This window comes from Bufo bufo, chromosome 6 (genome assembly GCF_905171765.1).
Source record: "Bufo bufo chromosome 6, aBufBuf1.1, whole genome shotgun sequence".
Classification (NCBI taxonomy): Eukaryota; Metazoa; Chordata; class Amphibia; order Anura; family Bufonidae; genus Bufo; species Bufo bufo.
In genome coordinates, this window is record NC_053394.1 from 24,143,594 (window position 1) to 24,259,086 (window position 115,493).

Below are 115,493 nucleotides of genomic sequence, written 5' to 3' on the forward strand. Positions count from 1 at the left end.
ACTACTTTTTATTAATTCTTCCTGGAGGGGGGGGGGAGTTGTTTTTGTGTTGCCATATTCTGAGAGGTATAACATTTTCATGTTTATGCAATACCCCAATGGGGCACTGCAAAGGGTTCATTACTGCTGAAACAGTTTATTTCAAGTTACCAAGTTAAGTGCTGTGCTTTGCTATTAAAGAATTTACCGTTTTATTCAGTATTAATTCCAATGGCAAGGTATCGGCAACCAAGCTTTTAATGTTGGCAGAATAGGTAGGTTGCTAGGGTTATGGATCAAGTTCTGCCCCCTGGAGAGTAGAGGCTAGGCAAAGCTGCACGACAAACTTGTGGGAGGGAGCTCTGTAGACAAGGCCTAAAGTTCCAGAGAACTGCTGCCTCTGAGACTTCAACTGGTTAGAGAACATCTTCACCATTAGAGCATCCTGAAAGAGTGAGGGAGGACATCTTCAGAAGGTCAGTAGCTGCTTCAGGGCCGTGCAAGGTGCTGCTCGTTTAAGGCTAATTAATGAGTTAGTTACATAGTATGGCTCATAACAGACACAGCGGTACCAAATGTGTATACTTTAAAAGTAAAAATTATGTTTTCACATAATGAAGCATTTTTGAATGGTGACTTTTAAAACTTACGTGTAGGTAAGTATTGCATGCCATTGAGAACAAACTTGTTATAGGTGGCATGCTCTTTACACTGAATATATACTATATCATGACGAGGAAAATATCAGTTGTACAGGAGGAACAAAGCAAGTCTTAAAGGGGTTGTGCAAGAATGGGGTGTTTTTTGGCAAACCCCCTCACTTAGCCGGACCTGTAAAGGGAAGATTACTTACCTGCTTCCAAGTGCTAGCTCCCCGCTCCTTCTCCTCCAGGCCCCAATACCCATACCCTGATGATGATGTTGAGGGAATGAAGGATCAGACGAAAGGAAGGTCTCCTCCCAGGCAGAAGAAGGTTTGATGCTAAGGAAAGGCCTGAGCTACAGTAGCTGTCCCAAACTCTCTCACAAGGCTGATACCCTTGCCAAAGGCTGGTGTCCCAGGGTCTATGGCTCAGTCATCCAGCTGGCTCCTTGGCTGCATGGCTGTTGACCACCCAGGATCTGTGGTAGAGTATTCCTGTCTCAGCATCTTCTGGCCACTTATCCAGTCTGGCAGAGTCTCTCCTACTAACCACTGGTCCCTATCTGCAGGAAACTTAGAGACTCTGACTGCTCTCCTTATATGCAGTTTCTAGCTGAACTAGAACCTTCCAGTGGGATGAGTTGGAGTGGAGAAGCACAGCCTAAACAGAAACATTGTTACAATTTCTGTCTATCACAGACTTGTATAGCGCTTTAAATGTGATTATATGGCAAAGCAGTTTTTCCAGACACAAACAAGTCTTCAGACATAAACAACAGAGCTAAACCAGACAGTCAGAAGGTCAGTGTGTCTGGCTTATCTCTTCAAAACTTTGCATAGGTACAAAGTCATAAAGTCTGTATTAGTTGGCTGTGCATTAACCCTTTTCACAGTGCTGTGCAGCTATAGTGTAATAGTGCAAGTGAACAGGATATAGTACAATAAACAGTATAAAACAGTATAAACAGTATAAGTGCACACAATAGCAGACTTCCCAAATGTCCCTTTTTTGGAGAGACAGTCCCTCTTTTTGACCCAAGTCCCTCTGTCCCTCTGCACCATAAATGCCCCTTTTTTGATCTGATGTATAGATTTTCATTACTGCATTCACTATATTGATCCAGAAAGTGTTTGTCTGGTTCCCATGTGCATATTAGAGCCCTCCTTTATTTATATTATTTCATTATTTGATGCAGTTGGGATTTTATAAATTTCTATATTCAGATAATTTTCGCACTATTTCGAATGGGCAAAACTATTGAAGTGTATAAATATGCAGGAAAAACGGATCTTTCACGTAAATTATACCATAAGTCTCCCACTTTGAAAGTTCAAAAAGTTGGGAGGTATAGTACCCTATGACAGATTTTATCAGGTGTACATATTGGGGGTCATTTACAAAGGCTGGCGTTTTATGCCGATCTGTGTTCCACCTCGGCACTGCAGGAGAATTAGCCTAATTTATGAATTAGGTGCACCTCTGGCAGTCCATGTGCATATAGTAAAAACTACTTGGGCCCCTGACTGGAGTCATTTTTACTCCTCTTATAGGGCTCGTTCACATGAACGTGCTGTGGACCACAAATTGCAGTCTGCAATGCACGGGCACCATCCGTGGGGCAGGCGCATGGTGATCGCAGACCCATTCACTTGAATGGGTCCGCGATCCTTCGTTCCGCAAAAAGATAGAGCAAGTTCTATATTTTTGTGGTGCGGAAGCACGGAACGGAACCCCAGAAAGTACTCTGTAGTTCTTCCGTAGTGTTCCATTCCGTTCCGCATCTCCAGATTTGCGGACCCATTGAAATGAATGGGTCCGCATCCGTGATGCGGAATGGCCACGGAACGGTGCCCGCAATACGGCAACGGGCATCACACGTTCGTGTGAACGAGCCCTTACACTTATTTACAGGTGTAAAAGATAGTAAATGTGTCAGCCCCCATATTACCACTTCTAAATATTTGCAAAAAGGGGGCTTGCGGATATTTTTATGCCTAAATCAGGCGTAAAAATATTTGTAAGGATATTATTAAAAGTTACTTTTTTTAAAGATATTTAGCCATAAACCTAAGGGGACTGGGTGGGATTGGGTGAGTCGAGTTATACTATGGGTGGCGTAAGAGGTATGGCTTATGACTTCTAACCCTTCCAAGTGCCACAAAGTAGGGAGTTGATGGCTTTGCATAGTAGCAATAGGGGCAAATGTCCACAAACATCCATAGTCCAAAGTACCCTTGCTCCAGGGCACCTACCCGCTCTGCACATGCGCCGATAAAAAAACAAGGATCCTTGGTACGGATTGAAATCGGTTGGAGGCCTATCCACTCCTAAAACTGCTTCAAATGGGAAACCACATACAAGAAAGCCAGTGAAGTCAACAAGCACCAGGTCCTCCTATGACAGAAGAGCACATGGGGTCAGTACCAGGAGAACAGACACATTTCTTTAATTTTTTAAATTTTTTTTGTATTTCAATGTTTTATGACATTTTTCAGAGGGAAATTAACACCAAACAACATAATCCTGCACAGAAGTATTAGGTCTAGAGGTCTAAATGACCCAATCAAAGAGTATATCATTACCCGATACGTTATTGCATAGATGCAGCACAATTGTTAGATGCAAGTAAATTGATTGTTGGTATTTCTTTAAATTAACTTTTTTTTTTTTTATATAAAATGACAAGCATATGAACATTTTGCAAAAGATTTTAAGGTCTGCTACACCTAAAAGCATCAGACACGCTATCTATGTAATATGTAAATGTCACTGAAGTTATGTGACCTTAGATAGTGATGATGGGGCGGGAGGAGGTGTTTTTTGGAGTCCTGTCGTTCATCCACCTCTCCAGAGCATGCAATGGCTGACAACAGCTGGAGGAAGAAAGGCAGGGCGGACTCCAAAGTCCGAAACCTGAACAGGATAAGAATTCCTACCTCTTTTTAAGATCCGAAATGCGTTGAGGTCTGCTGATCAGGCAGTGGCGAGCTGTGTGCTTCTGTCATACATAGACATGAAGCTGAGGTGAGTCACCACTACTTTCCCTGCCATTGACCTTCAGAGCTAGCAATCTAGTGCACACTTTGCTTCCAGCTTACCCATGATCCTTTGTGCATGTTGCACCTATCCCAGATAATACAGTCTACATAGGTTGGACCAGTTGTCTCCTATTACTTGTCATATTGCATCTTTTTTTTTGTCCTGTACAGGTGGCTGCTGTTCCTCGCCCTCCTGGGGCTTGGCGGTGCAGGGTCACCCTCTATGTTTGGAGAGATCACATCCCCCAATTACCCTCAGGTTTATCCTAATAATGTAATGAAGACCTGGAATATTCAGGTCCCAGAGGGGTACGGCATCCGGCTGTATTTCACACACCTGGACATCGAGCCCTCTGAGAACTGCAAGGACGACTCTCTGCAGGTGCATCATTTAGTTGTTGTAGCTGTCAGTCAGTGTATGCTGGGAGTTGTAGCTTTGTAGGAGCTGGGGGGCCACAGGTTGGAGAGCACTGCAATAGAACCCCCAGGGTGTAACAAAGATGGACCCTGGAGGGTCCCTGGAGAGATATACACTCACCTAAAGAATTATTAGGAACACCATACTAATACGGTGTTGGACCCCCTTTTGCCTTCAGAACTGCCTTAATTCTACGTGGCATTGATTCCACAAGGTGCTGATAGCATTCTTTAGAAATGTTGGCCCATATTGATAGGATAGCATCTTGCAGTTGATGGAGATTTGAGGGATGCACATCCAGGGCACAAAGCTCCCGTTCCACCACATCCCAAAGATGCTCTATTGGGTTGAGATCTGGTGACTGTGTGGGCCATTTTAGTACAGTGAACTCATTGTCATGTTCAAGAAACCAATTTGAAATGATTCGAGCTTTGTGACATGGTGCATTATCCTGCTGGAAGTAGCCATCAGAGGATGGACACATGTTCTCATTCTGTTTACACCAAATTCGGACTCTACCATTTGAATGTCTCAACAGAAATCGAGACTCATCAGACCAGGCAACATTTTTCCAGTCTTCAACATTTTGGTGAGCTCGTGCAAATTGTAGCCTCTTTTTCCTATTTGTAGTGGAGATGAGTGGTACCCGGTGGGGTCTTCTGCTGTTGTAGCCCATCCGCCTCAAGGTTGTGCGTGTTGTGGCTTCACAAATGCTTTGCTGCATACCTCGGTTGTAACGAGTGGTTATTTCAGTCAACGTTGCTCTTCTATCAGCTTGAATCAGTCGGCCCATTCTCCTCTGACCTCTAGCATCCACAAGGTATTTTTGCCCACAGGACTGCCGCATACTGGATGTTTTTCCCTTTTCACACCATTCTTTGTAAACCCTAGAAATGGTTGTGCGTGAAAATCCCAGTAACTGAGCAGATTGTGAAATACTCAGACCGGCCCGTCTGGCACCAACAACCATGCCACGCTCAAAATTGCTTAAATCACCTTTCTTTCCCATTCTGACATTCAGTTTGGAGTTCAGGAGTTTGTCTTGACCAGGAGCACACCCCTAAATGCATTGAAGCAACTGCCATGTGATTGGTTGACTAGATAATTGCATTAATGAGAAATAGAACAGGTGTTCCTAATAATTCTTTAGGTGAGTGTGTATATATATATATATATATCTATGGGATATCCCAAACTATATACAAACAATCATCATCGAAATTACTTATTATTTAGGACTCGGAGCATATATAAAAGTACAGTTTTCTGTACACAGCACTCGCAAGGATATTCTGAATATAAGGTATCCTTTTAATTGTGTCATCCATTTTCTTCAACTTCCATCTTTTGGCATCCCAGCCTTTATCAACAACTTGCTACACCCTTTCATTTTCACCTTCTTTCACCTTCTTTTTCCTGTTTTCTCCGTCACTATTTGTCTAGAAGTATTCCTCTTTTTTAAGAGACTTTCAACCATTTTCTTGCACAATCAATCCATATTTTCTTCTCCTTTTCTCATCATACTTTTCAATTTCCTTCACTAATTTGTCCCATCCAACCATACTGAGCTTCCCTTTAAAATCAAACTTTTTACGCCACTTATCTACATACTTTACATTCTCTGGATCTAATTTGTGCATATACTTAACATCATCTTCTAACATTCTTCTGACAACAAGAAAGACTTCCACAAAAAAACCCTCTCAGGCTATGAGCTGAGCGCTGCGATTGGCCAGCGCTACAGCCTGGGAGAAGGAGACGCCGGCAGGCTCAACTGGGTGGAGCCGAACATTTGAAGATACCGGAGCCTATACCGGGAGAACGGAGCGGCGCCCGGGGATAATAGTAAGTGCAGGGAGATCCCTGGGCACCGCTCTCTATGTCTGTATGCTTAGTTTACATTTTTTATTGTAGTGAAAGGTCCTTTTTAAAGCTTTTCCTGATACGTTCCACATGGTAGTTTAAAGATAAAATCCCGGACTTATCACTTGTGATTTAACCAGTCTAGTTTTTAAGATATCCTTGATTCTGTTAGTATCTACATTATTTTCAAGTAATTATAACGTGCTTCTAAAATTACCTTTATTTATATATTATGGGTAATAGGACAAACCTAATGATAACCAAAATGTGAGAAAATAGCACTCGCCTAACAATAAAAATATATAGAATAGATAAGTTAACAGGGACGGTCCAGGTATTAGCGATATCTCTGGGGTGGCAGATGTAAGGAGGCTGGGTAGATGCAAGATCTATCCCTATCCAGCCCTAACGATAATCTCTGCCCAGGGATGCCCCCTGATGGTGGAGGCACCCTGTCCCAGTACCTAAGCCCTGAACAACACCCTCTTAAAACCCCACATATAAATACATACCCAGCATGTATTTTCTGCTAAGGTATACAGATATATTTGAATATTGCGAACCCGACGCGTTTCCTCCGCAACTCACGGCTCATCAGGGGGTGATCACTAAAGAAAATAGTAGGGATAAATCAATAGATAGAAAAGGTTTACTTAGCTCTCTGAGGTCACTTGTGGAGTTGAAATGAAGCGCACCATGTCAGTCGATATATAAGGTGGCATGGGTAAACCCACAAAGCCTGGCACACCGATATTCGGGGGAGCTACAATATATCCATTCTATACATTTTTATTGTTAGGCGAGTGCTATTTTCTCACATTTTGGTTATCATTAGGTTTGTCCTATCACCCATAATATATAAATAAAGATAATTTTAGAAGCACGTATATTCTTCTTTTTCACTTACGCTAATGAAATTATTACGTGTCCATTATCTGAAACATTTGTTATTATATTCTAATTATAACGTACCTTAAATGATGAAAAAAAGTCCCTACAATTGTTGGTACTGTTAGAAACACGTACATTCGACCTATACACTATAAAAATTTGGTATTTAGATATTAAAGGACTGTATCCGGTATATATTTCATAGTACCCTTTGTCTACGATTTACAAAATCCTCCATGCTTCTAAAGAAATGCCTAGCATTGACCCAAATTTACACTCTAGGCAGGATAGTTAAATCAATGTAGTAGGTGGAAGATTTTTCTTTATATTTCTGATGACAAAAAGGCTCAAATGCCAATAGTCCTATGATTATTAGAACAGTTCCTTCAGTACAGTGGGTATTGACCCACTCAAACTGAGAGAGGCAGGACTCAGTAATATTCATTAATAACCGGGATCCCATTTATCCTCAGAAATAATACTATGACCTAAATATCTTCCTCTCTGTCTTTCTATTTCCACCCACCTATTTCCTAAATATGATAAAGGAATTACCTCCTAACAACACAAGGTAATTACAACCTGATTTCTCCAATAAATTAAGGGTTTATGGACAACTTGGTCACTCACAGATCTGAGATATATATTCTACCTGAAGGCTTCTCAATCAAAGTTATAGTACAAAATACACTTTTCACAACATTCATTACACGATGGTAGACACTTTGACATGTAATGGGTGTTATTATTTGGGAAATGTGCCTGGATGTTTGTTTTACAGTTTTCTACCTATCATTTTGTCTTCAGTCGAAGCAATGACCTCATTTGATCCAAAACAGAGATGACACGTGGATGGAATATTTGCATGTCTTCTGTGTTTTGTGCCCACTCCTGCTTTTGGCTACCAAATCATAAACCAATTCTGATGCAAAATAGGGACCATGTCATGCAGGCCTTACAGCTGTTACATAGACAGGATCCGTTGTGCGTCTAATTTTTTCTTCCTTCTGACAGATCAGAAGAAGGGTCAAATAAATGATGTTGTCAGCCAGGCCGAAATGAAAATAGTGGCCCAGTCATGAAGTGGGGAGGGTGGGAACAGCATGAGAAATCCACAGAGTGACCCTATAGTATGAGGAGACCACAGAGTGGCCCAATCACAGAGTCTGGAGGTGACAGCAGCATCAGGAGGCCACAGAGTGGCACAATACTAGAGTGTTGAGGTGGCGGCAGCATCAGGAGGAGACCACAGGGTGGCACATTGACAGAGTGTGGAAGTGGCAGCAGTATCATCAGGAGGCCCCAGAGTTGCACAATGACAGAGTGTGGAGGTGGAAGCAGCATGAGGAGACCACAGAGTGGCACAATGACAGAGTGTGGAGGTGGCAGCAACATCAGGAGGAGGCCAAAGGGTGGCACAATGGCAGAGTGTGGAGGTGTCAGCAGCAGCATCAGGATGCCACAGAGTGGTAAGGTGACATAGTGTGGGGGTGGCAGCAGCATCAAGAGACCATATAGTGGCAAGGTGACATAGTGTGGAGGTGGCAGCAGCATCAGGAGACCACAGAGTGGCAAGGTGACATAGTGTGGAGGTGGCAGCAGCATCAGGAGACCACAGAGTGACCCGGTGACAGAGTGAGGAGGTGGGTGGCAATACCAGTACCAGCTAAAGATGGTGGGTGAAAGAAGGAGCACTTGGCATCAGATGTGTGGCATCAGGCGGGTGGCAGCATCAAAATAGTAGCTGACGCAGGTAGCCAGAAGAAACCAGTCTCTTTTGTCAAAGTGTTGGTGTGGCACCATGGGTGATCTAGTCTGATGCATCAGGCATTGGTGAGTGGAAATCCTGGCTGATCCACGCCTGATTAATCTTGACAAAGGTCAGTCTCTCCACATTTTGGGTGGACAGGCAAGTACTTTTTGGGTAACTATGCCCCCCCCCCCCCGCACTAAACACCCGCTCTGATGCCACACTACTGGCCGGATAAGACAGATTTTACAGGGCAAACTCGGCCAGTTGCGGCCACAAATCCAGTTTGGCTGCCCAGTAGTCCAGCAGGTCTTCAATGTGGGGTGGCAGGGTGCTGTCCAAGTATGCCACCACCTGCTATTTCAGGTCCTGCTCCAGGTCTAGCTGCTGCTGGTGAGTAGTGTTTTCACTAGGCGGGCGAAGAAAGCTACTCATCAGCAACTCTAGACTCAATTTGCTGCTGATGGAGCTGGAACTGCTCCTATCCCGCCACCCTGCCACAGCAGCCATGGCAGAGGAGCGTGAGTGCAGAGGGCCCCCCGGTCAGACCTGCGAGAGGATGGACAATGGTGCAGATAGGCAGCGGCTAACTGACTACATAGGATGTCTCTATAGTAGTTAAATTTGTCCTCCTTCTCAGCGGGTGTAAAAAAGGTCCCCATTTTGGACCGGTAGCGAGGGTCCAACAAGGTGGAGAGCCAGAAGTCATCCCTGAATGGTGACAATTCAGCTGTCACTACGAAAGCAAATAAGCATGCATCGGGCCATTTGTGACTCGGAGGGACTCCCTGCCTCCATCTCCACTGCATACTGCCACAGTATGTCTGGGTCCTCTGTCTCGTCTTCTTCATCGCCCTGTAGCTCCTCTGGCTGCTCCTGCGCCTCCTCTCCTGTCACCTGTGTAGAAAAACCACCCATTTCGCTACACATTGCTTGTGCTCCAATGTCTTCCTGCTCCTCCTCTTCCAGTTCAGCCCCCCCAGGGCTCATGTGGCCGTGAGATCTAGGCGCCATGTCTCCGGGCACCTGCACATTGGGATGTGCTGACTGACCCCCTTTTTCTTTGAAGTCCCCTGACCAGCCAGATTTACCAGCATCTGTTCCAGGACATGAAGCAGTGGAATGACGTTGGTTATCCCATAGTTCTGGTGACTGACAAATAACGTGGCCTCCTCAAAGGGCCTGAGCAAATGGGAGGTGTCACGCATGAGCTGCCACTGGCTGACATCGAAGTTACACAGGGGAGTACTCCTGTCCGCTTGGATCATCAAGAAATCGTTTATGGCTTTTTTCTGTTCGTATAGTCGGTTCAACATATGGAGGGTGGAATTCCAACAGGTGGAAACGTTGCATATCAGCCTATGTTGGGGGATGCCATTCTGCCGCTGCAGCTCAAGGAGGTTGTGCTTTGCGGTGTACGAGTGGCTGAAGTGCAAGCAAAGTTTCCTGGCCATTTTTAGGATGTCTTGCAGATGGGTGTAAGACTTCAGGAACCACTTGACAACCAGATTGAACACGTGTGCCATGCAGGGCTCATGGCTCAGCCCTCCTTGACACAGCACCGACACCATGTTCTTCCCGTTGTCGGTCACCATGGTTCCGATTTTGAGTTGTTGCGGAGAAAGCCAGGATTCGATTTCTTGATGAAGGACACGGAGCAGTTCCTCCCCAGCGTGACACCGCTGTCCCCTGCACATGTGGTAAGCTGGAGGAACACTGTGAATTGTCCCTGAAGTGAAGGCTGAGGACATGGTGGAGGATGAGGAGGCAGAAGCGGACATTGTCACTGGCCCAACGGCGTGAGAACGTGGGGGCGGAATCGGCGTCACCTGGCCAAGTTGCTGGTGTGGCTGTGCATGAAACACATTCACCCAGTGGGCCGTAAAGGACATATATTGTCCCTGACCGTAGTTACAGCTCCACACGTCGGCGCTGCTGTGCACTTTGGCAGACACCGACAGGCTCAAGGACTGACCCAACTTCTGTTCTACATACGTGTGCAGGGCTGGTACTGCCTTTTTGGCAAAGAAATGACAGCTTGGGACTCTCCACCTCGGCTCTGCACAAGCCATCAGTTCTCTGCAGTTGCAGAGTCCACCACTTGGAAAAGGAGGGACTGCAGCACCAGCAACTTGGCCAGGAGCACGTTCAGTTTCTGAACCGTTGGATGAGTGCACACATACTTCTGTCTCTTGGCAATCGCTTCGGTGATTGATTACTGACGGAATGACTGACGAGGAGTAGGAGGAGGAGCAGGAGCACCAGGATCAGCAGATGATGGGAAGGACAGACAGCTCCCTTCGGCTGGGGTGGTGGAGCCTTGACTGCCTGAATTTGGGTGCGTGCCAGTGAGAGATGCAGTGGTTGCTGCTGCAGGCTGGACCACCACATCGGAGCCACGGTTCTCCCAGGCCACTTTATGGTGACGCTGCATATGTTGAGCAGGGCCGTGATACCAACATTGGCACCCTGGCCACACTTTACCTTCTGCCCACAGATTCTACAAATGGCCATGTTCACCTCCTCCGGTGGCTTAACAAAAAACTGCCACACCCTTGAGTAGATGATTTTTCCCCCAACAGTCTGCACTGACAGACTGCTACCGGCGCTTCTTCCGTGAACCGGAACAGGTAGGCTCCTGCGAATTGAGTGGTCTACCCCAGGCACGTTTGGCTCCCGACCTCCCACTGCTGCCACCCTGCTGACTCCCGGCTTGCTAGCAACTTGCTGGCTCCGCCGCTGCGTCACGGGCAAGCTGCCACCCCGATAATGATGAAGCTCCTAATTCACCCGGCTCCCAAGTGCGATCAGCTACATCATCATCATCGAGTATTGTCTGCACGTCACTGATGTTCTCCACTCTCCTCATCACTACTTGCCCGCCTACCAGAGGAAGCGGCGGATGTCTCCTCCACATCTTGGCTGGCCAGTAGCTGCTGACTGTCCTCTAGTAGCTCGTCCTCGCTGTATAGTGGAGCTGAGCCCACAGCATATAATACTTCTCTGGCTGAGGGAACATAAAAGGACAGAGGCAGGTTGAGGACAGGTGAGGGCACAGGGCCTGCTACCGGGCCATGCCAACTAAGGGTAGTGTCTGATGAACCCAACGACTCTTGGCTGGGGGTGTCTGATGTCACTTGGGACGAAGTGGATGACAGAGTCAACAATTCAAGAACCTCTGGGTTGCTGGTCAAGACACGACCGCTAGATGACACCGGGAGCTCAGACCTCTCCCTGCGACTCCTGCTGCCACGCCCCCTTACTCTGCTGCCACCTGTGCCTGTGCCAGAAACATTTAGGCCTCTACCACTCCCCTGTGCAGGGCCTGGCACTTCTCAGTCTGACATACTGTTAGATCAAATAAATAAATAAAAAGGAAATTAAAACACTCCAAAAAAGTCTGTAATTTTCTCACTTCACCCCACAACGGCTAATAAGACCTTTTTTCCCCCACTAATACTAGCCAAAAGGGCTTTAGAACATATAACTGCACAGCTGAACGGCAAATATATATTTTTTAGCCACTAATACACACCAAAAAGGGCTGTAATTTTCTCACTTCACCACACAACGGCAAATACTTTTTTTTGTGCCACTAATACACGGAAAAAAGTGCTTTAGAACATATAACTGCACTGCTGAACAGCAAATAGGCCAGTTTTTCCACTAATACGCGCCACGAAAGGCTTTAGAACATATAAGTGCACCCCTGAACGGCAAATAATATATATATTTTTGCCACTAATACACGCCAAAAAGGGCTGTAATTTTCTCACTTCACCACACAACGGCTAATAAGCCCTTTTTTCCCACTAATACGAGCCAAAAAATGCATTAGAACATATAATTGCACCACACAAGGGCAAATAAGACGTAGAAATATTTCCTTGTAATAAACCCTGTTAATGGCTGTATCACACAGCACTTGCACCCCATTAACAAGAACGGTTTTCTGGAATTACAGAGCTGTATAATGGCAATTTGGATCTGCAGTCAGTGCAGCAAGGTGTAATAGGATTGTTCTTATTACCCAGGCTGTAAACTCCCCTACTGAACCCTGTTCTGCTTCAATACTGTGGAATGATTCCTCCCTATCCTTTCCCTGAACTTTTATATAGCAAAATAAAAGTTTTCAAGTCTTTTCTACCACTGTCCCTAGTGCCTGCTGACATCTCTCCCTGCACTAAGTACACTGGAAAATGGCTGAATCCAAGTCTGTGACATCACAGGGCTGGCTGACTGCTGATTGTCTGCATGCATGGCATTGTGGGGGATCCCGCATTCCCAGAGTTCCTTGCTCCATGTCCAACCATTTTAGGAAAAAATGTGATTCATTACCACAAAGCGTGAGGAAATTCGGATTCGGTGCTAATCTAATTGTTCCTGAAATTCGGATCGAATTCCACTTCATCAATTTTGATTCGCTTATCTCTATTTTGGAGGATTAAAAAAACAGACACACTAATCGTCTGACTGGTTTAGCTCTGTTGTTTATGTCTGAAGACTTGTTTATGTCGGGGTAAAACTGCTTATTCAATCCTATGCACTTGCATCAAAGCTTTATATGATAGACAGAAATTGTAACAATGTTTCTGTTTAGGCTGTGCTTCTCCACTCCAACTCATCCGACTAGAATTTCTAGTTCAGCTAGAAACTGTATATAAGGAGAGGAGTCAGAGCTTCTAGTTGTTTGCAGATAGGGACCAGTGCATAGTTGGAGAAACTCTGCCAGACTGCATGACTGACCAGAAGAAAATTCGGAGATGGGGATACTCTGACACAGACCCTAGGTCACCATCCCTGTGACCAGGGAGACAGCTGGACAACTGATCCACAGAGCAAGAGTGGAACAGCTGCTGTAGCTCAGGCCTTTGCTCAGCATAAACCCTTCTTCTGCCAGGGAGTAGACTGGAGAAGCCAGCTCAGTGCCATGCATGTATTGCACTCCAATTCAGTTTTGCAGTCCTCCGGTAAAGAAGCACACTGGTTTACTGCAAACCTTGATTCTATGGACTTATTTCCTATTTGGATTGACCATACCTCACCATCCCTTCCGCAGAGCAGCAACACATGGTGACACCTCAATGGTGTCCAGGGGACCTAGTGTAATGGAGCCAGATGGCATCCCTGTAGCTTCCGGTAATGCCGGATACAGAGAGAGATCAGGAAGGCTGGTCCCTGCCAGAACACCCTGCCGGATCTGGGAAATGCTAGTTTGGAAGAAGCCTAAGCATATGTTATGGCTATAGTTACACCCATGTTGGCATCTTCTCTTGGGGAATTGAATGTGGTGAATTCAGAATGTACACCAACGTTTAGAACTACGTGGACTGGATTGAGAAGACAAAAGAAGAGGTGGAAGATAGAGAAAGGAACCACTGAAAATCTGATATAGGAAGGAGTGTAGACAATCAAAATATCTGCTTATGAGACATCAGTGTAAATGGGGGGGGGAGGCAGGTGTGAAAATCTGTCGTGTTGTTCAGATAGACCCCATGTAGTCTCCTACTTTCTTACACTTTCTTTCACTATTGATAGGTTATCTAAAAGAGGAGTCAGAGGAAGTGGACCTGATGCACTTTTTTCGATGTTAACCCCAAGACCAAAATACTTCACTTAATGAGTGCATATATCTAAACAGAATTTAGGATTTAATATGCCTAGTTATCAGCACCACCAGAGGGATTAATAGGCCAAAATTACTTCCAATGACTCAGAGTTGATGTCTTCTCTAAGTGTAGTTGTTCACTGTGCAAGTCTCCGAGACCTCGACCAGACCACCATGATGGCTTCTCCCACGTATGACCCAGCACGGAGGCTGATGGGACCAACGCCATGATCTTCAGCTGTCAAGGGCCCATGTCTCAGGTGAGACGGTTTTAGGTCCATGTTTCTGATGACAGAAGCCCTTTAACTTCTGAGTCTAAATCTCCACCTTTTACCGCCATCTTACTTTTACATTCTTTGCTAATTAATTTCTGACTATATTATTATATAATGAAGGAAGGAACCGACACTCCTTTGTACTGCAATTATATCAGGTTTATTCCTTCCTTCATTCAAGCATCCGGAGTGACGTCCGCTAACCGCGCACCCATACCTTCACGCAGTGCCGCCCGACTATTCGTAACCAACCTATATTATTATATAGTCAGAAAGTGGTGTTTTTCAGATACAAAGAGACAAACGCCCTGCTCGGGGAATTTAACTTAATCCATAGTTGGTACTGCTATGCAGCTGACCAGGAAAAGAAGCAGCCACATTTGGTGGGGACCTGGGCGGAAAAGGGTAAGTACTATGTAAAAGATCTTCCTTTCCACAGGTTATTACCAACTACAGATTAGTGAAAAGGCTTTATAGATAAACTCAGGCTATCTGGAGCCACCACTAGAGGGAGCTTACTGTACACTGGTTTATTATTGTTATTACACACAGTGAGCTCCCCCTAGTGGTGGCTGCAGAAGTCAGAATTTTATCTTGTAGCTGTATATCTATGCAGAAACAAACGTGTATATATCCAAATCCCTGTACTGAATAATGACGATGGGAATGTATTTGGTCCACACTCAGTATTTTATTTCCCAGAAGAATATAGAAGAATATACATAAAATCTCTTTGTGTATTGTACATTTTTATTAAGTAACAAATTGTAAAATGTTTAACAGCCACACAAAAAATGTCACACACTCCCCACGTGCCATATCATCGCACATGAGCAGACTGAGCCGAGTATGATTTCATTTTAGTTGTGTAATCAGAGGGCAAGATGGACGATCCTCAGAGATCAAGTGTTGATTGGCTGGGTCCCTGTCCGACTGCTAGGGGAATGATAGTCCCATTCCAATCTAGGCCATAGGTTGCTATGGATACTCTTTCTCAACTCTTTCTCATAGGCCCATATTAGAAGCCTGTGGTTGTTAGGTAGAAAGTCCATAGCAACCAGACTTTCAAACATCACTCAAGCTGTAGTATTTTTCTTTAAATCAATATTATATAGCCGGTTGAGCCTAACACCCTTGGTTACTCATGGGTTAAAGGGGTTTTCCAGAATGAAAACTTATCATCTCTCTATAGGACAGGTGATAAGCGTCTGATTGGTGGCGTAGCCGAAAACCCCCTTACCAATCACAAGAACAGGGCCTCATGTCCTCCTACTGAATAAAGTGGTGGTCGAGCATGTGCGCTGCCGCTCCATTTGTCTCTATGGGCCTGACAGTTGAGCGCGATACTCAGCTATCTTCCTCAGTCTCAAAGACTTTGAATAGAGAGTCAGAATACATCCTCGACCACCACTTCATTCAAACGAGGGACATGGGCTCCCATTCTGATGGTCAGTGGGGATCTAAGCGGTCGGATACCCACCAATCGGACACGTTAATAAGCTGTTACTGGTACAACCCCTTTGGTAGGTTCGCTGCGCTCTCTTATGATACGGTGAAGCATTTGCATCAGATCCAGGCAATTATTCATATATTTTTTGTATTTTTTACATAATTTCAGGTTGCTGGGTCTATAACAAATGCTATGAGGAGTCCTACTCCCATCATCTGCCTATGTGGCTTTTAATCCAATCAATATAATTGACAACTTTGGTGTAGTAGCCATAACCGCGACCGCAATCTATACCCCACGACACCAGGCCCGTGGCCACCCACTTCTTATCTGCCCTGTTTTCAACAGCAAATGCGCCTCCGCTGTCTCCTTGACATGAGTCCTTCCGCGAATTCTCATCTTCAGAGAACCCGGCGCAGAACATGTTTTCCGTGAATTTCTGCTTTCCGGTTTTCACACCTGCCTGATTTCTGACTAACTGCTTCTGGCATTTGTCTCTCGCAGCCACAGGTAAAATCACATAATGAAGGTGGTCGGTTATTTTGTTTTCTTCCGTGATTCCAAACCCACTGACGTAGCCGACCCTACCGGACTCGTAGAGAGACACCTCGCTGTTTTCGGGAAGACATATGGGAGACACATTGCTACCCATAGTCACCGGGTTCTCTAGTTCGATCAGAGCGATATCATGGTCGTGGCTCTCTGTGGTGTAATCTGGGTAGATGTGAAAAGCTTTCACCTTGGCAAGGCCATTTTTGACCAGGTTATTGACATCTACGTCACCGAGAAACACGTGCAAGTTATTGATATCAAGGGCCCGGGTGCTCCTATCCGGTTTTAGAACATGAGCGGCGGTAAGAACCCATTTCTCGTCAATCAGAACGCCGCCTGCTCGCCCGGGGCTCTTCAGGAACGCTTGCCAAGGAAAGTTCCCATTTTCAGCTTCTTTACCGTCTATAATGCGACTTAAACCAGCGACAGGATTCTGTGGTTGTCCACACACTGAGGGTACAAGATGAAACAGACAGGTAGAAAGAGGTAGGTCCCATCTATACTGTAAGTAAAGATTACCAAGCAAAAAAGTCTATGGTGCCTAATGGGTTAATAATTTAATTTCTGATGTTCTGTTATTGTTGCCCTTACATCATGTTGGTTAATAAATATATCCCTGGTGTCTAGTGGAATAATACCGTAATTATGTCCCTGGTGTCCAGTGGGTTAGAATTACCGTCCCTGGTATCTAGGAGATTCATAATCATATTCCTAATTTTTAATGGGTTAATAATTATGTCTACTGGGTTAGTAATAATATTAATGTAACTAGTAGGTTAATATTGATATCTCTGGTATCTAATAATTGTATCCCTGGTGTTTAGCGGGTTAATTATTATTGATGTTTTGTAGGTCAATAAAAAAAAAATCCTGGTGTTTACAGTTGTTCATTAATTATTATATCCTTTGTGCTTAGTAATCTTGTAGCGACCATATATCCCCGGTGTCTAGCAGGTTAATAAATATATTATGCATTTTCAGTGGGTTAATAATTCTATTACTTTCGTCTAGCTGGTTAGTAGTTATGTCCCTGGTGTCTAGTGGGCAAATAAATAAATCAATCCCTGGTATCTAGTGAGTCTACAATTGTGTCCCTGGTATCTTTTGGTTATATAATTTTGTCCCTGGTATCTAGTGAGTATACAATTTTGTCCCTGGTATTTAGTGGGTATATAATTTTGTCCCTGGTATCTAGTGTATAAATATGACCCTGGTGTCTAGTGGGTAAATAATTATTTCACAGGTGTTTAGTGGGTAAATAAATAAATCCATGGTATCTAGTGGGCAAATATATAAATCCCTGGTATCTAGTGTGTATCTAATTTTGTCCCTGGTATCTGGTGGGAATGTAGTTATGTTCCTGGTATCCAGTGGGTAAATAATTATGTCCATGGTGTCTAGTAGGTAAATATGTCTCACTGGTATTTTGTAGGTATATAAGTATGTCCCTAGTATCTAGTGGGTATTTAATTATGTCCCTGGTATCTAGTGGGTAAAAATAATTATGCCCCTGGTATCTAGTGAGTAAATAGTTATGCCCCTGGTGTCCAGTGGGTAAATAATTGTCAATGGTCTCTACTGGGTAAATAATTATCATTATCATTATTTAGCAGGTTTAACATTTTCTAAGTCCTTTAAAATTCACCAAAAAAAATAACATACCTGGCAAACAAATTGGAATCTGTTGCTCTCCATTCTCATCCTTCCACACACGATCTTCTAAGCAGGTAAAAGTGTCTGGAAATCACAGAAAGCAGATAATTATTATTGTTAATTATTACTAATATATCAGCTGTACATATTATATACTGAAAATACCCAGGTTATACCAGCTGTACATATATAATTATATACAGGAGATGCCCAGGTTATACCAGCATGGTCCATATCACTATATACAAGAAGATGTATACCTTATACCAGCTGTACATATATAATTATATACAGGAGATGCCCAGGTTATACCAGCATGGTCCATATCACTATATACAAGAAGATGTATAACTTATACCAGCTGTACATGTATAATTATATACAGGAGATGCCCAGGTTATACCAGCTGTACATATCACTATATACAAGAAGATGTATAACTTATACCAGCTATACATATATAATTATATACAGGAGATGCCCAGGTTATACCAGCATGGTCCATATCACTATATACAAGGAGATGTATAACTTATACCAGCTGTACATATATAATTATATACAGGAGATGCCCAGGTTATACCAGCATGCTCCATATCCCTATATACAAGAAGATGTATAACTTATACCAGCTGTACATATCTAACTATATACAGGAGATACCCAGGTTATACCAGCTGTACATATATAATTATATACAGGAGATGCCCAGGTTATACCAGCATGGTCCATATAACTATATACAAGAAGATGTATAACTTATACCAGCTGTACATATATAATTTTATGACAAGACACGGAGGCTCGTATTGCATTAACTTTCTTTACTGATCTACCATAGCAGCAAAGAACAAAACTGGTATTACATAGAGAAAAACCATGGTAACCAACTCCTCCCCACTATCTCAGTATATATAGGAACAGCCCTCTGGAATCCTCCTCTTTTTCTTTGCTGCTACCATAGCAGATAAGTACTCTCTCTTTTATCATGTCTATTTTGCTTGTATTGGATTATTTTATTTCACTTGCCCCTTCCTTGGGGGCAGTTTTGTTTGATGTGCTTGGCTTAGCGCCTTAGCTCCGGTTTTTTGTCTGGTTATTTGTCCTCATTTAGTTTTATCCCCCTTTTGTTTAGTTTCCAGGCCCTCTCTCCCGGGGTCCGTGCTATACTACTCCGCTCTCCCCCCTGACCGCTGGTTTGTGTTTACATGTACCTTGTACGTTGTCCGGTCCTGCTACTTTCATCTCCGTCGCCCATCTCTCATTCCGCCCGAATTCTCGCGATAGGCAGGATTTCGGGCGCCATCTTTAATTCGCTTCTTCTTCGCTTCTTCGCGGTCTTTGCTTTCGCGCGCTTGGCCGGCTCCTCCCCCGTTTTCTCGCGGGATTGTCGCCGCCTTCTCTGCCGGACACGTCAGTTCCTCCTGCCTGTCCCAGCGCTCGGTTCGCTTCAGCGTCGCCGCGTTTGTTTCGGGTAAGCCTTTCTGCCTCCCTCTTTAACGTTTTTTAGCATGTTTTCTTGGGTCTCTTCCCTGACTGGACATATTTCTTTTCTTCCTCAGATTCTTCACCTTCAACATTTGGTGGTGTGGGGTGATATACTCCCTCCTCCTTTTTATCTCTCATTATGTCTGTAACCGGTACACCTGCTGCCCCTCCTCAGGACAATCCTACCCCGATGGTTTCTCTCCCTTCCCTGGACAGAGTAGTTGTCACTCCATCTGCTGATGACCATACCACTCTACTGCAGCAGTCCATCTCCAATGCCATCATATCGGCCATGGGTTCCATGACATCTGCTATATCCCAGTCAATCTCCCAAGCACTTGGTGTTCTCCCAGGGCCCTCAGATCCTACACCAGCTTTAGCACAGAGTACACTGCCACCTGCCTCCAGAACAAATTTGAGAGATGGCCTAGTTCCATCAGTTGAACACGCGGATATGCCGCGTAAGAGAGCCTGCCCACGCCAGGCGGAAAAGTCGCGTGCATGGAAGACGGCCAGGATTTTGCCTGAGCCTGTGACTGACTCTGACGGAGAGTCCATAGAGGAGGCACATGTAGAGTCCTTGGACGACTCAGGGGATGATTTGGCAGATGTGGCGCTGGATCCTTCGGGATCAGGTCAGATTCCCTTAGCCATTCGACCCACACCCATCCCTTCTGGTAGTCAATCCGATGACCTATTAATAGACTCATTAGGGGAGCCACTGTTTAACCCGGACAAACTCCACCACCCTCGTTCCACAGAATGGCTACCCGCCACTCTTGTGGCCCAATACTTGGAAGCCAAGATTCGCACTCCTCTATCAAGAGAGTCGCGCAACAAATTACGCGCTGAATGCCCACGTCCTATTATACCCCATAAGATTTGTGAGACGCCCTCTGTCGACCCTAAAATGGTTCAATTTCTGGCCAAGACAGGTTTCAATCCTGAAAAAGGGCTGGACTCGGCTTTAAAGGCGGTCCAAGATAAATTGCTGGACATTACTGGTCCTTTGGCAAAGATTTTCGACTTGGCTGAGGCCGCTAAATGTGAGGGCAAGATGGTTGACCCAGTAGAACTGGGCGGATGGATTCAGAGAGCCATCTGCATGACGGGAAATGTCAACACCTCCCTGTCCATTGAGAGGCGCAAGGCGATTCTTATGAAAGTAGAACCAAAATTGTCAAACCTGTCACTGACTGAGGCGGGCAAAGAGGCCCAGGGCCTGCTCTTCGGTGAACCCTTCATCAAAGAGCTAGGCAGATATGTGGGCGCGTTTACAGCGTTAGACAAAGCGCAATCCTCTATGAAGCGGGTTTTCAACAACCGTTTCTCTAATAGGGCCGGCAGTTCCAGGGGCCGACTGTCCGGCCGGTCCTACTCCCATTCCCGAGGTACGGGAAGAGGCTCCTACTCATACAGATCGTCCCTGCAGGATCAAAGATACCAGCCCTCCTTCTTCCCTTCACGTGGCATTCCCGGACATTCCAGAGGCTTTAGGGGTACCCCCAGTTCCAGAAGACCAGTTGGTAAGTCCACCCCATTTTTCTCCTTCTCATTCTTCAGTCGAGTGTGTCGGGGGCAGACTCCAGTATTTTTTTCCATGTCTGGTCAGAGATCTCCTCCGACCCATGGATTCTAAACACTGTCAAGGGTTTTGTAATAGACCTAGTCGCCCACCCGGGGCAGCTCCTTACCCCGCCCCCACCCCATCCCGCTTCTTCCCAACAACAGCTTCACTCAGAACTTCTGGAGTTATTCCAGAAGGGTGCAATAGAACGCGCTCCCGCACATTCCGGGGGTGTCATCAGTACCATGTTTCTGGTACAAAAGAAGGGTGGCCAGATGCGCCCGGTGATCAACTTGAGAGCTCTCAATTCTTTAGTACTATACCGTCATTTCAAGATGGAGGGCATCCATCTACTGAGAGATATGCTCATTCCTGGAGATTGGATGGTCAAACTAGATCTCAAGGACGCCTACCTGACTGTGCCCGTAGCCCTTGCCTCCAGGGATCTTCTCCGTTTCTATTGGAACAACCAGATCTGGCGTTTCACCTGCCTGCCGTTCGGTCTTTCCTCCGCCCCTTGGTGTTTCACCAAGTTAATGAAGCCAGTAGTTGCATGGCTACGCAGCAGGGGGGTCCGCATGATTATATACTTAGACGATATCCTCATTATGGCACAGACCCCTCAGCTCCTGTTACATCACTTACACATGTCTACCAACCTTATTTCCAGCCTGGGTTTTGTTATCAACCATGAAAAATCCTGCCTCAGCCCATCCACCTCGATAGAGTTTCTAGGATTCAGGGTGGACTCCGTCTCCCAGACCCTCCACCTTCCTCTGACCAAGATTCACGCTATCCGCAAGGAGCTGCGGCATACCTTGGTACGTCCTCATCTCACCCTTCGCCATCTTGCTCGGATTATCGGGCTCCTTGCAGCCTCCATTCAGGCCATCTTCCCAGCCCCGCTTCACTATCGGGCTTTGCAACGCCTGAAGATTGCTCATCTTCGGGCGGGGTCTTCCTATGCCGACACCATCGTTCTGGACAAGGAGACACGGGACGAGTTACAATGGTGGATCCAGAACCTCACGGTATGGAATGGCAAGGCGATTGTTGGTCCGCAACCAGACCTTATTATCGAGTCAGACGCCAGTTTACACGGTTGGGGCGCCCACTGCGAGGGGGTGTCTACGGGGGGACCTTGGTCCCCGGAGGAGACACGCCTCCATATCAACGGTTTAGAATTGTTAGCAGGGTCATTTGCGATTCGCAGCTTCGCCAATGGCACCATCAGGTCTTGTATCAGATTGCGGATGGACAATGTATCCGCGGTCCGATACGTCAACGGCATGGGGGGAACACGTTCTTCTGTCCTTACTCACCTTGCAAAGGATTTTTGGGAATTTTGCCTGACCCGGGGCATTATGGTAGTAGCGGAACATCTTCCGGCCTGCACAATACTTTGGCGGACTGGAACTCTCGTTACATTTCAGACTCCAGCGACTGGAAGCTAGACGAGCAGGTTTTCCTTGCTTTAGCTTCTCACTGGGGTTTCCCCTCTATAGACCTGTTTGCTACCCGTTTGAACACCCAGTTACCCAGGTTCTTCAGCTGGCGGCCGGATTCGTCGGCGGAAGCCATAGACTCTTTTCTCCAGCCCTGGGGGGAAGCTCTACTGTATGCGTTCCCACCTTTTTCCCTCATCCCACGGGCACTCTTGCAGATCCGGCGTCAGTTGGCGGATCTTATCCTTATCGTCCCTTATTGGAGAGCCCAACCTTGGTTCCCTCAGCTTCTAGATCTGTTAGTCGATTATCCACTCCTCCTCCCGGATCTCCGGTCTCTCCTCCGGGGTCCCCTGGGGGAATTTCACCCCCTTCTTCAGACAGGGTCCTTACGTCTCCTCGCTTGCAGGGTCTCAGGAATTCCTGGGACGTCTCAGGAGTTTCGGATACAACTACGTTCTTACTGGAGAGCGCGTGGGCTCCAGGCACAAGACGGGCTTATGGATCCTCCTGGAACTCTTGGTCTCGCTGGTGCGCCTCACGCGACTTGGATCCCTTTCAGGCTCCTGTAGGTGCGATTCTTTCCTTTTTGTCCTCTTTGTATGACGAGGGTAAGGCTTATCGCACCATTAATGTCTATAGGTCGGCTATCTCGTCCAGACATGTTGGTTTTGAGGGTTGTCCTGCTGGGCAACATCCTCTGGTCCGGCGTTTGCTCAAGGGGTCTCGCCTTTCCCGGCCTCCCAGACCTCGTTTTTCCACCACTTGGGACGTTGCGGTGGTTTTGAGATTCCTCTCGGATTGGCCATCGAACTCTTTGTTGTCTCTTCGCCAATTGTCCGCCAAGCTGGTCACTTTGCTTTGTTTGATTTCCTGTAAAAGGGTCTCTGACGTGCGCGCCCTGGATCATGACGCCAGATCATTTACTCCGGAGGGTGTTCAGTTTAATATCTCCAGACGGACCAAGACCAATATCCGTTCGGTGACATATCCTGCTTTCCCTCTTTCTCCTCAGCTCTGCCCGGTGGCTTGCCTTCAGGAATATGAATCCCGTACCTCCGCTTTTCGTTCGGCACAGTTCCCTCAGCTGTTCATCTCTTTTCGCAGACCTTTCACTCCTGTCACCAGCGTGACTCTTTCACGCTGGGTGAAGTGGATCCTTTCCTTGTCGGGTATTGATTCTAGTATATTCACTGCACATTCAGTCCGCAGTGCGGCAGCTACCTCTATGACTGTCGCTGGTGCTCGCCTGGAGGATGTTATGAAGTTGGCGGACTGGTCTAGGGTATCCACTTTTCGTGAGTTCTATTTCAGGCCACCTTCTCATGCCTTTACCTCTGTGGTGTCTAGGCTTTAAACTTGCAATACGAGCCTCCGTGTCTTGTCATAAAATTTCATGATTTTCCTATTTTATGACGTAAAGTCATGATTTTATTAAAGACACGGAGGCGAGTATTGCCCTCCCTTGTTGTATTCCCTCCCACATATGGGATTATTGTTATTATTATTACTTTATTGTAAGTATTATTTATTTGCTTATTGCTTTGCATTCTTCAGGATTGCAGGAATTTGTGGTTTTCAATCACATGTTATTTGGTTCCCTTCTTTGTTGTTCGCAGGTTGAGCGGTTTTCACGGTGCAGACCATACTCAAGATTCCAGGGGAGTGTTTCCTGTTCCTTGGTTCAGATTACCATCTTCCGTTGAAGATCTCAGCTGTTGGAAGTTCCGGTTCCAGGTCACTGTTGACGTTTGGAAGTTTCGTTTGTGGTGGTCTTCGCAAAGAAAGAGGAGGATTCCAGAGGGCTGTTCCTATATATACTGAGATAGTGGGGAGGAGTTGGTTACCATGGTTTTTCTCTATGTAATACCAGTTTTGTTCTTTGCTGCTATGGTAGATCAGTAAAGAAAGTAAATGCAATACTCGCCTCCGTGTCTTTAATAAAATCATGACTTTACGTCATAAAATAGGAAAATCATGAAATTATATACAGGAGATACCCAGGTTATACCAGCATGGTCCATATCACTATATACAAGAAGATGTATAACTTATACCAGCTGTACATATATAATTATATACAGGAGATGCCCAGGTTATACCAGTATGGTCCATATCACTATATACAAGAAGATGTATAACTTATACCAGCTGTACATATATAATTATATACAGGAGATACCCAGGTTATACCAGCATGGTCCATATCACTATATACAAGAAAATGTATAACTTATACCAGCTGTACATATATAATTATATACAGGAGATACCCAGGTTATACCAGCATGCTCCATATCACTATATACAAGAAGATGTATAACTTATACCAGCTGTACATATATAATTATATACAGGAGATACCCAGGTTATACCAGCATGGTCCATATCACCATATACAAGAAGATGTATAACTTATACCAGCTGTACATGTATAATTATATACAGGAGATACCCAGGTTATACCAGCATGGTCCATATCACTATATAGAAGAAGATGTATAACTTATACCAGCTGTACATATATAATTATATACAGGAGATGCCCAGGTTATACCAGCATGGTCCATATCACTATATACAAGAAAATGTATAACTTATACCAGCTGTACATATATAATTATATACAGGAGATACCCAGGTTATACCAGCATGCTCCATATCACTATATACAAGAAGATGTATAACTTATACCAGCTGTACATATATAATTATATACAGGAAATACCCAGGTTATACCAGCATGGTCCATATCACCATATACAAGAAGATGTATAACTTATACCAGCTGTACATATATAATTATATACAGGAGATACCGAGGTTATACCAGTATGGTCCATATCACTATATACAAGAAGATGTATAACTTATACCAGCTGTACATATATAATTATATACAGGGGATACCCAGGTTATACCAGCATGGTCCATATCACTATATACAAGAAAATGTATAACTTATACCAGCTGTACATATATAATTATATACAGGAGATACCCAGGTTATACCAGCATGCTCCATATCACTATATACAAGAAGATGTATAACTTATACCAGCTGTACATATATAATTATATACAAGAGATACCCAGGTTATACCAGCATAGTCCATATAACTATATACAAGAAGATGTATAACTTATACCAGCTGTACATATATAATTATATACAGGAGATGCCCAGGTTATACCAGCATAGTCCATATCACTGTATACAAGAAGATGTATAACTTATACCAGCTGTACATATATACTTATATACAGGAGATGCCCAGGTTATACCAGCATGGTCCATATCACTATATACACGAAGATGTATAACTTATACCAGCTGTACATATATAATTATATACAGGAGATGCCCAGGTTATACCAGCTGTACATATATAATTATATACAGGAGATACCCAGGTTATACCAGCATGGTCCATATCACTATATACAAGATGTATAACTTATACCAGCTGTACATATATAATTATATACAGGAGATACCCAGGTTATACCAGCATGGTCCATATCACTATATACAAGATGTATAACTTATACCAGCTGTACATATATAATTATATATAGGAGATGCCCAGGTTATACCAGCATGCTCCATATCACTATATACAAGAAGATGTATAACTTATACCAGCTGTACATATATAATTATATACAGGAGATGCCCAGGTTATACCAGCATGGTCCATATCACTATACACAAGAAGATGTATAACTTATACCAGCTGTACATATATAATTATATACAGGAGATACGCAGGTTATACCAGCATGGTCCATATCACTATATACAGGAAGATGTATAACGTATACCAGCTGTACATATATAATTATATACAGGAGATACCCAGGTTATACCAGCATAGTCCATACCACTATATACAGTAGATGTATAACTTATACCAGCTGTACATTTATAATTATATACAGGAGATGCCCAGGTTATACCAGTATGGTCCATATCACTATATACAAGAAGATGTATAACTTATACCAGCTGTACATATATAATTATATACAGGAGATGCCCAGGTTATACCAGCGTGGTCTATATCACTATATACAAGAAGATGTATAACTTATACCAGCTGGACATATATAATTATATACAGGAGATGCCCAGGTTATACCAGTATGGTCCATATCACTATATACAAGAAGATGTATAACTTATACCAGCTGTACATATATAATTATATACAGGAGATACCCAGGTTATACCAGCATGGTCCATATCACTATATACAAGAAGATGTATAACTTATACCAGCTGTACATATATAATTATATACAGGAGATACCCAGGTTATACCAGCATGGTCCATATCACTATATACAAGAAAATGTATAACTTATACCAGCTGTACATATATAATTATATACAGGAGATACCCAGGTTATACCAGCATGCTCCATATCACTATATACAAGAAGATGTATAACTTATACCAGCTGTACATATATAATTATATACAGGAGATACCCAGGTTATACCAGCATGGTCCATATAACTATATACAAGAAGATGTATAACGTATACCAGCTGTACATATATAATTATATACAGGAGATACCCAGGTTATACCAGCATGCTCCATATCACTATATACAAGAAGATGTATAACTTATACCAGCTGTACATATATAATTATATACAGGGGATACCCAGGTTATACCAGCATGGTCCATATCACTATATACAAGAAAATGTATAACTTATACCAGCTGTACATATATAATTATATACAGGAGATACCCAGGTTATACCAGCATGCTCCATATCACTATATACAAGAAGATGTATAACTTATACCAGCTGTACATATATAATTATATACAGGAGATACCCAGGTTATACCAGCATGGTCCATATAACTATATAAAAGAAGATGTATAACTTATACCAGCTGTACATGTATAATTATATACAGGAGATACCCAGGTTATACCAGCATGGTCCATATCACTATATACAAGATGTATAACTTATACCAGCTGTACATATATAATTATATACAGGAGATACCCAGGTTATACCAGCATGGTCCATATCACTATATACAAGATGTATAACTTATACCAGCTGTACATATATAATTATATACAGGAGATACCCAGGTTATACCAGCATGGTCTATATCACTATATACAAGGAGATGTATAACTTATACCAGCTGTACATATATAACTATATACAGGAGATGCCCAGGTTATACCAGCACGGTCCATATCACTATATACAAGAAGATGTATAACTTATACCAGCTGTACATATATAATTATATACAGGAGATACCCAGGTTATACCAGCATGGTCTATATCACTATATACAAGGAGATGTATAACGTATACCAGCTGTACATATATAATTATATACAGGAGATGCCCAGGTTATACCAGCATGGTCCATATAACTATATACAAGAAGATGTGTAACTTATACCAGCTGTACATATATAATTATATACAGGAGATGCCCAGGTTATACCAGCATGGTCCATACCACTATATACAAGAAGATGTATAACTTATACCAGCTGTACATATATAATTATATACAGGAGATGCCCGGGTTATACCAGCATGGTCCATATCACTATATACAGGAAGATGTATAACTTATACCAGCTGTACATATATAATTATATACAGGAGATGCCCGGGTTATACCAGCATGGTCCATATCACTATATACAGGAAGATGTATAACTTATACCAGCTGTACATATATAATTATATACAGGAGATACCCAGGTTATACCAGCATGGTCCATATCACTATATACAAGAAGATGTATAACTTATACCAGCTGTACATATATAATTATATACAGGAGATACCCAGGTTATACCAGCATGGTCCATATCACTATATACAAGAAGATGTATAACTTATACCAGCTGTACATATATAACTATATACAGGAGATGCCCAGGTTATACCAGCACGGTCCATATCACTATATACAAGAAGATGTATAACTTATACCAGCTGTACATATATACTTATATACAGGAGATGCCCAGGTTATACCAGCATGGTCCATATCACTATATACAAGAAGATGTATAACGTATACCAGCTGTACATATATAATTATATACAGGAGATACCCAGGTTATACCAGCATGGTCCATATAACTATATACAAGAAGATGTATAACTTATACCAGCTGTACATATATAACTATATACAGGAGATGCCCAGGTTATACCAGCACGGTCCATATCACTATATACAAGAAGATGTATAACTTATACCAGCTGTACATATATACTTATATACAGGAGATGCCCAGGTTATACCAGCATGGTCCATATCACTATATACAAGAAGATGTATAACGTATACCAGCTGTACATATATAATTATATACAGGAGATGCCCAGGTTATACCAGCATGGTCCATATAACTATATACAAGAAGATGTGTAACTTATACCAGCTGTACATGTATAATTATATACAGGAGATACCCAGGTTATACCAGCATGGTCCATATCACTATATACAAGAAGATGTATAACTTATACCAGCTGTACATATATGACTATATACAGGAGATGCCCAGGTTATACCAGCATGGCCTATATCACTATATACAAGAAGATGTATAACTTATACCGGCTGTACATATATAATTATATACAGGAGATGCCCAGGTTATACCAGCATGGCCTATATCACTATATACAAGAAGATGTATAACTTATACCAGCTGTACATATATAATTATATACAGGAGATGCCCAGGTTATACCAGCATGGTCCAAATCTCTGTATAAGTGAATCAGTAGCATACTTACCACTCCCTTTGTGAGTCACAATCTTGTAGTACGGTTCGTCACAGGAGTAGACTATTTTGGACTGGTACGTCACCTTCTTTGGTTCAGTCAGGAACATGTGGCGGCCATTACGCAGAACCTCTGGTTCCTGACAGCTGACAACTACACGGAGGACAAGAAGCGGCGAGCTCAGCAGTGTCAGGATAAGACATCCCAGGTTATATATTATTATTATTATTATTACAGGGCACGCCCAGCCTTACTTTCACATCTGGGTACCGGCCGATGCCACGTGCCATCTTTCTGGCAGACAGCGGTGAAGACGCTCAGTTCTCTGCCCTCCTGCTAGAGAAAGCATTAAAGCACTGGAATTGGGTCTGAAAAATCTAAACTTTGTTGTATTATCCCATCCTTCTAACAGGGTCCAGAAAGTAGATAAGTGGCCGCCCTTTCTGGTAATCCTGGAGTTATCATTTAGTCGCAGGGTCACCCAGGCTTCATAGAAATGCAGTTCAATATTTACCCCTTTAATGGTCTCGTTGGGAGTTAGACTTCAGGTTTTGCACTGTTCTAAGTCAACACGACTTCTGCATTATTTTCACCCCACATTTTTGGTACCTAATGACCGTGGTTTTCTATCGAAACTGGATACCTTACAAAAAACATAACATTTTTCTGGTCGTACCTCCACCAACCTGTATCCCGTGCGGCAGGACAGCACAAAGTAATCTTGCATTCTGTACACTTCTTGCATTGGTGAAACAGTGGAGAATTCGTCCAGGGTGACAGGCTTCGGACATTGGACGGCTGAAAAAAAAAATCTAACCAATAAATCACCTCTGAAGAAACATCTGATGGATGTAGATGTGATATAAAATGCCATGTAAGCGGCTCAGTCAGCCCAGCGACCACCACGTACCCTCGGAGGTGTAGAATATCTTCCACCCTCTGTTGTCCCCAGAGTCATCCGTTTGGAACAGGATGTCCACCTCATGGCTCTTCGTCTGGATCATTTCTGGGGCACGTCTCCCGCATAAACTCCTCACTAACTGATGTCCTTCGAATATCTGAAAACACACAGGCATGGAGGACATGAGGTGGGGCTTTAAATGGGGTTTGGTTTATTGGGCATGTCATACGATCGGGTGGCGTTTTTTCAGTATAATGACCTCGCTATAAGGACCTTACTCTAAGGACTGTATAGAAGGGTTTGCCCACATCACTAAATGATGCCATTTGCCTTTAAAATTAACCATAACCCCTTTAAACTCCAGTCGTTAATGAATGCTGATACCAGACCCCCGAAATGATTCCATATCCTAGATCAGACTTCAAATAAAACCAAATGAGACCAGAGGCCAAAATTAATCCAGACCACACCTCAAAATTTAGACCCTAGACCAAGCACCATAATTCAGACACCAGTGTTTACTTAGCGCCAGGGGCGTTGCTAGGGTCTGAAAACATCCGGGGCACAAGCCCACTGTATCACGCCCCTGTGAAGCCATGCCCCCATCCCCATGAAGCCACGCCCCCATCACATGGGGGGAGGGGCCTTTACAGTAGTTATTAACCCCTTTCAGCAGTCCCCGCTTCAGTGAATAGGGGACAGCTGAAAGGGTTAATAACTACTGTGAAGGGCCTAGCCGTCTGGGCAACCCCACAGATCATCCCCTCAGTAATCTGTATCCTGCAGTAACTTAACTTTTAATCAGCGCTCATCTCATTACTATCTTGACTTACACACTTAGCTCCAGTAACAGGCAGTGCGGGCGGCGCTCACTCACTGACGTCACGCGCCTGCGCCGCCTAGTGGGAGAAGCAGGCGCGTGACGTCAGTGAGCGAGCGCCGCCCGGACTGCATGTTTCCGGAGCTGAGTGTGTAAGATAATATTGAGATAAACGCTGATTTAGAGTTCAGCTACTGCAGGATACGGATTAGGATGGCGGGGCCGGTGTAGAGTAGCGCTGCGCAGGAGAGTCAGAGCGGCCGGCCCTGCCAGCATAACTTTCGTGGCACTGGTCAAAACATCTGGGGCTCAAGCCCAGAATGTTTTGACCTAACGACACCCCTGCTTAGCGCTCCTTGGCCCCTGCGACTATGGGTTCTCAGGTTTTGTTGAGTGCAGCACTGCCCAGAGCTGAAGCGATCCAAGTTGCTGAAGAAAAGCCAGAAGGGAGGAAACTGAGTAACACTGCTCCTCCTAAATCCACACCTGCATTTACAGGACAGTGGCAAGTTCCAAAATTAATCCAGATTTTAGACCCCCATTGCTAATCCAATTCTTAGATCAGACTTCAAATTCAATTCATACCAGACCTCAAAACTCAGACCCCAGACCAAATGGCAAAATTCAGACCCCATATCAGACCCCACTATTTCCTTAGCACTCCTTGATCCTGGCAGCTCTGGGTTCTCAGGTTGTGTTGCGTGAGGTGGTGCCCAAGCTGCTGAAAATAAGCCAGAATGAGGAGTGCTGAGCAAGATTGCTTCCCCTAAATCCGCAATTTTGTCTGTGGGACAGTGCATATGCCAAAAATTTACCAGGAATCCCTTTAAATACATGGCAAGTTTTAAGAAAATCAGGACTGTTGGCAACTAAGTGAACAACTGGTGAATGATTATCCACCAAAGAAACCACCATTAAAGGAACCAAAGACATAGCTATAGGGGGTGCAGAGGGAGCAGTCCAAAGGCCCCTCTGCCACATAAGTAGACATTTATGTGTCTACTTATGTGCCTACTTATGCATTGGCACCAGGACCTTCTGGAAAAATCTCCACGATGAGATCATTACCCTCAACATACTAGCTATCATATAACAAAGGGTTGTAAACAATTCTTGAATAGAGGACCTCTGCTAAAGTAAAACAGTTGACGAGTAGAAGATGAGATGGCTGGAGACAAACAAACATGAACCATGGTCATTGAGGAAAGGAAGAACATCACCTTCAGTGTATCATAGGGGCATGGAGCCCGTGGATGATAATCAATATCGAAGATCTCAATGAACTCGAGTGAGATTTGCATCCCTTCCTCCAGTCGTATCCGATAGGTGCAGTTGAGGTCCGGTGGGTACGGTTGAGGATACCCTGGACTGGAAATGTATCCAGACTCCTCCATAAACAAATGGTCACTGCACTGTGCTACAAAAAAGTGCAGAACAATAACATGATCTGGACAACTGTTCCATAATCTACAATAGTGGTCTGCAACCTGTGGCTTTCCAGTGGCGATTGCTTGGGGTTGTAGTTTTCCCACCAATAGAGAGCCACAGGTTGCACACAACTGCTCCAGAACATACCTTTGCAAGACCGATTGTCACTCTCCAGCTGATATCCCGGGAGGCAGGAGCAGAAATACCCTCCTACATAATTGTGACAAAAATGCTGGCATGGCTGGATCCATGTAAGGCTGTTGTCATTGGGAGATGCACATTCATCGTCATCTGGAGAGGTGAAGTGTAATACAGATCATGGAACATAAAAGAGTGAGATGAAAATGGGAAGAACATGTAAAGATGACCATAGACAGACCAAGTGTTTGAACATGGCATGCATATGGATCATGTGAGTGTCCATGATGCTTAAAGAACGGCCAAGGATCTGCAATTTGTATGATGCTGAAAGGGGCAGGTTCATCTCTGAAAACTTTTCTAGTCCACCTATAAAAATAATATTTTGTCATGCTCTAGTATGCCTATCCTGTACTGGTTCTGATTTGCAGCCAGTATCACAGCCCAAAGCCATATTTATAGGTTCTGAGTGCACTACTTTAAAGAGTGTCTATCAGCACAATTAACACTATTAAACCAGGCAGGTATACTGCCAGGTACAGTACAGACCAAAAGTTTGGACACACCTTCTCATTCAAAGAGTTTTCTTTATTTTCATGACTATGAAAATTGTAGATTCACACTGAAGGCATCAAAACTATGAATTAACACATGTTGAATTATATACATAACAAACAAGTGTGAAACAACTGAAGATATGTCATATTCTAGGTTCTTCAAAGTAGCCACCTTTTGCTTTGATTACTGCTTTGCACACTCTTGGCATTCTCTTGATAAGCTTCAAGAGGTAGTCCCCTGAAATGGTTTTCACTTCACAGGTGTGCCCTGTCAGGTTTAATAAGTGGGATTTCTTGCCTTATAAATGGGGTTGGGACCATCAGTTGCGTTGAGGAGAAGTCAGGTGGATACACAGCTGATAGTCCTACTGAATAGACTGGTAGAATTTGTATTATGGCAAGAAAAAAGCAGCTAAGTAAAGAAAAACGAGTGGCCATCATTACTTTAAGAAATTAAGGTCAGTCAGTCAGCCGAAAAATTGGGAAAACTTTGAAAGTAAGGGCTATTTGACCATGAAGGAGAGTGATGGGGTGCTGCGCCAGATGATCTGGCCTCCACAGTCACCAGACCTGAACCCAATCGAGATGGTTTGGGGTGAGCTGGACCGCAGAGTGAAGGCAAAAGGGCCAACAAGTGCTAAGCATCTCTGGGAACTCCTTCAAGACTGTTGGAAGACCATTTCAGGGGACTACCTCTTGAAGCTCATCAAGAGAATGCCAAGAGTGTGCAAAGCAGTAATCAAAGCAAAAGGTGGCTACTTTGAAGAACCTAGAATATGACATATTTTCAGTTGTTTCACACTTGTTTGTTATGTATATAATTCCACATGTGTTAATTCATAGTTTTGATGCCTTCATAGTCATGAAAATAAAGAAAACTCTTTGAATGAGAAGGTGTGTCCAAACTTTTGGTCTGTACTGTATGTTAAACAGCTACAGAGATATCTGCATTGTTATTCATATGCAAATTAGCACTTTGGAGCACCAGGGCAGGGCTGAATCATTGGGGCACTGCTTGTGTAACACCCCTGTGCTCTGCAGACTCCCCCTCTCCTTGATTTACAAGGCTAGACATCAGCATGGTAAGAGTAGAGCTATGTCCTAGCATGTACATATCATATATACTACTTCCATATTGAGAAGAGTGGATTCTATGCTTATAAAGCTAATACAGATTACTGGTTTATTCAGAGCCACAATATATGATTATAAAGACTTTCTAAGTATAGAAAAACATTCTTCTCTATATAGTAAGGCTATATCTTTGAGCTAAGTGGTCAGCCTTGCAGGTAGAGATCTTAAAATCAGGTCCCAGGGGAGACTTCTAGAGTTATTTCTTCAGTTTTTTTTTTCTTCTCTTATTTAACCCATAATAAAAGAATATAGCCTTACTGTATTTAGATTAGTGTTTTTATCCTTAGAAACCTAAAACTTAATACTGATTTATTCAAAGACACCATATATGATTAATTGATTATAAAGAAACCAGTAATATTTATTAGTTTTCTAAGTGTTAAAAACCTCTACAGTATTCTTAATATGATGTTATGGGGTAAATGAGGATGAAAAAATATCTAAAGAAACAAAAACAATCTCTCCCCAGATACAAACCTGGGATATCTACATGCAAGGCTGATCACTTACCTCCAGGCTACACCCTTACTACATTGAGAATAGATGTTTTCTATACTTAGAAAGCTAATACATATTACTGGTGTTTTTATAATCATATATTGTGCTTGCAAATAAAGCAGTAATATGTGTTAGCTTTCTAATCATAGAAAGCCTCTATTCCCAACATGTTATGACTATACCAAGTAGGATATGTGATATGTACATGCTAGGACACAGCTCTGCCCTCAGCATGCTGATGTCTAGGCCTGTCAATCAAGGGGAGGGGGTGTGTGCAGAGAACAGGGGGTGTTACAAAAGCAGTGCTCCAAGGATTCAGCCCTGCCCCCTGGTGCTCCCAAGTGTTCATTTGCATATGAATAAAAACAGATATCTCTGCAGCTGTTTAACATAGAGGCAACAAAAAAGGTATTGTTTTTATTAGCATGATCAACCCTACCAGACAGTATGTCTGGTTTAATAGCGTTTATCATGCTGACAGAGGCTTTTTAAACATCCCTTGCTTGTTCAGAGACTACAAAGAGGTTATTCGGATAATCTATACAATAATAGGTCTCCCAGATTACAACCACGAGCAGCCTTCAGAATACGAATGCAGCTCTGGGCTATACTAGAGGTTGTATATTATTATCAGGGCAACCAATGTGAGTTATGTCTCTGTATAAACTGATGTTCAAAGGGTGAATCTTTAATAATGGATATTTAGAGAATATACAAATATGCAGGGGTCATTAGGTTGGGGCTGAGTCTCAGTCATTGCCTATTGGTGTTTACCTACACAAGATTCATCTCTCTCCGGCGCCATGTCCTCACTATATCCTTGTCTGTTCTCCATTTCTGTAATTATCCTTAGACCTGGGTGCGGACAACATCCTGACCCCCAACCCAGGCATCAAGATGTTGTCTATAGAGGGGTTACAAGCTGCAGGAACCCAGAGAGGGGGGTATCCGCAGAATATGAGGTCTGTATTATTTAAGTGGTCTGGGGGTTTGTATTTATTAAGAAATATGGTTTGCTGTCTGTATTTATTTAGGGGATTTGGTCTAGAGCAGTGATGGTGAAACTTTTTAAAAACCGAGTGCAGCCCAAAACCCACATATTTATCGCAAAGTGCCAACACGGCTATTTAACCTGAATACCAATATAGTTTATCTTCCCTGTACTTTATCATTGCCTACAGTCAGTGCGCTGCGGTTTGTATTTATTAAACGGCTTCTCTGGGCTTTTTCATATTGATGAGCTATCCTCAGGATAGGTCATGAATGTCAGATCGGCAGGGTCCAATACCCGGCACCCCCGCCTTTCAGCTGGGTGTTGGACCGCCGCCGATCTGATATTAATGACTAGTGTTGATCACGAATATTCGAATTGCAAATTTTTATCCCGAATATAGGTACTTCGAAAATTCACGAATATTTAGAATATAGTGATGTATATTCGTAATTTCGAATATTCAAGATATTTATTGCGAATTTTCGTAATGCAAATTTTTCTCGCAAATTTTTCATTTGCCGAGTAAAAACTTGATTCCTCCTTGCTTCCTCCTTGCTGCTTGCTTGTGGGCCAATGACTCACAAGGGTTCTGTATTTTAGGGAGTCTAGTCTGGGGTCTGTATTCTATTAGGGTGTCCGGTTCTGTATTTAGAAGATCGGGGGTCTGTATTTGTTTATGAGGTCTGGTCTGAGTTCAGTATTTTCTAAGGGGTCTGGTCTGCATTTATTAGGGGTCTGTATTTGTTTAGGAGTGTGATGAAATAGGTCAGATCATTGACTCCTTGGGGGTGGGACTTAAATTCCATTTATTAGTGCAATGTTCTCATAAAGACAAAAAAATCTGCTAGTCCAAAAGGTAAAAAAGAAAACAAAATCAAACTAAAAGGTTCTATAATTATCATTGTGGTGGTGTGTACTTGCCCACAGCTCGGTAGAACGCCTGGAATCCTTTATAAAAGACAGCCGAACCATTTTCCTCATTGGAGAAATCCGAGTGAAATTCAATTTTCATTTGGTTCCCATGTGTGATAAAGAGGCGATAACCTGGGTGGGATCTGGAGCTTTTGGGCCCACAGAACTGACCCATTTCCCTTTTGTCGTCAAACACCTTGAAGTGAAATATTGGAGAACAGGTATTAAGAGTGTATGGGGAAAAGCACTATAGAGACTTCTATTCTGACCTGAATATTTAATCTTGCATGCTTAGAGCATGGCCCATATCACTATATAAAAGAAGATGTATAACCTATATCAGCTGTACATACATAATTATATACAGGAGATGCCCAGGTTATACCAGCATGGTCCATATCACTATATACAAGAAGATGTATAACTTATACCAGCTGTACATATATAATTATATACAGGAGATACCCAGGTTATACCAGCATGCTCCATATCACTATATACAAGAAGATGTATAACTTATACCAGCTGTACATATATAATTATATACAGGAGATGCCCAGGTTATACCAGCATGGTCCATATAACTATATACAGGAAGATGTATAACTTATACCAGCTGTACATATATACTTATATACAGGAGATGCCCAGGTTATACCAGCATGGCCCATATCACTATATAAAAGAAGATGTATAACCTATATCAGCTGTACATACATAATTATATACAGGAGATGCCCAGGTTATACCAGCATGGTCTATATCACTATATACAAGAAGATGTATAACTTATACCAGCTGTACATATATAATTATATACAGGAGATGCCCAGGTTATACCAGCATGGCCCATATCACTATATAAAAGAAGATGTATAACTTATACCAGCTGTACATACATAATTATATACAGGAGATGCCCAGGTTATACCAGCATGGTCCATATCACTATATACAAGAAGATGTATAACTTATACCAGCTGTACATATATAATTATATACAGGATATGCCCAGGTTATACCAGCATGGTCCATATAACTATATACAAGAAGATGTATAACTTATACCAGCTGTACATATATAATTATATACAGGAGATACCCAGGTTATACCAGCATGGTCCATATCACTATATACAAGAAGATGTATAACTTATACCAGCTGTACATATATAATTATATACAGGAGATGCCCAGGTTATACCAGCATGGCCCATATCACTATATACAAGAAGATGTATAACTTATACCGGCTGTACATATATAATTATATACAGGAGATGCCCAGGTTATACCACCATGGTCCATATCACTATATACAAGAAGATGTATAACTTATACCAGCTGTACATATATAATTATATACAGGAGATGCCCAGGTTATACCAGCATGGTCCATATCACTATATAATAGAAGATGTATAACTTATACCAGCTGTACATATATAATTATATACAGGATATGCCCAGGTTATACCAGCATGGTCCATATAACTATATACAAGAAGATGTATAACTTATACCAGCTGTACATATATAATTATATACAGGAGATACCCAGGTTATACCAGCATGGTCCATATCACTATATACAAGAAGATGTATAACTTATACCAGCTGTACATATATAATTATATACAGGAGATGCCCAGGTTATACCAGCATGGCCCATATCACTATATACAAGAAGATGTATAACTTATACCGGCTGTACATATATAATTATATACAGGAGATGCCCAGGTTATACCACCATGGTCCATATCACTATATACAAGAAGATGTATAACTTATACCAGCTGTACTTATATAATTATATACAGGAGATGCCCAGGTTATACCAGCATGCTCCATATCACTATATAATAGAAGATGTATAACTTATACCAGCTGTACATATATAATTATATACAGGAGATACCCAGGTTATACCAGCATGGTCCTTATCACTATATACAAGAAGATGTATAACTTATACCAGCTGTATATATATAATTATATACAGGGGATTCCCAGGTTATACCGGCATGGTCCATATCACTATATACAAGAAGATGTATAACTTATACCAGCTGTACATATATAATTATATACAGGAGATACCCAGGTTATACCAGCATGGTCCATATCACTATATACAAGAAGATGTATAACTTATACCAGCTGTACATATATAATTATATACAGGAGATACCCAGGTTATACCAGCATGGTCCATATCACTATATACAAGAAGATGTATAACGTATACCAGCTGTACATATATAATTATATACAGGAGATGCCCAGGTTATACCAGCATGGTCCATATCACTATATACAAGAAGATGTATAACTTATACCAGCTGTACATATATAATTATATACAGGAGATACCCAGGTTATACCAGCATGGTCCATATCACTATATACAAGAAGATGTATAACTTATACCAGCTGTACATATATAATTATATACAGGAGATACCCAGGTTATACCAGCATGGTCCATATCACTATATACAAGAAGATGTATAACTTATACCAGCTGTACATATATAATTATATACAGGAGATACCCAGGTTATACCAGCATGGTCCATATCACTATATACAAGAAGATGTATAACTTATACCAGCTGTACATATATAATTATATACAGGAGATGCCCAGGTTATACCAGCATGGTCCATATCACTATATACAAGAAGATGTATAACTTATACCAGCTGTACATATATAATTATATACAGGAGATACCCAGGTTATACCAGCATGCTTCATATCACTTATATACAAGAAGATGTATAACTTATACCAGCTGTGCATATATAATTATATACAGGAGATGCCCAGGTTATACCAGCATGGTCCATATCACTATATACAAGAAGATGTATAACTTATACCAGCTGTACATATATAAGTATATACAGGAGATGCCCAGGTTATACCAGCATGCTCCATATCACTGTATACAAGAAGATGTATAACTTATACCAGCTGTACATATATAATTATATACAGGAGATGCCCAGGTTATACCAGCATGGTCCATATCACTATATACAAGAAGATGTATAACTTATACCAGCTGTACATATATAATTATATACAGGAGATGCCCAGGTTATACCAGCATGGTCCATATCACTATATACAAGAAGATGTATAACTTATACCAGCTGTACATATATAATTATATACAGGAGATGCCCAGGTTATACCAGCATGGTCCATATCACTATATACAAGAAGATGTATAACGTATACCAGCTGTACATATATAATTATATACAGGAGATGCCCAGGTTATACCAGCTGTACATATATAATTATATACAGGAGATACCCAGGTTATACCAGCATGGTCCATATCACTATATACAAGAAGATGTATAACTTATACCAGCTGTACATATATACTTATATACAGGAGATGCCCAGGTTATACCAGCATGGTCCATATCACTATATACAAGAAGATGTAGAACTTATACCAGCTGTACATATATAATTATATACAGGAGATACCCAGGTTATACCAGCATGGTCCATATCACTATAGAAGAAGCTTATGTTATAACGGCTGTACATATGTAATTATATAAAGCGTTTATTACCTTGACATAGTCATAGTTACATCCATCTGACGGCTCTAAGTCAAACACCAAGAACTTTAATGAAATGTGAAACCCTTGGTTGACGGTGATATTCCAGGTGTTGTGCTGGTTGTTGGGGTACGTTTTGGGGTAGTTGGGGGATGAGATGAGTCCATGTTGGGGTGTCTTGGCTGTGGAGAAGGCTGCAGTTCCAAAAAGCAGCAATACCCACAGCAACCTGCAGAACATAAGCACTCACACAGGGCTGTGCAGTTTTGTAATCTCTGTAGACTATTGCAAAACATTTTATCGTAACCATAACAAATTTATGTCATCCCTACACAGGCAGAGCATTGCATCTCATCTATACACAGGCAGAGCATTGCATCTCATCTATACACAGGCAGAGCATTGCATCTCATCTATACACAGGCAGAGCATCACATCTCATCTATACACAGGCAGAGCATTGCATCTCATCTATACACAGGAAGAGCATTGCATCTCAACCCTACACAGGCAGAGCGTTGCATCTCATCCCTACACAGGCAGAGTGTTGCATCACATCCCTATACAGGCAGAGCATTGCATCTCATCCCTACACAGGCAGAGCGTTGCATTGCATCCCTATAAAGGCAGAGCGTTTCATCACATCCCTACACAGGCAGAGCGTTTGCATCACATCCCTACACAGGCAGAGCATTGCATTTCATCCCTACACAGGCAGAGCATTGCATCTCATCCCTACACAGGCAGCGCACTGCAGCTCATCCCTACACAAACAGAGCATTCCATATCTTTCCTACACAGGAAGAGGAGTACCTCTCATTCCTACACAGGCAGATCATTGTATCTCATGCCTACACAGGCAGAGCATTTCATCCAGTTAGTACTTACATTATTCGTTTTCGTTCTGTATAAAGTGATTTACACAAAAGTGAAAGTTTCCCCATTTCCCATTAGATCAGACAAGGGGGAGGAGATGAGGAGGAGATAATAGGAGCAAAGGGGAAAAGGTTTGGTGGATAATTTTTGGCTCTGCTTTTGTGTTGTCTCTGCTGCCCCCTGGTGTGTGTGATAAGTATAGGTCTTATAGTACATAGTCCATTTTGTTTCTATACAGCAGGGTTGCACAGTCTGTTGATGCATGCAGCCTGCAATCTCATCCCGCCAACCATCATGCTGACACTGCAGCATGGCCTCATTGCCGATTGTGGTTCCCTGCACTGCTGGGCGGCCAGGAGCGCTGCTGTGCAAAAAAATGTGAAGCAAAATTAGTGATGTGGCCCCTTTATTCTCATGATCGGTAGGGGCTCCGAGGACAAATATTCCAAAAGAATTGGCAACTATGTACAACTAGTAAAAAAAAATACATTACAAATTTTTTCATCTGAAAATGTCAAATTGCCCCTGTGACTGTCTATGCCAGAGTTCATGCGATCCCTATTGGTTCTGCTTGTATGCAATCCAAAGCATTGAAAGTATGCCTGCAATTTTAATAGTTGCCACTAGATGGCACTGTAGCACCATAGATTATTCATAAGGGCCGTAAGAAGGAAGTGAGTCAGTGTGTGGCTCAGACCACATGAGAGGCTGAAGCCCTTGTCCTGAGGAGAACAGAGAGTTAGGCCGAAGGTATGGAGAGGTTTCCAAAGAAAGGGTCTAACAATGAGACACATGATGTTGGTGAAGTGAGGGCAGCAGCTTCCATTCCAGCCCTGGTGAGACGCCTTCTCTTATCCTTCTCTCTGATGGGCGCAGACATATTTTTGGCTTGTAATGCATCCGCTTTTAGTAGATTGATGCATTTCAGCTAGGTGTCTATGTCTCTATCACTACCTCAGTCTTTTTATATGGGTATCACTTGCCTACCCCCCCTTCCTCATCACGGGGGCGACAATGAGTACACAAGAGAGCTCCTCCCAGGGTAGAGAGAGTCAGAAGAAATGACGATTTACTCATGGCTTTTATTTAAAACATTTCACCAAGTAATTCAAGAGTGATTCATGTTATTACATTTTATTTCCACTCTTATAGCAATAAATCTTAATTGTAACAATGAAGAGTTCTGCAAAGATTGTCAAGATTGCTGTCAGTGAATGGAACATTCTTGTTTGCATCCAGTGGCTGGGATACTGTCCAGAGCTGAGGCTTCTCACAGCGGAGAGATTGATACTAAAGTTTCCAATCTTCTGTAAAGATATATATCCCTTCTGTCTTCGTTATAATGTATTATATGTTTACCTCTGAAAGGCAGGGTCAGCATTACCACTAGGGACCTGTGAGTGGGTACCTAAAGTTACGGGGTGGCAGAATGAACAAAATTATGGGTTTTTTATGGAAAGTGGACCATTGCTGCTACTAGACAGTTGTTTAAGAAATGGTTTGCTTCCCCAAGGGGCAAGCTTGTCCCCATCATATGGGCATCCCGGGGTCAGGTGTCCTTCTGGCCTCCTTCTTGAAGGTGTTATGTTGCAGGACTCTTTCTTGTTCAATGATTAAAGGGGTTTTCCCACCTCAGACCTTGATGGCATATCAGCAAAAAACAAACAATGCAACAGCGCTCTGCAAACACAAATAAAGTAAATACAATTGTGCCATACTCACTATAGAAAATGAACTAATGCTGTGTTATAAATGTGAGATTCTTGGCAAATATATTTTGTACAAAATTATTTGTGCCTGTCCGCCAGCGTCAAGGCGATCTCTAGGACATGAGCTTACACTAACTACCTCTGATGGTGCCATACTGGCCTCCATTAAATTCAGGGAATTTAGGTTCCACATGCATGCTGAGCCTACTCTCTATTATATACAATATGTGAGAGAGAATCTAAATCGCACATCCTCATTACTATGCTTTTGATATAACAACTGTTTTTATTATCAGCATGATAAAACATGGCTTTTCAGCACTATTATTAATAAAAATAACCTTATGCTATGCACTAAAAGGAGGCATTAGTATACAGTTTGATCAAAGAGCATAGGCCCATCTACCACGACAAGGTTGCCTCTTCAAGTGGGGACCTACTCTAACTTTGGTGCGGCACTGCACAGCGACCATCGCGCCCCCGCACTGCACCAGCAGGCAACGGGACCCAGCAGCCACACAGCACCCTTACTGCGCGGCAAAGCCACCTAGGCCCCGGTTCCCATCACTCCACCAGCACAGCACAAAAGCAGCAATGGCCACCGCCCAGCACCGCATAATGTGAACAGGTGCAAAGAGCTCACCTGTTCACAGCCTCTCAGGAACACCAACTGAGAGGTGGTAGGAATTTCTAAACCCTTTGCAGACTTCTGCTAATTAAAAGCACCTGAGCCGAATGGGGAGGAGTGCTGATCCAGAGGGGGGGGAGAAAGAAAAAAGTCTATACAAATGTATTCAATATGTGAGAGAGAATCTAAATCGCACGTCCTCATTACTATGCTTTTGATATAACAACAGTTTTTTTGAGGGTGCTTTGTGGCTACTGGGTCCCGTCGCCTACTGGCGCAATGCGGAGGTGCCGGTGGTCTCTGTGCAGTGCCGCGCTAAAGTTAGAGTAGGTCCCCACTTGAAGAGGCAACCTTGTCGCGGTAGGTGGGCCTATGCTCTTTGATCAAACTGTATACCAATGCCTCTTAATAGTGCATAGCATAAGGTTATATTTATTTATGCTGAAAAACAGTTGTTATATCAAAAGCATAGTATTGAGGATGTGCGGTCCAGATTCAGTCTCACTTGTTATATTTACTACTCTGTATTATACCTCTCCTGGTGCCAAATGGCCTCCAATAAATACAGGGAGAGAGAAAATAAAATTGGGGGTTAGTCAGCACATCCCAATGTGCAGGAGCTGGAAGCATGAAAGCAACAATGCAACAGCACTCTGCAAACACAAATAACAAAGTAAACGCAACCGTGCCATACTCACTTTTTCATGGATCCGTTGTTCTGTTTTTTGTTTCCGTTGTGTTTCCGTTTTTCTGTTCCGTTTTTCCATATGGCATATACAGTATACAGTAATTACATAGAAAAAATTAGGCTGGGCATAAAATTTTCAATAGATGTTTCCGCAAGAACGGAACGGATACGGAAGACATACGGATGCCTTTCCGTTTGTGTTCCGGGTTTTTTTTGCGGACCCATTGACTTGAATGGAGCCACGGAACGTGATTTGCCGACAATAATAGGACATGTTCTATTTTTCAACGGGACGGAAAAACGGAAATACAGAAACTGAATGCATACGGAGTACATTCTGTTTTTTTTTTTGCAGAACCATTGAAATTAATAGTTTCGTTTACGGACCGTATACGGAACGCAAAAACCGGCCTGTAAATGGAAAAAAAAAAACGTCGTGTGAAAGAGGCCTAAAGAAAATGTATAAAGCTAATGCTGCATTATAAATAATGTAATGGAGGCCATTGCGGCACCACAAGAGGTATAATACAGTGTGGGCTCAGCATGCATATGGAACCTGCATTCCCTGAATTTAATGGAGGCCGGTATGGCACCAGTGAATGTGATATTTAGTGTTAGGTTCCTGTCCTAAAGAGACCGCCTTGTCATTGGCGGACAGGCCCAAATAATTTTGCACAAAATGTATTTGCCAAGAATCTCACATTTGTAAAGTAGCATTAGCATTTTACATTTCCTACATTGAGTATGATTGTATTTACTTTGTTATTTGTGTATGCAGAGTGCTGTTGCATTGTGTTTGTTGTTTGCTTTTGTGCTTCCAGCCATGGTTACGTGCACCTGCGAACTGGGACGTGCTGACTTACCACCAATTTTCTTTTCTTTGTAGTCTGTACTGGAGGTGTGGCTGACTCCATTGGTTGTGCACTCCTTATTAACCTGTCTGTCCTACAGGCTGATTTTAATAAGTGCAAGTATAAAGCTGCAGCCTGCTCTCCCTGAATTTATTGGAGGCCATTTGGCACCAGGAGAGGTGAAATACAGTGTGGGCTTAGCATGCATGTGGAACCTGAATTTAATGAAGGCCGGTATGGCATCAGAGGAGGTAGTATTTAGTGTAGGTTCTGTTCTATAGAGATCGCCTTGACATTGGCGGACAGGCACAAATTATTTTGTTCAAAATGTACTTCCCAAGAATCTCACATTTATAATGTAGCATTAGTACATTTTCTACTGAATATGACACGATTGTACTTACTTCATTATAGGTGTTTGCAGAGTGCCGTTGCATTGTGTTTGTTGTTGCTTTTGTGCTTTCAGTCATGGTGACTTTCACCTGCGCACTGGGATGTGCTGACTAACCCCCAATTTTCTTTTCTTTGCATTGATGGCATATCTCCAGGATATGCCGTCTATGTTAGACAGATGCGGGTCCCACCTCGGTGACCAGCTCCAGAATGGGCCCCCGAAGTGAAGGACAGCACACAGCGCATGTGCAGCGTGCTCTACATTCTCTTCTATGGGCGTTCCAAATATAGAGGAGCCAGCGCTCAGCTATTTTCATAACTCCCATAGCGGTGAACAGAGGTTGGTGGCCACACTTGCATGGTGTGCTCTACTTCATTTTGAGTAACCCATTCTAGAGATAGGAGCAGGTCCCAGGACATATCCTAGCAATATACCATGGAAATACCCCTTTAAGCTTTACTTACAGAGAAAATGGAAGGCCCCTTTTACTTTTTCATCACCCAGGTTTACACAATTAATGAAGGAGTTTGTAGGTTCACAGAGATAGACTGTTATGGCACCAGGTCCACCCTCTGTAGACAGTGGCCAGATCAACCTCTGGTCACCCACCGTTCCCTGGTCCTATTCCTGGATCAGTTTTTGATAATGATATAACAGCAGTAATATGAAGAGTGCTGATAACAATTACGTGAAAACATATTTCTACTTGTGATGCAGGGTCACAGTCTTCTCCACATTATGCTCTGCGGAAGGTTTGCACACAGACTGCATCCCTCGCCGTCAGCTCCTGGGAAGAAAGAGCATTAAAGGGTTACAAAGTCAATCCAAGATCCAAGATTTCTATTGCTCCAATGTATTATTTTTTTTTTTTTTAAAGTAGCTACTTTGTAAACAGTCTTCCCCTAAAATGTGCTACAGTTTTGTGCATTCAGCTCCTATGCAGACCTATGAGTTCCCTAGGTTACAAAGTAGCGATAAATAAACTCCATGTAGTCTGATCCTGGAGTGATCCTGATCCTGGAGTGTCCCCCGTGGGAAGCCGGATATTATGTGCCGCATCCTTAGGGTACTTTCACACGCGTTATCCTTTTGCGGTATGGAAATCCGGTAAAGGGTCATAATACCGGGAAAAAAAACGCTTTTGTTTTGTCCCAATGCATTCTGAAAGGAAAGGAATCCGTTCAGTATGCATCAGGGTGTCTTCCGTTCCGTCCCTTGTACAGTATTTGACCGAACAAAATACCGCAGCATGCTGCGGTATTTTTTTCGGCCAAAATACCGGAACACTACCGCACATTTCCACTGAAATGTATTAATGCCGGATCCGGTTTTCCGGTCGCAGTTCTTTCTAGCTTTGAAATAATTAAATACCGGATCCGTTATTCCGGATGATACCGGAAAGACGGATCCGGTATTTCAATGAATAAGGAAAAAAAAGATAGACGTTTGCATACGTATTTCCGTATCCGGCAACGGAACTGCCTGCCAGATTCTTCTAACGCTAGTGTGAAAGTACCCTTGGTCCTCCTGAATGATCCGCGACTGCCGCAGCTATGTTCCTATGGAGACCCTGACTGTGGCAGAGCTTCCTAGGAACATAGTAAAATGCTAATGTGTTGGAGTCTATGACAGAGGCGATCTAATGATTGTCTGTTCATGTTACTTAAAGGAGTTTTCTGGTATTTTAATCCTCAGGATAGGTCATCAATATCAGATTGGTGGGGGTCCGACACCCGGCACCTCCACCGATCAGCTGGTTGAAGAGAAGACCATGTGCAAGTGCAGCCTTCTCTTCATTGTTCACCTGCTTGCCATCGTCATCGTAGCAGTGTAATTACGAGAAGCCATCGCATTCACTTCAATGGGACGGTGCGATTACACCCGCTCACTGCTGCTCTGTCGACGGCCAAACAATGAAGGGAAGGCTGCGCCCGCATGGCCTTCTCTTCAACCAGCTGATCTGATATTGACGACCGATCCTGAGAATCCTAGAAAAACCCCTTTAAAGGGGTCGTCTCACTTCAGCAAATAGCATTTATTATGTAGAGAAAGTTAATACAAGGCGCTTACTAATGTATTGTGATTGTTGTAAGGGATCGCTTTCTTTTAGGGGTCGGCATTGACAGAATTCTCATCAAACAGGGGGGTTTCAAGCTCAGACGGTGCTTTATTTGTCACACAGCTCATCACACTTCCAAGTTTGGCGTCACTTAGCACCATGAAGTCGCAACTTCACCTCACAATGTGTTACATCAACACAAAACGACAAACGCTTGCTCCCTATGCAGAGGCCTCCCTAACTCACCTCTAGGTCACTGTTCACACTGCAGTATTCGGCCTCCTAGCTGTGACCAGTGCAACCCACTAGTGTTGATCACGAATATTCAAATTTCTAATTTTTAGAGCGAATATAGGTACTTCGAAAATTCGCAAATATTTCGAATATTTGATATATATTCGTAATTTTGAATATTCGATTTTTTTTTTTTAATCAGTACACCTGATCCCTCCCTGCTGCAGTATATTTGACTTCAGGAGTAGTGTTGTTTGCGAATTTTCGTAATGCGACTTTTTATTGCGAATTTTTCAACTTACAACTATTAGACAAAGAAGATTATAGCACTATGTTAACTAAATTGCTCTATATTCTTTTTTTTTCCGAATATTCGCTATATTGCTATAACTTTGTTTTTTTGAAATATTCGTAAAATTCTAAAACAAGAATATGTAGCAATATAGTGAATATTCGAAAAAAACGAATATAGAGCAATTTAGCTAACATGGTGCTATAATCTTCTTTGTCTAATAGTTGTAAGTTGAAAAATTTGCAAAAAAAAGTCGCATTACGAAAATTTGCATATTACACGATCATTACCTTGCCGATTTTTTTAGTAAAAAAATCGTAGAATATAACGAATATTCGAATTTGCGAATATTCTACAAAATATTAGTGAAATATCGCGAATTCGAATATGACCCCTGCCGCTCATCACTAGCAGCGAAATACCGTGGGGGCATATGGTCCAGCAGTCATCCTGACTCTGACCGTGAGACACCTCTCTTCTGCAAGTGTCGCTGGGTCCCGCCCAAACTCAGGCTTCCTCAGCCTTGTGGGACCACCCAGGCCCTCTGCAGGTCTGTTCCCTGGGGCCTCACCCTCCTCTCACTCTGAGGATTGCTTTATCCCCAAGTGATTATCGCACCCGGCCTCACCTCAGGCCGGTGATCGTGGGGGAAAAACTGTCAATTATACCATACATCTCTTCTAATAGATTTCAAGGCCTGTGACTGCCTCACATTCTCCATATTGCCTCCTTTGCTGGCATAATTCATTTTTCCATGACATTATACACAGGTCGTTTCCATGGTTACAAGCACCCTGCAATCCAGCAGCAGTGGCCGTGCTTGCAAACTATAGGGAAAAAGCACCATCCATAGTCCCGGCCACCAGAGAGGCTGACACTGTTTCCTATAGTGTGCAAGCACGACCACCACTGATGGATTGCAGAGTGGTCGTAACCATGGAAACGACCTGTGTATAATGTGATGGAAAAATGAATCCAGCCAGCAGAGGAGGCAATATGGAGAATCACAGTACGTTAGTAAGTGCCTTGTATTAACTTTCTCTTCATGATAAATGTCACTTCCTGAAGTGAGACAACCCCTTTAAGAGAACTTTTAAACTGTGTAAAAGATAAAAATAAAAAAAAAAGGTTTAAAAACTATTTAAAAATTTTAAAATATAAAAATTCTAATCACCCCCAATAATTGAATACAAAGTGATTAAATGTCACTCACTCCCCAAAATGGTATCAATGAAAAGTACAGATCTCCCCGCTAAAAGAACTGAGCCCTCATACAGCTCCGTAACTATAAAAAAAGTTATGCCCCGTACCCCCATCTTCTAAGGGGCCCCCTGCTTCAGTGCTGCTGTTAAGCTTAACGTCCGTGGAAGCAGACTGGCGGACAGCTGAAAAGCTGCACTTTACAATACAGTGTAAGGCCCCCTCTCTGTACACATAACACAAGTCATTACCACAGTGCTGCTCTGCAAACTGACAGCTCCGGAGTCCGGACACTGGAGCTGTAGGACCTGCCATGATGTCACCTGCAGGAGGCGGAGCTCAGCAGAGACAAGGGGGTTGTAGGACCTGCGATGACCTCACCATCATGTGACCAGAACAGGAGGAGGAGCTAAGCAGTGCAGTAAAGTAATGAAGAAGAAGACCAGTGATGCATGGGAAGAAGTGAAGGATTCAATGTAAGTGCCAGGGAAGTGTTGGGAGTTGTAGTCCTCGCCTCTTATACCTCATGTTATATAATATCAGAGTACATTACAAGATAAGGTATGAGGAGAGGACTAAAACTCCCAGCATGTCCAGCCTATTATGTAATATCAGAGTACATTGCAAGAGGAGGTATAACAGGAGCATGTCCAGGCCATTATTATGTAATATCAGGGTACATTACAACACCCTGGAGATGCTGGGAGTTGTGGTCCTCTCCTCTTATACCTCCTCTTATAATATACACTGATATTACATAATAACGGCTTGGACATGCTGGGAGTTGTGATCCCATCCTCTTATACGTCGCCCTGTAATGCACTCTGATATTAAATAATAATGGCTTAGACATGCTGGGAGTTATAGTCCTCTCCTGTTATACCTCCTGCAGTAAAGTGAGGCCGGACTAAAGCGGAGCTAAAGGGAGGCCAGCATGACGCTGGTTTGGTTGGCGAGGAGTCAGGCGGTGGAAGGGTTAATTAGGCTTGCAGCCGGGAGGTGGAGGGGTTGCCAGGGTAACTAAAGGGGTGTGGTGTGGGGTTATATAAAGTGTGGGTGATGAGGGGTTCGGGGTGCCATTTTGTTTGGGCGGTTAGCCAACTAACTGCACGTACCTGTCTCCTCACCATGTCGGTAGACGAAATGCTGGCCCAGATCAGGATGGAGGCGGAGGCCCGGGGACCCGACTGGTTGAGGGAACAGTTAGGAGGCCTGCTTCAGGGACCCCCAGTGGCGGCGGTGACTCCTGAGGACGGGGCTAGACGGCCGCGGCGGGCCCGACCGCCGGCGCGCTTAAGCCCGGATGAAACCCCACGGGTCAGACGCCGATTGCGGAGCCCCTCCGGGGACCCTTCACGGCGGGGAGCGGCGCAGCAGGCTTCAGTCAGGCGGTCCGGCCGTGGGAGGAATCCAGTGCAGCGGCGGGCCCATGAGCAGAGCGGGGATGTAACCCCCCTCCCCCCGCTCTCTGCAGCAGTGTCGGCCGGATCGGGACCAGGGTCTGCGGATTCTCCCTCCGGTTCTGGGAGGTCCGCTCAGCGTGGGAGAGGGTCCGCTGTTGTACGGGTTGTGCAGGAGGCTCCCCAGGATTTGCACAGGCCCCATGCTTCCAGTGAGTTTGTTGATGGCCACGCCCCCCATTTGACTGTTGCCATGCCAGGCAGAAGCTGGAGGGATGATGAAAGAGATGGAGCAGTGCGGTCTGAAGACAGATGCAGCGCGGCAAGTACATCTGCTGAACGTCCTGTTGGCGAACTGGAGCGTCTGGATGCCGGATTAGCGGCGGCGGGATTCACAGCACCCGCGCGTCCTGGTGAGATATCATGGGGTCCTCTTTTGTCTTTACTGGGCTGTCCGGGGGGCGTCGGGGGTGCAGGACGGCCAGAGGAGGTGGGTAGGAGCTTGGGTAAGATTTTGGGTGGATTAGCGGGGTGGTTGTCGGGTGTCGGGGCGGGTGGAGCATCGCTGCTGCCGGCTTGGGGTGTGGGGTCCGGGGCCGGGGGGACGGATACAGGGGCGAGTTCTGTGTCAGTGGGGTCTGCGTCAGTGCAAACTCAGGCTGGGGGAGAGGAGGATAGGCCTAAAGTGGATGACGGTGCACGGGGAGAGGTTTACGTGTGTTTTGAGGGTCCGCTAGGGGCGCACTTAAAACAGGAGGTTAGGGAACGGATCTGGAGGGGGGAGTATGTGGAAATATTTTCCCTGCTCCCGTTAGAGAGGTTTCAGCTGGATAAGGTAAGGAAGGAGGAGGGTAAAAAAGAGGAGGATGAGAAGCGGCGTTACCGCTTGATTCCGCGAACGTTTACTAACTGGTTGCAGGCGTTCGCAATTTTGGCTAGCGTCATTGGTGAAAAAGCGCCGGAATGTTGTTCGGCTCTTTTTTGTTATATGGACGCGATAGGGGAAGCATACCGGGTTTATGGGGGTACGGGTTGGCTCCGATATGACGAGCAATTCCGTCAGAGGAAGGCGGTCCGGCCTAACATACGGTGGGACAGTCGGGGGGGTCAGGACAAGGGAATTTCGCGGCGGCTTCAGCAAGAGGGTTGTGTTTTTTGTTTAATGACGGAAACTGTAAATTTGGTGCAAAGTGTAAGTTCAAACACGAGTGTACCAATTGTGGGGGATCTCATGGAGCGAATCGATGCTTCAGGGGAGGTCGGCAGAGAGGTGGGGACAATGTTGGAAAATGGTCGGACGCCGGTGCAGGTGGAAAGGATGGCACGCTTTCTAAGTAGGTAACCGCGTAGGGAGGCGGCGATGTTGCTGGTTGATGGTTTTCGGGTAGGTTTTGTTATTCCGTCAGTTGCGGCGCAGGGGTATGGGGTTCCTAAGAATTTGAGGTCAGCTTTAGAGCATCGGGAGGTAGTTTCTGAGAAATTGGCCAAGGAAGTGATGCTGGGTAGAATGGCGGGGCCGTTTCCCGTTCCGCCTTTGGCGAACCTGAGGGTGTCACCGTTAGGGGTGGTTCCCAAGAAAGAGCCGAATAAGTTTCGGCTCATTCACCACCTTTCCTTTCCAAAGGGGGCGTCGGTCAATGGTGGGATAGATCCTGAATTATGTTCGGTGATTTATACGTCATTTGATGCGGCTGTGGATTGGGTACGGAAGTTGGGCCCGGGGACGTTGCTAGCAAAAATCGATATTGAGGCGGCGTTCCGTTTGTTACCGGTGCATCCGGAGAGTATGCACCTGTTGTTGGGAGGGGAGTTACTTTGTGGATAGGTGTTTGCCAATGGGGTGCTCCTTGTCGTGCGCCTATTTTGAGACATTTAGTTTGTTTCTTGAATGGGTGATAGTTGAGGTGTCTGGTTGCTCTTCAATTATTCATTATTTAGACGATTTTTTGTGTCTAGGCCCGGCAGGTTCGGGGGTGTGTTCGTTGCTGTTGCACACGGTGCAGGCAGTTTTTGGCGAGTTTGGGGTTCCGTTGGCGGAGGGGAAGACAGAGGGGCCGTCTACTGAGTTGTGTTTTTTGGGGATTATGATTGACACGGTAAGAATGGAATGCAGGTTGCCCGAGGATAAGTTGGCGAATTTGAGATTGGAAATTGGTAGGGCTAAACGGGTGGCAAAAATTAGGTTGAGGGAATTACAGTCTTTGTTGGGTAAACTTAACTTTGCATGTAGGATTATGCCGATGGGGAGGATTTTTTGCTGGCGTTTGTCTCTCGCGACGGCAGGGGTTAAGTCTCCCCATCATTTTATTAGGCTGGGTAGGGAGTTACGGGGGGGATCTGGAGGTGTGGGCACAGTTTTTGGAGTTGTATAACGGGAAGACGTTGGTGATGGGGGGGGTTGTGAGTAATGTTGATTTTGAGCTGTTTTCGGATGCGGCGGGGGGGGGGGGTGGTTTTGGGGCGTACTGTCAGGGCCAATGGTGTGCGGGAAAGTGGCCGGACTCTTGGGTTACTAAGGGTTGGGTCAGGAATTTGGCGTTGCTTGAACTGTTTCCAATTGTAGTGGCGGTGGTGTTGTGGGGGGAAAAATTTGCGAACAAAAAAGTGCGGTTCCATTGTGACAATATGGGAGTGGTGCAAGCAATTAATAGTCTTTCTGCGTCATCTCCGCCGGTTGTGAAGCTGTTGCAGTTCTTAGTGCTTAAATGTTTGTCCATCAATGCTTGGATTGTGGCGGTTCATGTTCCGGGAGTTTCTAACTGTATCGCGGATGCCCTTTCTCGTTTTCAGTGGGAGCGGTTTCATCAGCTGGTTCCGGATGCGGAGGCCGAGGGGTTGGATTGTCCAGCATGTCTGTGGGAAATCTTGGAGGAACGGTAATGGGGCTGGTTCGGGCTTCCTTGTGTCCTGGCACCTGGGCTGCGTATGGTAAGGCATGGGAGGATTGGGAGAGGTGGTGCGTGCAGTTAGGTTTGCAGGAGGAGGACTGGGAGATGGCGTTATTGTTATTTTTGGGTCACATTAGGGAGGAAGGTTGGTCGGTGGCACGGTTGAATAGGTGTGTGGCAGGGTTGGCCTTTGGGTTTCGGTTGAGGGGTTATACGGATTTTACAAAAACATTTTTGGTGAGACAGCTATTGAAGGGGTGGAGGAGGGAAAAACGGGTGGAGGATGCTAGAAGACCAGTGTCTTTTCAGTTGTTGATTGATATGGGGGCTCAGTTGGTGGCAGTTTGTAGGTCTAGATGGGAGGTTTGCTTATTTAAAGCGGCTTTTTCTTTAGCTTTTTTTGGGGCATTTCGGTTGGGAGAATTGGTAAGCAGTAGTGTATCGAAGGCAGGGGGTTTGCGGTTGGAGGATGTAGATTTGTATGTGGATCGTGTGGAAATACGGATACGGAAGTCAAAAACGGACTGTGAGGGCAGGGGAAGGCGGTTGTCTCTGTTTGAGGTTCCGGGATGTCCGCTTTGTACGATTAGGTGTTTGCGGGAGTACGCTGGGGGGAGGGGCATAGGTATTGAGCCTTTCCTGAGGCACGAGGACGGGTCATTCCTGTCTCGGTTTCAATTCTTGGCAATTTTTAAGCGGTGCTTGAAATCGTTGGGGATGGATGCGGTAGGCTATACAGGGCATTCTTTCAGGATCGGCGCTGCGACAGAGGCGGCAAGATGGGGATTGAGTGAGGAGGTGTAACAGTCCTATAGGCTCACCTGAGTCAGAGGACCGCTGGCTGGAGGTAGGAGTGGAGCCCAGTGGCAAGGACCGCAGGCAGGTAGTAGGTGCAGGAAGTCTGGCAGAGGCGTAGTCGGTAGGCAGGCGGTGGGTCAGGGCAGGCGGCAGTAAGCGTGGTCAGACAATCCGGATGGCAACGGTGGTAGCAGTTCAGTAGGTAGGGACAAGCAGAAGAGTAGTCGGTAGGCAATTCCTGGTCAGCAGTGGACTTCCAGTTGTAGCAAGAGCAGCAGATGAGGAGAAGCTTGATCAAGGCTCAGGAGCTCAATAATCAGCAAGCTAGAGTGCAAGGGGCTGGACTTATATAGGGAAGTACCAGGTGTGGGGAATCAAGGGTGATGAGCAAGGCTTGGCAAGACTGAGGTTACATAATAGGTTTCAGGGAGTAATGTCCAGAGAGGACGGTAGCCTAGTAAGCAGGGCTACCGCCTGGGATGTGGCTGGTCACGGGTTCGAATCCCGACAGTACTCCCCCCCTTCCAAGGTGACCTCCGGGCACCGCAGGGGCAGGCTTACCGGGGTGCCGTTGGTGGAACTCTTTTACCAGTCTGGGGGCGTGGACATTTTCTTCTGGCTCCCAGGAGTTATCCTCGGGAGGGTAACCCTCCCACCCAATTAGGTATTGTAGTCTTCCCCGGTGGATCCTGGAGTCGAGGATCTTTGCGACAACGTATTCTTCTTCACCCTGTACCCTCACGGGTGGTGGAGGGAGCGAGTGGCGGCCTGTGAAGGTGTTCTCCACGTATGGCTTGAGGAGTGAGCAATGGAAGACAGGGTGCACCCTAATGGAGTCCGGAAGGTCGAGCCGGAACGTGACCTCGTTGATTTGTTCGGTGACCCGAAACGGACCCATGTATCTTTGGGCCAACTTTTTGGAGGGGACCTTCAATCTGAGGTTCCTGGTGGACAGCCACACCTTGTCTCCCACATGGAAGCCCGGGGTGGGTTTGCGACGTCTGTCTGCTCCCTGTTTAAAACGCCTCTGGGCGAGCTGGAGGTTGTCTATAATGTTCTTTTGTGCCTCCTGTAGGGTTGTTAGGCGTTCGGCCACTGCTGGGAGGGTGGAGGCGACGGGCAGGTGGGGAATGAACACCGGGTGCGAGCCTGTGTTAGCAAAGAAAGGGCTGTGCTTGGTTGAGCTATGCTCAGCATTGTTGTAGGCGAACTCGGCCGTGGGGAGATGGTCAAGCCAGTCATCCTGCAGGTGGGAGCTGAAACAGCGTAGGTACTGCTCTAGGGTCTGATTAGTTCTCTCAGTCTGCCCGTTTGACTGAGGGTGGAAAGCGGAGGATAGGTTCACTTTAACCCCGAGCGCCAGGCAGAAGTTCTTCCAGAACTTTGAGGCAAATTGTACGCCTCGGTCGGAGACCACGTCGTCCGGGATCCCATGCAGCCTGAAGACCTCTCTGAGAATTAGATCGGCCGTCTGTTTGGCGGTGGGTATGCCTTTGTAGGGGATGAAATGGGCCATCTTGGTGAGACGGTCGACCACGACCAGGATAGTGTTCATCCCTTTTGAAGGAGGAAGGTCTACCACAAAGTCCATGGAGATCGAGCCCCAGGGGCGGGAGGGAATAGGGAGGGGTTGTAACAGACCCACAGGGGAGGAACGAAGAGTCTTATTGCGGGCACAGACCGCGCACGAGGAGATGTACCTCTTGATGTCCTCCTTGTATGTTGGCCACCAGAAGGAGCGGGAGAGAAGCTCCTGGGTCTTTCTTATGCCAAAATGGCCGGCCAGCTTGGAGTCATGGTTGAATTTGAGCACTTCGAGCCGTGCGATTTCTGGTACATATAGTTGTAGGTCCTGATGAAACCAATGACCGTTCTTAAAAGTAAGGCTGATATTCCTTGTGGGGTCGGCGAGGAAGGGGTCATTTTCGTATCCTTCTTTGATTGTGCCCAGGAGTTCTTTAGAGTAGGTGGCCCCTACGACCCTTCTCTCGGGTAAGATGTTATTTTGGCCCTTGTTACTCTGTGAGGGCTCGGAAAACATTCTGGAGAGGGCGTCAGCCTTGCCGTTTTTTGATCCAGGGCGATAGGTGATGAGATAGTTGAAGCGGGAAAAGAATAGGCTCCATCTGGCCTGTCTGGCTGAGAGTCTCTTAGCGCTGCGGATGAACTCGAGGTTCTTGTGGTCAGTTAGTACGATTATGGGGTTGGTGGCTCCCTCCAGCAGGTGTCTCCACTCGGAGAAGGCATCCTTGATCGCCAGCAGTTCTTTGTTCCCGATGTCATAGTTCTTCTCGGAGGGGGACATCTGGCGGGAGAAATATGCGCACGGGTGTAATAGCATCCTCTCCCCTGTCCGTTGTGACAAAACTGCCCCCACCGCAGAGTCTGATGCATCCACTTCGACTGTAAATGGGAGCTCGGGGTTCGGGTGGATTAGGATTGGGGCAGAAGTGAAGAGGAGTTTCAACTTGGTGAAGGCCTCCTGGGCCTCGGGTGTCCAGGAGAAGGGGACTGCCTTCTTGGTGAGTTGGGTGATTGGTGATATGACCTTGGAGAAGTTCCGGATAAACTTCCGATAGAAGTTGGCGAAGCCAATGAATCTTTGTATCTCCTTCTCGTTTTTCGGAATGGGCCAGTTCATCACAGCTTGGACCTTCCCCGGGTCCATACTTAGGCCCTCTGGGGAGATGATGTATCCGAGGAACTGAGTGGTGGTTCGCTCAAACTCGCATTTCTCTAGCTTGATATAGAGAGAGTTCTGTCTGAGTCTCTGCAGTACCCTGCGGACGTGTTCGCGGTGCTGCTCGAGGTCTTCAGAGAAGATCAAGATGTCGTCCAGGTAAACTACTACAAACAGATCCAGCATGTCCCTGAGGACGTCGTTAATGAAGTGCTGGAAGGTGGCGGGAGCATTGCAGAGTCCGAAAGGCATGACCAGGTACTCAAAATGACCATAACGTGTCCGGAAGGCGGTCTTCCATTCGTCCCCAGGGCGGATTCGGACGAGGTTGTAGGCCCCTCGAAGGTCGAGTTTGGTGAAGATCTTCGCTTCCCGGAGTCTCTCAAGGAGTTCGGAAATCAGTGGGAGCGGGTACCGGTTTTTTACGGTTATGTCATTAAGCTTTCTGTAGTCTATGCAGGGACGCAGGGAGGAGTCTTTTTTCTCTACGAAGAAAAAGGGGGCTCCCGCAGGGGAGTTGGAGGGCCGGATGAACCCCTTCCTCAGGTCCTCGTCCAGGTACTCTTTCAGAGCCTTGATTTCAGGCTCTGAGAGGGAGTAGATACTGCCAAAGGGTATTTCGGCCCCGGGCAACAGTTCTATAGGGCAGTCATAGGGTCGGTGTGGTGGCAGCTTGTCTGCGTTTTTCTTGTCGCAGACATCCTGGAACTCACGGTATTGAGGGGGTAGCAGATCCTTGACAGATAGTTTTGAGATGGTGGTGTCTTCGGGTGGAAGGACGGGTTTGTGGGAGAAATTTAGCGTGCAGAACTCGGATGGGAATCGTATGCAGCGGGTTTCCCAGTCCACCGAGGGGTTGTGGGTGGCCAACCATGGGATGCCCAAGATCACTGGGAACTTCGGGGAGGCGATCAGAGAGAAGTGGATCTTTTCACGGTGATCAGGTTCTATGAGGAGTTGTAGTTCGGTGGTCTCGTGAGTGGCCGGCCCCGAGGAGAGTGGGGATCCGTCGACGGTTTCCAGGTCAATGGGGGCTGCCTTGATTGTCAGTGGAATGTTCTTTTCGCGGGCGAAGGTTAGGTCCATGAAGTTGCCTCCCGCCCCGGAGTCTAACATCGCTGAACAGGGGAGTTGTCGCCCCTCAATGTCGATGAGGATGGGGACGATGAAGTGGGATCCATGAGCCGCCGTGTTGTTATTTTCCGGGGCTGCTGGCGGGGTTGGAGTCTGTGGTTGCTCCTTTAGCTCCGTGACGGCAATAGTCTTTCGGATCTTATGAGGACATTTGATGGCAAAATGACCCGGCTCCCCACAGTAGAGGCAGAGGTTTTCGGCCAGCCTTCTCTCCTTCTCAGCTGTGGATAGAGACCTACGTAGAGCGTCGACCTGCATAGGTTCAGTTACTGACTGGGGGTCGCGCTGGGCGGTGGAAGAGAAGGAGTAAGTGGGTCTGTGGTCCGAGGACCAGAGTCTTTCTTTCTTCCTCTCGGAGAGTCTTTGATCTATCCGGATGCATAACTGAATGAAGTCATCCAGATCGTCCGGGGCCTCAACTCTGGCGAGTTCGTCCTTTATTAATTCTGACAGGCCTCGCCGGAATTGGCTTCTCTGTGCCGCTGGGTTCCAGGTGGTGTCCGTGACCCAACGGCGAAACTCGGCGGTGTATTCGGCGACGGAGCGTCTCCCTTGCCGCAGACCATGTAGTCGCGCCTCGGCTGTCGCACAGCGGTTGGGGTCATCGAAGACTTGGCTCATGGCGGTGATAAAGTTGTTTAGGTTGTCCAGGAGCTGACTGTTAGTCTCCACGTATGGTGATGCCCATGCTAATGCTTCATCCGTCAGGAGATTGACCACGAATAGCACCTTCTTTTTCTCGGTGGTGAAGGGGGCCGGGTACATCTGAAAATAGATGCGGCATTGGTTTAGAAACCCCCTATACTGGCGTCTGTCGCCGCTGAATCTTGATGGGAGTGGCATGCGGGTGTCTGCGGGTGCGCCGCGAACGTCCAGGAGTTGCCTCTGTAGTTCAATAATCTCCCTCTGTTGGCTTTGGACTACGCCTTGGAGCTGGGCAAATTTCTCCTGATATGTAGTACCAAATTCTTGAAGTTCGGAGACCTGCTTACGCAGAGTGGCCATTGCGGACTCCATAGTGAGGCTGATTATTCTGTAACAGTCCTATAGGCTCACCTGAGTCAGAGGACCGCTGGCTGGAGGTAGGAGTGGAGCCCAGTGGCAAGGACCGCAGGCAGGTAGTAGGTGCAGGAAGTCTGGCAGAGGCGTAGTCGGTAGGCAGGCGGTGGGTCAGGGCAGGCGGCAGTAAGCGTGGTCAGACAATCCGGATGGCAACGGTGGTAGCAGTTCAGTAGGTAGGGACAAGCAGAAGAGTAGTCGGTAGGCAATTCCTGGTCAGCAGTGGACTTCCAGTTGTAGCAAGAGCAGCAGATGAGGAGAAGCTTGATCAAGGCTCAGGAGCTCAATAATCAGCAAGCTAGAGTGCAAGGGGCTGGACTTATATAGGGAAGTACCAGGTGTGGGGAATCAAGGGTGATGAGCAAGGCTTGGCAAGACTGAGGTTACATAATAGGTTTCAGGGAGTAATGTCCAGAGAGGACGGTAGCCTAGTAAGCAGGGCTACCGCCTGGGATGTGGCTGGTCACGGGTTTGAATCCCGACAGGAGGTGATAAAGAAGATAGGGCGCTGGGAGTCTATCCGGTTTCGCTCGTATGTGAGGATAGGGAGATTGTGATTGGTGTGGGAGGTGTTTCTGTTGTTAATGCGGTGGTTTTTTGTTGTTGTTTCATTCTAGGTTCACAGTCTGCCTTGGTGTGGATACTCGGACACTCGTTCGTGTTTTGGGGGGCAATAAGAGCGGATGTCCGACAGAACGAGCGGCAATTGGGTTTTGCACACGAGGTAGCGGTGTTGCGGTGGCTCGGGATGAGAGGTATGCTTTGGGGTGGGGTTTTGAGGGAGGTGCATAGGTTTGTGCGCCTGGATCGCCCCCCAGACGTTTTGGTGTTACACGTTGGGGGGAATGATCTGGGTTCGCGGCCGTTCAGGGAATTGATTAGAGATATTAAATTTGACCTACTGAGATTATGGGCTTTGTTTCCGGGCATGATTACGGTTTGGTCCGATATTGTGCCTAGGCTGACGTGGAGGGGTGCACGGTCTGTGGATAGGTTAAACAAGGCCCGCATTAAGTTAAACAGGGTGGTCGGCAGGTTTATGGCTAGGAACGGGGCGGTTGCGGTGCGGCATTCTGAGCTAGAGGATGGTGTGGGCGAATTTTGGAGGGCTGATGGTGTGCACCTTAATGCGGTGGGAATTGATTTATGGGCGTTAGGAATTCAGAGTGGTATTGAGGTGGCTCTGAGGATGTGGAGGAGCGCGCATTCTTAAGGTGGTCAAGTTGCGCGCTGTTGGCGGTGGGAGGTCCTAGAAGTTGGTGGATATGGTGTTAGTGGAGAATGGGAGGGCCCCCACGGGTGGGGCTGGACTCTCATCGGTTATCAGGAATCAAAGATTAGGCGCCCATCACCTGGTGCCTCCGAGCTGGCGTTCATCGGCTGGGGGCAAGATGGAGTTGCCATTTGGTTTGGTAATTTATCTTATGTGGGCTTCTAGGACTTCCCTCGTCATTTACTTGGTATATTGGAGTTAATGTTAAATTATTCATGTGCTGTTATGTTATGTAATAAAACGGCTGCTGTGGCCGAATTTAATCCGATTCTTGAGTCTGGCTCTTATTTAGTAAACGGGGGGTTTGAAGAGGGGTAAGGATAGGAAGACCCGAGCAGTCTAACCAATACCCTAGTCAAGTGAGGCCGGACTAAAGCGGAGCTAAAGGGAGGCCAGCATGACGCTGGTTTGGTTGGCGAGGAGTCAGGCGGTGGAAGGGTTAATTAGGCTTGCAGCCGGGAGGTGGAGGGGTTGCCAGGGTAACTAAAGGGGTGTGGTGTGGGGTTATATAAAGTGTGGGTGATGAGGGGTTCGGGGTGCCATTTTGTTTGGGCGGTTAGCCAACTCCCACCCACCCGCCCTTATATTGCAGGGTATAGGGGGGACGGTTATTTAAAAATATAAAAAAAAAAAAAAGAAAAACATGGGGGATAGTGGGCGAGGGTTGATGAATGGTGGCATGGAGATGGTGTGGAATTGTCGCGGCAGTCGTGGCGGTGGGAGGTCCTAGAAGTTGGTGGATATGGTGTTAGTGGAGAATGGGAGGGCCCCCACGGGTGGGGCTGGACTCTCATCGGTTATCAGGAATCAAGGATTAGGCGCCCATCACCTGGTGCCTCCGAGCTGGCGTTCATCGGCTGGGGGCAAGATGGAGTTGCCATTTGGTTTGGTAATTTATCTTATGTGGGCTTCTAGGACTTCCCTCGTCATTTACTTGGTATATTGGAGTTAATGTTAAATTATTCATGTGCTGTTATGTTATGTAATAAAACGGCTGCTGTGGCCGAATTTAATCAGATTCTTGAGTCTGACTCTTATTTAGTAAACGGGGGGTTTGAAGAGGGGTAAGGATAGGAAGACCTGAGCAGTCTAACCAATACCCTAGTCATGTTCTCTGCATTAAGGCCGTGACAATGGATAGGTGAGTGTAGTCATCCGCCTAGGGCACCACTTCGCTACCCATAAAGGGAGGCGCAGATAACACTGTGGTCTGCATCGCAGACAGCAGCGGGGAAAACGGGAGGGAGGTGAGTTTTTTATTTTTAACTAAATGTCCGCACTGCTGGGGGCACCAGGAAAGGGGGGAAGGAGATCATTATATATACCTGGCACTACTGGGGAGGAATGGAGGAGTAATATATACTGACACTACGGGGGAACATTATATATATACTGGCACTATGGGGGGAGCATTATATGGAACTAGTGGGAGGCACTACATGGGGACATTAGAGCCACTGGGAGCATTAGGCCCCTTTCACACGAGCATGACGGATTAGGCCTCTTTCACACTTGCGTTGTCCGGATCCGGCGTGTACTCCACTTGCCGGAATTACACTCCGGATCCGGAAAAACGCAAGTGTACTGAAAGCATTTGAAGACGGAACCGTCTTCCAAATGCTTTCAGTGTTACTATGGCACCCAGGACGCTATTAAAGTCCTGGTTGCCATAGTAGGAGCGGGGAGCAGGGGAGCGGTATACTTACAGTCCGTGCGGCTCCCGGGGCGCTCCAGAATGACGTCAGAGCGCCCCATGCGCATGGATGACGTGATCCATGCGATCACGTGATCCATGCGCTTGGGGCGCCCTGACGTCACTCTGGAGCGCCCGGGGAGCCGCACGGACGGTAAGTACACTGCTCCCCCGCTCCCCACTACACTTACCATGGCTGTCAGGACTTTAGCGTCCCGGCAGCCATGGTAACCACTCTGAAAAAGCTAAATGTCGGCTCCGGCAATGCGCCGAAACGACGTTTAGCTTAAGGCCGGATCCGGATCAATGCCTTCCAATGGGCATTAATTCCGGATCCGGCCTTGCGGCAAGTGTTCCGGATTTTTGGCCGGAGCAAAAAGCGCAGCATGCTGCGGTATTTTCTCCGGCCAACAAACGTTCCGTACCGGAACTGAAGACATCCTGATGCATCCTGAACGGATTACTCTCCATTCAGAATGCATTAGGATAATCCTGATCAGGATTCTTCCGGCATAGAGCCCCGACGACGGAACTCTATGCCGGAAGACAATAACGCAGGTGTGAAAGAGCCCTTAGGCCTGGATGCGTTCAGTGAAACTCTCACCATTTCGCAAGCAAGTTCAGTCAGTTTTGTCTGCGATTGCGTTCAGTTGTTCAGTTTTTTCAGCACGGGTGCAATGCATTTTGATGTGTTTTTCACACGCGTGATAAAAAACTGAAGGTTTACAAACAACATCTCTTAGCAACCATCAGTAAAAACCGCATCGCACCCGCACTTGCTTCCGGATGCAATGCGTTTTTCACTGAAGCCCCATTCACTTCTATGGGGCCAGGGCTGCGTTTAAAACGCAGATTATAGAACATGCTGCATTTTTCACGCAACGCAGAACTAATGCGTGAAAAAAACGCTCATGTACACAGACCCATTGAAATGAATGGGTCAGGATTCAATGCGGGTGCTATGCGTTCACGTCACGCATTGCACCCGTGCGGAAAACTCGCTCGTGTGAAAGGGGCCTTATAGTTATATTATTACTACTATACTGTAGGGACACCCAGCACCCCTGCCGATCAGCTGTTTGAGGAGACGTCGTCTCCCTTCTCTCTTCCTGCTCACCGCTGTATGTCTATGGGACAGCAGCAGTAAACAGCAGGCGCCATCTGCTCAAACAGCTGATCGGCGGGGGTGTCAGGTGTCGCATTATTACAAGATTTGGGGCCCCACTTTTAATTTTGCCCAGGTCCACATTTTGTCTAAAACCGGCCCTGACAAGAGGCATTAGTGTACATTTTGATCAAAAGGCATCAGCCCACTCACCACGTCAAGGTTGCCCCTTAGAGTGGGACCTACACTGACAAATAGGCGCAGCACATTACGGTGACAACGTGGCACTGCCCTAGTAGGTGGCAGGACCCAGGAGTCAAACAGCAATTCTGCTATCTGACAATGCCACCCACGGCACTGGGTCCCACCGACCCACCAGCACAGCACCACAAAAACAAAGGCCACCACGCAGTACTGCACCTTCTGAACAGTTGTCTAACACAACATGTCCTTTGCTATCATGTTCATTTTTACTTGTTTGGACTTTAGAAAACCCGTTCTTGGCAGTAGTCTGCCACCAAGGGGCTTCGGCTATCAAGTCATATTGGGAGTTGTAGTTTTACAAAAGCTAGAAAGCCAAAACTGAGAGACGGCTGCTCTAAAGACCATATATAAGTGTAACATAGCGAGAAGACAAACTTGACGTTGACTTTAGTAAAGTAATTCTCACCGCGTGCAACACATCTCCCTCCAGCCACTGCTTCCAGCCACGGTTTGGCACCTCACCCTTCTGTACACACACCAGCTTGTCACCTTCCCAGGACACAGTGGTCTGTAAAGAGACATAAGACACAACGTATCACTGATTAGCATGTACCTCACTGACTGCAAGGAAAACACCAACAAGCTGCTGTTGACAGATTATTTGAATTTTTTGTTTCTGCAAAGCAGCAATTATATGAATGTCCTCTGAAGTTTAATCAGCACTTTCACTTCTGATCATGTAAGCTTTACTGTTCCCCATAAAATAAGAATTCTGCAACATAAACGCTGCATTGTGCGGATCTTCAGTAATGCCTGAAATGTATAAATAAAGTAGCAAAAATGTTTTAATACCTTTATTCAATATATTCCATTATACAGGAGAGCCGACAGATCCCCTATACTACACCGCACAGGAGAGCTGACAGATCCCCTATACTACACCACACAGCAGAGCTGACAGATCCTCTATACTACACCACACAGGAGAGCCGACAGATCCCCTATACTACACCACACAGGAGAGCCGACAGATCCCCTATACTACACCACACAGGAGAGCTGACAGATCCTCTATACTACACCACACAGGAGAGCTGACAGATCCTCTATACTACACCGCACAGGAGAGCTGACAGATCCTCTATACTACACCACACAGGAGAGCTGACAGATCCTCTATACTACACCGCACAGGAGAGCTGACAGATCCTCTATACTACACCACACAGGAGAGCTGACAGATCCTCTATACTACACCACACAGGAGAGCTGACAGATCCTCTATACTACACCACACGGAGAGCTGACAGATCCTCTATACTACACCACACAGGAGAGCTGACAGATCCTCTATACTACACCACACAGGAGAGCTGACAGATCCTCTATACTACACCACACAGGAGAGCTGACAGATCCTCTATACTACACCACACAGGAGAGCTGACAGATCCTCTATACTACACCACACAGGAGAGCTGACAGATCCTCTATACTACACCACACAGGAGAGCCGACAGATCCTCTATACTACACCACACAGGAGAGCTGACAGATCCTCTATACTACACCGCACAGGAGAGCTGACAGATCCTCTATACTACAGCACACAGGAGAGCTGACAGATCCTCTATACTACACCACACAGGAGAGCTGACAGATCCTCTATACTACACCACACAGGAGAGCTGACAGATCCTCTATACTACACCACACAGGAGAGCTGACAGATCCCCTATACTACACCACACAGGAGAGCTGACAGATCCTCTGTACTACACCACACAGGAGAGCTGACAGATCCCCTATACTACACCACACAGGAGAGCTGACAGATCCTCTATACTACACCACACAGGAGAGCTGACAGATCCTCTATACTACACCACACAGGAGAGCTGACAGATCCTCTATACTACACTACACAGGAGAGCTGACAGATCCTCTATACTACACCACACAGGAGAGCTGACAGATCCTCTATACTACACCACACAGGAGAGCTGACAGATCCTCTATGCTACACCACACAGGAGAGCGGACAGATCCTCTATACTACACCACACAGGAGAGCTGACAGATCCTCTATACTACACCACACAGGAGAGCGGACAGATCCTCTATACTACACCACACAGGAGAGCTGACAGATCCTCTATACTACACCACACAGGAGAGCCGACAGATCCTCTATACTACACCACATAGGAGAGCTGACAGATCCTCTATACTACACCACACAGCAGAGCTGACAGATCCTCTATACTACACCGCACAGGAGAGCTGACAGATCCTCTATACTACACCGCACAGGAGAGCTGACAGATCCTCTATACTACACCACACAGGAGAGCTGACAGATCCTCTATACTACACCACACAGGAGAGCTGACAGATCCTCTATACTACACCACACAGGAGAGCTGACAGATCCTCTATACTACACCACACAGGAGAGCTGACAGATCCTCTATACTACACCACACAGGAGAGGTGACAGATTCCTCTATACTACACCACACAGGAGAGCTGACAGATCCTCTATACTACACCGCACAGGAGAGCTGACAGATCCTCTATACTACAGCACACAGGAGAGCTGACAGATCCTCTATACTACACCACACAGGAGAGCTGACAGATCCTCTGTACTACACCACACAGGAGAGCTGACAGATCCTCTATACTACACTACACAGGAGAGCTGACAGATCCTCTATACTACACCGCACAGGAGAGCTGACAGATCCTCTATACTACACCACACAGGAGAGCTGACAGATCCTCTATGCTACACCACACAGGAGAACGGACAGATCCTCTATACTACACTACACAGGAGAGCTGACAGATCCTCTATACTACACCACACAGGAGAGCTGACAGATCCTCTGTACTACACCACACAGGAGAGCTGACAGATCCTCTATACTACACTACACAGGAGAGCTGACAGATCCTCTATACTACACCACACAGGAGAGCTGACAGATCCTCTATACTACACCACACAGGAGAGCTGACAGATCCTCTATACTACACCACACAGGAGAGCTGACAGATCCTCTATACTACACTACACAGGAGAGCTGACAGATCCTCTATACTACACCACACAGGAGAGCTGACAGATCCTCTATACTACACCACACAGGAGAGCTGACAGATCCTCTATACTACACCACACAGGAGAGCGGACAGATCCTCTATACTACACCACACAGGAGAGCTGACAGATCCTCTATACTACACCACAGGAGAGCCGACAGATCCTCTATACTACACCACACAGGAGAGCCGACAGATCCTCTATACTACACCACACAGGAGAGCTGACAGATACTCTATACTACACCACACAGAAGAGCTGACAGATCCTCTATACTACACCACACAGAAGAGCTGACAGATCCTCTATACTACACCACACAGGAGAGCCGACAGATCCTCTATACTACACCACACAGGAGAGCTGACAGATCCTCTATACTACACCACACAGGAGAGCTGACAGATCCTCTATACTACACCACACAGGAGAGCTGACAGATCCTCTATACTACACCACACAGGAGAGCTGACAGATCCTCTATACTACATCACACAGGAGAGCTGACTGATCCTCTATACTACACCACACAGGAGAGCTGACAGATCCTCTATACTACACCACACAGGAGAGCTGACAGATCCTCTATACTACACCGCACAGGAGAGCTGACAGATCCTCTATACTACACCACACAGCAGAGCTGACAGATCCTCTATACTACACCACAGGAGAGCTGACAGATCCTCTATACTACACCACACAGGAGAGCTGACAGATCCTCTATACTACACCACACAGGAGAGCTGACAGATCCTCTATACTACACCACACAGGAGAGCTGACAGATCCTCTATACTACACCACACAGGAGAGCTGACAGATCCTCTATACTACACCACACAGGAGAACTGACAGATCCTCTATACTACACCGCACAGGAGAGCTGACAGATCCTCTATACTACACCACACAGGAGAGCTGAGAGATCCTCTATACTACACCACACAGGAGAGCTGACAGATCCTCTATACTACACCACACAGGAGAGCTGACAGATCCTCTATACTACACCACACAGGAGAGCTGACAGATCCTCTATACTACACCACACAGGAGAACTGACAGATCCTCTATACTACACCACACAGGAGAGCTGACAGATCCTCTATACTACACCACACAGGAGAGCTGAGAGATCCTCTATACTACACCACACAGGAGAGCTGAGAGATCCTCTATACTACACCACACAGGAGAGCTGACAGATCCTCTATACTACACCACACAGGAGAGCTGACAGATCCTCTATACTACACCACACAGGAGAGCTGACAGATCCTTTATACTACACCACACAGGAGAGCTGACAGATCCCCTATACTACACCACACAGGAGAGCTGACAGATCCTCTATACTACACCACACAGGAGAGCTGACAGATCCTCTATACTACACCACACAGGAGAGCTGACAGATCCTCTATACTACACCACACAGGAGAGCTGACAGATCCTCTATACTACACCACACAGGAGAGCTGACAGATCCTCTATACTACACCACACAGGAGAGCTGACAGATCCTCTATACTACACCACACAGGAGAGCTGACAGATCCTCTATACTACACCACACAGGAGAGCTGACAGATCCTCTATACTACACCACACAGGAGAGCCGACAGATCCTCTATACTACACCACACAGGAGAGCTGACAGATCCTCTATACTACACCACACAGGAGAGCTGACAGATCCTCTATACTACACCACACAGGAGAGCTGAGAGATCCTCTATACTACACCACACAGGAGAGCTGACAGATCCTCTATACTACACCACACAGGAGAGCTGACAGATCCTCTATACTACACCACACAGGAGAGCTGACAGATCCTCTATACTACACCACACAGGAGAGCTGACAGATCCTCTATACTACACCACACAGCAGAGCTGACAGATCTTCTATACTACACCACACAGGAGAGCTGACAGATCCTCTATACTACACCACACAGGAGAGCTGACAGATCCTCTATACTACACCACACAGGAGAGCTGACAGATCCTCTATACTACACCACACAGGAGAGCTGACAGATCCTCTATACTACACCACACAGGAGAGCTGACAGATCCTCTATACTACACCGCACAGGAGAGCTGACAGATCCTCTATACTACACCACACAGGAGAGCTGACAGATCCTCTATACTACACCACACAGGAGAGCCGACAGATCCTCTATACTACACCACACAGGAGAGCCGACAGATCCTCTATACTACACCGCACAGGAGAGCTGACAGATCCTTTATACTACACCACACAGGAGAGCTGACAGATCCCCTATACTACACCACACAGGAGAGCTGACAGATCCTCTATACTACACCACACAGGAGAGCTGACAGATCCTCTATACTACACCACACAGGAGAGCTGACAGATCCTCTATACTACACCACACAGGAGAGCTGACAGATCCTTTATACTACACCGCACAGGAGAGCTGACAGATCCTCTATTCTACACCACACAGGAGAGCTGACAGATCCTCTATACTACACCACACAGGAGAGCTGACAGATCCTCTATACTACACCACACAGGAGAGGTGACAGATCCTCTATACTACACCACATAGGAGAGCTGACAGATCCTCTATACTACACCACACAGGAGAGCTGACAGATCCTCTATACTACACCACACAGGAGAGCTGACAGATCCTCTATACTACACCACACAGGAGAGCCGACAGATCCTCTATACTACACCACACAGGAGAGCTGACAGATCCTTTATACTACACCACACAGGAGAGCTGACAGATCCTCTATACTACACCACACAGGAGAGCTGACAGATCCTCTATACTACACCACACAGGAGAGCTGACAGATCCTCTATACTACACCACACAGGAGAGCTGACAGATCCTCTATACTACACCGCACAGCAGAGCTGACAGATCCCCTATACTACACCACACAGGAGAGCCGACAGATCCTCTATACTACACCACACAGGAGAGCCGACAGATCCTCTATACTACACCACACAGGAGAGCTGACAGATCCTCTATACTACACCACACAGGAGAGCTGACAGATCCCCTATACTACACCACACAGGAGAGCTGACAGATCCTCTATACTACACCACACAGGAGAGCTGACAGATCCTCTATACTACACCGCACAGGAGAGCTGACAGATCCTCTATACTACACCACACAGGAGAGCTGACAGATCCTCTATACTACACCACACAGGAGAGCTGATAGATCCTCTATACTACACCACATAGGAGAGCTGACAGATCCTCTATACTACACCACACAGGAGAGCTGACAGATCCTCTATACTACACCACACAGGAGAGCTGACAGATCCTCTATACTACACCACACAGGAGAGCTGACAGATCCTTTTTACAAGGCAACTTTTAGTTTTGAAGTTTTTACACCTCATCTTCCGAGCAGCTCTTTGATTTGTTGCTCCAGACTCCTTGTGTTCTGATAATGGGATTTCTGACCTATAAACATTCTTTGCATCTGACTGTATGTTTGGTTTTACTAGTTTGGAAGCTGATATTTCATCCACCAGATCCCTTGTTCTCTGCACCACCACTAGGTGTCAGTGTAGCTCACGCAGGGCTGCATCATCACCTTACCTACAGGCTGTAGCTCAATAATTGTGTATTTTTCTGTGTATTATATTTAACCATTAACTCAAGGTTGGGCTGAATAATAAGTTTGCATTGCTGCTGGAGTCAGGGATAAGTGAGTGTGGGAGGATGTAACAGCTGATAATACAGAGCCGGGAATATGTCAATGACAAAAGGACAAGCATAGATGAATGTGTGATGGGAGTTTTTCTGTTTCACCCTTGTGTGTAGGTTACACAGTGTGCTGTATCAGTCCACATATAATAGTCTGTAAGAGTCAGCCCCTGTCATATTGCATTTGGGAACATCGCCAGACTCACATCATAATATACTATGCAGCATTTCAGCAGTCACCCCCACTATTGTGGCTGTTTAGTTACACACAGATAATACCGTAATACATTGTCATATCGCCGTACAGTGCCCATATAATGCCACTATACAGAGTGAACATAACACAAAGTGGTTCCTTTAATTTTCATGATGCCTTCAGTGATTTTTTTTAGAAATCAAATGAGTTTGTAAAAAAAAAACTAGCTACTGGATAGGAGATAAATGTCTGGTCCCGCGTTTCCCTGTTTGAATGGGGCAGCAGTCGCGTATGTCTGCTGCCCCTCCATTCAGCTCTGTTGTGCCATACTTGTCAATCTCCGGGAGTCCCATAGAATTGACCTACACAACCAGCACCGCACTCATACGGGGCCGTCGTTCTGGGGATTGGTTTGCGGTCCTTAGCGGTGGTGTAGGGGGACTTTGGAGGGATTGTTACCATTAGTCTAGGGTAAAATAGGGTTTATCACGAATGTTCCTGGTTGTCTAGGATATCACAGGGGATATTAGTAAAGTTCCTGTATGTCTAAGGTGATTATTATAAGGGTTTTCCAAGAGTTTAGTATTGATGGTCTATCATCTGGACAGCTCATCAGTATCTGATTGGTGGGGGCCGACTCCTGGTCCTCTGACGATCAGCCGCTTGAAGAGGCCCTGGCGCTCACCGAGCCTCTTCGTAGGCCAGTGATGTTGTGTCATCAGTCACATAGACTAGGAACAGCTCTGTGCTACCCAGATGAATGGGCATGAGCTGCAATATCAAGAACGGCCACTGGCCAATAGATGGCGTTGTACTGGGTAAGCTGTGAGGAGGCTTGAGCACCCAGTGGAGGGCCCCTGCTTCTTCAAACAGCTGATCGGATGGGGTGCTGGAGGTTGGACCCCACTAATCATATGTTGATGGACCCCACTAATCAGAGATAGGTCATTAGTATTAAACACTTGGAAAACCTCTTTCATGCTTCTGGTAGTCTAGTGTATCAGAGTGGTTATTAATAATGTACCTGGTGATTTACAGTATTATAGTAGACATTAGTAATGTACCTGGTGGTCTACGGTGTTATAGGGGTTATCAATGAGGTTCCTGGAAGTCTAGGGTGTCATAGGGGACCTTAAAATTCTTTCTAGTTGTCTAGGGTGTCATAGGAGTTATGACTAATATTCTTGGATGTGTGGAGTATTGTAGAAGTTATTAGTAATATTCCTGGTTCTCCAGTGTATCATAGTAATGTTCCTGGTGGTCTAGGGTATGATAGGGGTCATCAGTAATATTCCTGGTTGTTTGGGGTATCATATAGGTTATTAGTAATGTCCCTGGTCGTCTAGGGTATGATAGGGGTCATCAGTAATATTCCTGGTCGTCTAGGGTATGATAGGGGTCATCAGTAATATTCCTGGTTGTTTGGGGTATCATATAGGTTATTAGTAATGTCCCTGGTCGTCTAGGGTATGATAGGGGTTATAAGTAATATTCCTGGTCGTCTAGGGTATGATAGGGGTTATAAGTAATGTCCCTGGTCGTCTAGGGTATGATAGGGGTCATCAGTAATATTCCTGGTCGTCTAGGGTATGATAGGGGTCATCAGTAATATTCCTGGTTGTTTGGGGTATCATATAGGTTATTAGTAATGTCCCTGGTCGTCTAGAGTATGATAGGGGTTATAAGTAATATTCCTGGTCGTCTAGGGTATGATAGGGGTTATAAGTAATATTCCTGGTCGTCTAGGGTATGATAGGGGTCATCAGTAATATTCCTGGTCATCTAGGGTATGATGGGGTCATCAGTAATATTCCTGGTTGTCTAGGGTATCATTAGAGTTATTATAAATGTCTCTGGCTGTCTAGGGTGACATACTGTATGGGTTAAACTGGAACAGTGTCAGAACCATTGGGTGGGGGATCAGCGATGGTTAGTATGGCTTAATTTTTATTTTTAATCCCCTGTGAGCCATAAATGTAAAAAATAATAATACTGCTTGTGATTGGTAATATACCTGGGGGCCTAGGATAGTTGTTATTTATAAGGATATCCTTGTAGGTCTATAGTAATAAAGAGGCTAATGGTAGCATCCCTAGTACTAGTCTTGGGGGGTGATGGGTAACAGTAAAATTGCTGGAAGCTTGGTGGCGAAGAGATTCTCAGTAATATTTCTGGTGGTCCATGGTGGTGAGGTGGTCAGTGGTATCTTCCTCAGTGATCTACGGTAGTGAAGAGGTGAGAAGCAGCATCCCTTCTGTTCAAGGAGGGCGCTGGTTAATAATATTGTTCCTGAATCCTGGGGACTATGTTACTGAAAAGATTACTGGTGACATCCTTGGTGGCCTGGGGCGCTGAAGCAGTCAGTGTGCAGGAAGGTGGAGGCTGAAGAGCTGAAAGAAAATAAAATGGAATGTTTTTCTATTCCATTGTCAACTTGCTACTGGAATTTAGTCCTCAGGGGGCCTAGGCATTGGCAGTCCTATGCAAATGCCAGGTTTGCTCTAAAGTTAAAATGATTTGAGGATTTTGAGCTAAATGTGGTCTTGATTATTTCTCAGATTCAGATTTCTAGCATGGTGCACCCCATTCATTAATTTCCATCACATGTATACCTTGCAGATTCGTCCATCTATGGGACCCAGGTCTTCTTGAAATTCTTCCCCCAAGGTGAAATCCATGATGTAGTTCCGGAAGGTGCTGATCGTTCGGATAATCACATGGTTACCCTCCACTTTAAACTCTTTCTCTGGCCGCAGAAGTACGACAATCTTCCGCAGAGCGATGTTTAGATCTACAAGCAGAAAGATGTCGTGAAAAGTACAGAGCGGTATTATATGATTATTTATAAAGCAGAAAATATGGCTGCCGAATTATCAAGTCTCCACAAGTATGGCCTGATAATTAAAGCATCGCATTATGAAACCATCCAGCCATTAAATTATATCATATCTCTTCTCACCACATATCAAACCCAACAGCATTGTCACCGCATCACATGATACCCAACAGCTATATCACCCCATAAGATTACACCCAGGAACTGTCACTCCATCACATTACACCTAACATCATGGTCACCGCATCACATTACACCCGACAGCATTGTCACCGCATCACATTATACCCAACATCATTGTCACCGCATCACATTACACCCGACAGCATTGTCACCGCATGACATTACACCCAACAGCATTGTCACCCCATCACATGATACCCAACAGCATTGTCACCGCATCACATGATACCCAACAGCATTGTCACCGCATGACATTACACCCGACAACATTGTCACCCCATCACATTATACCTAACAGCTATATCACCCCATAAGATTACACCCAGGAACTGTCACCCCATTACATTACACCCAACATCATTGTCACCGTATCACATTACACCCAACATCATTGTCACCCAATCACATTCTACCCGACAGCATTGTCAGCCCATTACATTACACCCAACAGAATTGTCACCCCACCACATTACACCCAACATCATTGTCACCGCATCACATTACACCCGACATCATTGTCACCCCATCACATTACACCCAACATCATTGTCACCCCATCACATTACACCCGACAGCATTGTCAGCCCATTACATTACACCCGACATCATTGTCACCGCATCACATTACACCCGACATCATTGTCACCCCATCACATTACACCCGACATCATTGTCACCCCATCACATTACACCCGACAGCATTGTCAGCCCATTACATTACACCCAACAGTATTGTCACCCCAGCACATTATACCCAACAGCATTGTCAGCCCATTACATTACACCCCACAGCATTGTCACCCCATCACATTACACCCAACAGCATTGTCACTAAATCACATTACATCCAACAGTACTGTCACTCCATCACATTACACCCAAAAGCATTGTCACCCAATCACATTACACCCCACAGTATTGTCACCCCAGCACATTACACCCAACAGTATTGTCAACCCAGCACATTACACCCAACAGCATTGTCACCCCATCACATTACACCCCACAGCATTGTCACCCCAGCACATTACACCCAACAGTATTGTCACCCCATCACATTACACCCCACAGCATTGTCACCCCATCACATTACACCCAACAGCATTGTCACCCCATCACATTACACCCAACAGCATTGTCACTAAATCACATTACACCCCACAGCATTGTCACCCCATCACATTACACCCAACAGTACTGTCACTAAATCACATTACACCCAACAGCATTGCCATCCATCCTATTATACACCTAATATAATTGTCTCTACACCACATCACATCCAACATCATTGTCAGTCCATCCCTTTACACCCAACATCATTGTCACCCATTACACTCAACAAAGGTGCCACCCCGATCACATTATACACCCAACAACATTAACACCCATCACATTATATCCAACATCATCCTCGCCCCATCATATTATAGCTCACACCATTGTCTCATATGAAGAAACATTGTCACCGATCACATTACACCCAGCAGCATTGTCACCCCATCACATTACACCCAGCAGCATTGTCACCCCATCACATTACACCCAGCATCGCACCCAATCAGTGCCCCCGACAACACTGTAAGCCCACTTATCATTTACACCCTTTACATTTTGTCAGTCCCACTCTCATCGTCTGTTTGCAAAATAATGAAACCCCATCACATTATATTACAGTCTGAGGGTGCTATCATTACCCTTGCGCCCTCATGCAGCTTTTCCATCCTACACTAAAGTGAAGATTTCTTACTTAAAGCTTTGAGATATCCCTCCAGGTTTTCCTGTGATACCAGCTCGTACTTTCCATTGAGCGCTGCGGCCATACTGGTGCCCTGTCCTGTGGTATTATACGGTTATTTCTACCTCATGTTATGGGTCAGGACGTGTCCCTGTCTCCGCGTTCCTCTCAGTAAATCACTTTCTTTTCTCTGTATCTTTGCTTCTTCTGCCAGATCTGCCTGCCTTTAAAGTGCAGTCTAATCCCCATTATATCTCAGCCAGGCCCACAAAGTCATATAATCCCAGATTATACCAACAGCAAACACATTAACCTCCAGCCTGCCAGGAACAGTCTGGGAACTGATGGTTATTGCACCTTGACAGGGATTTACACAGTGTCATCTGTATTGGGGAGGGGTGCATTAAAAGAGACTCAGCCTCCCTTATAGAAATCGGGTATGGGGGCTACAGGTGTATCAATCCCACCTGGGCACAGTGCCCATAAGGGTCATCTGCTACTTAAGAGGCTGTGTGCTACACGGGGTTTGTTTCTTGTCAGGAGACCCATTGTTTTGCACAGGAGCTGTGTACACAAAACGGGAGATTTGCAATCAAGAATATAACAAAACGTAGTTTTATAGTTTTTTTAGGTGCATTGGTAGCAGACGGGTTCACATCCTTATAAAAGGATTGTATGGTTGAGATATTTCCCTGCAGTTCCATCCCACCCGTCATGATCAATCATCAGCATGGTCGATGCCTCCTACATGCACCTGCTGCAGAGACTTTGCTTCCTTCTCTTCATGTCACCTACTTCTGTATTTTGGATAGGATCTGGGAATGTCTCCAGCCCCGAGACTTCATGAAGGCTGCACTGTACGTCTCCTTACATAAATGATAAGATCTGTGTTACTACTGGATGTCATTATACGGATCAGATCGGCTTAGTGACATTATCCCGGTGTCACGTCTGCTCATCACATGTTTAAGGGTTCACAGAGGTCACCCGTGTTCAGAGCTGACGAGGCATGTCTACTACACATCTCTAAATCATGACCGGGGACAAATATACAGGAGATACCCAGGTTATACCAGCATGGTCCATACCACTATATACAAGAAGATGTATAACTTATACCAGCTGTACATATATAATTATATACAGGAGATACCCAGGTTATACCAGCATGGTCCATATCACTATATACAAGAAGATGTATAACTTATACCAGCTGTACATATATAATTATATACAGAAGATACCCAGGTTATACCAGCATGGTCCATATCACTATATACAAGAAGATGTATAACTTATACCGGCTGTACATATATAATTATATACAGGAGATACCCAGGTTATACCAGCATGCTCCATATCACTATATACAAGAAGATGTATAACTTATACCGGCTGTACATATATAATTATATACAGGGGATACCCAGGTTATACCAGTGTGGCCCATATCACTATATACAAGAAGATGTATAACTTATACCAGCTGTACATATATACTTATATACAGGAGATACCCAGGTTATACCAGCATGGTCCATATCACTATATACAAGAAGATGTATAACTTATACCAGCTGTACATATATAATTATATACAGGAGATGCCCAGGTTATACCAGCATGGTCCATATCACTGTATACAAGAAGATGTATAACTTATACCAGCTGTACATATATAATTATATACAGGAGATGCCCAGGTTATACCAGCATGGTCCATATGACTATATACAAGAAGATGTATAACTTATACCAGCTGTACATATATACTTATATACAGGAGATACCCAGGTTATACCAGCATGGTCCATATCACTATATACAAGAAGATGTATAACTTATACCAGCTGTACATATATACTTATATACAGGAGATACCCAGGTTATACCAGCATGGTCCATATGACTATATACAAGAAGATGTACAACTTATACCAGCTATACATATATAATTATATACAGGAGATGCCCAGGTTATACCAGCATGGCCCATATCACTATATACAGAAGATGTATAACTTATACCAGCTGTACATATATAATTATTTACAGGAGATGCCCAGGTTATACCAGCATGGCCCATATCACTATATACAGAAGATGTATAACTTATACCAGCTGTACATATATAATTATATACAGGAGATACCCAGGTTATACCAGCATGGCCCATATCACTATATACAGAAGATGTATAACTTATACCAGCTGTACATATATACTTATATACAGGAGATGCCCAGGTTATACCAGCATGGCCCATATCACTATATACAAGAAGATGTATAACTTATACCAGCTGTACATATATACTTATATACAGGAGATGCCCAGGTTATACCAGCATGGTCTATATCACTATATACAAGGAGATGTATAACTTATACCAGCTGTACATATATAATTATATACAGGAGATGCCCAGGTTATACCAGCATGGCCCATATCACTATATACAGAAGATGTATAACTTATACCAGCTGTACATATATACTTATATACAGGAGATGCCCAGGTTATACCAGCATGGTCTATATCACTATATACAAGGAGATGTATAACTTATACCAGCTATACATATATACTTATATACAGGAGATGCCCAGGTTATACCAGCATGGTCTATATCACTATATACAAGGAGATGTATAACTTATACCAGCTGTACATATATAATTATATACAGGAGATGCCCAGGTTATACCAGCATGGCCCATATCACTATATACAGAAGATGTATAACTTATACCAGCTGTACATATATACTTATATACAGGAGATGCCCAAGTTATACCAGCATGGCCCATATCACTATATACAAGGAGATGTATAACTTATACCAGCTGTACATATATAATTATATACAGGAGATGCCCAGGTTATACCAGCATGGTCCATATCACTATATACAAGAAGATGTATAACGTATACCAGCTGTACATATATAATTATATACAGGAGATGCCCAGGTTATACCAGCATGGTCCATATCACTATATACAAGAAGATGTATAACTTATACCAGCTGTACATATATAATTATATACAGGAGATGCCCAGGTTATACCAGCATGGTCCATATCACTATATACAAGAAGATGTATAACTTATACCAGCTGTACATATATACTTATATACAGGAGATGCCCAGGTTATACCAGCATGGTCCATATCACTATATACAAGAAGATGTATAACTTATACCAGCTGTACATATATAATTATATACAGGAGATGCCCAGGTTATACCAGCATGGTCCATATAACTATATACAAGAAGATGTATAACTTATACCAGCTGTACATATATATTTATATACAGGAGATGCCCAGGTTATACCAGCATGGTCCATATCACTATATACAGAAGATGTATAACTTATACCAGCTGTACATAAATAATTATTTACAGGAGATGCCCAGATTATACCAGCATGGCCCATATCACTATATACAGAAGATGTATAACTTATACCAGCTGTACATATATACTTATATACAGGAGATGCCCAGGTTATACCAGCATGGTCTATATCACTATATACAAGGAGATGTATAACTTATACCAGCTGTACATATATAATTATATACAGGAGATGCCCAGGTTATACCAGCATGGCCCATATCACTATATACAGAAGATGTATAACTTATACCAGCTGTACATATATACTTATATACAGGAGATGCCCAGGTTATACCAGCATGGCCCATATCACTATATACAGAAGATGTATAACTTTTACCAGCTGTACATATATACTTATATACAGGAGATGCCCAGGTTATACCAGCATGGTCTATATCACTATATACAAGGAGATGTACAACTTATACCAGCTGTACATATATAATTATATACAGGAGATGCCCAGGTTATACCAGCATGGTCCATATCACTATATACAAGAAGATGTATAACTTATACCAGCTGTACATATATACTTATATACAGGAGATGCCCAGGTTATACCAGCATGGTCCATATCACTATATACAAGAAGATGTATAACGTATACCAGCTGTACATATATAATTATATACAGGAGATACCCAGGTTATACCAGCACGGTCCATATCACTATATACAAGAAGATGTATACCTTATACCAGCTGTACATATATAATTATATACAGGAGATGCCCAGGTTATACCAGCATGGTCCATATAACTATATACAAGAAGATGTATAACTTATACCAGCTGTACATACATAATTATATACAGGAGATACCCAGGTTATACCAGCATGGTCCGTATCACTATATACAAGAAGATGTATAACTTATACCAGCTGTACATATATAATTATATACAGGAGATACCCAGGTTATACCAGCATGGTCCATATCACTATATACAAGAAGATGTATAACTTATACCAGCTGTACATACATAATTATATACAGGAGATACCCAGGTTATACCAGCATAGTCCATACCACTATATACAAGGAGATGTATAACTTATACCAGCTGTACATATATGACTATATACAGGAGATGCCCAGGTTATACCAGCATGGTCCATATCCCTATATACAAGAAGATGTATAACTTATTGATTTTCCTAGTCTACGACGTAAAAGTCATAGTTTTATTAAAGACACGGAGGCGAGTATTGCTATCTCTTCCTTTACTGTTCCACCAATAGCAGCAAAGAAAATTTACATAATGAACATGGTAACCATAGTAACACAATGTCCCTCCCCAGACAGCCCCTATAATAGGCAGCTCTTCCTCTGGGTCTTCCTCTTTCTTTGAACCTGGCACCGTAACTGGACATCAACTGGAACCGTCAACTAGAACCGGAAACTGGAAGCGAAACGACACAGCTCCCACCGAACAATTCAATCGAAGCCAACGTGGCTAACACTTTAGCAGGAAATTAGAAGGACGCAGATCCTGGAAGTCAGTGACCTCTCACCCTGAAATAAAATAAAGAATATGGCCAGAGTGAATATCATTCTGGAACAAATCAAGTCAGACAGTCGATAACCGGAAATGAACCGTAATGCCATCTAATAAACTTCAATAGAAAAGATAAATGCCATAAATACAATAAATATATAAACAAATATATAAATAAATAAACATCATAAACATAACCTCCTCCGAACAATACATCAATAAATATACAAATAATTAATAATTAATAAATAATTTACAGTTGGGCGGGCCATCGATCAGGGTGGGCAATACTCGCCTCCGTGTCTTTAATAAAACTATGACTTTTACGTCGTAGACTAGGAAAATCAATAAGTTTTACAGCAAGCCACGGAGGCTCCTATTGCTAGTTCAAAGCTGAGAAATCACAGAAGCAAACAAATGAGGAGGAGGACGAAAATAATACTCCCTGAACGTCGTGACACTAGACCAGTCTGCCAGACGTAAGATGTCTTCCATACGCGCACCAGAAATCGCCAAAGCGGTGGCAGATGCACCTCTCGTCGAATGCGCCGTAAATATAGCAGTATCGATACCCGCAAGGGACATAACCCACTTCATCCAACGAGCCAAAGTCGGACTGGAGACCGGTCCGAAAGGATGGCGAATAGAAAGGAAAAGCTGCGGGACCAAGGGAGAGCGGTAAGCCCTTGTTCGGGATTCGTATTCTCGCAAGCAAGCCACCGGACAAAGAGCCGGAGAGGACGGGAAACTGGGATATGACACCTCTCTAATGTGTGTTTTGGTACGTCTAGAAATATTGAAGGATACACCTTCCGGAGTGAAGGATCTAGCGTCATGATCCAGAGCTCGAACATCCGACACCCGTTTACAGGAAATAAGGCAGAAAAGTACAAGTAACTTGGCAGATAGTTGTCTCAAGGAGAGGTCCGGATTGCTGGGCCAAGCCGACAAAAATGACAAAACCAACGAGACATCCCAAGTGGTCACAAATCGAGGACGAGGAGGACGAGCAAGACGCGAGCCGCGAAGTAAGCGGGAAACCAAAGGGTGCTGGCCCGCAGGTCTACCGTCGAAGCCCTGATGAGTAGAGGAGATCGCAGACCGAAAGAGGTTGATCGTTCTATAAGCTTTACCAGCCTCAAACAAGGAGGTAAGAAATTGTAACAAATGACTCACAGATGCCGAAATGGGATCAAGGTTCCGTTCAAGGCACCAACTAGACCAAGATCCCCAAGCTGCCCGGTAAGATTTTCTAGTGCCGGGAGCCCATGCATTGTCCAGGAGGCGTCTAGTTGCCTCCGAAACGCCCTGGACTTCTCCAGGTATCCTGAGACTCGGCACGCCAGCAACGGTAGGGATCCTTCCAGCAGAAGCGGGTGGCTCAACCCTCTGGGATCGCGAAGAAGATCTACGTGGTCTGGGAGAAGAAAAGGTATGTCCACAAGAAGCTCCAGTAGAGCTGGAAACCAACTCTGAGTCCCCCAGAAGGGAATCACCACCATCAGTTCGGCCCTCTGGCGACGCACCTGAAGCAGCATCCTCGGAATCATTGCAAAAGGAGGAAAAGCATATAGAAGGGAGCTCGACCAATCCTGCAGGAATGCGTCCACTGCCTCTGCTCCCGGATCCGGGCGCCAGCTGAAGAATCGAGGAAGCTGTGCGTTGAGTCGTGAAGCAAACAGGTCCACCGAGAAGGGACCCCAGACGTCCGATATCGCGGAAAATATGTTCGGGGCCAGCTGCCAATCGCTGCCGTCCGTAAAGCAACGGGAGCTCCGGTCCGCCCGAGTATTGTGGAGGCCGGGTAGGTATTCCGCTTGGACCACAATGTCCCTGGAAAGGCAATATGACCAAAACTCCTTCGCAAGCCGAGCCAGAGTTGCTGACTGGGTACCACCCAAACGGTTGACGTAACGAACCGCAGACACGTTGTCCATACGTAGGAGGACGCAGGCATGAGCCATCCCATTGGTGAAACTCTGAATGGCAAATGATCCGGCCAGCAGTTCCAGCGCGTTGATGTGAAGGCGTGTTTCGTCCGTCGTCCAGCGGCCGCCCGTGGAGACCCCGTTGCAGTGGGCACCCCAGCCCTGCAGACTCGCATCCGATTCTATCGTAAACTCTGGTTGAAGGCCGAAGATCGCCTTGCCATTCCATGCCTCTAAGTTGTCGATCCACCACTGAAGCTCCTCCCTGGCTTCTGAGTCCAAGGTAACTAAATCTGCAAACGCCGCACCTGTGCGGAGGTGTGCAATCTTCAGCCGTTGCAGGGCTCGATAATGCAGTGGAGCAGGAAACACCGCCTGGATGGAAGAGGCGAGCAGGCCAATGATGCGGGCCAGATGCCGTAGGGTCAACTGAGGGGTAGACAGGGCGTGTCGCAGTTCTTTCCGAATTGATCGGAGTTTGGATGTCGGGAGACTGAGGGATTCGGACACTGAATCCACCGTGAAGCCCAGAAATTTCATCCTCTGCAGAGGGGTCAGGCAAGATTTCTCCAAATTGAGGAGAAAACCGAGGCGTGACAGCAGATCTGACGTCCAGCCTAGATGTATCAGCAAGGTTGATTTGGAATGGTGCATGATAAGAATGTCGTCCAGATAGACGATCAGACGTACACCCCGACTGCGAAGCCACGACATGGCCGGACGCATCAGCTTGGTGAAGCACCAAGGAGCCGAAGACAGGCCGAAAGGGAGGCAGGTGAACCGCCAAATCTCTTCTCCCCACTGAAAACATAGAAGGTCCCTGGATTGGGGGGCAATCGGTACCGTCAGGTAAGCATCCTTCAGGTCCAGTTTCACCATCCAATCCCCCGGCATAAGCAAGTCTCTGAGGAGGTGAATCCCCTCCATCTTGAAGTGGCGATAGCGCACTATGGAATTCAGAGAGCGTAGGTTGAAAACCGTGCGCATCTGACCCCCTTTCTTCTGGACCAGAAAGATATTGCTGAGGACCCTCCTGTGAGAAGGAGGCGCCCTTTCTATCGCACACTTGTGGGAGAGTGATAGTAGCTCCAGGTCTACCTGGGAGCAATCTGGTCTTGAATGAACAAACAGGGGGAGGGGAGGTAGGAGGTAAGGCGAGTCTATGAGCTCGATGTGAAAGCCCATGACTGTGGATAGAATCCATGGGTCGGAAGTGATGACTGACCAGGCACGGGAAAAATAACGGAGTCTGCCTCCGATACAATGATCCGAAAAATCCCCCACAGGGGGAAGACTTACCAAAAGGTCTCCTGGAGTTGGGGTTTCCACGGAAGGACCTGGAGCGCCAGTTGCCGCCTCTGGCCGGGAAGAAGGATGAGGTGCCTCTATGATCCTGGAAAGGAGGTCTCTGGTGATAGGAGCCTCTGCCCATGCCTCGGGCTTGGAAATTGGAACGGCCGGACAGACGGCCCCTGGTACTGCCGGCCCTGCTGGAGACCCGTCCCTGAAATACTCTGCGCATTGAGGACTGGGCCTTATCTAATGCCGTAAATGCGCCTACAAATCGGCCAAGATCCTTAATAAAGGAGTCGCCGAACAGCAGTCCTTGTGCCTCCTTACCTGCCTCCGTAAGGGCAAGGTTAGCTAGTTTGGGGTCTAATTTAAAAAGAATGGCCTTACGCCGTTCAATACATAAGGATGTGTTGGCGTTGCCCGCGACACAAATCGCTCTTTGAGCCCAGCCACGAAGCTCTTCGGGATCTATACGCGAGCCATCCGCTCTGGCAGTTTCAGCCAATTCTAGTAGTTTAGTAAGGGGCCCAAATACATCCAGGAGTTTGTCCTGGCAGCTCCTCAAGGCGGAGTCTAACCCTCTACGGGGGTTCCAGCCTGATTTCGCCAAAAATTGGGTCATTTTAGGGTCGACCACAGGGGTATCACAGACCTTATTAGGGACCACGGGTCTAGGGCACTCGGCACGTAGCTTGTTACGCGCTTCTTTACTTAGCGGGTGGCGAACCCGAGATTCCAAATATTTAGCCACATGATCGGACGGGAGCCATTCCGCTGACCGGGGGTGGTGGAGAGTGTCCGGATCGAACATAAGTTCGCCCACAGGGTCTACCAAAGCAGACGTCAGATCAACCGCTGAAGGGACTGAGCTTACTAGGGAAGTAGAGGGGACGGGGCCCCTGGTAGTGGGAGTTGGATCCGGGGTCTCCTCATCAGAGGGATAATCATGATCCTCAAACGCCTCTAAATCTGAGCCCAGATCAGAATCTGAATCGGTACCTGGTTGTGCTCTGGCACATTTCCACGTACGCGCCTTTTCTGCCTGGCGCGGTAAGGCTCTCTTGCGTGAATGTTGCACGCTCTCATGGGTGGCAGTACACACACCAGTTCTATTATCCTGTGAAACAGGAGCGACAATGGCATCAGATGGCGTATTTATAACATGGGTAGTCTGCAAGGCCTCTCTAGGAGGGTGTGCAGCAAGGGCCTGAGAAATAGTGGCAGCCAGCATACTGGACATGGAGTCCATGGCAGTCATTATGGTACTGGAGACCGACTGCTGTAGGGTTAATGTATGAGGGTCATCCCTCTCTACCTCCATCTCATCTGCAGGCAGTGGGCAGGCCTGGGAGGAGGGTAAATCAGCTGCTGACATAGTGGTATGAATATCGATTCAGCCAGGGATAAGAAAATAATAGGGCCAAATTAGGGAGCTAACTACCTGTACCTAAAGCGACGTCGCAAGGGTTAATCACCCAGGCGCGATGCGGTAGGAGCGGGAGCAGGAGCAGGGCAATGCGACCGTACCTGAGCGCAGGAAGGCGGAACTGAAATGCAGGCCGAGATCCCGCGATAGGCGCGAACCAAGATGGCCGCCGGGGTCTCGCGAGACTACGCGCAAGCCCGGGAAAGTGGAGAAAGAAGATCCGGCCGTCAGGGAAAGGAGACCTGAGCTAAAGACGCCAGGAAAGAAGCGCCAAATGCCGGTAAAAAGGGGAAATATGTAGCGGATCGCAGTAGGAGGGAATGAATGTGGGATAACAATATGAGCTGACGGGGGGGGGGGAGACCCCCCCGAAAAGGGTACAACACAGCAAAATAACACCCCCAGGGAATAACAAGGGGAAGAAAACCAGCAAAAACAGGAGATATACAGTAGTAGAATGCAGGTGTTTTAGCAAAAAGCAAATATGGGATAAAACCGATAGATAAACATATATATATTCTAAATCAAAGGCAATAAATGATCTGAAATAATAGAGTTCCTAAGGTAAAAATTGCAGCACTTATCTGGTGGCAGCAGCAAAGAAAGAGGAAGACCCAGAGGAAGAGCTGCCTATTATAGGGGCTGTCTGGGGAGGGACATTGTGTTACTATGGTTACCATGTTCATTATGTAAATTTTCTTTGCTGCTATTGGTGGAACAGTAAAGGAAGAGATAGCAATAGGAGCCTCCGTGGCTTGCTGTAAAACTTATACCAGCTGTACATATATAATTATATACAGGAGATGCCCGGGTTATACCAGCATGGTCCATATCACTATATACAAGAAGATGTATAATGTATACCAGCTGTACATATATAATTATATACAGGAGATGCCCGGGTTATACCAGCATGGTCCATATCACTATATACAAGAAGATGTATAACTTATACCAGCTGTACATATATAATTATATACAGGAGATGCCCAGGTTATACCAGCGTGGTCCATACCACTATATACAAGGAGATTTATAACTTATACCAGCTGTACATATATAATTATATACAGGAGATCCCCAGGTTATACCAGCATGGTCCATACCACTATATACAAGGAGATGTATAACTTATACCAGCTGTACATATATAACTATATACAGGAGATGCCCAGGTTATACCAGCATGCTCCATATCACTATATACAAGAAGATGTATAACTTATACCAGCTGTACATATATAATTATATACAGGAGATGCCCAGGTTATACCAGCATGGTCCATATCCCTATATACAAGAAGATGTATAACTTATACCAGCTGTACATATATAATTATATACAGGAGATGCCCAGGTTATACCAGCATGGTCCATACCACTATATACAAGGAGATGTATAACTTATACCAGCTGTACATATATAACTATATACAGGAGATGCCCAGGTTATACCAGCATGGTCCATATCCCTATATACAAGAAGATGTATAACTTATACCAGCTGTACATATATAATTATATACAGGAGATGCCCAGGTTATACCAGCATGGTCCATACCACTATATACAAGGAGATGTATAACTTATACCAGCTGTACATATATAATTATATACAGGAGATGCCCAGGTTATACCAGCATGGTTCATATCACTATTTACAAGAAGATGTATAACTTATACCAGCTGTACATATATAATTATATACAGGAGATACCCAGGTTATACCAGCATGGTCCACATCACTATATACAGGAAGATGTATAACTTATACCAGCTGTACATATATAATTATATACAGGAGATGCCCAGGTTATACCAGCATGGTCCATATCACTATATACAAGAAGATGTATAACTTATACCAGCTGTACATATATAATTATATACAGGAGATGCCCAGGTTATACCAGCATGGTCCATATCCCTATATACAAGGAGATGTATAACTTATACCAGCTGTACATATATAATTATATACAGGAGATGCCCAGGTTATACCAGCATGCTCCATATCACTATATACAGGAAGATGTATAACTTATACCAGCTGTACATATATAATTATATACAGGAGATGCCCAGGTTATACCAGCATGGTCCATATCCCTATATACAAGAAGATGTATAACTTATACCAGCTGTACATATATAATTATATACAGGAGATGCCCAGGTTATACCAGCATGGTCCATATCACTATATACAAGAAGATGTATAACTTATACCAGCTGGACATATATAATTATATACAGGAGATGCCCAGGTTATACCAGCATGCTCCATATCACTATATACAGGAAGATGTATAACTTATACCAGCTGTACATATATAATTATATACAGGAGATGCCCAGGTTATACCAGCATGGTCCATATCCCTATATACAAGAAGATGTATAACTTATACCAGCTGTACATATATAATTATATACAGGAGATGCACTCCATGCTCTCAAAAGCACTTGAGATATCGGCTGGTGACGGCTCTCGCAGATTTATATCTACTCCCCTATTTTGTAGAGATTGCCGGACCATTGTACAAAACAAGTGTGAGGGAAATCAGACCTATTTTCCTGCTGATGCATTGTTTTTTCATAATATTTAGAATGTTCTAAATACAAGGCCAAATGTTCTGTGTTCACTCCTGCAAGAAACGTATAATAATAAGAATTGTAATAATTTCACTCCTTTTTGGCCTAAAGCCATTATGATATGCTGTTGGTATATATACGCGCATGCTGAAATTAAACTGAAGGTCATTCTATGGAGCACACACCTCCCTGTGTCTCTGTGATGATTTCTTTCTTGAGCCGCTCGACTTAATCCTTAATTTGACCCCATCATCACATCGGTAGAGCGGATTTTGCTCACACAAGCACATTTCACCTTATGTGTCCCCCCTATCTCCTCAGATTGTAAGTAGTGATGAGCGAAGCGAGTACAGCATCTCGTAAAGCGTCTCCGTACTGCATTAAAATGTGTGGCCTCCGACGAGGCGAAGTCAATTATTCCCAAAGTCTCGCGAGACTTCGGTGAATAACTTCGATATTAGATTTTTTAACTGAAAAAACATTTTAAAACTTTTGATTCCGAATACCTCAGTATCGAAGCTGGGTTCAGATCCAAGTTTTAAAATGTTTTTTCAGTTTAAAAATCTAATATCGAAGTTATTACTTTGTGAGTAACTGACTTCGCCTCGTCGGAGGCCACACAATTTAATGCTGTACGGAAACAGATCTCCGTACAGAATTAAACCGGAGTTTTGAGCGAAGCGACTTTGGATGTAGGATCTAAAGCTCGCTTCACTCATCACTAATTGTAAGCTCTTGCGAGCAGGGCCCTCATCGAGATAACATGCTTATTACCTCGACATAGTCATAGTTACATCCATCTGACGGCTCTAAGTCAAACCCCCAAGAACTTTAGTGAAGTGTGAAACCCTTGGTTGACGGTGATATTGCAGGTGTTGTGCTGGTTGTTGGGGTACGTTTTGGGGTAGTTGGGGATGAGATGAGTCCATGTTGGGGTGTCTTGGCTGTGGAGAAGGCTGCAGTTCCAAAAAGCTGCAACGCCTGTGAGATGGGGAAACAGCTCTCCTTGTCTAAACACTGTTTGTGTAGATTAAATTAAATGATCTGGACTGACATTCTACTGTTTGGCCACAAGATTGCGCTGTTTCCTCAACACAGCTACAGACTGCTAATATTTCCATATTCATCAGAGGTGGAGTTTCAGAGCCTGGACAAGAAAGGGAGCAGCCATCTTAGAGGGAGCAGAGACTGAGGAACTGTGTGAGCAGAGGATCCGACGGCATCCAGGTGTGGGAGCATCCCTTAGTGACCAGAGCTGCAGCTAAGTGAAGCTAATCGTGTCCAAGACCCTGATCCTGACCAGAGGAATGAGGATTGCTTCCAGGAACGCTGATGAGAGCTGATGAACAAAACGACATATACTGCAGTACCGCATGCTTGTTGGAGAGGCATTTGTTCTGTTCGGAGTCACCAGCGGATGCAGAGCAGACCTGGGTCGGTAAGATCGTGCACGCACCTCATCGCAGTGTTGGCGCCTAGAGACTGAGACCAGGCCTGTAGTTAGTTAGTTAGTTAGGGTTTCTGTTTGTGTCAGGCCACAAGTGTTACTACTGTTTATTGCAAGGACTCCATAACTTAAAGGGACATTTCAACTTGGAGAGCTGGCATTTTGCTCAGAAGGAATACTCAGGCCCGTGCTACAGGACCAGTTATGGGAGGGGGAGTACTGTAGAGCACTGTAAGTTTGTAAGCTGTTGTGCTGCACCGCAGGCTAGCCCGCACCGCGTACCCAAACAATTGTTCTTGTTTTTTTAGGGTAATAACAGGTAAGGTGTGGCAGTTTAGTTGTGCCGCCAGTAGGTAAATTACCATATTTTCCTCCTGCATCCATCGGAGGGCGTCGTATTGTGCGGCACAATGGTCTCAGCCTTCGGGCTGGGTGTATGTAAATTGATTGTATGTTCCCAGCATTTGTGGTTGTGTTCATTGCCACGTTTAAGTAAAATTCTGTTTTTGGCAAAAGCTGGTGGTGGAGTTGTTTTCCTTGTGCATGACTTGCTGTATCCTGGGGAGCCCACCCCGGCACACGGCTTACACACCCACAGCAGCCTGCAGAACTTAGGAACCCATACAGAGATGTACAGTTTGGCAATCTCTGTAGACTATTGCAAAACATTTTTATCGGAATTAAAACTTTGTATTACATCTCATCCTTACACAGGCTGAGCAGTACATCTCATGTCTACACTGGCAGAGCCTTGCATTTCCTTCTTACACAGGCAGATCAATGAATTTCATTCCTACACAGGCAGGGCATTGCATCTCGTCCAATCAAAGGCAGAGCATTGCATCTCATGTCTATACAAGCAGAGAACTGCATTTTATCCCTACACAGGCAGAGCATTGCACAAAGGCAGAGCATTGCATCTCATCCCTACACAAGCAGAGCTTTGCATCTCATAGTAAACATTTACATTATTAGCTTTCTGTCTGTACAAAGTGATTTGCCCAAAAGTGAAAGTTTCACCATTTCACATTCGATCATACAAGGGGGAGAAGATGAGGAGGAGATAATAGGAACAAAGGGGAAAAAGTTTTGAGGATACTGTTTTGGGTTTGATTTTGTGTTGTATCTGCTGCCCCCTGGTGTATGTGATAGGTATAGGTTTTGTTGCATACAGTCCATTGTGTTTCCATACAGCAGCCTTGCACAATCTGTGGTCCGGAGTCACATGCACATCCAAGGCGGACACTGCAGCATGGCCCCCAGTTCCTTGGACACTTGGGTCACAGGGAACACTAGAGTTCAGGAAAATGTAGTGAGGTGTTATTTTCCTTGCACCAACATATTCTGCAGCATTATTATCACTTGCTATTCCCAATGGGGCTCACAATCTAAATTCTTATAAGTATGTCTTTGGCGTTTTGGAGGAAAGCAGAGTACCTGGAGGAAACCCATGTGAACATGAAGACAAAATACATTGCAAGTGACTTTATCTGAAAATTCCAAATTATCATAAAGTTGCCCTTGTGTACGCCAATGTTAATGTGATCCCTATTGGTTCTGCTTGTATGTTATCCAAAGCGTTGCAATTTTAATAGTTGCCACTAGATGGCTCTGTAGCACCATAGATTATTCAGAAGGGCTGTAAGAAGGAAGTGAGTCAGTGTGTGGCTGAGACCACATGAGAGGCTGAAGCCCTTGTCCTGAGGAGAACGAAGGGTTGGCCACAGGCATGGAGAGGTGTCCCAAGAAAGGGTCTAAGAAAGATGTTGGAGAAGTGAGAGGAGCAGCCTTCGTTCTAGTCCTGGTGAGACACACCGAAGCATACAGCTTGATGATAGTCTCCTCTGTGATGGGAGAAGACATATTTTCGTCCTGTAAGGCATCTAGTTTTGGTAGATTGATGCATTTCAGCTAGGTGTCTATGTCTTAATCACTAAACTCAGTCTCTTTATATGGGTATCACTCGCCTTCCCCCTTTCCTCATTGTGGGGGAGACAATGGGTACACAAGAGAGCTCCTCCCAGGGTAGAGAGAGTATGGATTCTGCGCTGTCCGACGGCAGAGTTAGAAGAAATGATTATTTATTCATGACTTTTATTTAAAACATTTCATCAAGTAACTCAGGAGTGATTCATGTTATTACATTTTATTTTTAGATTTTATAGCAATAAGTCTTAATCATTACAATAAGATCTGCTACCACTTTAAAAATTGCTGTCAGTGAATGAAACATTCTTGTTTGCATCCAGTAGTTGGGATCCTGTCCAGAGCTGAGGCTTGTGCAGGGGTGCACCGCCAATGAGGCAAGGTGAGGAGATTGCCTGAGGTGGCGCTACGCAGGGACAAGTGGGGGGTGGAGGAAGGGCCATGGTCAGTCAACACTTCTAGTGTTGACAAGCTCATCTCTCGCCTACAGTTGAATGCTGCCATAATTCCCTGCTCGGCCGTTCCCTCTGGAAGGCTTAAGGCCAAGTGCCCGTAGCCTATCAGAGTCCGGCGCAGGGGCGCAATCATGTGATCATCATTGTGTCACCGGAGTTGGGCTGCATACAGCTCAGGGCACAGACCTGTGTCCTGCTCCGTGTCCTGACAGCCGCATGGAGGTAAGTATTTAATTTTGTTTTTCAGACACTATGGGGGAAGGGGTTATTATTTATAACTGGCACACATTATAATGGGGGACACTATGGGGCATTATTTCTACTGAGGCCACTAAAAGGGGATATTTTCTGTACTGTCACATGTTATAATGGGGGCATTTTTGTACTGGCACACATTATAAGGGAGCATTTTTTGTACTGGCACACATTATAAGGGGGGTACTTTTTATACTGGCACATGTTATAAGTGGGCATTTTTGTACGGGCACACATTATAAGGGGGTATTATTTTGTACTGGCACACATTATAAGGGGGTATTATTTTGTACTGGCACACGTTATAAGGGGCATTTTTTGTAGTGGCACACGTTATAAGTGGATATTTTTGTACTGAGATACATTTTCTAAGGGGAATTTTTTTGTACTGCCACACATTATAGGAAGACATTTTTGGTTCTGGCACAAGTTATAAGGGGACATTTTCTTGTACTGGCACACATTATAAGAGGGTATGTTTGTACTGGCACACATTATAAGAGGACATTTTTGTACTGGCACACATTATAAGGAGGCATTTTTGTACTGGCACACATTATAGGAAGACATTTTAGGTTCTGGCACAAGTTATAAGGGGACATTTTCTTGTACTGGCATACATTATAAGGGGGCATTTTTTGTATTGGTACACATTATAATGGGGATTTTTTAGTACTGACATTGTAAGGCTATACATTGGGCACATGATCCAAGGCTAGGGTTAGAAACTGCAGTGCATGTGTAAGTCTGAATCTCTTGCTGCACAAGCGCTTCAGACTTCCACATGTGCTGCGGGTTCTAACCCCCAGGCTAGGGTCAAGTGGCCAAAGTATGGTACTTGATGCCAGAAGTGGCCAGCACACGGGATAGCAGCGCACCGCCAATAAGCATGCACGCAACTTGCAGAAAAATAGAACATCCCTTTAACTGTTTCATCATCAGGCTTCGTACAATCAATGAAGGGGGTTGTAGGTGATAGACTGTTATGGCACCAGGTCCTGTAGACAGTGATCGGATCATCCTGAGCGTATCAATGGTCGCCCATCGTACCCTGGTCACCAACATCCATTGGCCTTCTCCTGGAACGTAACAGCAGTGATATGAAGAGAGCTTACAACAATCAAGCGAAAACATATTCCTATGGAGACATCATCCGGTAGATTCCGTGTTTGCAGGGTCACAATCTTCTCCATTATACTCTGCGGTAGGTTTGTATGCAGACTGCATCCCCCGCCGTCAGCTCCTGGGAGGAAAAAGAGAGTGAAAGGGTTAATAGGTTAATCAACCCAAGATTTGCTCCTATGCATTTAAAATAAAATAAAAATGAAGCAACTTTGTAAACAGTCTTTATTTACAATGTCCTGCCGTTTTATGTATTCAGCTCCTAAGCAGACGTACGTGTTCCCATGGCTCCAGACTACAAGTCCACTCTGTGTAGTCTGATCCTGCAGTCGTGGCTGAGTCTACTCCCTCTACTTGATGAGGGCTCATGTACATGAAAGTATTTTTTGTTCGTGCCCATTCCTTTTTTTTTTTTTGTGGCCTGTATGCGGAACCATTCATTTCAACGGGACCGCAAAAAAAAACGGAAATGACTCAGTGTGCATTCCATATCCGTATGTCTGCAAGTCCGTTCCACGGAAAAATAGAACATGTCCTATGGATGTGACGAGGACATCTCACAGATGTCACAAAATACATACAGTCGTGTGACTCTACCCTAACTCTTTCTAATGAGACAAAAACCGGTTGTCACAGCTCCGCCCCTTTTATTAGCTGGAATGTGAAGTGATCGTATTTAAAGGAAATGTGCAGCAGTGTCCACATTTCTCTAACTTCTTGTTACTAACTTTGATAAAAGAAGAGGGTCCTGATTTGATGAAAGTCAGTTTCTCTCAACTGGACCACCCCTTTAAGGGTTCATTCCCATACACTTTTTAAGAACCCTTTATGCAGTGGTCGGAAACCAGGGGTCTACAGCTATCGAGGTATGTCAGTAGCTATAGTTTCAAAAGCTTGGAGACCCCGTCTCTACAGACAGTGTGCAAAGAGATGGTAGCGAGAACAGGTGACCAACATGGTGGGGATCTCACCGTAAGCAATAGATCTCCTTGCAGCCAATGCTTCCAGCCACGGTTTGGGACCTCACCCTTCTGTACACACACCAGCTTGTCATCTTCCCAGGATACAGTGGTCTGTAAATAGACATAAGACACAATGTATCACTGAAACCACCAACAAGCTGCTGTTGACGGATCCGTTATTTGCATTTCTCATTTCTTGAACGTTTTGATGATATAAATGTGAGGCTTATTAAAGTCAATTCCTGTTTTTTGTAATTGTAGTGTTTCCTACGGATATAATAGGGTTAAATAAACATAATTAAATGTTGGATATTATTCGGTATAAAAGCTAGATGGCTACAGAGGAGACCTCATGGTTTTCGGTTTTCCCATGCTAGAGAATCCTTTATCATTACTATGAGGATATATACAGTTGTTTTCAAAATTATTCAACCCCCACTGAAATTGAGTGTTTTGGCCCCAGTTTGACATTGATTTTGACCATTTCAGTCATCTTGTTTACAATTAAATCAAAGAGGCCCTTGTAAGTCAGACAAATATAACATAACATTTATAATGAAATAACCACAAATGTCTTTTCTGTGCTCACATCATTATCAGTTTTATTCAACCCCCAAGTGACATTCAATCTTAGTACTTAGTACAACATCCTTTTCCAGTTATAACAGCTTTTAAGCGTGAAGCATAGCTTGACACAAGTGTCTTGCAGCGATCTACGGGTATCTTCGCCCATTCTTCATGGGCAAAAGCCTCCAGTTCAGTCCCATTCTTAGGCTTGCGCTCTGCAACTGCTTTCTTTAAGTCCCACCAGAGGTTCTCAATCGGATTTAAGTCTGGTGACTGCGATGGCCACTTCAAAACGTTCCAGCCTTTAATCTGCAGCCATGCTCTAGTGGACTTGGAGGTATGCTTGGGATCATTGTCCTGTTGAAAGGTCCAACGTCTCCCAAGCCTCAGGTTTGTGACGGACTGCATCACATTTTCATCCAATATCTCCTGGTACTGAAGAGAATTCATGGTACCTTGCACACGCTGAAGCTTCCCTGTACCTGTAGAAGCAAAACAGCCCCAAAGCATGATTGACCCCCTGCCATGCTTCACAGTAGGCAAGGTGTTCTTTTCTTCATAGGTCTTGTTCTTCCTCCTCCAAACATAGCGTTGATCCATGGGCCCAAACAGTTCTCATTTTGTTTCATCAGTCCACAGAACACTTTTGTGGTTTGTCCACATGACTTTTGGCATACTGCAGTTGACTCTTCTTATTCTTTGGAGACAGCAAGGGGGTGCGCCTGGGAGTTCTGGCATGGAGGCCTTCATTACGCAGTGTGCGCCTTATTTTCTGAGCTGAAACTTCAGTACCCACATCTGACAAATCTTTTTTCAGTTCCTCAGCGGTCACACGGGGACTTTTCTCCACTTTGCGCTTCAGGTAGCGCACAGCAGTCGAAGTCAGCATCTTCTTTCTGCCACGACCAGGTAGCGTTTCAACAGTGCCCTTTGCCTTGAATTTGCGAATGATGCTTCCTATGGTGTCTCTTGGTATGTTTAACATCTTTGCAATCTTCTTATAGCCATTGCCCTTCCTGTGAAGAGAAATCACCTCTTCTCTTGTCTTCCTGGACCATTCTCTTGACTTCACCATGTTTGTAAACACACCAGTAAATGTCTAGAAGGAGCTGAGTATCACAGTCCTTTTACATCTGCCTAATTGGTGCTTATTATGCTTGATTGCTGCTCCTTGACATCCACAGGTGTTTTCAATACCTGATCGAAAACACTTGAATGAACCTCTGTTCTTAAGAGTGGTAGTCTTTAAGGGGTTGAATAATTGTGTCAATGAAGAAATCACAAAAAAAACATTTAACACTGTATTACAAAAACAATTGATGTCATTTTAGTTGCATTTGGTTCTTTAACCACTTCCCATCTGGGCCATTTGCCCCCTTCCTGACCAGGCCAAATTTTGCAAAACTGACATATCTCACTTTATGTGGTAATAACTTTAGAACGCCTTTATTTATCCAAGTCATTCAGAGATTGTTTTCTCGTGACACATTGTACTTCATGATAGTCATAAATTTGAGTCAAAATATTTCACCTTTATTTATGAAAAAATCCCAAATTTACCCAAAAATTTGAAAAATTCGCAATTTTCTAAATTTCAATTTCTCTGCTTTTAAAACAGAAAGTGATACCTCATAAAATATTTATTATTTAACATTCCCCATATGTCTACTTTATGTTGGCATCATTTTGGAAATGTCATTTTATTTTTTTAGGACGTTAGAAGGCTTAGAAGTTTTAAGAAAATTGCCAAAACCCACTTTATAAGGACCAGTTCAGGTCTGAAGTCACTTTGTGGGGCCTACATAGTGGATACCCCCATAAATGACCCCATTGTAGAAACTACACCCCTCAAGGTAATCAAAACCGATTTTACAAACTTTGTTAACCCTTTAGGCGTTCCACAAGAATTAAAGGAAAATGGAGATCAAATTTTTAAATTTAACTTTTTTGGCAGATTTTCCATTTTAATCAATTTTTTTCTTTAACACATCGATGGTTAACAGCCAAACAAAACTCAATATTTATTACCCAGATTCTGCGGTTTACAGAAACACCCCACATGTGGTCATAAACTGCTGTATGGGCACACGGCAGGGCGCAGAAGAAAAGGAACTCCACATGGTTTTTAGATGCCATGTCCCATTTGAAGCCCCCTGATGCCCCCTTACAGTAGAAACTCCCAAGAAGTGACCCCATTTTGGAAACTAGGGGATAAGGTGCCAGTTTTATTAGTACTATTTTTGGGTACATATGATTTTTTGATCATTCATTATAACACTTTATGGGGCAAGGTGACCAAAAAATTGGTTGTTTTAGCACAGTTTCTATTTATTTATTTTTACAGCGTTCACCTGAGGGGTTCAGTCAAGTGACATTTTTATAGAGCAGATTGTTACGGACGTGGCGATACCTAATATGTATACTTTTTCTCATTTATTAAAGTTTTACACAATAATAGCATTTTTGAAACCAAAAAATTATGTTTTAATGTGTCCATGTTCTGAGAGCTATAGTTTTTTTATTTTTTCAGAGATTTTCTTATGTAGGGGCTCATTTTTTGCGGGATGAGGTGACGGTTTTATTGGTACTATTTTGTGGGACATACGCGTTTTTGATCACTTGGTGTTGCACCTTTTGTGATGCAAGGTGACAAAATTTTTTTTTTTTTTTTACGGTGTTCACCCGAGGGGTTAGGTCATGTGATATTTTTATAGAGCTGGTTTTTACGGACGCGGCAATACCTAATATTGACGCGGTGAGTGGCTTACTATGCTTTGGCCAAAATATAAACCAATGTCTCATTCAGCATGGAGGGCAGAGTGCTGGATGTAGTGTGCGATCACATTTGCATTTTCCGTTTGTATATGTATTTCGCCATAGCGATCTGCACCTACAGGCAGGTTGTGCTGACTCAACCCCCTATTTTTTTCTTTGTAGTATATATTGGAGGCGTGGCGATCTCCTTGGAGTCATTGCACACCTGACCAGTTAATCTGTCCTGGAGGCTGGTTTTAAAGTCAGTATAAAACTGAGTCTGCTTATATAGAACCTACCATTAGCCATTTGGCTCCAGGAGAAGTATATGGTGGGTTCAGCATGCATGTTGGTACTTGCATCCCTGGATCCGATGAAAGCTGTAATGGCACCGGACGGGGTTACAAGCAAAGTGTACTTGGCTTGCATGCTGACCTGCATTCCCTGGATTTTATGTGGCTGCCATGGCCCATAAACAGGTAGGAACAAGAGTTAGGGACCACTCAATTGAGACGACCTTGACGCGGTGAGTGGCTTACTATGCTTTGGCCAAAATATAAACCAATGTCTCATCCAGCATAGAGGGCAGAGTGCTGGATGTAGTGTGCGATCACATTTGCATTTTCCGTTTGTATATGTATTTCGCCATAGTGATCTGCACTTACAGGCAGGTTGTGCTGACTCAACCCCCTATTTTTTTCTTTGCAATACCTAATATGTATACTTTTTTTAATTTGTTTCACTTTAACACAATAATAGCATTTTTGAAACCAAAAAAATGATGTTTTAGTGTCTCCATGTTCTAAGAGCTATAGTTTTTTTTATTTTTTGAGAGATTTTCTCATGTAGGGGCTCATTTTTTGCGGGATGAGGTGACGGTTTTATTGGTACCATTTTGTGGGACATACGCGTTTTTGATCACTTGGTGTTGCACCTTTTGTGATGCAAGGTGACAAAAATTGCTTGTTTTGACACTTTTTTTTTTTTTTTTTTACGGTGTTCACCCGAGGGGTTAGGTCATGTGATATTTTTATAGAGCTGGTTTTTACGAACGCGGCAATACTAAATATGTCTATTTTATTTTATTTTTTCTATTTTTAATTTTTTTTTTTATTCCTTACTTGGGATTTTTATTTTTTTTACATGTGAAACTTTTTTTTATTTTATTTTTTCAACCCTTTATTTTATTTTTATTTTATTTTACACTTTTCGTCCCCCATAAGGTCATACAAGACCTCTGGGGGACATTTACTTCACTTTTTTTTTTTTTTTCACTGTTGATTTCTCCTGTAACTGGGGCTGACATAGTAGCCCCATTTACAGGACAAATACACCCCTAGAGAGGCTGTATAGCAGCAATCCAGCGCTGTACAGCCTCACAGCAGGGCTGATCGAGGTCTCTGAGAGACCTCACACAGCCCCTGCACTCTCCGGTCACGGCGGTCACATGACCGCCGGGCCGGAACAGGAAGCGCACAGCGCTTCCTTCTCTGCAGACACAGCGCTCGGTGAGCGCTGTGTCTGCAGCGATCGTGAAGGCAGGGACACCTGGGAACTATCCCTGCCTTGTTTTAGGGTTGCCCTGCTGTCACTGACAGCGGGCAACCCGATCAGCAGCTGCACGATTAGCGTGCAGCTGCTATTTCTGACAGGACGTTTTAAAACGTGCTGTCAGAAATAGACGTCCACCCATAGGACGTTTATATCCTATGGGCGGACGGGAAGTGGTTAAAAAGTCCTTGTAAGATTTTATTCTGAACACAATTACAAATGTACACTAAATTCCCTAAAACCCTTTACAGCATTGGGGGTTGAATAATTTGGAACACAACTGTACGTCAGTCATACATGTCACAATCCTATTGGCTCATTTATATTTTTAGATTATAAGGGTGACACCCAGGTTTTTGCTAATAAAAGAAGAATTCTGCAGTTTAAGAGGGACAAATAATCTTCACTTGATAAAAATGTTGGCAGAGGCCATATAACGTACTTATATGTCAAGTAAAGCTTATGGCCCTGATTTATCATACCTTCACTCCAGAATTCTGGCGACAAAAAGTCGCAAAATAGGGCTTTTGCGACATTTTTGCACTCGCTTGCACAACATTTTGCGACTTTTCGCATTTTTACACCACTGATATCAGTTTTGTAACATGGGTGTGATTAGCTATGTTAATGAGATTTATCATTGCGACTTTTAAAAAAAGTTGCAATCTCACTCCAGGAGGAGGCGGAATAGGAAAACTGGAGAAGCTTCTCGAGACAAAAGTGTTAGGTTTTGGATAAGACTAATTTATCAAACAACCTTTAAAAGGGCTTCTGTCACCCCACTAAACTCATTATTTTTTTTTTGTGTACTTATAATCCCTATCCTGCCATATTGCTACATTATGTTATTAATATTTTCGTTCAGTAGATTTAGCAAAAAACTTACTTTTATGATATGCTAATTACCTTTCTACCAGCAAGTAGGGCGTCTACTTGCTGGTAGCAGCCGCAGAAAACCTCCCCCTCCTTCTGTTGATTGACAGGGCCAGCCGCGATCTCCTCCTCCGGCCGGCCCTGTCTTCTCTTTCGGTGACGTCATCGGCGCAGGCGCACTGAGGGAGTGCTGAGGAGGCGAGCCTCCTTATCTCAGAGCGCCTGCGCCGAATGAACACAGGCGCGCGATTTTTGAAATGCTGACAGGGCTGGCCGGAGGAAGAGATCGCGGCTGGCCCTGTCAATCAACAAGAGGAGGGGGCGGTTTTCTGCGCCCTCTATACTACACCACACAGGAGAGCTGACAGATCCTCTATACTACACCACACAGGAGAGCTGACAGATCCTCTATACTACACCACACAGGAGAGCTGACAGATCCTCTATACTACACCACACAGGAGAGCTGACAGATCCTCTATACTACACCACACAGGAGAGCTGACAGATCCCCTATACTACACCACACAGGAGAGCTGACAGATCCCCTATACTACACCACACAGGAGAGCTGACAGATCCTCTATACTACACCACACAGGAGAGCTGACAGATCCTCTATACTACACCACACAGGAGAGCTGACAGATCCCCTATACTACACCACACAGGAGAGCTGACAGATCCTCTATACTACACCACACAGGAGAGCTGACAGATCCTCTATACTACACCACACAGGAGAGCTGACAGATCCTCTATACTACACCACACAGGAGAGCTGACAGATCCTCTATACTACACCACACAGGAGAGCTGACAGATCCTCTATACTACACCACACAGGAGAGCTGACAGATCCTCTATACTACACCACACAGGAGAGCCGACAGATCCTCTATACTACACCACACAGCAGAGCTGACAGATCCTCTATACTACACCACACAGGAGAGCTGACAGATCCTCTATACTACACCGCACAGGAGAGCTGACAGATCCTCTATACTACACCACACAGGAGAGCTGACAGATCCTCTATACTACACCACACAGGAGAGCCGACAGATCCTATATACTACACCAAACAGGAGAGCTGACAGATCCTCTATACTACACCACACAGGAGAGCCGACAGATCCTCTATACTACACCACACAGGGGAGCTGACAGATCCTCTATACTACACCACACAGGAGAGCTGACAGATCCTCTATACTACACCGCACAGGAGAGCTGACAGATCCTCTATACTACACCACACAGGAGAGCCGACAGATCCTCTATACTACACCACACAGGAGAGCTGACAGATCCTCTATACTACACCACACAGGAGAGCTGACAGATCCTCTATACTACACCACACAGGAGAGCTGACAGATCCTCTATACTACACCACACAGGAGAGCTGACAGATCCTCTATACTACACCACACAGGAGAGCTGACAGATCCCCTATACTACACCACACAGGATTGCTGACAGATCCCCTATACTACACCACACAGGAGAGCTGACAGATCCTCTATACTACACCACACAGGAGAGCTGACAGATCCTCTATACTACACCACACAGGAGAGCTGACAGATCCCCTATACTACACCACACAGGAGAGCTGACAGATCCTCTATACTACACCACACAGGAGAGCTGACAGATCCTCTATACTACACCACACAGGAGAGCTGACAGATCCTCTATACTACACCACACAGGAGAGCTGACAGATCCTCTATACTACACCACACAGGAGAGCTGACAGATCCTCTATACTACACCACACAGGAGAGCTGACAGATCCTCTATACTACACCACACAGGAGAGCTGACAGATCCTCTATACTACACCGCACAGGAGAGCCGACAGATCCTCTATACTACACCACACAGGAGAGCCGACAGATCCTCTATACTACACCACACAGGAGAGCTGACAGATCCTCTATACTACACCACACAGGAGAGCCGACAGATCCTCTATACTACACCACACAGGAGAGCCGACAGATCCTCTATACTACACCACACAGGAGAGCTGACAGATCGTCTATACTACACCACACAGGAGAGCCGACAGATCCTCTATACTACACCACACAGGAGAGCTGACAGATCCTCTATACTACACCACACAGGAGAGCTGACAGATCCTCTATACTACACCACACAGGAGAGCTGACAGATCCTCTATACTACACCACACAGGAGAGCTGACAGATCCTCTATACTACACCACACAGGAGAGCTGACAGATCCTCTATACTACACCACACAGGAGAGCTGACAGATCCTCTATACTACACCACACAGGAGAGCTGACAGATCCTCTATACTACACCACACAGGAGAGCTGACAGATCCTCTATACTACACCACACAGGAGAGCTGACAGATCCTCCATACTACACCACACAGGAGAGCTGACAGATCCTCTATACTACACCGCACAGGAGAGCTGACAGATCCTCTATACTACACCACACAGGAGAGCTGACAGATCCTCTATACTACACCGCACAGGAGAGCTGACAGATCCTCTATACTACACCACACAGGAGAGCTGACAGATCCTCTATACTACACCACACAGGAGAGCTGACAGATCCTCTATACTACACCACACAGGAGAGCTGACAGATCCTCTATACTACACCACACAGGAGAGCTGACAGATCCTCTATACTACACCACACAGGAGAGCCGACAGATCCTCTATACTACACCACACAGGAGAGCTGACAGATCCTCTATACTACACCACACAGGAGAGCTGACAGATCCTCTATACCAGTGGTCCCCAACCTTTTTTGCACCAAGGACCGGTTTCATGCGAGACAATTTTCCCAGGGACCGGTTGGGGGGGGGAAGGGGGCGGGGGTTCTGGGTGGGGCTTAGGGGGTGGGCGGGGCTGACTGATTCACGCGCATAACAAAACACAAGGTGCATATTAAAATATATAACACTATATAATGACTATATAAACTGACAATGGTCTCTGCTGCACTGCTCTCTGCTGCACTGGTCTCTGCTGCACTGGTCTCTGCTGCACTGTACCGTATTTTTCGCCCTATAAGATGCACCTAGGTTTTAGAGGAGAACAATAAGAAAAAAAAATTTCATTACACCTCAGGTCAGACCAGTAATCAGACCCCCAATGTTAATCAGACCTCAGATCAGACCCCCAATGTTAATCAGACCTCAGATCAGACCCCAAATGGCTCAGATCAACCCCCAAACCTTTAGCCATCTATCAGCCCCCAATGTCAGCCATAACCCCCCCAATGTCAGCCATAACCCCCCCAATGTCAGCTATAACCCCCCCCAATGTCAGCCATAACCCCCCCAATGTCAGCCATAACCCCCCCAATGTCAGCCATAACCCCCCCCAATGTCAGCCATAACCCCCCCCAATGTCAGCCATAACCCCCCCCAATGTCAGCCATAACCCCCCCAATGTCAGCCATTACCCCCCCCAATGTCAGCCATAACCCCCCCCCAATGTCAGCCATAACCCCTCCCAATGTCAGCCATAACCCCCCCAATGTCAGCCATAACCCCCCCCCCCCCCCCAATGTCAGCCATAACACCCCCCCAATGTCAGCCATAGCCCCCCTCTGGTCAGCCATAAGCCCCCCCTCTGGTCAGCCATAAGCCCCCCTCATGTCAGCCATAAGCCCCCCTCATGTCAGCCATAAGCCCCCCTCAGGTCAGCCATAAGCCCCCCTCAGGTCAGCCATAAGCCCCCCTCAGGTCAGCCATAAGCCCCCCTCAGGTCAGCCATAAGCCCCCCTCAGGTCAGCCATAAGCCCCCCTCAGGTCAGCCATAAGCCCCCCTCATGTCAGCCATAAGCCCCCCTCATGTCAGCCATAAGCCCCCCTCATGTCAGCCATAAGCCCCCCTCATGTCAGCCATAAGCCCCCCTCAGGTCAGCCATAAGCCCCCCTCAGGTAAGCCAAAAGCCCCCCTCAGGTCAGCCATAAGCCCCCCTCAGGTCAGCCATAAGCCCCCCTCAGGTCAGCCATAAGCCCCCCTCAGGTCAGCCATAAGCCCCCCTCATGTCAGCCATAAGCCCCCCTCATGTCAGCCATAAGCCCCCCTCATGTCAGCCCTAAGCCCCCCTCATGTCAGCCATAAGCCCCCCTCATGTCAGCCATAAGCCCCCCTCATGTCAGCCATAAGCCCCCCTCATGTCAGCCATAAGCCCCCCTCATGTCAGCCATAAGCCCCCCTCATGTCAGCCATAAGCCCCCCTCATGTCAGCCCCATGTCAGCCATCAGCCCCCCTCATGTCAGCCCCATGTCAGCCATCAGCCCCCCTCAGGTCAGCCATAAGCCCCCCTCATGTCAGCCATAAGCCCCCCTCAGGTCAGCCATAAGCCCCCCTCATGTCAGCCATAAGCCCCCCTCATGTCAGCCATAAGCCCCCCTCATGTCAGCCATAAGCCCCCCTCAGGTCAGCCATAAGCCCCCCTCAGGTCAGCCATAAGCCCCCCTCTGGCCAGCCATAAGCCCCCCTCAGGTCAGCCATAAGCACCCCTCATGTCAGCCATAAGCCCCCCTCATGTCAGCCCCATGTCAGCCATCAGCCCCCAGTGCAAATAAAATAAAATAAAAAAACACTTACCTCTCCTGCTCCTGGTCACCATCGCGATCCTCTTCATTCTGCTGTCGGCTCTGGCTGTGTATAGCGGCGCACAGCGTGAGGTCACAGAGAGACCTCACGCTGTGCGCAGCCATGCACAACCGATAGCCGAGCCGTGGACCAGGAAGCGATGAGTACAGATCCTTCACCGCTCCCTGGTCCTTCTGTACTAATGAAGCGCTTCCCTAATGGAAGCGCTTCATTAGTACCGAGTTAAAGACTGCCCTGATCGCCGCGGCCCGGCTAACAATCCTCCACGGCCCGGTCCTGGGTCGCGACCCGGCGGTTGGGGACCGCTGCTCTATACTACACCACACAGGAGAGCTGACAGATCCTCTATACTACACCACACAGGAGAGCCGACAGATCCTCTATACTACACCACACAGGAGAGCCGACAGATCCTCTATACTACACCACACAGGAGAGCTGACAGATCCTCTATACTACACCACACAGGAGAGCCGACAGATCCTCTATACTACACCACACAGGAGAGCTGACAGATCCTCTATACTACACCACACAGGAGAGCTGACAGATCCTCTATACTACACCACACAGGAGAGCTGACAGATCCTCTATACTATGCCACACAGGAGAGCTGACAGATCCTCTATACTACACCACACAGGAGAGCCGACAGATCCTCTATACTACACCACACAGGAGAGCCGACAGATCCTCTATACTACACCACACAGGAGAGCTGACAGATCCTCTATACTACACCGCACAGGAGAGCTGACAGATCCTCTATACTACACCGCACAGGAGAGCTGACAGATCCTCTATACTACACCACACAGGAGAGCTGACAGATCCTCTATAGTACACCACACAGGAGAGCCGACAGATCCTCTATACTACACCACACAGGAGAGCTGACAGATCCTCTATACTACACCACACAGGAGAGCCGACAGATTCTTTATACTACACCACACAGGAGAGCTGACAGATCCTCTATACTACACCACACAGGAGAGCTGACAGATCCTCTATACTACACCACACAGGAGAGCTGACAGATCCTCTATACTACACCGCACAGGAGAGCTGACAGATTCTTTATACTACACCACACAGGAGAGCTGACAGATCCTCTATACTACACCACACAGGAGAGCTGACAGATCCTCTATACTACACCACACAGCAGAGCTGACAGATCCTCTATACTACACCACACAGGAGAGCTGACAGATCCTCTATACTACACCACACAGGAGAGCTGACAGATCCTCTATACTACACCACACAGGAGAGCCGACAGATCCTCTATACTACACCGCACAGGAGAGCTGACATCCTCTATACTACACCACACAGGAGAGCTGACAGATCCTCTATACTACACCACACAGGAGAGATGACAGATCTTCTATACTACACCACACAGGAGAGCTGACATCCTCTATACTACACCACACAGGAGAGCTGACAGATCCTCTATACTACACCACACAGGAGAGCTGACAGATCCTCTATACTACACCACACAGGAGAGCTGACAGATCCTCTATACTACACTACACAGGAGAGCTGACAGATCCTTTATACTACACCGCACAGGGGAGCTGACAGATCCTCTATACTACACCACACAGGAGAGCTGACAGATCCTCTATACTACAACACACAGGAGAGCTGACAGATCCTCTATACTACACCACACAGGAGAGCTGACAGATCCTCTATACTACATCACACAGGAGAGCTGACAGATCCTCTATACTACACCACACAGGAGAGCTGACAGATCCTCTATACTACACCACACAGGAGAGCTGACAGATCCTCTATACTACACCACACAGGAGAGCCGACAGATCCTCTATACTACACCACACAGGAGAGCTGACAGATCCTCTATACTACACCACACAGGAGAGCTGACAGATCCTCTATACTACACCACACAGGAGAGCTGACAGATCCTCTATACTACACCACACAGGAGAGCCGACAGATCCTCTATACTACACCACACAGGAGAGCTGACATCCTCTATACTACACCACACAGGAGAGCTGACAGATCCTCTATACTACACCACACAGGAGAGCTGACAGATCCTCTATACTACACCACACAGGAGAGCTGACAGATCCTCTATACTACACCACACAGGAGAGCTGACAGATCCTTTATACTACACCGCACAGGGGAGCTGACAGATCCTCTATACTACACCACACAGGAGAGCTGACAGATCCTCTATACTACACCACACAGGAGAGCTGACAGATCCTCTATACTACACCACACAGGAGAGCTGACAGATCCTCTATACTACATCACACAGGAGAGCTGACAGATCCTCTATACTACACCACACAGGAGAGCCGACAGATCCTCTATACTACACCACACAGGAGAGCCGACAGATCCTCTATACTACACCACACAGGAGAGCCGACAGATCCTCTATACTACACCACACAGGAGAGCTGACAGATCCTCTATACTACACCACACAGGAGAGCTGACAGATCCTCTATACTACACCACACAGGAGAGCTGACAGATCCTCTATACTACACCACACAGGAGAGCTGACAGATCCTCTATACTACACCACACAGGAGAGCTGACAGATCCTCCATACTACAGCACAAAGTAGAGCTGACAGATCCTCTATACTACACCACACAGGAGAGCTGACAGATCCTCTATACTACACCACACAGGAGAGCTGACAGATCCTCTATACTACACCACACAGGAGAGCTGACAGATCCTCTATACTACACCGCACAGGAGAGCTGACAGATCCTCTATACTACACCACACAGGAGAGCTGACAGATCCTCTATACTACACCACACAGGAGAGCTGACAGATCCTCTATACTACACCACACAGGAGAGCGGACAGATCCTCTATACTACACCACACAGGAGAGCTGACAGATCCTCTATACTACACCGCACAGGAGAGCTGACAGATCCTCTATACTACACTACACAGGAGAGCTGACAGATCCTCTATACTACACCACACAGGAGAGCTGACAGATCCTCTATACTACACCACACAGGAGAGCTGACAGATCCCCTATACTACACCACACAGGAGAGCTGACAGATCCTCTATACTACACCACACATGAGAGCCGACAGATCCTCTATACTACACCACACAGGAGAGCCGACAGATCCTCTATACTACACCACACAGGAGAGCTGACAGATCCTCTATACTACACCACACAGGAGAGCCGACAGATCCTCTATACTACACCACACAGGAGAGCTGACAGATCCTCTATACTACACCACACAGGAGAGCTGACAGATCCTCTATACTACACCACACAGGAGAGCGGACAGATCCTCTATACTACACCACACAGGAGAGCTGACAGATCCTCTATACTACACCACACAGGAGAGCTGACAGATCCTCTATACTACACCACACAGGAGAGCCGACAGATCCTCTATACTACACCACACAGGAGAGATGACAGATCCTCTATACTACACCGCACAGGAGAGCTGACAGATCCTCTATACTACACCACACAGGAGATCTGACAGATCCTCTATACTACACCACACAGGAGATCTGACAGATCCTCTATACTACACCACACAGGAGAGCTGACATCCTCTATACTACACCACACAGGAGAGCTGACAGATCCTCTATACTACACCGCACAGGAGAGCCGACAGATCCTCTATACTATACCACACAGGAGAGCTGACAGATCTTCTATACTACACCACACAGGAGAGCCGACAGATCCTCTATACTACACCACACAGGACAGCTGACAGATCCTCTATACTACACCACACAGGAGAGCCGACAGATCCTCTATACTACACCACACAGGAGAGCTGACAGATCCTCTATACTACACCACACAGGAGAGCTGACAGATCCTCTATACTACACCACACAGGAGAGCTGACAGATCCTCTATACTACACCGCACAGGAGAGCTGACAGATCCTCTATACTACACCACACAGGAGAGCTGACAGATCCTCTATACTACACCACACAGGAGAGCTGACAGATCCTCTATACTACACCACACGGGAGAGCTGACAGATCCTCTATACTACACCACACAGGAGAGCTGACAGATCCTCTATACTACACCACACAGGAGAGCTGACAGATCCTCTATACTACACCACACAGGAGAGCCGACATATCCTTTTTACAAGGCAACTTTTGCTGTTGAAGTTTTTACACCACATCTTCCGAGCAGCTCTTTGATTTGTTGCTCCAGACTCCTTGTGTTCTGATGATGGGATTTCTGACCTATAAACATTCTTTGCATCTGACTGTATATTTGGTTTTACTAGTTTGGAAGCTGATATTTTATCCACCAGATCCCTTGTTCTCTGCACCACCACTAGGTGTCAGTGTAGCGCACGCAGGGCTGCATCGTCACCTTACCTACAGGCTATAGCTCAATAATTGTGTATTTTTCTGTGTATTATATTTAACCATTAACTCAAGGTTGGGCTGAATAATAAGTTTGCATTGCTGCTGGAGTCAGGGATAAGTGAGTGTGGGAGGATGTGACAGCTGATAATACAGAGCCGGGAATATGTCAATGACAAAAGGACTAAAAACTTATTTTGCCAAGCATAGATTAATGAATATGATGGGTGTTGTTCTATTTTACCCTTGTGTGGGGGTTATACAGTGTGCAAGCTGGTTTTATCAGTCATATTGCATTTGGAAACATTTCCAGCCCCCACAAAAAAATATTCTCTGCAGCATTTTTCCTTTCATTATTCCTTCCCATGTACAGAACCATACGTTTGGCAGATGAGGTTTAACACTGACAAATGTAAGGTTATGCACATAGGAAGGAAAAATGCAAGTCACCCGAACATACTAAATGGTAAAACACTCGGTAACACTGACATGGAAAAGGACCCAGAAATTTTAGTGAACAGCAAACTCAGCTGTAGAAACCAGTGTCAGGCAGCTGCTGCCAAGACCAATAGGATAATGGGTTGCATCAAAAGGGGCATAGATGCCGGTGATGAGAACATAGTCCTACTACTTTACAAATCATTAGTCAGACCACACATGGAGTATTGTGTACAGTTCTGGGCTCCAGTGAACGAGGCAGACATAGCAGAGCTGGAGAGGGTCCAGAGGAGGGCAACTAAAGTAATAACTGGAATGGGGTAACTACAGTACAGTACTGGCTAGGGGATAAGTGTCTGATCAGTGAGTTTGACCACTGGGACCCCCACTGATCACAAGAATGGGGCGACAGTCGTGCATGTCTGCTGCCGCTGTTTCATTCAACTCTATCCTACTTTACTTGGCTTTATGGTAGTACCATAAAGTTGAATGGAGCAGCAGTAGACGTATATGACCACCACTCCATTCCTATGGAGGAACAATGGACCCTCATTCTCATGATTAGTTGGGGGTCCTAGCGGTTGAGACATTCATCCTGTGGATTGGGGTGAATTGTTTTGTGGGGGAAAAAAAAATTGTATTGATCTTATTTCTGGTGGTCTAGGGTGGTTTATAGGTTCATGTATAATCCTCAATTGGTTTAGGGTGACTTAGGAGTCATATTACTATTATTGGTGGTCTAGGGTATCATAGGGGATATTAGTAATTTTCCTGGTTGTCTAGGGTATTACAGTGGATATTAGTAATATTCCTGATTGTGTAGGGTGTTATATGGGTTAATACTAATATTCATGGTTTTCTAGGGTATTTTGAGTAAATTTGTAATGTTCCTTGTTGTCTAAAGTGTCATATAGGTTAACACTAATATTCCTGGTTGTCTAGAATGTAATAAGGAATATTACAAATTCTCTTGGTTGTCTGAGGTATCATAGAAGTGATGTTCCTGGTTGTCTAGGTTGTCATAGGGGTTAATACTAATATTCTAATATTCCTTGCTGTCTAGGGTTTTATATAGTTTAATATTCCTGGTTGTCTGGGGTATCATAAGGGATATTAATAGTGTCCATGGTGGTCTAGGGTATCATAGGGGTCATTAGTAATGTTCCTTGTTGTCTAGGGCATCATATTCAATATTAATAATGTTTCTTGTTGTCTAGAGTATATTAGAAATGTTCCTGGTTGCCTATGGTACCATAGGGGTTATGTTCCTTGTTGTCTAGGGTGTCATAGGGGTTTATGCTAATATTGCTGGTTGTCCAGGGTGTTATAGGGGATATTAGTAATGTCCCTGGTTATCTAGAGTATCATAGGTGTCGTAGGGGATAGTAGTAATGTCCCTGGTTGTCTAGGGTATCATAGGAGATATTGGCAATGTCACTGGCTGTCTAGGGTATCATAGAGGGTATTAGTAATCTCCCTGGTTGTCTAGGTTGTCATAGGGGTATCACTGCCTGCAGCAGCACATGTGATCCTCGTCAAACTGTATACTGATATGAGGGACCACAGTGTATCAGTACAAAGGAGCAGGAACGCAGCAGCGGCGGCAGGTAAGTACGGTAGTCATTCCCTCCGCATGTCCGGCGATGTGGGGGTCAAGTGAAGAGGCCCAAAATGTGGACAACCCTCTTAAGGGTATGGACCCATAGGACACATATTCTGGAATCGACTTTCCACATTGGATTTTTGCCATATACAAATTTGTAAAGGATTGTGCTGTGATTTTGCCATGGATTTCACCCTGTGCACTACCAGGTGTGAAATTCACGGTAAAAATTTAAAGGCCATGGTACATCTTCGGGGGCAATTATTTTATGAATGCATTTTACTAATTATAGGCTTAAAATCGTTTTTTCAATTGGTCTTTATTAAAAATATTCAGCAGCTTTGTCATAAAGGGTTAACTTCTGCCTAGCTGTAAAAATCGTACTTTCACTTTCTCTTTTTTGCCAGTCATCTAATAACCCTTATCTTTAAATTACTAATAGCTCAAAAACACTTATTTAAGCCACATTCTTATCAGTAAGATTAGAAGGGAGCAATTATGAGTGTTTGTAAGCTCAGAGATAAGGAGCAATCAGCTGAGCTGCCTGACGGAACAGAGTGAAAATTCAGATCCTGTTACTGGAGAATATCAAGGCTGTACAGAGAAAGGGGCTCAACATTTTTAATAAAGACCAATTTAAATAATAATTTTTAGCTCAAAATTAGTACAATGAAATTATTTTAAAAAAGTTGCCCCCAAAGGTGTCCATAGCCTTTAAAATTCTCATTTCAAGTCACTTTCCACTATAGACCTTTTCTCCAGAGTGTGCATGAGATTTTGAAAAACAGCATCCACTTTGCTGGTCATGTCATACACTGAAGATTTGCGTCCACATTTCTGCAGCATATACACCACGTGTTAACACACTGAAATGCAATTACAATGCTGTTCAGATCCAGGTGCTGGTTTGAAAACTGTAGAATATTTTTCGTGGGACAAGCACTTTATTGAAAAACTAGATTACGGTACAATGTTAAAAGAGTTGTTCGGTGGTATTAATAGTTTTTTATTCTGTATATGGCTCACAAGGAAATCAAAATAAAACTAAACTGACCCTCATCAATCTTCTGTCCCAGTTGTCAGAAGCCTTGGGGCTGGAGACTGGGGATGGTAAATATGGTTTTTGGGAAATTTTCATGAGATTTATATTTTTAACCTCCAGAGAGCCATATATTTAAAAACTAGTACAGCTGGACAAGTCCTTTAAGGCTAAAGCATAGTTGTTTACAGTGAATGGTAACAGTGATTGGAGGTGATTATAAGGATATCCTTGGAGGGCTGAGGAGGTTAATGGTAATATCCTGAGTAGTCTAGAGGGGTGATGGGTAATGTTTATATACCTGGGAGCTATCATAATGAAAAGAGTTTAATGGTGATATGCCTGATGATCTATGGTGGTCAGTGGTATGGCCCCTGGTGATCTAACATAGTGGTGAGAGGCAGCATCCATACTGGTTGGGGCTATGGTGGTTGAAAGATTACTGGTAAAATCCCTGGTGGTCTTGGGTGTTGAAGTGGTCAGTAATAAAGGGGGTGAAGTAAAATGGAATGTTTTGCTACTCTACTGTCAGCCTGTTGCTGGTTTCCCATCCTCAGGGGCCATAGGGACCAGTAGACCTTTGTAAATACCAAAAAAAAGATTTGACCTACAAGATATCATGATTATTTCTCAGATTCCGTTTTCCAGCATGGTGCACCCCAACAGATGTATACCTTGCAGATTCGTCCATCTAAAATACCCATGTCCTCTTCAAATTCTTCCCCCAAGATGAAATCCATGAAGTAGTTCCGGAAGGTGCTGAGCGTTCTCATAATCACGCGGTTACCGTCCACTTCAAACTCTTTCTCTGGGCGCAGAAGTAAAATAATCTTCCGCAGAGCAATGTTCAGATCTGCAAGTGGAAGATGTCAGAAGTACAGAGCGGTATTATATGATTATTATAAAGCAGAAAATATGGCTGCCGATTATCGAGTCTTCAAGGTATGAAATAGTCTCATAATCAAATCATTATTTGGTAAAAATCATTTGTGATTGTGAATTGAAATTTGTGAAAATACCGTAAATTGTGAAACAATCTCTGCAATAACTTACGTTATTACACCCAACAACATTGTCACCCCATCACATTACAACCAACAGCATTGTCACCGATTATATTATACCCCTCAATATTGTCACCCCATCACATTACACCCAACAACATTGTCACCCCATGACATTACAACCAACAGCATTGTCACCTAATCACATTACAACCAACATCATTGTCACCCATCACATTACACCCAACAACATTGTCAGCCATCACATTACACCCAACAACATTGTCACCCATTACATTACACCCAACATTGTCACCCCATCACATTACACCAACAGCATTGTCACCTAATCACATTACACCCAACATAATTGTCACCCATCACATTACAACCAACAGCATTGTCACCCCATTACATTACAACCAACAGCATTGTCACCCCATTACATTACAACCAACAGCATTGTCACCCATCACATTATAACCACCAGCATTGTCACCCAATCACATTACAACCAACAGCATTGTCACCCAATCACATTACACCCCAACAGCAGTGTCACCCATTACATTATACTCAACAGCATTGTCACCCTTCATATTATACCCAAAAACATTGTTTCGCATCAATTTATACACAACAACATTGTCACCCATCACATTACACCCAACAATATTGTCACCCATCAAATTACACCCAACATCATTGTCACCCATCACATTACACCCAACATCATTGTCACCCATCATATTACACCCAACAACATTCTCACGCATCACATTACACCCAGTAACATTGTCACCCCATCACATTACACCCAACAACATTGTCACCCATCACATCACACCCAACAATATTGTCACCCATCACATTACACCCAACAATATTGTCAACCATCACATTACACCCAACATCATTGTCAACCATTATATTACACCCAACATCATTGTCACCCATCATATTACACCCAACAACATTCTCACCCATCACATTACACCCAGTAACATTGTCACCCCATCACATTTTACACACATCATTGTCACCCATCACATTACACCCAACAACATTGTCACCCCATCACATCACACCCAACAATATTGTCACCCATCACATTACACCCAACAATATTGTCACGCATCACATTACACCCAACATCATTGTCAACCATTACATTACACCCAACATCATTGTCACCCATCATATTACACCCAACAATATTGTCACCCATCACATTACACCCAACAATATTGTCACCCATCACATTACACCCAACATCATTGTCAACCATTACATTACACCCAACATCATTGTCACCCATCTTATTACACCCAACAGCATTCTCACCCATCACATTACACCCAGTAACATTGTCACCCCATCACATTACACCCAACATCATTGTCACCCATCACATTACACCCAACAACATTGTCACCACATCACACCCAACAATATTGTCACCCATCACATTACACCCAACAATATTGTCACCCATCACATTACACCCAACATCATTGTCAACCATTACATTACACCAACATCATTGTCACCCATCATATTACACCCAACAACATTTTCACCCATCACATCACACCCAACAATATTGTCACCCATCACATTACACCCAACAATATTGTCACCCATCACATTACACCCAACATCATTATCAACCATTACATTACACCCAACATCATTGTCACCCCTCATATTACACCCAACAACATTCTCACCCATCACATTACACCCAGTAACATTGTCACCCCATCACATTACACCCAACATAATTGTCACCCATCACATTACACCCAACAACATTGTCACCCATCACATCATACCCAACAATATTGTCAGCCATCACATTACACCCAACAATATTGTCACCCATCACATTACACCCAACATCATTGTCACCCATCACATTACACCCAACAACATTGTCACCCATCATATTGCACCCAACCACATTGTAACCCATCACATTACACCCAACATCATTGTCACCCATCACATTACACCCAACAACATTGTCACCCCATCATATTATACTCAACAGCATTGTCACCACATGACATTATACCTAACAGCATTGTCACTCATCATATTATCCCAGCGATGCACCCAATTAGTGCCCTACTGACCACATTATAAGCCTTCCTATCATTTACACCCTGCAGTTTTGCCAGTCCCACTGTCATATTCTTTTAGCAAAACAATGAGACCCATCAGGTTACATCTTGAACCAGACCACATACTTTCTGACATTACAGTCTGAGGGTGCTATCATTACCCTTGCGCCCTCATGCAGCTTTTCCATCCTACACTTAGCGATGAATTCTTACTTAAAGCTTTGAGATATTCCTCCAGGTTTTCCTGTGATACCAGCTCGTACTTTCCATTGAGCGCTGCGGCCATACTGGTGCCCTGTCCTGTGGTATTATACGGTTATTTCTCCTGCCTGCAGATACTTTCTACCTCATGTTACGGGTCAGGACGTGTCCCTGTCTGCCCTGTATCTGCTGCGTTCCTTTAATGTGCAGTCTAATCCCCATTATATCTTAGCCAGGCCCACAAAATAATATAATGCCACTTTATGCCAACAGCAAACAAAACATTAACCTCCAGCCTGCCAGGAACAGTCTGGGAGCTGATGGTTATTGCACCTTCACAGTGATTTACACAGTGTCATCTGTATGGGGGAGGGGTGCACTTAATCAGTTAAAGGGATTCTGTCATCAGAATTTAGGCCTATAACCTAAACATATGGCGAGGTCCCTACTAATACACTGAACCCTAAAGTGACCTTATCAAATGCGCCTGTGGCTCTATAATCATATAAAACAGGTTTATATCACAAATGTGTCCAAGGGGACGTCTCAGGATGCAGGGTGCCCGGCTGCAGCCATCTCGTTTCGGTGC

At 45.0% G+C, this 115,493-nt stretch overlaps 2 protein-coding genes and 1 long non-coding RNA gene across 4 annotated transcripts; all 3 read right to left on the reverse strand.

The window, feature by feature from the left end:
• Nucleotides 1-15,207: 15,207 nt before the first annotated feature.
• C1R (complement C1r) lies at nt 15,208-41,430 on the reverse strand. 2 transcript variants are annotated; one of them, XM_040438903.1, is made up of 11 exons: nt 41,292-41,430; nt 40,416-40,632; nt 36,822-37,008; nt 32,727-32,870; nt 32,372-32,568; nt 30,341-30,488; nt 30,107-30,228; nt 29,685-29,763; nt 29,443-29,583; nt 18,131-18,205; nt 15,208-16,918 (listed from the first exon to the last, which is right to left on the reverse strand). In XM_040438903.1, the coding sequence occupies exons 1-11, from the start codon at nt 41,345-41,347 to the stop codon at nt 16,128-16,130; spliced, it is 2,157 nt and encodes a 718-aa protein (XP_040294837.1). In that variant the 5' UTR covers nt 41,348-41,430; the 3' UTR covers nt 15,208-16,127. The 2 variants fall into 2 exon arrangements, with proteins under 2 accessions (XP_040294837.1, XP_040294836.1); XM_040438902.1 differs by having other exon boundaries at nt 29,685-29,766.
• A 4,692-nt stretch (nt 41,431-46,122) lies between these two features.
• On the reverse strand, nt 46,123-90,059 carry LOC121006022. Its single transcript, XR_005780008.1, has 4 exons — nt 89,937-90,059; nt 73,221-73,399; nt 64,035-64,136; nt 46,123-46,336 (listed from the first exon to the last, which is right to left on the reverse strand). It is a non-coding gene; the product is annotated as an uncharacterized LOC121006022 (long non-coding RNA).
• A 2,660-nt stretch (nt 90,060-92,719) lies between these two features.
• On the reverse strand, nt 92,720-115,060 carry RBP5 (retinol binding protein 5). The gene is made up of 4 exons (XM_040438904.1): nt 114,917-115,060; nt 112,248-112,426; nt 93,699-93,800; nt 92,720-92,848 (listed from the first exon to the last, which is right to left on the reverse strand). The coding sequence occupies exons 1-4, from the start codon at nt 114,987-114,989 to the stop codon at nt 92,798-92,800; spliced, it is 405 nt and encodes a 134-aa protein (XP_040294838.1). The 5' UTR covers nt 114,990-115,060; the 3' UTR covers nt 92,720-92,797.
• Between the last annotated feature and the right edge of the window lie 433 nt (nt 115,061-115,493).

What these genes read in the sequence shown, in the direction of transcription:
- C1R (XM_040438902.1), bottom strand. Translation starts at nt 41,347, where the DNA reads ATGGGGAAACTTTCACTTTTGTGTAAATCACTTTATACAGAACGAAAA. An exon ending in GTAACTATGACTATGTCAAG is followed by an intron (nt 37,009 to 40,415) that starts GTAATAAACGCT and finishes TTTCACTTCAAG; the next exon opens with GTGTTTGACGACAAAAGGGA. An exon ending in GATATTCTACACCTCCGAGG is followed by an intron (nt 30,229 to 30,340) that starts GTACGTGGTGGT and finishes TTTTTTTTTCAG; the next exon opens with CCGTCCAATGTCCGAAGCCT.
- RBP5 (XM_040438904.1), bottom strand. Translation starts at nt 114,989, where the DNA reads ATGGCCGCAGCGCTCAATGGAAAGTACGAGCTGGTATCACAGGAAAAC. An exon ending in GGAATATCTCAAAGCTTTAA is followed by an intron (nt 112,427 to 114,916) that starts GTAAGAATTCAT and finishes TTCCACTTGCAG; the next exon opens with ATCTGAACATTGCTCTGCGG. An exon ending in TAGATGGACGAATCTGCAAG is followed by an intron (nt 93,801 to 112,247) that starts GTATACATCTGT and finishes GTCTATTTACAG; the next exon opens with ACCACTGTATCCTGGGAAGA.